The 144179-nt window shown below is 42.2% G+C and overlaps 2 protein-coding genes across 2 annotated transcripts in view; both read right to left on the bottom strand.

Moving 5' to 3' along the window:
- glud1b (glutamate dehydrogenase 1b) overlaps nt 1-14781 on the bottom strand; it is a 62988-nt gene extending 48207 nt beyond the window's left edge. The window contains exons 1-2 of the mRNA XM_060940232.1: nt 14210-14781; nt 7354-7434 (exon numbers count right to left, since the gene is read on the bottom strand). Of these exons, the coding sequence (XP_060796215.1) occupies nt 7354-7434; nt 14210-14606 (478 nt within the window). The 5' untranslated portion in view covers nt 14607-14781. The remainder of the gene's footprint in view (nt 1-7353; nt 7435-14209) is intronic.
- Nucleotides 14782-53514: 38733 nt separating this feature from the next.
- Nucleotides 53515-133050, bottom strand: epas1a (endothelial PAS domain protein 1a). Its single transcript, XM_060940222.1, has 15 exons — nt 132742-133050; nt 111448-111638; nt 97166-97311; nt 96957-97041; nt 92340-92458; nt 91996-92198; nt 88185-88291; nt 68009-68156; nt 67640-67842; nt 61539-61705; nt 61309-61404; nt 58592-58951; nt 58380-58497; nt 58121-58282; nt 53515-56563 (listed from the first exon to the last, which is right to left on the bottom strand). Exons 1-15 carry the CDS (start codon nt 133047-133049, stop codon nt 56412-56414), a joined length of 2565 nt encoding a protein of 854 aa, XP_060796205.1. The 5' UTR covers nt 133050; the 3' UTR covers nt 53515-56411.
- Between the last annotated feature and the right edge of the window lie 11129 nt (nt 133051-144179).

Here is a 144179-nt window from a genome sequence, read left to right as displayed (position 1 = left end):
GAGATGCACTGCATCTTAAAGATATTATAGAATCCAGCTAATGACTTTATTTTCTCTCGATGTGGATAACCGTGAGGTGACAGAGTTAAATGAAGGCTTTGTCTCAAACTTAATTTTGTTCAAATTCATCAGTGTTTGCATATTCTCCTCCTCGGCACAACAACAGGCTGGATCTCTCACAGGAACAGAGAATAAAGCATAACTGCAATTTAGAGCTATAATGTAATATATTACGGTTTATATACTTTTACTTGTTTGCACACCTGTTTTGCAAATACCTGTACACTACAATTCTGTCGTACAGTAGTGTGAAAAACTCTTAGGCACATATAAAGAAATGCTGTCGACCAAAAAGGGCTTAAAAAATAATGAAATAAAATGTTTCAACATTAAAAACAAGAGTGCTCTGAGAGCACAATTTCCCCCGCTGGCAACTCTGGCAAAATGCGACTGAATTGAATTAAATTGTAATATGCGTATTACTGACATATAACAAAGAATCCTGCCAAGTTTCGTGAAATTCCTCCAAAAATTGTAAGAGGAGTTTGTGGTAGTGGGGGCGTGGCCAAGCAGCAGTCAGTGAATGAAGAGCGGGGTCGGGGAAGGTAAGTAGCTAAGTCATTCCACCTGCTGTCAATTAGTGTGTGTGTATTAGTTACAGGGATGGAGCATAAAAGGAGAGAGAAGGCAGAGAAAAGGCCCTCTCTACCCGACCACAACACGTGAGTGAGTGAGTGAGAGAGAGAGAGAGAGAGAGAGAGAGAGAGAGAGAGAGAGAGAAAGAAAGAAAGAAAGAAAGAAAGAAGAAAAGCTCAATAAAGTGTATGTGTAAACATCAATTCTCGCCTGCCATGCTTCTGTGCTCCACCCACATCAGGAACTGTTACAGTGGTGCCAAAACCCGGGAGCACAGAAGGGAACCACCCCATGGAATCCTCCCCATTCGAAGAGCTCATCCTTGCTCTCGCTACCGCCCAGCAGAACCAGCATCAAGTGCTGATCACCCTCCGAAAGGAACAGGAGCAACGCTTCAAAGCCTTGATGCTGGCCCAGCTGGAAGATCACCAGGCATTCCGGCACCTGCTCGCGTCAGCAGGGGCATCGACCACCGCTGCCGGCACCCTCATGAAGATGGGACTGCAGGACGATCCGGAAGCGTTCCTTGCTCTCTTCAAGCAAGCAGCCGAGGCATGGGGGTGGCCGCTGGAGCAGCGCGCGGCGCACCTCCTCCTGCTCCTGACTGGCGAGGTGCAGCTGCAGCTCGCAGCACAGCAGCTCCCTGCTGACAGCTGTATGCTGACCTGAGGAAAGCCGTCCTGCAGCAGCTTGGCCGCTCCCCGGAGCAACATCGCCAGCACTTCCAGATGCTGGCATTGAAGAAGGTCGGCCGGCCGTTTGCATTCGGCCAGCAACTCCAGGACGCCTGCCGGCGGTGGCTGAGGCCGGAAGACCGCGACGCTGATGAGATCATTGATCTGGTGGCACTGGAACAGTTGATCTCTCGGCTTCTGGAAGGAACGGCGGAATGGGTCCAGTGCCATTGCCTGGCGTCGCTGGAACGAGTCATCAAGCTGGCGGAGGACCATCTGGAGGTGGCTCCGACGGCAGGCAGACGAGGTGTCTCCCGTCTCCTTCTCTTCTCTCTCTTTCCCCCCGTCTCTCGTCCCCCTCCTCACCCCGTTCCCCTGCCACAGAAGCGGCGGCTGGCTCCTCCCCAGCTGGCCCGTCGCACCCGTGGTGTCCTCCCATCTCCCTCTTCCGTGTCTGTGTTGTCTCCCCCTCAGGTTGAGTGACACCCATAACACCATTGCAGAGGGAAAGCCGTGGGCTAGTGTGCTGGCGCGGCAGGGAATCAGAGCATCTTCAGAGTCAGAGCTCCACAAAGGAGGTGGGAACTGTAATCCGGATCTCTGACGTGCCAGAAACCGCCCCCGATCGGGCTGGAACGTATCGCATACCAGTAAGTATTCAAGGGGATGCATATCACGCTTTAGTGGATTCCGGTTGTAATCAGACTTCAATTCACCAACGCCTGGTGCAAGGTGAGGCATTGGGGAGAGCACAAGCGGTGAAAGTGTTGTGTGCACGGGGATGTTCACAATTATCCCTTAGTGTCTGTTCGTATTCCATTCCGGGGCCAAATGCATAGAGTAAAGGCAGTGGTTAGTCCTAGTCTCACCCACTCGTTGATTTTGGGTACTGACTGGCCAGGGTTTAAAAAAAACTGATGGAATATTTAACACGTAGTGGGTCCTGCACTAGTAGGTCATGGAAAGATGCCGGTGTGGCATTGGCTGGAGAAGCTGTCACAAAGCCATCTATGTCAACACCGTGTCAGAGTGAGGAGCAGCTCACTCCTCCTCCCTCTCTCGGGTATTCCCTTGGGGATTTCCCGTTAGAGCAGTCGCAAGACGAGACTCTGTGGCATGCGTTTGACCAAGTGAGAGTAATCAATGGTCAAACTCTTCAGCCAAGCACGGCACCGACCTTCCCTTATTTTGCTATTATTAAAGATAGATTGTACCAAGTGACGCAGGACACTCAAACTAATGAATGAATAACCCAGTTGTTAATCCCAAAGAGCCGTAGGGAACTCATATTCTATGCGGCTCACTTTAATCCCATGGCTGGACACTTGGGGCAAGTTAAAACACTAGCCCGAATAATGGCCCGGTTCTATTGGCCAGGGATTCGTGGGGATGTCCGTCGGTGGTGTGCAGCATGCCGTGAATGCCAATTAGTAAATCCCACGGCCACTCCAAAAGCACCGTTGCGCCCTCTTCCTCTAATTGAGACCCCGTTTGAGCGAATTGGAATGGATCTCGTTGGGCCATTAGATTGGTCAGCACGGGGATATCGCTTTATTTTGGTTCTGGTGGACTATGCAACGCGATATCCGGAAGCAGTGCCTCTCTACAATATCTCAGCACGCAGTTTTCCAGAAGCACTCTTCCACTTTATCTCCCGGGTCGAGATTCCGAAAGAAATCCTGACAGACCAAGGCACTTTATGTCACGCACACTGCGCAAACTGTATGGGTTACTGGGGATTAAGTCTATCCACACCAGTGTCCATCACCCACAAATGGATGGCTTAGTACAGCAATTTAACTAAACACTCAATAACATAATCCAGAAATTCGCAAGTGAAGATGCGCGTAATTGGGATAAGTGGCTCGAGCCCCTGTTATTCGCAGTACGAGAGGTCCTGCAAGCCTCCACGAGGTTTTCTCCCTTTGAATTATTATATGGGCATAAGCCGCGTGGCATTCTGGACGTGCTACGGGAAAATTGGGAGGAGGGACCTTCACCTAGTAAAAACGAAATCCAGTACATTCTTGACCTGCGCGCAAAACTCCACATCCTCACACACCTAACCCAGGAGAATTTGTGGCAGGCACAAGAACGTCAAAGCTGGCTGTATGACGGGGCACGCACCTGAGAGTGTTCATGCCGGGAGACAAAGTGCTCGTATTATTGCCCACATCAAGCTCCAAATTAGTTGCCAAGTGGCAAGGGCCCTTCAAGGTCACATGGCGAGTCGGGGACATCGACTATGAGGTGAAGCCAATGGATAGGGGCGGGGCACTGCAAATCTACCACCTCAACCTTTTCAAAACGCTGGAATGAGGGGGTCCCCGTGGCGTTGGCGTCGGTAGTCCCGGAGAAGGCGGAGCTGGGGCCGGAGGTGAAAAAGATAACATCTCGGACCACTCCGGTCCCTTGTGGAGACCACATCTCACTGGCCCAACTCACACAGGTAGCCAATTTGCAAGAGGAATTTTCCGACGTGTTCTCGCCCCTTCCTGGTCGTACCCACCTCATAGACCAGCACATCGAAACGCCCCCGGGGGTGGTAGTGCGTAGCCACCCTTACCGCTTGCCGAACACAAGAAAAAAGGTGGTTCGGGACAAACTCAAGGCCATGCTCGAAATGGGCATAATCGAGGAGTCTCACAGTGACTGGAGCAGCCCAGTGGTCCTGGTTCCCAAGACCAATGGGTCAGTCCGGTTCTGTGTGGACTATAGAAAGGTCAACGCAGTGTCTAAATTTGACACATACCCAATGCCTCGCATTGATGAGTTGAATGGTTAGGTGCTGCTTACTTTTATTTAACACTGGATCTAAAAAAGAGAGAAAACGGCCTTTTCCACACCGTTTGGTTTACACCAATTTGTCACGCTCCCTTTTGGATTATTTGGGGTGCTCGCTATGTTCCAGCGGCTTATGGACAGGGTCCTCCGCCCTCACGCTGCCTATGCGGCCGCCTGTCTAGACGACATAATCTACAGTCATGGTTGGCCGTGGCACTTGGAACACCTGAGGGCCGTTCTAAAGTCGCTAAGGCGAGCGGGCCTCACAGCTAACCCAAAAAAGTGTGCGATTGGGTGGGTGGAAGTATGGTATCTGGGGTTCCACTTGGGCCATGGGCAGGTGTGTCCCCAAATTAACAAGACTGCAGCGATTGCAGCCTGCCCGAGGCCCAAGACCAAGGAGGAGGCGAGACGGTTCTTGGGGCTAGCTGGCTATTACAGGGGTGATAGCGTTCCGGCGCCGCGCCGGATTTCCGGCGTACCGTGGCTGGGGAAAAAAAAAATCTAGTTCGCCCATTGTCCTGTGTCATTCTGAGATGCGCAGATAGACAGTAAAGGGAATTCCGAATTCCCTTTACTGTCTATCTGCGCATCTCAGAATGACACAGGACAATGGGCGAACTAGATTTTTTTTTTTTCCCCCAGCCACGGTATGCCGGAAATCCGGCGCGGCGCCGGAACGCTATCACCCCTGCTATTATCGTAGGTTTCTACCTAATTATTCGGACGTCACCAGCCTGCTAACAGAGCTCACTAAAAAGGGGGCTCCAGATCCGGTCCAGTGGACGGAGCAGTGCCAACAGGCCTTCTCTGAGGTAAAAGCTGCACTGTGTGGGGGGGCCACTTTTACACTCCCCTGACTTCTTTCTCCCCTTTATTTTGCAGACTGATGCATCGGACAGAGGTCTGGGGGCCGTTTTGTCCCAGGAGGTGGAGGGCGAGGAGCGCCCTGTGCTGTACATCAGCCAGAAACAGTCGATGTGCGAAAGCAAGTACAGCACAATTGAGAAGGAGTGTCTTGCCATCAAGTGGGCGGTCCTCGCCCTCCGATACTACCTGCTGGGGCACCCTTTCACTCTCTGTTCGGACCACGCGCCCCTCCAGTGGCTCCACCGCACGAAAGATGCCAATGCGCGGATCACCCATTGGTATCTCGCCCTCCAGTCATTTAAGTTCGAGGTGATCCACAGGCCAGGGGCACAGATGGTGGTGGCAGACTTCCTGTCCCGTCGGGGGGTGTCAGCTTCAGGCCGGATGGTGGGGGTATGTGGCAGTGGGGGCGTGGCCAAGCAGCAGTCTGTGAATGGAGGGTGGGGTCGGGGAAGGTAAGTGGCTAAGTCATTCCACCTGCTGTCAATTAATGTATGTGTGTGTGTTATAGGGATGGAGCATACAAGGAGAGATAGAGCAGAGAAAAGGCCCTCTCTCCCCGACCACAACGCATGTGTGAGTGAGTGAGTGAGTGAAAGAAAGAAAGAAAGAAAGAAAGAAAGAAAGAAAGAAAGAAAGAAAGAAAGAAAGAAAGAAAGAAAGAAAGAAAGAAAGAAAGAAAGAAAGAAAGAAAGAAAGCTCAATAAAGTGTTTGCGTAAGCATCAACTCTCGCCTGCCGTGCTTCTGTGCTCCACCCACATCAGGAACTGTTAGTGTTGATTTCAGAAGGTGAGTACCCTTCCCGGGACAGATGGACAGACAGACAGACATCACAACATAATCCCCCTTCGGGCCTTTCGGCCAACGGGGGATAAAAATTGTGAGGGAAGTTGATTTCAGAAAGCAAGCACACCTTGATGAAATTGCCAAAGTACAAGTTTGTTAATAATCAAGGGCATAACTCTGGTAAAATTTGCCCAAATTAAATGAAATTTCAATATGCGTATAACTGTCATATAACAAAGCCTTTTGCCAAGCTTCGAGAAATTCGTCCAAAAATTGTGAGAGGAGTTGATTTCAGAAGGAAAAACACACCTTCATGAAATTGTGAAAGTACAAGGTTGTTAATCAAGGGCCGCAACTCTCGTAAAATGTGAGTGAATTGAACAAAATTACAATATACGTAGTACTGACATACAACAATGCCTTTTACCAAGTTTCGTGAAATTCTTCCAAAAATTGTGAGAGGAGTTGATTTCAGAAGGAAAAACACACTCTCGTGAAATTGTCAAATTCTAATTTTGTTAATCAAGGGCTGTAACTCTGGTAAAATGTGACCGAATTTAACGAAATTACAATCTGTGTATTACCGACATATAACACACAATCCTGTCAAGTTTTGTGAAATTCCTCCAAAAATTATGAGAGGAGTTGATTTCAGAAGGTGAGCATCCTTCCTGGGATGGACAGACGGAAATCACCACGATATAATCTCCCTTCGGGCCTTTCGGACAGCGGGGGATAAAAATACTATAAACAGTAAGCCATAATAAATGAAACAAAGTCAATATTTGGTGTGAGACAACCCTTTGCTTTAAAAAAATAAAAAATAAGAGTAGTCTGAGGTACAATGAGTGCAGTTTTATAAGGAAATGAGCTGTAGGTTTTACTGAGCATCTTACAGATCCAGCCACAGTTCTTCTGGACACTTTGTCACACTTGCTTCATAATTTTGTACCAAAACCCAGCAGCCTTTATTATGTTTTCTTTTTTAATCTGAAAAGTGGACTCTTGTGTAAAATGCTGCTCAGATACAACCTTTTTTTTCTGTAACATTTAATTTTGTGCTGGAAAATTAACGAACGTTTGGAACGCTAAAATGTTTTTGTACCGACACGATAATGAAGAAGTCATACAATAGAAACCTATAACAAAGTTCGTAAGGAAATAAATAGGGTGCCTTAGACTTTTGCACAGTACTGTACAGTATATATGTAAGACTGTGCATTTATTGCAGTGTGATGGTATTCACTTTTCTATAGGGTTGCACTCATATGGTGTTTCCTGTTGTATGCTGCACGCCATGCAAGTACCAGAAGCACCTGTAAGCCAGAAACAAATCCCTCATGTTTTCCCCACACCTGTGTGGGTTTCCTCTGGGTTCCTCCCACAGTTCACAGACATGTGGATTAGATCAATTGCCCACAAGTGTGAATGGCTGTCTGTCTCTCTGTGTTAGCCCCATGACATGACTGGTGACCTGTCCACCATGTGCCCCACCCTCTCACCTGAAGTCAATAGGGATTGGCTCCAGCTCACTCATGACCCACAATTCATAAGCGGTATTGATAATGAATGAACCGAATGAATAATTGTAGAGCCACTTACCCACAACAGCACATTTATAGGTCATCAACGAGGCCAGGGCTTTGACTTCATCCACAGACACGTCCATGCTGTACCGGATCCCTGCAAAAACACAACAACAGAAACGCAGAACAGTCAGTATTATTAAGGTGAAACTGAAGACTGAATTTTCATTTTGCTACTTTCATCTGTGCTTATATCGAAGTTAAAGGGAACAGAAGTAATTTTTAAACTTGCTTTATTTCTTAATTAACATGTTATTCAATTACATTTTCGGTTTTAGTAACCTTATATCGTGACTTGTATTGGCAACTAATTGCAATTAAATATTATACTTATCGGCCTATTCGGTTTTTAGCCATGTTGAATTTAGTTCGTTTGGTCCACGGCAGGCGTCGCTTATCCGTGCGATCTTCACAAGACTTGCGCAAGACTTCGAAACGTGAAGTGTCAGCCAGGTGTCAGTGCTGTCATTTTGAAAACTGTTTTCCCAAACAAAATATTGCACAAAAACGAGTTTAAATGACGATTACTGCTTACTTTTTTCAAACTTTCCTGATTGCTATCAAAACAAACAAAACTTTTGGCTTGATTACGTCAGCATTCGAAAGAGGGCGCGCGGGTCTTTTGACAACATTGGCAGATGTTGGTCACTTTGATTTCCGCTGTACGTTTTACTTCCGTCCTACGATGTCTCGCACAGGTTTCGACGAATCTCGTTTACGGCCATTGCTTTGACATATGGACTGATATATTACAGAGCATATTTCAAACACTCAACTTGCTATAGCAGCGACAAAATAGCGATAAAAAATGCATTCCTATATTTAATAAAATGAGCGAAATAGAATTTTGATAATAAAAAAAATTGCCTTCAGTTCTCCTTTAAGTACGGTTATGATATAACTGGACTAATATCTCACTCTAATTAAAGGGGAACTGACGGCAAATTTTTTATTATTAAAATTCTACATCTCATTTTATTAAATATAGGAATGCATTTTTGATTGCTATTTTGTCACTGCTATAGCAAGTTATGAGTGTTTGAAATATGCTCTGTAATATATCAGTCCATATGTCAAAGCAACGGCCGTAAACGAGATTCACTGAGTCCTGTGCGAGACATCATAGGACGGAAGGAAAACATACAGCAGAAATCAAAGTGACCAACATCTGCCAATGTTGTCAAAAGACGCGCGCGCCCTCTTTCGAATGCTGACGTAATCAAGCCAGAAGTTTTCCCTGTGTCCGAAATCGCTCCTTACTCACTATACAGGACACTATTTATTGGGACGCCATTTTGTAGTGCTGCCCGAAACCTTTGAGGATTATGTGGGAAATGCGCTCAGTATAATATGTACTTGTCACAAAAATACATGCATGTATTTATTATTTTGAAAACCCACCAGCCACCTGATCTGGCACGTTTTAATTGTGCGACAGTAATGACGTAAATACCAGCACGACGGACGAGTCCTTATCCTGTCGTCTTTCCAACTCTTCTCTACTCCATGTTGGTTTGAAGTTGTATGGAATAATCTCCATCACTGATGAAGCTGGCAAATCTCAAAATTAATCTAAATTGGAACGATATGGCAATCTGGCCACTGTGTACAGAGTTTCCAAAATGGCAGCGCTGACACTTCACGTTTGAAGTCTCGCACAAGTCTCGTGAACATTGCGCAGATAAGCGACGCCTGCCGTGGACCAAACGAACTACATTCAACATGGCTAAGAACCGCGTAATATACCAATACGAGTCACGATATAAGGTTAATAAAACCGAAAACGTAATTGAATAACACGTTAATTAAGAAATAAAGCAAGTTTAAAAATGACTTCAGCTCCTCTTTAAATCATCTTCGTGTAACTGCTGCAATCAGCACAGTAATCACACTAAAAGAAATGTCCTTATGCTAAATAATGGTGACTCCTGTAACAGCAGCTGCTTTGTAAAAAGCCTGATGACAGAGAGAAAGAAAAAATAATCACTATGACCATGTATTCTTTTGAACGAGGTTAATAGGAAGAACAGAACAGAAACAGCAGCCTGATCTCCATGCGGACTACCAGTACTTTGAAAACTGAGGACATTACTTTGTGATTCAGCCACGATTCCATTATACAAAGCACAATTATTGTGCAGACAAGTGTGAAAGCACTTGAGCTACAGAATGAATTCCAGACGCAGACTTTTCACTATTATTCATTATTAGGCACGTAATGATATATTGTACGATCTTTTCACAGACCCACAATGAGCCAGTCAGCCATCAACAGTACCTATATAATTAAAAGATTACAGGAATACAATTAACAGCTATTTGTACACAATAGCCAAACAGTATTTAAGGTCTGTCTGGCTTCTCTTCTGCCCTGAACAGTCCGATTTACAAAACTCAGTTCAGGACACAGTCAAACCTGAAAATAATCTTTAGGTCATTTTCACCAGCTAGAAAACTCTAACGTAATCTGCCCTGAACATGGAAACGATTCCCTTCGTGAGCCAGACGCCCATGCAATCCAAGGCACTCTGGATACAAATGCACTTATGTCATGCAGCTGATGAATACGAGTGCCTGAGCCAATACTCTTCCCCGACCCACCCTTGCACAAACATCCTCTGGACAACCTACGTCATGTCCTCCACTCTAATTTTACTCACAACCCATTGCGGTGTTCTTCCTTCACTTCATATCCTCGTGCACGGGAATGCAACCACTGTTCCTAAACATTAGTGCAACAGTATTACACATCTCCCTATTGCAGTGAACGGCATACACTGAGTTATTAACAGTGACAGAGTCTGAAGGACACAAGAGCAAGCTAGTTCTGGACTGATGTATGATGTATTAATGCTGCGTAACGGATGGCCGACATGCATTTTAGCAGTGTTCTGTCCAGTCATAGTTTACTGTACCTGATCTCAGTGGTCTCATATCAATCAATGCAGTCATTAAACACTCACACACGCACACCCAACCAAGTCTTAAGCCTCGGTCACAACCGGCCGTACGTGCTCCTACGGCCGGTCTACGTGCAAAAAACGCAAAAAACGCACGGAGGGCGCGTGTGTGACGTGCTGATTTTACGAGCCGTAGACTGGCCACAGAGGTTCTTTGTCATGTCAAACAAACTCTACGGGCACTTGCGGTTTTTTTTCAGGTTGCAAGACAAACTTAAGGCCAACGTGCATCTTTCTCCACGAACAAAAAAAACGCAGCGATTGGGGAAACGCCAAAAATCGCACAGCCAAAAAAATCGTACGTCCGGTTATGACCCAGGCTTTACTCAAGTGTCCCCTTATGAAGGGATAGGATTGAGGATTTTTTTGTTTGGTTTGGTTTGCGAAACGGCTGGGATTAGGATCAGCACCTCTATGGCCATGGCGCTCAGCCGGAAACGAGTGGAGTACCTACTCCAGGTCAGGGGGGAATTGCTACCTAAAGTAGAGGAGTTTAAGTATCTCGGGGTTTTGTTCACGAGTGAGGGTAAGGGGGAGCAGGAGTTGGACAGACGGATCGGGGCAGCGTCAGCAGTGATGTGGACGCTAAACCGGTCTGCTGTAGTAAAGAGAGAGCCGAGTCAAAAGGCAAAGCTCTCAATTTACTGGTCCATCTACGTTCCCACTCTCACCTATGGTCACGAAAAGTGACCGAAAGAATGAGATCGCGGATACAAGCGGTAGAAATGAGTTTTCTCCACAGGGTGGCTGGGCTCTCCCTTATAGACAGGGTGAGAAACTTGGTCATTCGAGAGAGACTCAGAGTAGAACCACTGCTCCTCCACATCGAAAGGAGTCAGTTGAGGTGGTTTGGGCACCTTGTTAGGATGCCCCCGGATGCCTCCCAAGGGAGGTTTTCTGGGCATGCCCCACCGGGAGGAGACCCTGGGGCAGACCCAGGACATGCTGGAGAGATTACATCTCTCGGCTGGCCGGGAAACGCCTCGGTATTCCCCCAGAAGAGCTGGTGGAGGTGGCCGGGGAGAGGGAAGTCTGGGCTGCTCTACTTAGGCTGCCGCCCCCGCGACCTGGATCCAGATAAGTGGTAGAAGATGGATGGATGGTTTGTTTTGAATTGAGTTTAAGGCATTTTGGAAGCAGTCTTGTAGCTCTTCAGTGCTATAAGGACAACTCCATGTCCTTGTCTCATGACAGTCAGGTTTATAAACGTAGAGTCTTTCGGCTGGGTAGGAATTGTAGTATTCAAAGTTGAGCTGCTCCTATTTTCAGTTGACTGTCCTTTCAGGTCTCTGTAGGTTGTCTACCGCCCTACGGTTGTATACCATGGGATGGTTCTCCATATGTTTGTTCAACTGTGCTTTAAATACATTAACGTTTGGTGCTGTAACAACTGTCTCAGGCAGATTATTCCACCAACAGACCGCTCAGTTGCTGAAGTCGTTTGTTGCTCTTGACAGTGTTCTTTTTCAGTTGTAGACTATGCCCTCTTGTCTTGGTGTTTGTCTTCATTCCTGTTATGCATGTCTTTGCATTGTATTTTTCCATGTACATATTTATAGGTGTTTATCATATTGCCTCATAGTCTGCGGTACACTAATGTAGGTAGCTTAAGAGCTTTCAGTCAGTCCTCATATGGAAGATCCCTTAGTCCAGGTACTCGTTTTGTGGCACGTCTCTGAACACTCTCAATCCGTTCCGCCAATTTCCACGTCACGTAGGGTGACCATATTGGGGCACCATACTCAAGACGTGGGCGTATCAGTGACTTGTACCGGAGAAAGAAGACATCTTTATCCATGGACTCAAATGATCTCACATAAGTCCTGCAATCTGGTTGGCTTTTGAGACTATAGCTGCTATACGGTTCTCAAAACTGAGCTCGTTGTCCACCAGAATCCCCAGATCTTTTTCCTGTTGTGTGAAGGTTAACGGCACCATTCTTGTTTTATCGGTCATGGTATACGTGTAGTCAGAATGCCCTGAACCAATTCACATCACTGTACATTTGTCAGGATGGAAGCACAACTGCCACTTTCCTGCCCATCTTTGTAGACTAGAAAGGTCTTGTTGGAGCAGTTCACATTTACACATGACAGACTGGGCGGAACATCTTTGTGTCATCTGCAAAAAATTTTTAACTTGCACATATTTATGATAAAGGATGGCACAGTGGTGTAGTGGTTAGCACGGTCACCTCACAGCAAGAAGGTCCTGGGTTCAAGCCCAGCGGCCGACGAGGGCCTTTCTGTGTGGAGTTTGCATGTTCTCCCTGTGCCCACATGGGTTTCCTCTGGCTGCTCCGGTTTTCCCCACAGCCCAAAGACATGCAGGTTAGGCTAACTGGTGGCTCTAAATTGACCAAGTCATTTGTTTCTATGTGTCAGCCCTGCGATAACCTGGCGACTTGTCCAGGGTGTACCCCATCTCTCACCCATAGTCAGCTGGGATAGGCTCCAGCTTGTCTGCGACCCTGTCGGACAGGATAAGCGGCTATAGACAATGGATGGATGGAACTGTTTCTCTCAATTCTAGGATACTTTAATTTACGTTACACATACTAACACATGGACTGGTTAGCACTGTCGCCTCACAGCAAGAAGGTCCTGGGTTCGAGCCCAGCGACTGACGAGGGCCTTTCTGTGTAGAGTTTGCATGTTCTCCCCGTGCTCACATGGGTTTCCTCCGGGTGCTCCGGTTTCCCGCACAGTCCAAAGACATGCAGGTTAGGCTAATTGGTGGCTCTAAATTGACCGTGAGTGTGGATTATTATTTGTCTCTGTGTGTCAGCCCTGTGATGACCTGGCGACTTGTCCAGGGTGTACTCCATCTCTCACCCATAGTCAGCTGGGATAGGCTCCAGCTTGTCTGCGACCCCACACAGGATAAAGCGGCTAGAGATAATGAGATGATCTACACTACCGTTCAAAAGTTTGGGGTCACTTTGAAATGTCCTTATTTTTGAAAGAAAAGCACTGTTCTTTTCAATGAAGATCACTTTAAACTAATCAGAAATCCACTCTATACATTGCTAATGTGGTAAATGACTATTCTAGCTGCAAATGTCTGGTTTTTGGTGCAATATCTCCATAGGTGTATAGAGGCCCATTTCCAGCAACTCTCACTCCAGTGTTCTAATGGTACAATGTGTTTGCTCATTGCCTCAGAAGGCTAATGGATGATTAGAAAACCCTTGTACAATCATGTTAGCACAGCTGAAAACAGTTGAGCTCTTTAGAGAAGCTATAAAACTGACCTTCCTTTGAGCAGATTGAGTTTCTGGAGCATCACATTTGTGGGGTCGATTAAATGCTCAAAATGGCCAGAAAAATGTCTTGACTATATTTTCTATTCATTTTACAACTTATGGTGGTAAATAAAAGTGTGACTTTTCATGGAAAACACAAAATTGTCTGGGTGACCCCAAACTTTTGAACGGTAGCGTATATATATTTATGAGGAAAAGAAAGGGATTAGGCTATATGACACAAAGAATGTTATATGGACAGTGTAACAGTGTAAAAACTAACTTTTTAAACAACTATATAAAATTGAGTGCAAATCTCAACAACAACACTGCAGTGATTAAAAACAAAGCTGTTTGACTAATTCCTAAAAATACTCAGCTAGTTCTGCAGGAAGTAGCAGAGAGCTTCTGGACGCGTCCTGATTGGCCTTTATTGAAAATTGAGTGCACTAGTGTAAGGCGTACAACCCGTTATATGTCATAGCCTAAGTAGTGTTCGAATATAGTGCGTGAGGATCAATTTGGAAATATTTCCTTGCATTGCCTGACGGCTGGCTATATGCTTGAGATTATGGCTTAAACTAAAGCAAAACAGCGGAGATGTGAATATATTTGTAAAAAAAAAATAAGTACATAAATCATTAAATAAGTAAATAGACGTGTTGTACCTCCTTTGCAGGGAGTCCTGTGTTGGCTGTGCTGTGCCCGGTAGCCCTCGATAACCTCCCACTCCCCGTTGTCTCTCTTGATAGGGAAAGACACACTGAGGACGTGGTTACACGGCTTGATGATCTTGAGGATCCCCCGGACTCGGTGTCTCTTCTGCTCGGGTGTCTCTCTGGTCTTCAGGTCCTCCACTAGCTTGTTTTCTACGATGGCGGCGCCGCGGTTGAAGAATCCCTCCACCATCCTGAAGAAGTTGGGGTCGTCCTCTTTATCCGCGGCGTCGCTGTAGCGCCTCAGCCGCACGACGGATGCTGAAGCCGGCAGCGCTGCTTCCACACAGCCCGCCGCCAGAGCGCTGCCCGCCCCGCGGCTCACAAGCTCTCCGAAATAGCGGTACATTCCGACCAGGGAAAGTCGGGGTTTATGAGAAAAGAGTAAAATAAACAATGGGATTTAAAGAAAATAAAATAATAATAATAAAAAAAGAGGCCTGCTAATGATGCTAACCTGAGGGGAAAATGAACAAGGACCGCACGAGCCGCGTCCAGTATTGGAATGACAGCGCTCGCGCCATCCCACCTCGCCTTAAAAGGCACTGTGAAGTGTGCAGAGCGAGTGCACTCAGCACTAAGGGCACTAGGCGACGAGTCTGTTCAGGATTAGTACTTGTCCCTGATACACTGGGCACCTGATCATCACATCTGGTTCTTCATGGGCAGGGGCGTCAGAAGCGTTTTTAATGGGGGGGGGGACACACTGGCTGGGGGTCCTCCTTCAGAACATTTTGTATTAATTAGATGCCATTTCCAGGGTGGCACGGTGGTGTAGTGGTTAGCGCTGTCGCCTCATAGCAAGAAGGTCCGGGTTCGAGCCCAGCAGCCGGTGAGGGCCTTTCTGTGTGGAGTTTGCATGTTCAGTTGACCGTGAGTGTGAATGGTTGTCTGTGTCTATGTGTCGGCCCTGTGATGACTTGGCGACTTGTCCAGGCCCTTACGAAAATCTACCATGGTTTACTATGGTTTTACCATGGTTTTTATGTAGTGACCATGATTCTACCATGGTATCTCATGGTTATTCTAAGTACTATGAACCAACCATATTATTACTATTGGCCCTTTTCCACTACCCTTTTTCAGCTCGCTTCAGCCCGACACGGCTCGCGTTTCGACTACCAAAAAACAGCACGACTCAGCTCGCTTCAGCCCTGCTTAGCCCCTAAAACTCGCACCGTTTTGGAGTGGGGCTGAAGCGAGCCAAACCGTGCCTAGTGAGGCTAGGGGCGTGAGCAGACACTCCCCTGTGCACTGATTGGTGAGGAGGCGTGTCCTCACATGCCCACACACGCCCCGCGAGCACGCTGGGATCTGTAAACACCGCAAACCTGGAAGAAGGAGAATTACGAGAATTATGAAGCCTTATGCGCCTCGCCTCATCTATACGCTCTTGCCAGTATCTGTTGGCGTTGTCAGTGACAACAAGCCACAGCACCAAGACCAGCAACACTAACGACTCCATGTCCTCCATGTTTATTGTTTACTATCCAGGTCGTGAGACTACCGCTTAAAAGATCACTGATGTCACTGTTTGCGCTGCTTAACGACATCACGTGACGTCCACCCACTTTCGCTAACTCCACCCAATGTGTCCACCCACTTCCAGCCAGCACGGTTCAGCGCGGTTGTAGTCGAAATGCAACTCCAACAGCCCCGCTCAGCCCGACTCAGCACGGCACGGCTCAGCCCGACTCAGCCGCGTTTGTAGTGGAAAAGCGGCATAAGGTTCATCCATGGTAGTAACCATGGTTCTACTATGGTATTTCATGGTGATTCTAAGTACTATGAACCAACCATAGTATTACTGTGGTTTATCCATAGTACTGCAGTAGCTGTGGTAGCATCATAGTTGTATGTGTAATAGGTCATAGTAACTATGAAATTAGTTTAAAAAGGGATAGTATGGTTTTTAAAAGGATGCACTAACTGTAGTATTATCATGCTTTCGTCCAACAGTCAATGCTGTAGAGAAGGATCTCGATTAACAGCCCAGATACATTAACATGTACTTAAAACCTAAAAATAAGTGAACATTGAGGTAAAATGCATGTAGTACATCCTAAACAACAACAATAATAATACACTCTAAAAATACTGAGTCAAAAATAACTCAACTTTAACCCAACCACTGGGCTAATATTGCACGAACTCAACACTAGGTTATCTTAGCCCAAACAATTGGGTTGAAACGATTGGGTGCAAAGATTATACCATAGTGAAACCATGGTTAAACCATAGTCATGAACCATGGTTTTCATGGTTACCCAAAAAACCATGAATAACTATAAACCATGGTAAAACCATGGTTAGTTTCCATAGTAAAACCATGGTTAATTTTTGTAAGGGGGGTGTACCCCGCCTTTCGCCCGTAGTCAGCTGGGATAGGCTCCAGCTTGCCTGCGACCCTGTAGAACAGGATAAAGCAGCTAGAGATCAGACTCAGATTGTTTTGCAGGTCAAGGGGCCCATAGGGCCCCTCCTGGGGAAAAAACAGGGGCCCATTTCTACAATGGGGGGCCCAGTGATTATCCTTCAGTTGAAGCGAACCTAGTGAGCGAAGCGAGCCCAATGAACAGCTGGGGCAGCCCAGGGGCTATTTTTTTCTTCTCAATTCTGGTTTTTTTTTTGGTATTAGAAGCCATATGAAGCAATGTAGATGACAAAAATCAGTGCTTCAACCAAATATATTGAGATATTGTTTAATCAGTGGCAATATTTTGGAATTCAAAGTTGTTGTTGTAAATCTAGTATGACTAATTACCTTGGGTATCAGGGGTATCAGTTTTTTCAGGTGAATGTACTCTCTTTTTGCCGAAGAATGACAAAATAGATGTATTTTTCTTTTTTTTTCTTATCCATGTTTTCTTGTCTCTTTCGAATATTCGTACATAGACCATAAGACGCCATGTGGCGAAAGACTTGGATCAGGTTTTACTCGCTTGGGACACTACAAACAGGGCGGCGTAAATACACGAACGGGTCCGAATGGGTCCGACGTATATTCAATATGGCGGTGGTCAAAACAAATTCATCTGATGCTGAAATCTGTTGAATATCCAGATAATTATGTTGGAAGTTGCATATTTGTGCAAGATTTTCGATACTGAGACCATGAAGTCAAGTAATACGCCACGAAACGTCCCAAATAGGGTATAAAATGCTCGCGTCCATATTGGCCCCTACCCCTCTTGACAATGCGTTCATTATTCGAAATAGTGCGTCTTAGACGTGGGTGCGCCAACAATCTGAGTCTCTGAGAGATAATGAGATGAGATGAGATAATTTCACACAATGACCGGGCATGACATGGCATCATGCATACTCTCATCTCATTATCTCTAGCCGCTTTATCCTGACAGGGTCGCAGGCAAGCTGGAGCCTATCCCAGCTGACTGACTACGGGCGAAAGGCGGGGTACACCCTGGACAAGTCGCCAGGTCATCACAGGGCTGACACATAGACACAGACAACCATTCACACTCACATTCACACTTACGGTCAATTTAGAGTCACCAGTTAACCTAACCTGCATGTTTTGGACTGTGGGGGAAACCGGAGCACCCGGAGGAAACCCATGCGGACACGGGGAGAACATGCAAACTCCACACAGAAAGGCCCTCGCCGGCCCCGGGGCTCGAACCCGGACCTTCTTGCTATGAGGCGACAGCGCTAACCACTACACCACCGTGCCGCCCATCATGCAAACTTTAACACAAAATCACGCTGTGTCAAGCAATGGTGACACATAAAAAATAACTTCACGCAATGAACAGGTGCAATTTCGTTCACCACCAACAGTGACTTTAGTGGGTGCATTTTACTTTTTTCTGATTTAGTGATACTCATAACAAAAATGACACGGCATCATGCAGTCTTCATAACACAAAATTACAATGTCAAGCAGCGACACATAAAAGAGAACTTCACAAGATGAACAACTGCAGTTTTGTCAACCTACATGCAATGGTGGTACTACAGTAACATTTACAGATTAGTATAACAAATAGATTTATAGATATAACTCCTTCTTACATTGGTGCCACCACAATTTCTACCACTTCATAACTTTTATCCCCCTTTCCTTCACAATCCACCTGGAATAACATCCATCTCTCTCCATTGCTTTCCTTTCTACTATTCCTTCCCCATACACTGATTTCCCATGTTACTTTCCAGAAAACTGGCGAAGACCAGACAAAACAAGTTCTTCAAATCACAACAGGGAATCAATAAATATCATCAGAGCAGACTTGACCTCATTCTTGGCATTACAGTAAGGCAGGCCTACTGGGTTTGAATTAAATGATAGCTAACATTAAGCTAGCTGATACATCTCCTAATATTGACTAGCCAGCTGACTGCACTAACATTTCCATTGGGACAAAAAAAAAAACCTGTACTTTCCACTTCTTTGTAAAGAATGTCCTTATGTCCATTGCAAACAATTCATCATCAACCAAGAATACCCCATTAGGCTAAGCTTATTTCATTGTTTAGTTGAACATTAACATGGCCTAGGGTTAATTTTGAGGGCATATAACAAAAGAATAAGGTTTTAGCAAAAGCTAGACATTGTGAGGTGGCAATGGGGCTGACGTCACCGCCTCTACTTTCGAGCAGCTGCACCAACATTTCTCTGCTCGCGCTGAGATTCACTTCACCTGTGCGCGGTGAGTTGTTGTAGGTACACTCTAAAAAATAATGGGGCCAGTACCGGTTCTTCAGGGCGATGCCATAGAAGAACCTTTTTCAGGGCTTCAAAGAACCATTCATGCAACAGTTCTTTAAAGAACCATTTAAACCATTTGTTTGAGCAGTGAAGACAGATTTGTGTAAACATAGCCTATGTGCATTGACCAGCAAATGGTAAGAGAATGCCAGGCTCTGAAGAACCATTTCCAATGTGAAGAACCTTTCGCATAATGTAATAGTTCATCACAGAGTTTTGACTCTCCATGGAACCATCCAGAGATTTGAAGAACCACTGAAGCACCTTTATTTTTTAGAGTGTAACGCCCGGAAAACCCGGAGTGGATTTTCAGTGGAATGTGTATTCTGTTATCGATGAAGTGGAATGGATTCTTTCACAAAGTAATAGAAACGGCACTGGGTGAACTAATATTTTATGTTAAATGTGGGGGGTCCAAACAAAGAATTATGAAATGTGAAAGGGACACGCCCCCTTCACATTCAATGGTGGTGACGCCCATGGTGTTGGGCTGTGGCTGGACAGCAAGCTGGACTGGACTTGCAATACCAATCACTTATACAGGAAGGGACAGAGCAGGCTATACTTCCTGAGGAGGCTGCGGTCCTTTAACATCTGCAGGAAACTCCTGTGGATGTTCTATCAGTGTCCTGTTTTACACCATAAAGAAGGACACATCCAGGCTGGACAAACTGATCAGGCGGGCCGGCTCTGTGGTCGGCATGAAGCTGGACTCTCTGGTGATGGTGGCAGAGAAGAGGACTATGGACAAACTGTTGAGCATCATGGACGATCCCAGTCACCCTCTGCACACCGTCATCAGCAACCAGAGGAGCCTGTTAAGTGACAGAATGCTCCTTCTCAAGTGCAGGACGAACAGACTTAAAAACTCCTTTGTCCCTCACGCCATCAGACTGTACAACTCCTCTCTGGGGGGGAGGAGGGGGAACAGGAGGACAGAGGACGGGAAGGAGCAGTAGCCTAGCCTGACAATAAGCAGTACTGGACAATGTGCAATATAAAGTGCAATATCTCTCCTGCTGGCCCCTCCCCCCCCCCCCTTCCCCATATCTTATTCTTTTTTATATTTGTATATGTAAATACTTAATTTAATTTATCTAGAAGTTTTTTTCTCTATTTCTATTCTCTGTTTATCCTGTAATGATGCTACTGGAATCTTAATTTCCCTGAGGGAATCCTCCCAAGAGATCAATAAAGTTCTATCTAATCTAATCTAATCTAATCTAATCTAATCTAATCTAATCTAATCTAATCTAATCTAGCAGGGGAGAGCGGGAAGGAGGGAGGCTTGGGATGAGTTTTCACCTTTTGTAGATTGTCTGTGTGTCTGAAACTCTTTGCAGGCAGCTTCACATTCATATTGCATTAGACAGGATTTACTATACCCTCTTAGCACAACCTTAAAGTGCATATCACGGGTAAATTCAGGAGCAAGATCAATGTAATTCTCCTATTTTATATTAAACTTTGGTCAAATATCTGTCACATTTTGCATTTTGTGCAAGTTTTTTACCTTGCGCAATACCAGAAAAATTCAGTTGAAATCAAGCCATTTGAGGCGAATTGGTCCGCCTCTGAAAAAACTTGCCATTTGGATTTCCTGGCAAACATTGATTTTCGTGACGTCATGTGAGGGACGCCTCCTTCTGAATCCTACGTCAGCGCTGGTTTGTTTATGAGAAAACGACCTGGTGGTTTTCTGCAAATTTCTTCAACGTTATCACGTAATTATTAAAATGGTTAACAGATGTATCGTAGGAGGGTGTAGCAACACCAATCTTGACGGGATTAGTACTCATCGTTTCCCAAAAGACCGGACAATGAGAGAGAAATGGGAGCGCTTGGTCTACACAGGCTGTACACTGAAACCGTGCAAAGCTCTCGCAGCCTGCTGGCGCTTCCGCAGGTAACGTCACGAATCTGGCTCCAGACTCCCTTGGGATTTTTCCAGACGCGTTTTGTTATTTTATTTTTTTCTGCTGTAGACAGATGGCCTTGTGCAAAATTACCCTTCTGGATGAGTGTGTAGAGGGACATACGTTCAGATAAAAAACAAAAACAAAATTGGTCCAGAATATGCACTTTAGTTTCTCAGCTTGTCACTTATACTGCCCTTCCAGGGGTGTAGCTGGGGTGGGGGTCCTGGGGTGCCTGTGACCCCTCCTTTTGTCGGACCATACATTTTTTCAATAGCCGCATAAGAATATTAGAAAAGCGCCCACTGTAATTTTTCTAACTTTTTTTTTTTTTAACTAGATTGTCACCTCAGCCTCATTAGGGTTTCTATAACCTTGTATGGACTTCCTGTGGTTTGGGCGCGAAAACCCAGTTCTGCGTAAGCGCAACACGATCGCACTAGAAAGCATGGTCAAGCTGCCAGTGTACCGTAGCTGCAGTCTTTTTAGTTGTGAATTACAAGTATTTCCTCATGTTAATAATTCGCGATGTCAAAACAAGCAAAACTTTCCTCCTTCTTTCGACGTGAAGAGAGGTAAGCAATTTATTATACGCAATTTTTTTTCCATCAAAGTTGCATTTTGTGGCTTCGAAGCTAAGTTTTAGTGCCGTTTCTAGAACACAACATCAAGAAAACGTGGAAGAAACAGCAATAATGGAAAAGCCGGTTTCTAAGCTACCTAAAACTAGCAATGGTAATTATTTTTCGTTACATATTTTTCATAGTTCTATTCTAGTACTAAGGCAAATTTTTTATGATAAAACAGACTCAAAACAAGATGAAACAGCTCGCAACATGAGATGAAAGAATGATGCAAAGACCGTGTTATTTTCTCAAATGTATTTTTTTTATTTACAAACCTGTGGGTATGTACTCAGGCTGCCAGTCAGTGTGTGACCCCGCCTTTGAAAAATCCTAGCTATGCTTCTGCCTTCAGGCTTCACTTTTTCTGTGGGAAAATGTGACATGAGACATTTAGCGGAGACATGGGACATCCATCTATCCATTATCTGTAGCCGCTTATCCTGTCCTACAGGGTCGCAGGAGCCTATCCCAGCTGACTATGGGCAAAAGGCGGGGTACACCCTGGACAAGTCGCTAGATTATCGCAGGGCTGACACATAGACACAGACAACCATTCACACTCACATTCACACCTACAATTTAAAGCCACCAGTTAGACTAACCTGCATGTCTTTGGACTGTGGGGGAAACCGGAAGAAACCCACGCGGACATGGGGAGAACATGCAAACTCTACACAGAAAGGCCCTCATCGGCCGCTGGGCTCGAACCCAGAACCTTCTTGCTGTGAGATGACAGTGCTAACCACTACACCACCGTGCCACCCTGAAGGCAAATTTTTTATGATCAAAATTCTATTTCTCATTTTATTAAATGCGATTTTGATCGCTATTTTGTCGCTGCTATAGCAAGTTATGAGTGTTTGAAATATGCTCTGTAATATATCAGTCCATATGTCAAAGCAACGGCCGTAAACGAGATTCGTTGAGACCTGTGCGAGACATCGTAGGACGGAAGTAAAACGTACAGCGGAAATCAAAGCGACCAACATCTGCCAACGTTGTCAAAAAGACGCGCGCGCCCTCTTTCGAATGCTGATGTAATCAAGCCGGAAGTTTTGTTTGTTTTGATAGCAATCAGGAAAGTTTGAAAAAAGTAAGCAGTAATCGTCATTTAAACTCGTTTTTGTGCAACATTTCGTTTGGAAAACAGTTTTCAAAATGGCGGCACTGACACCTGGATGACACTTCAACGTTTCAAAGTCTCACACAAGTCTTGTGAAGATCGCGCGGATAAGCGACGCCTGCCGTGGACCAAACGCACTAAATTCAACATGGCTAAAAACCGAATAGGCCGATAAGTATAATATTTAATTGCAATTAGTTGCCAATACGAGTCACGATATAAGGTTACTAAAACCGAAAACGTAATTGAATAACACGTTAATTAAGAAATAAAGCAAGTTTAAAAATGACTTCAGTTCCCCTTTAATCTTACAAGTTTGATTTTTGTGGCTACTGCCTCATAGAGGCAAGAGCCACTATGTCATCGTATTGTAAGAATGTAAGAATGAGTGTAACGATAGCGCACTGCGCATACAGGTTTTCCTATTAAAATGAACGGTGAGTGTATACTATTCGGTTCATCATTTGAAATAAATGGACTAGACTAAAGAAATCGCTTTCAGACATGTTTATGCTTATTACCGAGGGAAAGTGCGTTCCTATTTTAAAATGTACTCCAGGTTGTCCCCCTTTCCTCACCTTCTTTGGCCAGTGGGCCCATGTGTGATGTAGATGTGACACACTTCCAGGTTGTTACAGGAAGCTGTCGAAAAGAGTATTGAGACCACTGAGCTCTAGCGCCGGGCCATTTCTGGGAAATAAGAGTTTGGGTCATGGTGACAGCGTGTGTATGTCCGCCTCGGTTCGGAGGTTTCAGTTTTGAAAACTGTAAGAGGTAAGAGTAGAATAATATAAAGTACAGACACTTGGTATATTTTGCTTCTGTGATTTTTAAATTGTTCATTTTTGGATTACGCTTCATTTTTGTGGCTACTGACTCAAAGAGTAAATATATATACTATATTTACTGTATGGGGGCAGCACGGTGGTGTAGTGGTTAGAGCTGTCGCCTCACAGCAAGAAGGTCCGGGTTCGAGCCCCGTGGCCGGCGAGGGCCTTTCTGTGTGGAGTTTGCATGTTCTCCCCGTGTCCACGTGGGTTTCCTCCGGGTGCTCCGGTTTCCCCCACAGTCCAAAGACATGCAGGTTAGGTTAACTGGTGACTCTAAATTGACCGTAGGTGTGAATGTGAGTGTGAATGGTTGTCTGTGTCTATGTGTCAGCCCTGTGATGACCTGGCGACTTGTCCAGGGTGTACCCCGCCTTTCGCCCGTAGTCAGCTGGGATAGGCTCCAGCTTGCCTGTGACCCTGTAGAACAGGATAAAGCGGCTAGAGATAATGAGATGAGATGAGATATTTACTGTATGGACATGGTATCAGAAAACAATTTTATTTATAAGCAGTAGCCACATGGACCCATAGGGTACCTATTTTTATTTATTATCAAAACTAGTAACATATGAACTGTATGAACACACAGTGCTGGTACAGCGATACAAAAATGTCAGTTTACCCAAAACCTGATGAGACAAAACAGATTCATTCTCAAGAAGGAATGAAATAAGTTTAATCCTCATGCAGGGACACGCCCACATTAAAAAAAAGCATTTAAACAATTTTATATTTGTAAACCACAAGAAATTCAAAGAATTTCATTGTGCTTGAGTGTACATGTAACAAATAAAGGCTTCTTATTATCATTCATTTATTTATTTAGGTGTTGTGGCCGAAAATCAAGATTGCTGTTTTTGCCGATTTTCAGCCCCAATTTTTTTTTTGATGGCTGAAATTTTGTCCATGCCTAACAAATACAGTTAGGTCCATATATATTTGGACACTGATACAAATTTTCTTTTTTTACCTGTTTACTGAAACATATTCAAGTTATAGTTATATAATGGACATGGGCATAAAGTCCAGACTTTCAGCTTTCATTTGAGGGTATCCACATTAAAACTGGATGAAGGGTTTAGAAGTTTCAGCTCCTTAACATGTGCCACCCTGTTTTTAAAGGGACCAAAAGTAATTGGACAACTGACTCCAAGGCTATTTCATGGGCAGGTGTGGGCAATTCCTTCGTTATGTCATTCTCAATTAAGCAGAAAAAAGGCCTGGAATTGATTTGAGGTGTGGTGCTTGCATTTGGAAGATTTTGCTGTGAAGAAAACATGCGGTCAAAGGAGCTCTCCATGCAGGTGAAACAAGCCATCCTTAAGCTGCGAAAACAGAAAAAAAAAACATCCGAGAAATTGCTACAATATTAGGAGTGGCAAAATCTACAGTTTGGTACATCTTGAGAAAGAAAGAAAGCACTGGTGAACTCATCAATGCAAAAAGACCTGGACGCCCACAGAAGACAACAGTGGTGGATGATCGCAGAATAATTTCCATGGTGAAGAGAAATCCCTTCACAACAGCCAACCAAGTGAACAACACTCTCCAGGAAGTAGGCGTATCAATATCCAAATCTACCATAAAGAGAAGACTGCATGAAAGTAAATACAGAGGGTTCACTGCACGGTGAAAGCCACTCATAAGACTCAGGAATAAAAAGGCTAGATTGGACTTTGCTAAAAAACATCTAAAAAAGCCAGCACAGTTCTGCAAGAACATTCTTTGGACAGAGGAAACCAAGATCAACCTCTACCAGAATGATGGAAAGAAAAAAGTATGGCGAAGGCGTGGTACAGCTCTTGATCCAAAGCATACCACATCATCTGTAAAACACGGCGGAGGCAGTGTGATGGCTTGGGCATGCATGGCTGCCAGTGGCACTGGGTCACTAGTGTTTATTGATGATGTGACACAGGACAGAAGCAGCCGGATGAATTCTGAGGTATTCAGAGACATACTGTGTGCTCAAATCCAGCCAAATGCAGCCAAACTGATTGGTCAGCATTTCATAATACAGATGGACAATGACCCAAAACATAAAGCCAAAGCAACCCAGGAGTTTATTAAAGCAAAGAAGTAGAATATTCTTGAATGGCCAAGTCAGTCACCTGATCTCAACCCAATTGAGCATGCATTTCACTTGTTAAAGACTAAACTTCAGACAGAAAGGCCCACAAACAAACAGCAACTGAAAACCGCTGCAGTAAAGGCCTGGCAGAGCATTAAAAAGGAGGAAACGCAGCGTCTGGTGATGTCCATGTGTTCAAGACTTCAGGCAGTCATTGCCAACAAAGGGTTTTCAACCAAGTATTAGAAATGAACATTTTATTTACAATTATTTAATTTGTCCAATTACTTTTGAGCCCCTGAAATGAAGGGATTGTGCTTAAAAAATGCTTTAGTTCCTCACATTTTTATGCAATCATTTTGTTCAACCCACTGAATTAAAGCTGAAAGTCTGAACTTCAACTGCATCTGAATTGTTTTGTTCAAAATTCATTGTGGTAATGTACAGAACCAAAATTAGAAAAATGTTGTCTCTGTCCAAATATTTATGGACCTAACTGTATATACTTAAGCACTGTTCGCTAAGTTGAACACACACTAATAGATTTAATTTCACATTAATGGTGGTGTAGTGGTTAGCGCTGTCGCCTCACAGCAAGAAGGTCCGGGTTCGAGCCCCGTGGCCGGCGAGGGCCTTTCTGTGTGGAGTTTGCATGTTCTCCCCATGTCCGCGTGGGTTTCCTCCGGGTGCTCCAGTTTCCCCCACAGTCCAAAGACATGCAGGTTAGGTTAACTGGCGACTCTAAATTGACCGTAGGTGTGAATGTGAGTGTGAATGGTTGTCTGTGTCTATGTGTCAGCCCTGTGATGACCTGGCAACTTGTCCAGGGTGTACCCCGCCTTTCGCCCATAGTCAGCTGGGATAGGCTCCAGCTTGCCTGCGACCCTGTAGAACAGGATAAAGCGGCTAGAGATAATGAGATAATGAGATTAATGAACTCAAAACATTCTCCATTCACCTTGACCAAACGCGAGGCCGCCATAATTCAATCATGAAACTCAAGTCAAGCTGAGAGCACCAGCCGAAAAATGAGAGACGGGGAAAGGGCGAGGCTTCATGGCATAATACACATTCACACACAAAAATATAGAGAAAAATGGAGGTAGGAACACGTGTTACACGACATCACTCATTCTCTAGCTACTGTAGAGCGCGTCTGTGATTTGGAAATTGATTTAATTTGATCAGAGACGTCAAAGTGCTCACTATTACTTGACTGACTTTATATAAATCAAACCTACTCTTGTGTCAGAGTATTTGAATAGTTTGTTAATTTTTATTCTTGGGTTACATATTACAGGAAACTGTTACCAGCTTTGTTGGTGGTTGATATGAATCAAGGTTAAGCCCATGTGTCAAGACAGATACATAGACGAGCAACAGCTTTGAGACATTTCGAAGCTCTGCAGCAGGACTGGCTAATCGTGCTCACCTCTATTTGATATTTTATGTTACACATGATGAGAATGTCATGCCACAGTCTCGCTGTAGTTCACTACCTACTCATATGACCTGCTGTAGTTTTCTGAATGAAAAAGAAAAGACACGTGTGTGTGTGTGTGTGTGTGTGTGTGTGTGTGTGTTGTTACTAATCACATCAAGGATCACTACACAGGGCTAGTGGACACAAAACCCCACCTAAACATACAACAGAATGCCATCCCTGGTTTAGAAATTGTGTAGAATTTCAAAACATCCTGTATCGAAATTTTCAAGGTTAACCTGCTCTCATTCTCCTGCATTAGTTTGTGGTTAATGATTTAATCCTGTCTGACAGATAAGACCTTTACCCATTACCTGTTTGTCAAAGCCACTCAGCACAATGCTTACATTCAAAAAGATCTCTAAAGTGGCATGTTTTATGACGATTCAAATCTAATCATCGCGACAACATGAAACGAAGCTGGGTAATGAATCCTCTATGGCAGAGTGGCATCAGGGGTTCATAGTGGCATTGCAGGGTTTTTTTTTTTTGTTTTGTTTTTTGAGACTGTGATGAAAATGTCAATGTGACATTAAGTTAAATTTTAATCATATAATTATTAATACAATTTAAAAAAAATTACAACCCTGATTCCAAAATAGTTGGGACGCTGTGTAAAACGTAAATTAAAACAGAATACACTAATTTGCAAATCATTTTTGACTTATAGTCAACTGAGTACAATACAAAAGCAAGATATTTAATGTTCAACTGATAAGCATTTATTTTTTTTTAAATAAATATACACTTATTCTGAATTTGATGCCTAAAACACGTTCCAAAAAAGTTGGGACAAGGGAATGTTTACCTCTGTGTTACATCACCTTTTCTTTGAACAAAACTCAGGAAGCACTTGAGAGAATTAAACATGAAATACAGTGTTAGCTATGTAAGTCATTCTTCATGAGTAAAAAAAGTCTTCATCTTTACAATGGTTATAAAATCAATGAAAATGGACAGATATGTTGTCAGTAAAAGCATATCACAAGAGGAGGAACATCAAATCACGAAAGTAAGATAACACAAGATATCTGTGGTTGGTAGAAGAGAGCAACTGGACTTGCTTGAAAAGTCTTGAAGACGTTTCACCTCTCGTCCGAAAGGCATCCTCAGTTCTGTCTGTCTAATAGGGAGTATCAAGTATTTATCCTCTCATGGATCATCATAGAATCCGAATCAGAATGCTGATGGCTGCGTTGTAGGTGGCTGATAGATGTCATAGACACCCACCTCTGTTCAGTGATGGTCGTTCCAGGTTGACAAAAATGAACGATCCTCTCTGGCTAAGATGTCTGCCAGTTTTCTGGAAGTCCTCTCATACTCCCGCACCAGTCGAAGGGAACTCATCCCAAAGTGCGTAGAAACATATCTGTGAAGATACTCAGTCATCCAGGTACATAGTAATCTGTGGTTGGTAGAAGAGAGCAACTGGACTTGCTTGGGATGAGTTCCCTTCGACTGGTGCGGGAGTATGAGAGGACTTCCAGAAAACTGGCAGACATCTTAGCCAGAGAGGATCGTTCATTTTTGTCAACCTGGAACGACCATCACTGAACAGAGGTGGGGGTCTATGACATCTATCAGCCACCTACAATGCAGCCATCAGCATTCTGATTCGGATTCTATGATGATCCATGAGAGGATAAATACTTGATACTCCCTATTAGACAGACAGAACTGAGGATGCCTTTCGGACGAGAGGCGAAACGTCTTCAAGACTTTTCAAGCAAGTCCAGTTGCTCTCTTCTACCAACCACAGATTACTATGTACCTGGATGACTGAGCATCTTCACAGATATATAACACAAGATACAAAATGGGACATTTCTATAAGTACAAAGAGGAATATTTGTTTGTTTGTTTGTTTGTTTGTAAAGCATGAAGCCAACTTTCTTAAACCTAGACGGCCTTTTGATTTCATAAAATCCGTGAAATTTAGTTCCCTCTGAAATTCGGTCGTTGTGATAGACACTATATTGCCAAAAGTATTTGCTCACCTGCCTTGACTCACATATGAGCTTAAGTGACATCCCATTCCTAATCCATAGGGTTCAATATGACGTTGGTCCACCCTTTGCAGCTAGAACAGCTTCAACTCTTCTGTGAAGGCTGTCCACAAGGTTTAGGAGTGTGTTCATGGGAATTTTTGACCATTCTTCCAGAAGCGCATTTGTGAGGTCACACACTGATGTTGGGCGAGAAGGCCTGGCTCTCAGTCTCCGCTCTAAATCATCCCAAAGGTGTTCTATTGGGTTGAGGTCAGGACTCTGTGCAGGCCAGTCAAGTTCATCCACACCAGACTCTGTCATCCATGTCTTTATGGACCTTGCTTTGTGCACTGGTGCACAGTCATGTTGGAAGAGGAAGGGGCCAGCTCCAAACTGTAAAAACAGTCTGCATGCCTAGGTGCTTGATTTTATACACCTGTGGCCATGGAAGTGATTGGAACACCTGATTCCGATAATTTGGATGGGTGAGCAAATACTTTTGGCAATATAGTGTATGTTTATTTCTGTAATATCTCACAAAATATCAGGCCATTCTGTGGCTAGGAAGTTATTTAATTTGAGGGGATTCCTGAGCAAATAATGTGTATGAACTCGCTCACTTCGCACAATCAAGCAAACAGAGGAAGTCCGTCTGTGTGCGCATGCGCAGGTTTATCTTTGACCGTGCACTGATCGTTACATCATGCTGTCGCTAAACGAACAGCTGATCACACCGAGCTGCTCGCTGACCGCCGATATTTATTAGTTTGGTCCTGCGTTTCCTTTCCTTCGTAGATAACATAATTTATTTTTTTCGTGGTCCAAATCCTGCGCTCTGATTGGCTGGTGAGCGGGTCCATATCCTACGGTACGGACCCCGGTTACGGACCTCTGGCGACTCGCTCGTTCACAACAACAAACATAGTAGCATTTTTTGTCAACATTTATCTTTTTTTAATAAGATTTATTTATAAGATTTTTATCAAAAATCTTATAAATTTTTGCCAGCATTTCTCAGGAGAATAGCATTAATTTTACAGCATGGATAGTGATAACGACAGTGTTCACAGCGAAAGCGAGTTTTACTACCCTGAGGAAGAAGAAATAAAAGAAAACATTTCAGGAGAAAGCTAAAAACCTGTAACTTGCTAACGCCGAGCAAAAACATGGTTGAATCCTGAATGACTCCTATTTGTATAAATAGGGGACTACATAGGCGGCAAAATGTAGTTTTTTTTTCCTGCCATGGAAGTGCACTTGTATACCGAGGAGGAAGCCATTTGCATTACAGCCGTGAATGAGGATTCAAAATGGCAGCTCGGCTCGGTTTTCCCTTTCGGGCGCTCTCGTTTTCTCTTAGAATTTGGTAAAGAAAAAAATAAATATATTATTTACCAGCTTGGCGGCACGGTGGTGTAGTGGTTAGTGCTGTCGCCTCACAGCAAGAAGGTCCTGGGTTCGAGCCCCGGGGCCGGCGAGGGCCTTTCTGTGCGGAGTTTGCATGTTCTCCCCGTGTCCGCGTGGGTTTCCTCCGGGTGCTCCGGTTTCCCCCACAGTCCAAAGACATGCAGGTTAGGTTAACTGGTGACTCTAAATTGACCGTAGGTGTGAATGTGAGTGTGAATGGTTGTCTGTGTCTATGTGTCAGCCCTGTGATGACCTGGCGACTTGTCCAGGGTGTACCCCGCCTTTCGCCCGTAGTCAGCTGGGATAGGCTCCAGCTTGCCTGCGACCCTGTAGAAGGATAAAGCGGCTAGAGATAATGAGATGAGATTTACCAGCTTAAGGTCGGTCCGTTTGGTGAAATACCGTGACCTCGGCCTTGAATACTGACCTCGGCCCAGAGGGCCTCGCTCAGTACTTTCAAGGCCTCGGTCAAGGTATTTCACAATACGGACCTCCCAGCTGGTAAATAACATGTCTTTTCTTCTCGCTTTCCGTTACTGTAGTCGGTCTTTCACGTTTCATTCGCACACTTGCGTCCTCCATTTTTCTCTCCTGTTTCAAATTTGTATCCCATAAAGACTTGTGCGAACGGGGAAAGTACACCACATGATGCATGATGTAGTATCTTGAATTGGGTCATGGTGAAGCAGGAAAAAATAGCGAAGAATTTCGGGCCAAAATTCATTAATTGTTCTTTTTATTTTAAAAAAAAACCTAATAAAATTGGAAGTCTGTAATTCGAATTCAGTAGCTTTCGTTCCACTGAACAAAAATCATTAGGTGTCAGGAAAAATTCTTTCTATGACCTTCACTTGAAAAATCTGAAAGGCAGTCTACTTTTAAAAAGACATTTTAAAAGAAAAACATGGAAACCTGGCCACAAAACCAGTCGATTGTTTCAAGGAAGGTTGCATGGATTAGAATAGCAATAAAAAGGAGATTAATTTAAAAAATGAATAAAAGTAAATGTTTCACTTAACATTAGCCTGCCTGAAATTTATGAGTTATGTTGAACGTGTTCAGCGTTCAAATATATTTGGAAACCCCTGCTCTGTAGTATAAAACCCAGCGACACACTGGCTTTGGTATCAGACTATCATACATGAACTGTGAACAGAGAAAACAGGAATTGCGTATTTCTGATGCTGACTACACTGATTTTTGCACTGACCCTAAATTGACCCATATGGACTCTGCCCAGCAGATAAGATAGGTAAGAGAACAACCTTGGGGAAGCGTAGCGTCACATGTTTCACTGAACAACCTTGCTTCACAAGTCAATGGTGATGACCTGTAAAGTCTGGTTCTGTCAGGAGTGATAGGATCGCAGGTTTCTATGGACTCTCAAAGGGCAAGATAAGAACTACACCTTACAGTGCCAAAGTGTGAAGTGCTAAACTCGCACTCCGTGTTAATCAAACATTCGATTATATTTCTGGTTAATGCATGTCAAGTTAGCGAGCCTTTTTATTCCTTTAATTAGGTGCTATTATAAAATAGAACAAACGTTACCAGAGACATGTCCAACACTCAAGGATATTCTTGGACTAGAAATACTGTATTTTCTGGGCGAGAAGAGAACCGAACCCTCTCACCATTATTGACGCTAAACTATCTTGCGTTAACTCTGGGCCCTGAGTATATGAACAGAAACAGGTCTGAGCTGACAGGAAGCTTCGGACATTCAAATAGCAACTCTTTACAACCACGGTGAGCAAAAAAGCAGTAACTTGGAACATCAGCCTTGATTGAATGGGTTACTACAGTATTATTACGACATAAGGTTCCACTCCTGTCCTTAAATGCACCTTAAATGGTCAGTCAACCTTATAAATTGTTGTCACCGATATTAGACTGGTGACAATAATATCTGATGTTTGTGTTAACATTTAAGAATATGTGACTATACGAGTTGACTTATTTCCTGGACTTTTATCTGTTGTTTTTTTTTTTTAATCAAGTGCAGTCATATAAAACAGGCATAAAGTACAGCCTGTGATAAAAGAAAGACTCCCAGCATGCCTTGTTTTTTTTTTTTCTCCTATCTACTCTGCGCTTCTGTTCAGTAGCCCGTCACTGGCGATGTGTTTGATCATGGTTATATTTCACTAAGGGGAGTGTGAGCACGTCATTGGCTCACACACAGACAACACCCTCTATGTGGGCAGATGAGGGGGAGGTGGGAAGACAGTAAATTATGGACCCACTCCACACACACACACACGATTTGACCGGACAATCATACCGAGTTGTGTACTTGTAAAATGAAGGCTTTCACTAATACACTGGTGTTTGAAAGTTTGTGAACCCTTTAGAATTTTCTATATTTCTGCATAAATATGACCTAAAACATCATCAGATTTTCACACAAGTCCTAAAAGTAGATAAAGAGAGCCCAGTTAAAAAAATGAGACAAAAATATTATACTTGGTCATTTATTTATTGAGGAAAATGATCCAATATTACATATCTGTGAGTGGCAAAAGTATGTGAACCTTTGCTTTCAGTATCTGGTGTGACCCCCTTGTGCAGCAATAACTGCAACTAAACGTTTCCGGTAACTGTTGATCAGTCCTGCACACCGGCTTGGAGGAATTTTAGCCCATTCCTCCGTACAGAACAGCTTCAACTCTGGGATGTTGGTGGGTTTCCTCACATGAACTGCTCACTTCAGGTCCTTCCACAACATTTCGATTGGATTAAAGTGCATATCACAGGTAAATTCAGGAGCAAGATGTACACTACCGTTCAAAAGTTTGGGGTCACTTTGAAATGTCCTTATTTTTGAAAGAAAAGCACTGTTCTTTTCAATGAAGATCACTTTAAACTAATCAGAAATCCACTCTATACATTGCTAATGTGGTAAATGACTATTCTAGCTGCAAATGTGTGGTTTTTGGTGCAATATCTCCATAGGTGTATAGAGGCCCATTTCCAGCAACTATCACTCCAGTGTTCTAATGGTACAATGTGTTTGCTCATTGCCTCAGAAGGCTAATGGATGATTAGAAAACCCTTGTACAATCATGTTAGCACAGCTGAAAACAGTTGAGCTCTTTAGAGAAGCTATAAAACTGACCTTCCTTTGAGCAGATTGAGTTTCTGGAGCATCACATTTGTGGGGTCGATTAAATGCTCAAAATGGCCAGAAAAATGTCTTGACTATATTTTCTATTCATTTTACAACTTATGGTGGTAAATAAAAGTATGACTTTTCATGGAAAACACAAAATTGTCTGGGTGACCCCAAACTTTTGAACGGTAGTGTAATTCTCCTATTTTATATTAAACTTTGGTCAAATATGTGTCACATTTTGCATTTTGTGCAATTTTTTTTTTACCTTGAGCAATGCCAGAAAAATTTAGTTGAAATCAAGCCATTTGAGGCGAACTGGTCCGCCTCTGAAAAATCTTGGCATTTGGATTTCCTGGCAAACATTGATTTTCATGACGTCACGTGCGGGATGCCTCCTTCTCAATCCTACGTCAGCGCTGGTTTGTTTATAAGAAAACGACCTGGTGGTTTTCTGCAAATTTCTTCAACGTTATCACGTAATTATTAAAATGGTTAACAGATGTATCATAGGAGGGTGTAGCAACACCAATCTTGATGGGATTAGTACTCATCGTTTCCCACATTGCGCTCACGTGACAATTCCATATTTCAATGAAAAATTGCTAGCTGCTAAACTTGGTCTGTACAGGCTGTGCACTGAAACCGTGCAAGCTCTCTCAACCTGCTGGCGCTTCTGCAGGTAACGTCATGAATCTGGCTCCAGACTCCCTTGGGATTTTTCCAGACGCATTGTGTTATTTTATTTTTTTCTGCTGTAGACAGATGGCCTTGTGCAAAATTACCCTTCTGGATGAGTGTGTAAAGGGGCATTCTTTCATATAAAAAACACGAAATTGGTCCAGAATATGCACTTTAGTTTCTCAGCTTGTCACTTATACCTTTGCTTTCAGTATCTGGTGTGACCCCCTTGTGCAGCAATAACTGCAACTAAACATTTCCGGTAACTGTTGATCAGTCCTGCACACCGGCTTGGATGAATTTTAGTCCATTCCTCCGTACAGAACAGCTTCAACTCTGGGATGTTGTTGGGTTGCCTCACATGAACTGCTCGCTTCAGGTCCTTCCACAACATTTCGATTGGATTAAGGTCAGGACTTTGACTTGGCCATTCCAAAACATTAACTTTATTCTTCTTTAACCATTCTTTGGTAGAACGACTTGTGTGCTTAGGGTTGTTGTCTTGCTGCGTGACCCACTTTCTCTTGAGATTCAGTTCATGGACAGATGTCCTGACATTTTCCTTTAGAATTCGCTGGTATAATTCAGAATTCATTGTTCCATCAATGATGGCAAGCATCAGGGCAATTGCCGTGATCAGCAAATGAAGTATGGACCAAGGTTTTTGTATGGCTTTAAGTCACATGACATGACATGAGGAACAAAACTGAGAGAGAGAGAGAGAGAGAGAGAGAGAGAGAGAAATATGACACTCATTTGGTATTTGGCACATGCTGTATTCTTCCACAGTAAACACACCAGAGCTGTTGACCAGTTTGCTTAAACCTCTTACAGTGGACACTAGTTATTCAGAGGCTAAAATAAAGTTTAGAACTCTGGCATTAAGAAGAAGAAGAGGCAAAAAACTAACTTCCATGTGCAAAGTTTGTAAATCCTGCCTTGTCCTGATTGACTGGTAATTTGATTAGCTGTTGAGGTTTTCCGACAGGCAATGCTTTGTTTAATACGAGTGTCACGATGCCAAAAAAAAAAAAAAAATCAGCAAAAACAACAAGTGATCTGTTTATTCACCGATAACTATTTGGTTGTTGGACGAAACTACTGACCGGTTCACATGGAAACATCAATAATGAGATAATAAGAACAAACTCCGGCTGATGTATGAAAATATAAAATTGAATTAGCAATACCTTATGACACAAATACTTTCCCAAGAGCATTGTGTGTATGATCAGTATGTCTATAGCTCTGAAAAACAGTTCGCTGCTAACAGTCTCGCTCATCTTTGTGGCAATCATCAGCAAAATTAATATTGCGGATATATAGTTGATATAAAAAGTATACACACCCCTGTTAAAATGACAGTTTTTCTGATATAAAACAAGAAGTCAGGTTAAGACTTTTTTATGGAATAGAGTAATAGATTCATCATTAAGTTGGTGAGATTTATCTCTTTGTAGGGTATCCATCCATCCATTATCTGTAGCCGCTTATCCTGTTCTACAGGGTCGCTTGCAAGCTGGAGCCTATCCCAGCTGACTATGGGTGAGAGGCGTGGTACACCCTGGACAAGTCGCCAGATCATCACAGGGCTGACACATAGAGACAAACAACCATTCACACTCTCATTCACACCTACGGTCAATTTAGAGCCACCAATTAACCTAACCTGCATGTCTTTGGACTGTGGGGGAAACCGGAGCACCCAGAGGAAACCCATGAAGACACGGGGAGAGCATGAAAGAAAGGCCCCCGTCAGCCACTGGACTCAAACCCAGAACCTTCTTGCTGTGAGGCGACGGCGCTAACCACTACACCACCATGCCGCCAGAAAGATAAACCAAAAACAGATTTAAAAAAACAACAACAATCATTGTATAAGTATGGGTGGTGTAGCACTGTCACCTCACAGCAAGAAGGTTCTGGGTTTGAGCCCAGCATCCAACAGGTCTTTCTGTGTGGAGTTTGCATGTTCTTCCCATGTCTGCATGGATTTCCCTCACAATCCAAAAACATGCAGTTAGGTTAACATGGGGCAGCCATGGCCTGAAGGTTGGGTTGAAGTGCCCTTGAGCAAGGCACCTAATTGTCTTGTCTTGCAAAGAGATGTATTTTCACTAGTTAAGAGGTGACACATAGGTTTGTAATCAAATAAGCAGCAGGAATTAAATAGCAATATAATAATTTAAGTAATATAGGTCAAGGATGAGCCTTGTACAATTCAGTGAATATTTTTTTCCAGTGTTCTAGCTAAGTTGATCTCAAGATCCTGAACGTCTACAGTTCAGATAAGCCTTTAACAAAATCTTGGTTGAATTATAGTTACCTTATGCAAGCTAATAGTTTATATCTATGCATATTGTCTAGAAATGTATGACAAACCACAACCATTCTTGATTTTCTGAGCAACTGCAGGAAGTTGTTGGTTATATTGTCTGGCCAGATGAGGGCACCATATAGCTGTCAGATACTAGATAATAGCTTCAAACTCAGAAAGAAACTTATTCGTCAAATAACAAAGTATTTTCCTTCGTTCCTTTAGGAGAGACTAAACTGAACAAGTCTATTGAATTAGACAGGTACAATAAAATAAAATGGGAATAATATAAGATCATAACATATATATAACAATATACCCAAAATTGAGTGCTGCATCATCCAGTTTGAGATGACACACACTAGCTGTGAAGATACAGTAGTTTCAGCTAGTTTGTGTTCATGAACTTTGTCTGAAGCAGGACTACATACAGCTTAGAGGAAGAAACTTTCTCTCTGTCTGGAATTTGTTGGTATCATAGTTCAGCATCTCGCTGCTGAAGAAAGTGGTTAAAAAAGTGGTTGAACAGGGTCAGACAATCTTAAGCATACACTTTTTAGCACTGCTGTCTCGAACGTCGGTGAGGGAAGGGAAGTCACAGCCAACAAGCTTCTCTTCAGATCGAATAACACATTGGTGGTAAGTGGTAGAGCCAAACAAGTCACTGACAAATATCTTCAACTGCCACATGCCCTTCTTCATGATGGTTGGGGGGGTGGGGATCAATCATCTTGACAGTCTGTAGAGTATTTAACTTTAAACACTGCGCCAGGACATGAGCTGGTCCACCACTTACACGTAAGCTGACTCATCTCTGTGTCATAAGAAAAAAAAAACTTTAGAAGTTCTCGAGAAAGATCTTTGCCATGTTTGTTCTTAGTATAGAGTGTGTACAGTCAGGCATGATGATGTTGAAGGTTCGAGAATCTAGCGCTCCTTTTCAAGAGATCAGATTGGTGTTTTGGGTTTTTCTGAATAATGAATGCTGTTTAATGACTGTTTAAAAGGACTGACTCTTATTCATGACTCCAAATTATACCCCATACATCGTTATGGGGCTTTTTGTGTTCAACAGATTTGGTTATGCTTCGTAATTTAAAAAAAAAAAATTATAAAGCTTGACCACATTGAGTGCTAATCACAAAGAATGACACAAATACAGATTAATTCCATAATCACGATCACGTGCAGAGAAACAGACTCTCACATCAACAAATGTAATACCTACTTACATGCATCAGCACACATTGAGACATATGACAGACAGAAGTGTGTAAGTGTAGGAAGGCTGCAAGGGAAAGAGTTGAACAAGTTCCCACGAGAAAGCTCCTGTCGTGTGCCTCGCTGCCGGAAGCTGTGGTTAGTGTGGGTTTTGTTTCTGTGTATATAACACAGCATTGGCTTGACTGAGAGACATCACAAAGAGTCGTAGACTTGAAGTCAGTTACAACCTCATCAGATCAAATAAGAGGTTAAAAATCTGTATTTTTATTCAAACAGTGCACCATCAAAAAGTGCATGCTTGTCAATGGCAAATCACAGTTGTTTATAACTTATCATTACATGTCCCTCACAAGGCCACAGAATAGTTTCTTCACTGATACACTCAGGTCAAAAAGTCACTCCGAGGTCGCACAGGATGTTGTAGCCAGATATAATCACAGACAAGTTTCTCTTGTGTCTCAGCTAACTGCCAATCTTAGTGAAGCATGAACTCTGATTATAAATGTAACTGAAAAAGACACGGGGGTGGAGGACTGTCACTTTTAAAATTTCATTGATTAAATCATGTTGTTGTTTTTTTCTTGCATCTTTACATGAATACTTTTTCCACAGATTTTAACACAGGCAGAATTACAGGAAGTAAAAGTAGAGTCCGGATTTTTATTATTTTTTTAAACTTATTTTTTGCTTCCTGTTAAGCTGATTTTTATACATCATCAGAAAAAAACCCAGTAATCATTCAAAAAACATGGAGAACTAAACTAAACATCAGCACGACCAGATGTTCCAGTAAATAATGCTTCATTTAGAAAACATTGTAAAACTGATATTTTGGCAAAGATATAACAACTCTACCCCTCCTAGAACTGCCACCTTATTGTGGTGGAGGGGTTTGTGTGCTTGAATGATCCTAGGAGCTATGTTGTCGGGGGCATTACGCCCGTTAGGGTCTCCCAAGGCAGACAGGTCCTAGGTGACAGGCCAGACCAAGAGCAGTTCACCAAACTCCCTTATGGAAATGAAAAAATCAAGGACCGTGACGTCACCCGGTATGGCGCAGCCGGGGCCCCACCCTGGAGCCAGGCCCGGGGTTGGGGCTCATATGCGAGCGCCTGGTGACCGGGTCTTTGCCCACTGGGCCCGGCCAGGCTCAGCCCGAAGTGGTGATGTGGGCCGACCTCCTGTGGGTTCACCACCCACAGAGGTAGCCGTAGGGGGCTGGTGCAGTGTGGATTGGGCAGCAGTCGAAGGCAGGGGCCTCGACGACCTGATCCCCGAACACAGCAGCTAGCTGTTGGGACATGGAATGTCACTTCACTGGGGGGGAAAGAGCCTGAGCTTGTGCGGGAGGTTGAGAGGTACAGGCTAGAGATAGTCGGGCTCACCTCCACACACAGCTTGGGTTCATGAACCCAGCTCCTCGAGAGGGGCTGGACTCTCCACTTCTCTGGAGTCGCCCGTGGTGAGCGGCGGCAGGCTGGTGTGGACTTGCTTATAGCTCCCCAGCTCAGCCGCCATGCGTTGGAGTTTACCCCAGTGAACAAGAGGGTCGCCTCTCTGCGCCTTCGGGTCGGGGAGAGGACTCTTGCTGTTGCTTGTGCCTACGGACCGAATAGCAGTATAGAGTATCCGGCCTTTTTGGAGTCCCTGGGAGAGGTACTGAGAGGTGCTCAGACTGGGGACTCCATTGTTCTACTGGGGGACTTTAACGCTCACGTGGGCAACGACAGTGACACCTGGAGGGGTGTGATTGGGAGGAACGGCCTCCCCGATCTGAACCCGAGTGGTGCTTTGTTATTGGACTTCTGTGCTAGTCACAGTTTGTCCATAACGAACACCATGTTTGAGCATAGGGGTGTCCATAAGTGCACGTGGCACCAGGACACCTGAGGTCGGAGGTCGATGATCGACTTTGCTGTCGTTTCATCTGATCTCCGGCCCTATGTCTTGGACACTTGGGTGAAGAGAGGGGCTGAGCTGTCAACTGATCACTACCTGATGGTGTGTTGGATCCGCTGGTGGAGGAGGAAGCAGGACAGATCTGGCAGGCCCAAACGTATGGTGAGGGTCTGCTGGGAATGTCTGGCCGAGCACTCTGTCGGGGAGGTCTTTAACTCCCACCTCCAGGAGAGCTTCTCCCAGCTTCCGAGGGAGGCGGGGGACATTGAGTCTGAGTGGACCATGTTCTCTGCCTCCATTGTCGATGCGGCTGTTCGGAGCTGTGGCCGCAAGGCCTCCGGTGCCTGTCGTGGCGGCAATCCCCAAACCCGGTGGTGGACACCGGAAGTAAGGGATGCCGTCAAGCTGAAGAAGGAGTCCTATCGGGCCATGTTGGCCTCCGGGACTCCTGAGGCAGCTGACGGGTATCGGCAGGCCAGGCGTGCCACAGCTCGGGCAGTTGTGGAGGCAAAAACTCGGAACTGGGAGGAGTTCGGTGAGGCCATGGAGGAGGACTATCGGTCAGCCTCAAGGAAATTCTGGCAAACCATCCGGCGCCTCAGGAGGGGGAAGCAGTACCCTGCCAACACTGTTTACAGTGCGGGTGGGGAGCTGTTGACCTCGACTGGGGATATTGTCGGGTGGTGGAAGGAATACTTCGAGGATCTCCTCAATCCCACCATCACGTCTTCCATTGAGGAAGCAGAGGCTGATGACTCAGAGGTGGACTCATCGATTACACAAGCCGAAGTCACTGAGGTGGTTTGCAAGCTCCTCGATGGCAAGGCACCGGGGGTGGATGAGATCCACCCTGAGTATCTCAAGTCTCTGGATGTTGTGGGGCTGTCTTGGCTGACACGCCTCTGCAACATCATGTGGCGGTTGGGGACAGTGCCTCTGGAGTGGCAGACCGGGGTAGTGGTCCCTCTTTTTAAGAAATGGGACCAGAGAGTGTGCTCCAATTATAGGGGAATCACACTTCTCAGTCTCCCTGGGAAGGTTTACTCCAGGGTACTGGATAGAAGAATTCAGCCAATAGTCAAACCTTGGATCCAGGAGGAACAATGCGGTTTTCGTCCTGGTCGTGGAACACTGGACCAGCTCTATACCCTTCATAGGGTGCTTGAGGGTTCATGGGAGTTTGCCCAACCAGTCCACATATGCTTTGTGGATCTGGAGAAGGCATTCGACCATGTCCTTCATGGTATCCTGTGGGGGGTGCTTCGGGAGTATGGGGTTCGGGGCTCTTTGCTAAGGGCTGTCCGGTCCCTGTACGAACGGAGCAGGAGTCTGGTTCGCATTGCCGGCAGTAACTCAGACCTGTTCCCAGTGCATGTTGGACTCTGGCAGGGCTGCCCTTTGTCACCGGTTCTGTTCATAATTTTTATGGACAGAATTTCTAGGTGCAGCCAGGGGCCGGAGGGAATCCTGTTTGGGAACCACAGGATTTCATCTCTGCTTTTTGCGGATGATGATGTCCTGTTGGCTTCTTCAAACCAGGACCTTCAGCATGCACTGGGGCGGTTTGCAGTCGAGTGTGAAGCAGCTGGGATGAGAATCAGCACCTCCAAGTCCGAGGCCACGGTTCTCGACCGGAAAAGGGTGGCTTGCCCTCTTCAGGTTGGTGGAGAAGTCCTGCCTCAAGTGGAGGAGTTTAAGTATCTCGGGATCTTGTTCACGAGTGAGGGAAGGATGGAGCATGAGATCGACAGGCGGATCGATGCAGCCTCCACAGTGATGTGGTCGCTTTACCAGTCCGTCGTGGAGAAGAAGGAGCTGAGCCAAAAGGCGAAGCTCTCGATTTAACGGTCGATCTACGTTCACCCTGGATAAGTTGCCAGATCATCACAGGGCTGACACATAGAGACAAACAACCATTCACACCTGCAGTCAATTTAGAGCCACCAATTAACCTAACCTGCATGTCTTTGGACTATAGGGAAAACCAGAGAACCCGGAGGAAACCCACACAGACACGAGAAGAACATGCAAACTCCACACAGAAAGGCCCTCATTGGCCACTGGGCTCAAACCCAGAACCTTCTTGCTGTGAGGCGACAGTGCTAACCACTACATCACCATGCTGCCCCCTGTTGTTTTATGCAGTTCTCTAATCAGCCAATCCCTTGACAGCAGCACAATGCATAAAATCATGCAGATACAAATCAAGAGCTTCAGGAAATTAATGTTCACTTCAAATATCAGAATGGAAAAAATTGTGACCTCAAAGTGTGACTTTCACTGTGGTATGGGTGTTGGTTTGAGCCAGATAGACTGGTTTGAGTATTTCAGAAACTGCTGATCTCCTGAGATTTTCACACACAACAGTCTGTAGAGTTTACACAGAACGGTGTGAAAAACAAAAAAACACTGAGTGAGCAACAGTTCAGTGGGTGGAAATGCCTTGCTGATGAGACAGGTCAGAGGAAAATGGCCAGATTGGTTTGAGCTGCCAGGAACAATTTCACAACTCATAGCAACTCTTTACAACTGTGGTGAGCAGAAAAACATCTCAGCATGCAACAGCAGAAGACTACATTGGGTTCCACTAAGAACAGGGATCTTAGAATCAACAAGTTCCTATTAAAGTGGCCAGTGTGTGTGGACACGAGTGTTTTACAGGGAAATACATCTCATCTCATCATCTCATTATCTGTAGCCGCTTTATCCTTCTACAGGGTCGCAGGCAAGCTGGAGCCTATCCCAGCTGACTACGGGCGAAAGGCGGGGTACACCCTGGACAAGTCGCCAGGTCATCACAGGGCTGACACATAGACACAGACAACCATTCACACTCACACCTACGGTCAATTTAGAGTCACCAGTCAACCTAACCTGCATGTCTTTGGACTGTGGGGGAAACCGGAGCACCCGGAGGAAACCCACACGGACACGGGGAGAACATGCAAACTCCGCACAGAAAGGCCCTCGCCGGCCCCGGGGCTCGAACCCAGGACCTTCTTGCTGTGAGGTGACAGCGCTAACCACTACACCACCGTGCCACCCGGGAAATACACTACTCGTATTTTTCATATGAGCTACATCCAGGACATGGAGAGAAACAAAACCGTGACATAAATCTCTATATGTCAGTCGTGAGGAAATCAATGAATTGTTTTGATATTTTTGTTTGGGTATTTTTTATTTGTGAATGTGTTTATATAATGAAAAGAAAATCACACATTGGCTTGAAGATATGAAGTTTATCTTCTCGTGTTGAAAAACTCGCATATTTTACGTGAAATACATTGTGGATCTGAGTGACATATTTCCTGATATTTCACTCCAGTGATGTCACACACAGTGCTTTCCCACTGACTGGATGCGTGTTGTCAAAATGGCGAACTGGTTCAAAATTAAAATTCTTTTGATTAACTTGCATTTTTTTTGTGCATGTGTCCATATAATATAAAGAACATTACTCAGTGGCATGAAGATATGAAGTTTATCTTCTAGTGTTGAAAATAGTTTCGTTTGCTTCGCTCACTCATGAATAAGTTCAACACTCAAAGATAAACTTCATACCTTTGCACAACCGTGTAATATCTTTGCTCTATCTATCTATCTATCTATCTATCTATCTATCTATCTATCTATCTATCTATCTATCTATCTATCTATCTATAGTATATACAGTGGTGCTTGAAAGTTTGTGAACCCTTTAGAATTTTCTATATTTCTGCATAAATATGACCTAAAACATAATCAGATTTTCACACAAGTCCTAAAAGTAGGCCAGGACTATGACTTGGCCATTCCAAAACATTCACTTTATTCTTCTTTAACCATTCTTTGGTAGAACGACTTGTGTGCTTCGGGTCGTTGTCTTGCTGCATGACCCACCTTCTCTTGAGATTCAGTTCATGGACAGATGTCCTGACATTTTCCTTTAGAATTCACTGGTATAATTCAGAATTCATTGTTCCATCAATGATGGCAAGCTGTCCTGGCCCAGATGCAGCAAAACAGGCCCAAACCATGATACTTCCACCACCATGTTTCACAGATGGGATAAGGTTCTTATGCTGGAATGCAGTGTTTTCCTTTCTCCAAACATAATGCTTCTCATTTAAACCAAAAAGTTCTATTTTGGTCTCATCCATCCACAAAACATTTTTCCAATAGCCTTCTGGCCTATCCAAGTGATCTTTAGCAAACTGCAGATGAGCAGCAATGTTCTTTTTGGAGAGCAGTGGCTTCCTCCTTGCAACCCTGCCATGCACACCATTGTTGTTCAGTGTTCTCCTGATGGTGGACTCATGAACATTAACATTAGCCAATGTGAGAGGGGCCTTCAGTTGCTTAGAAGTTACCCTGGGGTCCTTTGTGACCTTGCTGACTATTACATGCCTTGCTCTTGGAGTGATCTTTGTTGGTTGACCACTCCTGGGGAGGGTAACAATGGTCTTGAGTTTCCTCCATTTGTAGCGGAGCTCCAGCGGAGCACCATACCTAAGAAAAAATGGTAAACCCATCGAGCTGATTTTTTATGGTTTGTCCGTGTCCGTGTACCACCAGTCATACACATCGCCTAATGGTCAGTGTTAGTAATTACCAGTCATACACACCGCCTAGTGTTCAGTGTTAGTAATTACCAGTCATACACACCACCTCGTGGCCAGTGTTAGTAATTACCAGTCATACACGCCACCTAGTGGCCAGTGCTAGCCAGTAAAGAAATAAAACAAAAGAGACTGGCTATGATATAAGAAAATTCTACAACCCAGAAACAGATGGGAGCTCCACTTTTAGGCAGTGCCTAAATCGATATATTACACAATCTGTCTGACTGTGGATTGGTGGAGTCCAAACTCTTTAGAGATGGTTTTGTAACCTTTTCCAGCCTGATGAGCATCAACAACACTTTTTCTGAGGTCCTCAGAAATCTCCTTTGTTTGTGCCATGATACACTTCCACAAACACATGTTGTGAAGATCAGACTTTGATAGATCCCTGTTCTTTAAATAAAACAGGGTGCCCACTCACATCTGATTGTCATCCCATTGATTGAAAAACCCCTGACTCTAATTTCACCTTCAAATTAACTGCTAATCCTAGAGGTTCACATACTTTTGCCACTCACAGATATGTAATATTGGGTCATTTTCCTCAATAAATAAATGACCAAATATATTTTTGTCTCATTTGTTTAACTGGGTTCTCTTTATCTACTTTTAGGACTTGTGTGAAAATCTGATGTTGTTTTAGATCATATTCATGCAGAAATATAGAAAATTCTAAAGGGTTCACAAATTTTCAAGCACCACTGTGCGCACACACACACACACACACACACACACACACAAAAAAAAAAAAAAAATTGATTATTTATATTCTAGATCCGGAATAACGTGGGCTCAGGGTTTATTATTTTAAGAATTTCTGCCCTCCAAAATATTATTCACAGTAAGTGAGTTTACTGGTAAATATAAAACAGCTGAATGTTGTATAATATGACATAATTCAAGGTTTATGGGACTATTGGGATAAACAAGTGAATGGGAATTTCCTGTTCCTGTTTTCCTACTTTTTCATTGTTATATTAAGTATTATCATGTGTCATTTTGGAGGCCACAAAAGGAATGGAAGGAATGGCTCATTCCTGCTCATTCAGCTTTCGAGCTCTTTAATTGGAGTAGTGCCCCACATTTAGAAAAATATTTAAAAATATATTCCTATTTGCTCAAAGTGATGTGTTGACACAGTGATTTTCCTTTTAGCCATGGAAAATGGTGCTCTGCTGCAGAGACCCTGTACCTCTTAAAGACGTCTGTGTGCTCCACTGAGAATTCGAGCACTTGGCTGGGCTCCATAGCTTTCGTGAGAAAGAACATCTCTGTTTATTAAGCTCAGAGAAATGGATGCCAGGGCTAATATTACCGACATCAAAAAATGAATACTCAATCCAGAATAAAATCAACTTTGAACAGCATGCCTTCATTTCAATTCATTATGTGACACCAGTACCTAAGCTCTACAGCTATGCATTGCATGTCGATTAGCGACCAAGAAATACAAAACAGAGGTCAGATATGGTTGTGAGTTCAACCAGTTCAACTGTCAATTAGGGCGGGATGCGAACTGAAGAACTTCTTTGGTTTCAGGGTTGTTTGCGCAGCTCAGAAATTGCTGATCTTGATGTGGGGTGTGAGGAAAAATCCAGCGAGTGTGAATTCTGATGGTGAATAAAATATATTAATAACTTTTAATTAAAGAGGGCAGTGGTCAGACTCCTGCAAGCACTTGTGAAGATGACCATAACTTAAAGAACTGTGTGTTACTATAGCAGTATGCCGTAGTGCATATTAATTTATCACACTTTTTTCTGTTATTAATATTTTACCACATCTTGCATCATATTGTGTTATATATGTAACCAATTGTGAGAGAAACATTACACAGGGCCAGCTTCCAAAAGCACTGTAAGGTTAATATTATGTACTTTGTACAGAGTGTGTGTACTTTAACGTTTGTTGAATCAATGTTCGTCACATGGAGACCATAATCAGTTCAAACAGAATCACACAAGATGATCTTAGCTTTCACAGGATTACAAGTATCGTTAGCAGCATGATATAAATACAACCTATAGTATAGAGTGAACCATAATTACTCCATTCGGGCACAATATAATTTTTCAGTGAAAAAAAAACAATTTATAAATTTATCAAGAGTAACCGTAGCTCACACATTGGGTGATTCCATGAATGGGGTGCCATTTAGCTCTTGTAAATCTTAACATTTTATATATTTTTAAATACTGAATCTAACAAAACATGCATACAATGATTCAAAATTATATTAACCCGCCTCACGCAAAATCTCATTTCCAGAGGTGGACAGTAACGAAGTACATTTACTTGAGTATTGTACTTAAGTACACCTTTTTGAGTATCTATACTTTACTTGAGTCTTTTTTTTTTTAAACTTATGACTTTAACTTCACTACATTTGAACGACAAATATCGTACTTTTCACTCCACTACATTTCAATCAAGGTCCTCGTTACTTATTACTATGAAGCAGCTTTGAAAGTGGATGTTTTTTCTTTTCTTTTCAAAAACATGATTGTTTTTTTCGCAGGTGACACTGAGACAGTCTATCAGTAATCACTAGGGTCACGTCACATCCATAGACTGAATAAAATCAAGTTCAGTGATTTCTCAGCAGCATTATTTAACACGATCAGTTGATGGCAGAATGGAAGGAGGCGGTTCTTCTGGAGAATGCACGCACTCATGGCCCATGAACTCATGTTTCAGTTTTCAGAAAGGAATAAAGATTCATTTCATTTTAAATGTTTGCTTTGTTTGCCGAAAACAAACCACATCACAGTCTACAAAAACTCGCCATGCAAACTGCGGAAGCATATTGAGGGATGTAAATGTTTTATTCCAAGAGAAAGCTTGCAACGAAGTTGTCTGTGCTTTTAGAGCTAGCGATAACGTTGCAATAGCTATGCAGTCTGGTTAGTCAAAGGACTTTCTGTGGATTTGCCCGCCAAGTTGCCATCGCCTTGTCCACGGCTAACATTAACACATAGCTAGTTAACTTGGACACTGTTAGTTAGCATGTAAAAGCAGAGTTACGCCAACATGAATAACGTTAACTTATCTGAAGTGCTTTCAGAAATATGTTTTAGCATAATCTTGTCAAATAAACAGAATGTAGAAATGTTTCTTTTCTAGTAGCGTTAGCTACCCAATATGATTTCAATTTTGAAAAGAGTTTGTTAGCATGTCAGGTGGAGCGTCACTGACTTAACGTTAAAACACCATGATGCACAGCATGCGTTCATTTTGTGAATTCACATTTCTGTCTTTGGTAACGGCGTTAGGTTTTGTAAGCATCATGGCAATAATACAACGATGCGTTGACAGAAAATGTACTTTTAATACTTAAGTATTTTTAAAAGCAAGTACTTCAGTACTTTAACTTAAGTAAAACTTTGACTGTACAACTTTCACTTGTATCGGAATAACATTTGACCAGTGGGATCTGTACTTTCACTTAAGTAATGAAGTTGGGTACTTTATCCACCTCTGTTCATTTTTTAGGTTTCTTTGCTGTCAGTGTCAGCATTCTGCTCTCCAATGAGTCCAGAGTTGAGTAACAGAGTTGTGTATAGTTTAAAAAAAAGTAGCAAATGCACAAAATGTTGTTTACTAAAATCATTAAAATTTATTTGTAATAATTTACCTTCAGTCTATAATTTTGACAGCAGCATTGTGCTTTCAAAAAGAAATTATCAGCATCTTATTCTTCCCATGATCTTTGGATTATGGATGATAAATTTGGATGATGTCACTTCCTGTTGAAGAAGAAGCCTTTAAATTTGTCACACATACACTCAAGCACAGTGAAATTCCTCCTCTGCATTTAACCCATCTGAAGCAGTGAATACACACATGCACACACATGAGCAAGTGAGCAATGAGCGTACACACACACCCAGAGCAGTGGGCAGCTATGCTACAGTGCCTGGGGAGCAGTTGGGGGTTAGGTGCCTTGTTCAAGGGCACTTCAGCCATGATAGAGAGAAGGGAAAGTGCTGTTCATTCACTTAACTTCCGGTCCTGATGATCCTGGGAACCGGTGACCCTTTGGGCCCGAGGCTGCTTTTCTAACCTTCAGGCCATGGCTGCCCCTGACTTGTGGCTTACGGAATATTCTGAATATTTTGCAGAAAGGAATCGGTTCAGGGTTGAGTGATTTGTTCTGGGGAACTAAAATGTACATTTTTATAATCTATAATGGATGACACATACAAAAGGAAGTTTCAAGCATGAGATGGGAAATGGTTTCACACATTATTTGAAATGTAATATTTTAAAGTTATTTTAGTAATTTTAATAATGCACAAATTATTTTATTAATTAAAATAAAGAATGAGCATAATATTAATACTTACCTCAACTACCACTATTAAACAACTCAGTTGGCTGTTAATGTATTCCACTTACTTACATTATTTACTGAAGCAGTAAGGATTAGTGTGTGTATTAAAACTATCCCTATGACAAAGTTCTTCAAAAGTGTATTGAGTAAAGGGTATTGTGGCAGCGGGGGCGTGGTCAAGCGTCGGTCTGTGACCGGAGGGCGGAGTCAGGGAAGGTAAGTGGCAGAATCACTGCACCTGATGTCTGTTAACCTGTGTTTGTGCGTCTTCCCCAGTGACCGCACCCTATATAAGGAGAGAGAGAGAGCAGAGGAAGGGAGCTCTCTCCCCAACCAGACAACTGATGCGTGTGTGCGTGTCTGTGGTACTGGGAGATTGTGGAAGCTGAAAAGTGGAAAATAAAGAGTTTTGAAAACTCAGTTCTGGCCTGCCGTACTTCTGTGCTCCACCCACCCGCTCAAAGTCTTACAGGTATAATTTGACATTTCATGTTTTAAAAAAAAAAAAATTATGATTATTACTTTCCATTTTAGAGCAAGGCTCACTGACAAAATAAGGAAAAAGTGAGGGGGTCCGAATACATTATTTCAGTGGTCATCTGTCATTTTATTTAGTTCTTCAAATCTGACCATATTCAACAAGACTAATAGGTATTATTCTATCCACATTCACTGGATATGAGCAATCGTGCATTCTGATTGGCTACTCTACTACTAGGATATTAGCTCATATACCGTGAATAGAGAAAATCAAAACGGCGGAGTGTGATGCTGAACCAACCGAGGACGAAATGAAAAGTCTCCTCGAAAACAAACCCCCCCAAAATGCAACAGACTATGGAATAAAAGTATTTGATGGTAAGAACATATCTTTTAAAAAAAAAATTTAAGAATTATTAATATTATTGCATTTTTCACAAATTGCTACTGTCATTTCGCCGGTTTATTTACATTCTAAGCGGAAATTATTTTGTCGGACGTTTTGTGTAAAGTTTTTATTTATCAAATTTGCCAAAAATAAAAATAAAAATGCTCCGTTTCTCAAAATCCAGTGAATGTGGATAGAATAAAACAGTTATTCTACTCAATCTCGTCGTACATGGCTTATAGCCGACTCGGTGCTACGCGCCTCATCGGCTATCAGCTCATGTACGACTCGATTTTGTGGAATAACTGTTAAATACTGTATTCTGTATGTTGTTATGAGGTTGAATTAACGTATGGAAGTCACTAACAGTTCCTAGAAGTTTGTGGGGTTGAGAATTTTCCAGGGATCAATCCATATCCATGTCCTGTATTTGTGTATGTGATTTTCATTCATTATCATCATTCTTTTGACCATCTCTCTCTCTCTTTCTCTCAATGCTAGCATGCACACATATACAATGCTCAGCATAAATGAGTACACCCCCCTTTGAAAAGTAACATTTTAAACAATATCTCAGTGAACACAAACAATTTCCAAAATGTTGACAAGACAAAGTTTAATATAACATCTGTTTAACTTATAACGGGAAAGTAAGGTTAATAATATAACTTAGATTACACATTTTTCAGTTTTATTCAAATTAGGGTGGTGCAAAAATGAGTACATCCCAATCTCTGGAGCAAAGCTAAATTGTAGACTACAAATGTCAAATTTAACAAGAATACAATCACAAGTGAGTCTAATTAGTCATTACACAGGTGTCCAGCAGACAGTTGACTATAAAAGGGTGTTACTTAAAGAAAACCCCTTCCCATTTCATGCTGTCAGCAATGGCACCACATGGAAGAGAAATGACAAGACCTGAGAGAGAAAATAATTTCTTTACACCACAAAGGTGAAGGTTACAAGATCATCAGCAAAGCTTTACTTATCAGTCAGAATACTGTCGCAAAAGTGGTGCAAAAATTTAAGAAAGATGGAACTGCAACCATCTCACAGAGACGTCCAGGTCGTCCACGGAAGTTAACACCTCGACAGGAGCGTCTTCTGATGAGAAGGGTTGAAGAAAATCGGCATGCAAGTTCACTGCAGTTCTCTAAAGAAGTAGAAAGCCAAACTGGGGTGACTATTTCCTGTGACACAATACGGTGTACACTGCAGAGGAATGGCATGCATGGATGCTGTCCAAGAAAGAAGCCTCTCTTAAAGCCCAGGCACAAAAAAGCCCGCCTAGAGTTTGCCAGGGCCCATGCTGACAAAGATGAAGACGACTGTGACTCTATACTCTGGAGTGATGAGACCAAGATAACTGTTTCTGGAACTGATGGCTTCAAAACTGTATGGCGTCGCAAAGGTGAGGAAAACAAAGAAAAATGCCTGGTGCCTACAGTGAAACACGGTGGTGGCAGTGTCCTTATGTAGGGCTGCATGAGTGCTGCTGGTGTCGGGGAGCTGCATTTCATTGATGGCATCATGAACTCACAGATGTATTGCTCTATACTGAAAGAGAAGATGCTACCATCACTCTGTGCCCTTGGTCGTTGTGCACTTTTCCAACATGACTAAACACACATCTAAGGCCGCTGTTGGATTTCTGAAGAAGAACAGGGTGAAAGTGATTCAGTGGCCAAGTATGTCTCCTGATCTGAACCCAATCGAACAGCTATGGGGAATTCTGAAGAGACAAGTTGAGCATCGCTCTCCATCCAGCATCCAGTCACTAAAAGAGGTCGTTGTTGAAGAATGGAAAAAGATTGATGTTGCAAAATGTCGCCAACTTGTTCATTCCATGCCTAGAAGACTTGGTGCTGTCATTAAAAATCATGGAGGCCATACAAAGTACTAGATGTAGTAGTTTTTGTTGTGGGGTGTTCTTATTTTTGCACCACCCTAATTTGAGTAAAACTGAAAAATGTGTAATCTAAGTTTATATTATTAACCTTACTTTCACATTATAAGTTAAACAGATGTTATATTAAACTTTGTCTTGTCAACATTTTGGAAATTGTTTGTGTTCATTGAGATATTGTTTAAAGGTCCCATGGCATGGTGGTTTGTTGATGCTTTAAACGGGCTCGTGGAGGTTTCCGGATGTTATATCCGCAGCCTTTCTCAAAATGAACCCTCGGCAAGTAGATATAGCCTCCTGGGAGAAAGCCCCATTTCAGCGCTTTTCCCAGTGCGTCGTTTTGCTAATGAGAAGCAGGAGGCGGGGAAGGGTAGAGGGTGGGGGCGGGTCTTATCATTAATATTCATGACATGTAAACGTGTTACCTCTGATTGGCTAACAGCACTGTGACGCTACCTCCAGTGGGTCAGAACAAGTGGATGTGGGTGCCTTACTATGGCGAGAGAGAAGGAACAAACCGCGAAGGGAAAAATACCGCGCGCTGACGTCATTAAGGTGCGACGCGAGGAAATAAAATAAATTCAACAAATGTTTGGGTTTTTACTGAACAAATAAAATGAACGAGTGACTTAAAAAAAAGAATGTGGGTGTCTTTGTAAAAACTGTTTTGATTGGCTATTATAACAGAGCATGCTGCATGCTTTTTGGTTTTGTAGCGCAGAGTACCTGGCTAACTGCAGGAAGCGGTTAGCTGCACAGCTAATGTAGCCATTGCAAGGCTAACGTGGCACCGATTTTAAAACACGGCAAAACGACTTAACAGTTATACACTTACTTGTTCGGTGTTTGTGGCTGATGCAGCAGGGATGCTTGGTACGGACCCAGGCTTCAGTGACAGTTGATGTGCAAAACCTGCCCTGTACTGTCCCAAGTTGTGGAAACATTCATCAGGAAAATGCTTCCGACAAACATACACCGTCTTAGGTAGACTCGACGGCGTATTATTGGAGTAAATAAAATTAAGCCACTGCGTCTTCAGGGGCTCTCCCGTCGGCAGTAAAAACAGACTCCTTTCTGTGTTGTCCCATCCATATACAGCGCAACTTCCATGTTTGGTGGCAACTTTTGAGCTGGGCGGGCAATCCATACAGTGGGTGGGAATCCAGAGGGGGGGGCGTGGGGATCATCTCCCTTGCTGACGTAGGCAAGGGAAGAGTTTATCAACGCGCCGTTTTGACGCGCCATTCTCAAATGTTGGGCATAGTTTGGTTTACACATTATGAAATTTCTAGCCACTGGGGTGACTTAAGAAGGTCAGAGGAACTCATTTTAACGTTAAAAAACCTCAGAAAGTGAAAATTTCATGCCATGGGACCTTTAAAATGTTATTTTTCAAAGGGGGTGTACTTATTTATGCTGAGCACTGTACATACTACCATTGTATTTCCAAGAGCTAATCACATATTCACAAGCAGAATTAGATGATAAAGCTCACTCTTAGAAGGATCACAGTGTTGGGTAGAATTACTCGTAACCCAGTACCAACTATAAAATCCTTTATAACACTTAAGTTAAGATTACTTTCAGACTTAAGATCTAACCAGTGAATAGAATGTTATGCATTTCTCTTCAGTTAGCATTATCAGTATAAATACAGAGGTGATTATGGGAAAATGAGTACGCTGATTGGTCGAGAAATTTGGACTATTTCTCGATAATCACCTCGGCAAAATGGTGGTCAATCGCTTTGTTACCATAAGTGAGGAAGAATTACAAATTATGAAAGAAAATACTGTTCCTAAAAGCACTAAAGATGCTACAAAGTTTGGTCTAAAACTATTCAAAAGGTCAGGTAGAATTGTGATTTATTTTATCGATTTCAAAACAAAGGTTTTTATGTGACTCGGTATAGAGAAGTGACGCAAGTCTGTGCCGCACCTTTATTATTAGTAGTATTTTTTAATACGATTTTTAAAAAAAAATAATCACCTGTGTATTTATACTAAAACAATTATCCATTTCAGGCTCAGTGAATATTGGTGAATAATAACCGAGACAAAGTTAAGTTCACGTCACCTTCGGCGAATAATTGTTAAATATTTTTATACAAGAACAAAAAAGGTAAAGACAGGCATTTGTGTCTACTCCTTTTATTACCAAAAAGAGCCCAACAAAGTGCTTCTTTACATGGAGTAAAAGAAACAAGAAAGTAGCATCTCGATATGCAGGCAATTCATAATGTCACATAAAGTTAGATATATATATATTTTTTTCAATATCTTAGGCTTCCTGATTTAACAAAAGAAAAAAAAAAGAAGAAACACCAGTGGATCTCCCTTCAGAGAACAGTTGTAGAACATTTCACACTGCGATATGGTTTACCCTGTCTGTCCTAAACTCAGAGCGAGTTTGTTTTCCAAGTCAAACTGTATTGACAGCAAATATGCCATTTATGGACACACTTAATAAATTACAAATTAATTAATGAACGATCATTTATTTCAAAAATGCTATGAAGCAATACATGACAGTAATCAATATCAGTAATCTGAATAGGCATCTGATGAAAACTATATATTTTGTCATGTGTAGTTTTTGTGTCACTGTGTAATGTGAGGCATTATGAAATAATCATGAGCATCAAGGCTTTCTCAGAAATACCGGTATGAGAATCGTTAGAAAAAATAAATACTGACCAAATACTATGATTCATCGTTAAAATGTGCGCGAGTTAATATAGCTTACAAGGCCATGTGTTAAATACATGTTCAGTTATATTTCATCATGAATCTTGAGTCATTTTGAACTGAGAGTGGAACAGTTAAAACAATTATTATTACTATTATTACTACGACTATATGCCACTGTTTTGCATGTGTTTATAATCACCTTTCCTTTGAAAAACACTGACAGTCTGAGACAGAAATCCTTTTAGATGTTCACTAATGAAAATATTAGAGCTCCATGGTATCAAATGGAGATTATAAACATTAGCTTGAGTTGGAAACAAAGAATCATACATTTAACCTTAAACTGCATGAAGAATTCAAATAAAGAAAAGCGACAGTTTCTACTAGAGTAAATTAGATAAGGTACCTAGGCACTGATTAGGACCATCTAAAGACATTGCACCTCTTTTTTTTTTTTAAAGATTTTTTTTGGGCTTTTTTTTTCACCTTTATTGGATAGGACAGTGTAGAGACAGGAAATGAGCGGGGGAGAGAGAGGGGGAGGGATCGGGAAATGACCTCGGGTCGGAATCGAACCCGGGTCCCCGGATTTATGGTATGGCGCCTTATCCACCTGAGCCACGACACCCCCTGCACCTCTCTATATGAGAATATATAACTAATAACTGTCGCTGCTTGGATAATGTGTTGGTGATGCTGGTGGGACAGACAAGACAGAAGATTATGAAGAGTTTCCTGGTATTGGGTAAACTGGGATGTAGTTGAAGCGATCCTATGAAATGAAAGCACCACTTGCAAAAGTAGTATGACATTATTTTGTATTTGGTCTACGCAAAAAAGGGGTCTATTTTCCATCCATTATCTGTAGCCACTTATCCTGTGCAGGGTTGCAGGAGCCTATCCCAGCTGACTATGGGCAAGAGGCGGGGTACACCCTGGACAAGTCACCAGATCATCGCAGGGCTGACACATAGAAACAAACAACCATTCAGTCAATTTAGAGCCACCAATCAGCCTAACCTGCACGTCTTTGGACTGTGGGGGAAACCAGAGCACCCAGAGTTAACCCAGGCAGAGAACATGCAAACTCCACACAGAAAGTCCCCCATTGACTACTGGGCTCGAACCCAGAACCTTCTTGCTGCGAGGCAACAGTGCTAACCACTACACCACCATGCTGCTATGGGTCTAGTTTAATGCTCTTTAAATAAAGTGCTTCATATGATGTAGAGATACGCAGCATATAGCATCACAGTTGTTTAGGTAGATTATGGAATTTGAAAGAGCAACTGAAACAAAAAGAAGCAAGAAAATGGTATTTTACAAATTATCCAAATTATGAAACACATTCATGATTTGAATTTCCATGCTTTTTTTAAATCCCAAACCCTAAAAGAAACTTTTCTAGTTACTTCTAAATAACTGCATTTTTCTTTGCAATATCAAAACTGATTTGAGACCATATAATATAATACATTATATATTAGTACCAGTCAAAAGTTTGGACACACCTTCAAATTCAATGTTTTTTCTTTATTTTTATTAATTAATAACAACACTTCATGTCTTAAAGTAATGACGGACTGTCTTTTTTTTTATTTAGTTGAGCGGTTCTTGACATAATATGGATTACTACAGTTGTGGTGTTGAATAGTAGCCAGCTATTTACTGTATTTTTATTATTTACTATTTATTGTTTGATCTCAAACGCATTAAGGCGGCAAGAAATTGCACTAATTAACTTTTGACAAGGCACATTCCAGGTGACGACCTCATGAAGCTGGTTAAGATAATGCCAATAGCGTGCAAAGCCAAGTCAAGGTAAACGCTGGCTACTTTGAAGAATCTAAAATATGAAACACGTTTTGTTTTTTTAAACACTTTTCTGTTCCATGTGTTATTTGATAGTTTTGATGTCTTCTGTATTGTTCTACAATGTAGAAAATAATCAAAATACAGAAAAACCTATGAATGTGTAGGGGTGTACAAACTTAACTGGTGCACTATTTAAAAGAGAAACAAGAAAATTGCACCAGTAATACCAATATTAATCTATATCATCTGAAACAAATGACTCAGTATAATATGTCTGAATATAAGAATAAATTTCAACACCAAAGTGAAAGTAAAGTTATACATTATTAACTTGTATTAACAGTTTATAAGGTAGTAACAGCTCATACATAAACAATAGTGTCTGAGTTAGGGATGTTGCATTCTGTATTCTGTCACTGGCGATATAAGTGAATGGAAATGCAACCATTATAAGAAAGGCATGTATGCAGTAGGCACAGACTAAATGGAGAGACCCAGTCTGGATGTAACTTAAGTATCTGACAGTCTATGTGGACTGGTCTAAAGCTTTGAGCAGATCGTTTCCCTGCAGCAGGTGAAGATTTCCCTGCAATGGCACGTTCACATCACAGTCATACTGCGTCAGCTCCGCCAGGCAGTACGGGCCAAAGGAGGGGCCTAGCAATCGATTTGTAATCCCTAAGAGACACAATATGTATTAGAAGTGATGTTAAGTCTCAGCAGTTTGGTCTATGATTTGGTCGTGATCGGAAAGCTGCAAGTTAAAATCTCTAAATTGTCAAGAAGCTGTACTTAAAAGCCCTTTACTTCGTGGATGGTATCCTCTCTCAACTTTTGTATAAATGTAATTATTCTATCCACATTTCACTGGATATGAGCAATCGCATGCTCTGATTGGCTACTCTATGACTAGGCTATCAGCTCATATACCGTGAGTAGAGAAAAACAAATTGGCAGAGCGTGTTGCTGAACCAACTGAGGATGAAATAAAAACTCTACTTGAAAACAAAACCCCAAAAATTGTTATCAAGTATTTAAAAGAAACAGATATAGCTAAAAGAATATAGTCGTGTCGTTTCCCCCCCAAATCTCCTGTTCCACACTTCAGCCCAGTTGGTGGCGCTAAAGAAAACAGTTTCTACCCTCAAGCTGTCGGATGCGCAACCCCACCTTCTCCTACCCCAACTCCACCAGTGAGGGGCAACAAACACCCTCCCCCAAGGAAAATGCCCATTTATTGCTTTTATGTCTATTTATTGTGTTTCTTCTTGTATTATTTTGTTTTTATGCATCTATTTTATTCCCTGTTCCTTGCATTTTGCACTGCCAGTACGGAGAGCTGCTAAACTGTGTTTTGTTGTTTCTAAAACAATAGCAAAAGTTCTATCTATCTATCTATCTATCTATCTATCTATCTATCTATCTATCTATCTATCTATCTATCTATCTATCTATCTATCTATCTCGCACCTTTAAGTTGTTTTGCCAACCGCCAAAAAACCCTAAAGAAGAAGAAGAAAACCCAAAAAAATATAAAAAAGCAACAAAATATGGAATAAAAGTATTTGATGGTCAGAACGCATCTTTTTTTTTATTTTTCAAGAATTATTTTTATCGCATTTTTCACAAACTGCTACTGTCATTTCGCCGGTTTGTTTACATTCTAAATGGAAATGATTTGGTCGGATGTTTTGTATAAAGTTTTTATTCATCGAATTTGCAAAAAAATAAAAATAAAAATGCCCCGTTTCTCAAAATCCAGTGAATGTGAATAGAATAAAACAGTTATTCCACTCAATCTGGTCGTACACGGCTTAAGCCTAGGTCACAACCGGACGTATGATTTTTTTGGCCGTGCGATTTTTGGCGTTTCCCAAATCGCTGCGTTTTTTTTGTTCGTGGAGAAAGACGCACGTTGGCCGTAAGTTTGTCTTGCAACCTGAAAAAAACGTAAGCGCCCGTAGAGTTTGTTTGACATGACAAAGAACCTCTGTGGCCGGTCTACGGCTCAAAAATCAGCATGTCACACGCGCGCCCTTCGTGCGTTTCTTGCGTTTTTTGCACGTAGACTGGCCGTAGGAGCACGTACGGCCGGTTGTGACCGAGGCTTTATAGCCGACTCAGTGCTACGCACCTCGTCGGTTATCAGCTCATGTATGACTAAATTTCGTGGAATAACTGTTAAATGTATAAAATGAAAGAAACACATGTACAAATGCAACATACAGCACTGACCTGTGAATTTTACAGAAGCTGGCATGCCATACTGACTGTATGCTGAAGAGCAGAAGCGCTCAGTAAAAGGCTGTTTGAGCTCGTCAGAGAGCCGGGGATCTGGAGGAGGCTGACAACGAACAGGGTGAGAATGCTTAGCTAATTGCCCAGCTGAGAAGGGGTCTGGAATTAAAAAAAAAAAAATCAAACACATCAAATGTTATGGAATGAGAGACAGACAAAACAAAAATGTGCATATTTAGAAACAGGTTCTATGTACTTCTGGGATCAGGGGGTTTCCTGATAGAAAAGGCACACCCATCCGTATTTGCTGTCCTCATTCGCTTCCACATGTTGTCTGCAGACTCGCTGCGACTTATTCCATCCTGCTTAATACACTTCAAACACAGACAAAAGAAGTATCGATTTGAACAACTGTGTTAATATTTATCTCTTTCTTAAACCTGCATGGGAAATGTGCTTCAACCTTACTTGAGGAATATCTGGAAACGAGCAGGAAGTAGTAAATTCATCCCGTCTTTTTCGTTTGAAACTGTTAGTCAGAGTAATCTGATCAAGGTGCATGCCTGCTCCGGATGAGTGCAAAATGCTCGGAGGAGCCTGGTAAGGAGGAACGAGTGGTATCTCTGGGTAGGAGCTGATGCAGTTTTTGTGCTCAGAGGTGAGATGAGCCAAAGGCTGGAAGAGGCTCTTCTGTGGCTGGGGACAAAAGTTTGAGCTGGACTCAGATAAGGATTCATCCTGAGCAATGGGGTTGAGCTGGAAGTCCTCACCGTCCATGGGGATGTAGGGAGCCAAAGTCTCCAGGTCCAGATCATTGAAGTCCCATTGCTGAAAATGACAAACAGCACAGTGTTATTCTTTTCATTTGGCATTCTCCTTTAAATTGAAAAGGTGGCAGAGCTCGAGTTAGAATAGATCTCTATCCAAGACTGACACAAACCCTCAAAATCTCAGCTACTAGTAGATATTTTGAAATGACCTGGATGATCAAAAAACATCATCGTCAGAATACACAAGAACAGAAGAGCCATCATTGCTAAAAAGACAGTCATCAGAAAAAGAGAAAAAAAATGAATTTGACCACAAAACTGCACAAAGCTTGGTCACTACTAACCAGTCAGATGACTATTTCTTCCCCCCCCCCAAGATCTGGGTCAAGCAACACTAAGAAAGTAAGAGGCAAAACTCGTGTGGTTGCGACACAATTATAAGCAACTACATTTTTATTTACCTTCCAAAGTGATCACAGCCCTGCACATATGGTTTCGATTAGCTCACAAAGTTTGTAAATTTACATGTCAAAAGTTCACCTTGATAAATCCGGCATGAAGCAGAACACTACAAAAATCTTAGCACATGAAAATATCTTGAATAAATATTCAAAAATTTATCTAGTACTTCCTGCCATAAGTTTACAAAAAACCCAAATATAAAAGATTATCACACCTATTTTGAGACTTTTTTTTCCACTAATTTCAAACAAAAACGTTGAATATTTTCATTTTATTCTATCCACATTCACTGGATACGAGTAATCATGCGCTCTGATTGGCTACTCCATTACAAGGCTATCAGCTCATATACCTTGAGTAGAGAAAAACAAAATGGCGGAGCGTTTTGCTGAACCAACCGAGGATGAAATAAAAACTCTACTTGAAAACAAAACTCCAAAAAAATTAAAAAAAGCAACAAAATATGGAATGAAAGTATTTGATGGTAAGAAGGTATCGTTTTTATTTTTCAAGAATTATTATATTATTATAGCATTTTTCACAAATTGCGCCTGTCATTTCGTCGGTTTGTTTACATTCTTCATCTTCAAGCATTAAAATTTGTTGAATTTTTTTTTTTTTTTTTAGACTGGTTCAAAAGTTCAAAAGAAGTTTGAAAATTACATCACTGAAATGTCCAAGGAAGAATTAAATAAACGTCTAAAGCTATTCCATACCTCGGCACGACAGCAAAGCAAAGGGGAGTCCCATATACGATTCATACATTGGGGAAGTGCCTGTTAGAGAGCGCACTTGTCCTGGGCCATCGGCATAGTGAGGTAGGGTGGCCAGTTCCTTTCCTCGCCGCCTTTAACTTCCCCAGTGTTTCCACCAGGTCCCCATTCACTGCTGGGTGGACAGGGAGCGAGCCCCAGATCCCCGTCGAGCTGAAGCTCGAACCAGGGACCGTTCGCTTAGCGGTCAAGCGCTCTAACCACTTGGCCACCTGCGCTCCGGCACGACAGCAATTTCTACTAAAAAACAACAATTCGTGCAGCCATCGATAGGTTTTTAAGAAGTCCGCCTGAGCGGAAATGACTTTGTCGGACATTTTGTATGAAGTTTTTATTTATGAAATTTGCAAAAAATAAAAATAAAAATGCTCTGTTTCTCAAAATCCAGTGAATGTGGATAGAATAAAACAGTTATTCCACTCAATCTTGTCGTACATGGCTTATAGGTGACTCGGTGCTATGTGCCTCATCGGCGATCAGCTCATGTACGACTCGATTTCATGGAATAATTGTTAACTCTTCACAGATAATTTAGCTTCTTTCTAGAAATGAATGTTTAGAATTAGCAAAATGATCTGCCAGTAGAAGAAGATTATTGTTTGTAAGAATAAGTATAAATTTCTATAAATAGATTAGTAAATCTTACATTTGGTTAACTGTATATATATATATATATATATATATATATATATATATATATATATATACACACACACACACACACACACACACACACACACACATATATACACTATATATATATATATATATATATATATATATATATATATATATATATACACACACACACACACACACACACATATATACACTATATATATATATATATATATATATATATATATATATACACACACACACACACACATACACACACACATTTTATTTATATATATATATATATATATATATATATATATATATATATATAAAAATAAAAAGCAGTGGTGTAACTAGCAACAAATGCACATCTTTCTTGTCCTTTCCCCTTCAGTGAATTGACTTTTCTGCCAGTTGAACTTTTTTCTTGTTTATTCTGTTGCTTTAGCTTTAAAAGCAGAGAAGTGTAGTTTTCAATGTCCAGGAGTCAGAAATTATAAATGATATGGTTAACAGTAGACGGGCTGTAGTATTGTGCCAAAACGCGTAACGAACTTACTTCGTTGTCAGTGTCCTGCTCAAAAAGCCGTTCTGTCAGCTCAATCTTCAGCTCATTCTCCTCATTACCATAGTATCGTTCTCCTGCACTATCGGGCTAAAACACAGGCAGACAACATGATTATGAATTATACATAAAGATGCCATGAAGGTAAGCAAGCAGCTCTAAAAGACGATACAATAATCGGCATCATTCATTAGTTGGATACGAAGGACGCAGAAGGAACGTACAGTGGAGCTGCTGCTGTTGTTCAGGGTCGTATTTGAGCTGGATGAAGAAGTTTTGGCCAGGTTGCTGTTAGAGTTATGTTGTGGAGACTCTATTTCCCACAGCTTATTGACCGAAGCCTGACTGGGAGATTTGTAGAAGGTAGTAGAAGCTTCAAACTCTGGACTTCCTGTAAATGCAAGATGAAGAGCATGCACAAAGTAGCTGATGTTATTGTTGTAGCCAAAAAAAAAAAAACAGTCTAAAAGCTGAACGGTGTCTGAAATATTGTATGATGTTTACGTACATCTATAGATACAAATATAATATTGTAAACAGTGTTAAAAGAATAGTCTAGAATTTAGTATACTAATGTTTGTAGTGTATGTGTGGATATGTTACGGGTCAAAATTGTAGGTCAGGTGGAATTTTTTAACCTAGGTTCGAATTTTTAACCTGGTTCATAATTTGCTACTTGTATTAGGGAGACTTACTACAGTGGTGCTTGAAATTTTGAGAACCCTTTAGAATTTTCTATATTTCTGCATAAATATGACCTAAAACATCATCAGATTTTCACACAAGTCCTAAAAGTAGATTAAGAGAATCCGGTTAAACAAATGAGACAAAAATATTATACTTGGTCATTTATTTATTGAGGAAAATGATCCAATATTACATATCTGTGAGTGGCAAAAGTATGTGAACCTTTGCTTTCAGTATCTGGTGTGATCTCCTTGTGCAGCAATAACTGCAACTAAACGTTTCCGGTAACTGTTGATCAGTCCTGCACACCGGCTTGGAGGAATTTTAGCCCGTTCCTCCGTACAGAACAGCTTCAACTCTGGGATGTTGGTGGGTTTCCTCACATGAACAGCTGGCTTCAGGTCCTTCCACAACATTTCGATTGGATTAAGGTCAGGACTTTGACTTGGCCATTCCAAAACATTAACTTTATTCTTCTTTAACCATTCTTTGGTAGAACGACTTGTGTGCTTAAGGTCGTTGTCTTGCTGCATGACCCACCTTCTCTTGAGATTCAGTTCATGGACAGATGTCCTGACATTTTCCTTTAGAATTTGCTGGTATAATTCAGAATTCATTGTTCCATCAATGATGGCAAGCCGTCCTGGCCCAGATGCACCAAAACAGGCCCAAACCATGATACTACCAATACCATGTTTCACAGATGGGATAAGGTTCTTATGCTGGAATGCAGTGTTTTCCTTTCTCCAAACATAACACTTCTCATTTAAACCAAAAAGTTCTATTTTGCTCTCATCCGTCCACAAAACATTTTTCCAACAGCCTTCTGGTTTGTCCATGTGATCTTTAGCAAACTGCAGACGAGCAGCAGTGTTCTTTTTGGAGAGCAGTGACTTTTTCCTTGCAACCCTGTCATGCACACCATTGTTGCTCAGTGTTCTCCTGATGGTGGACTCATGAACATTAGCCAATGTGAGAGAGGCCTTCAGTTGCTTAGAAATTACCCTGGTGTCCTTTGTGACCTCGCCGACTATTACACCCCTTGCTCTTGGAGTGATCTTTGTTGGTCAACCACTCCTGGGGAGGGTAACAATGGTCTTGAATTTCCTCCATTTGTACACATTCTGTCTGACTGTGGATTGGTGGAGTCCAAACTCTTTAGAGATGGTTTTGTAACCTTTTCCAGCCTGATGAGCATCAACAACACTTTTTCTGAGGTCCTCAGAAATCTCCTTTGTTCGTACCATGATACACTTCCACAAACATGTGTTGTGAAGATCAGACTTTGATAGATCCCTGTTCTTTAAATAAAACAGGGTGCCCACTCACACCTGATTGTCATCCCATTGATTGAAAACACCTGACTCTAATTTCACCTTCAAATTAACTGCTAATCCTAGAGGTTCACATACTTTTGCCACTCACAGATATGTAATATTGGATCATTTTCCTCAATAAATAAATGACCAAGTACAACCCCAATTCCAAAAAAGTTGAGATGCTGGGTAAACTATCAATAAAAACAGAATGCAATGATTTGCAAATCACTGAAACCCGGTATTTCATTGAAAATTGTACAAAGACAACATGTCAGATGTTGAAACTGAAAAAGTTTGTTGTTTTTTGAAAAACATGTGCTCGTTTTGAATTTGATGTCAGCAACATGTTTCAAAAAAGTTGGGACAGGGGCGTGTTTACCACTGTGTTGCCTCACCCCTACTTTTAACAACACTCTGTAAACGTTTGGGAACTGAGGAGACCAATTGCTGTAGTTTTGAAAGACAAATGTTGTCCCATTCTCGTCTGACAGACAATTTCAGCTGCTCAACAGTTTGGGATCTCTTTTGTCATATTTTGTGCTTCATAATGCACCAGATGTTTTCAATGTGAGACAGGTCTGGACTGCAGGCAGGCCAGTTTAGCACCCGGACTCTTAGCACAGAGCCATGCAGTTTTAATATGTGCAGAAAGCAGTTTGGCATTGTCTTGCTGAAAGAAGGATGGTCTTCCTTGGAAAAGATTTTGTCTGGATGACAGCATATTGCTCTGAAACGTGTGTATATCATTTAGCGTTAATGATGCCTTTCCAGATGTACAAGCTACCCATGTCATGTGCACTAATACACCCTCATACTATCACAGATGCTGGCTTTTGAACTGTGCTCTGATAAGCTGGATGGTCCCTCTCCTCTTTAGCCTGGAGGATGTGGTGTCCATGATTTCCAAAAAGAATATTAACTTTTGATTTGTCAGATCTCGGGACAGTTTTCCACTTCGCCTCAGTCCATCATAAAAAGAGCTCGGGCCCAGAGAAGGTGGCGGTGTTTCTGGATATTGCTGATATCTAGTTATAACTTGCATTTGCGGATGCAGTAATGAACTGTTTTCACAGACGATGGTTTTCTGAAGTGTTCCTGAGCCCATACAGTGATTTCCACTCCAGGCACGTGTCTGCTTTTAATGCAGTGTCGCCTGAGGGCCTGAAGATCACAGGCATCCAATGTCAGTTTTCAGCCTTGTCTCTTGCATACAGAGATTTCTCTGGATTCTCTGAATCTTTTAATGATGTTATGTACCACAGATGATGTGATCCTCAAATTCTTTGTAATTTGATATTGAGGAACATTATTCTTAAATTCTTGCACTGTTTGCCCACGCAGTCTTTCACAGAGCGGTGAACCCCTCCCCCATCTTTACTTCTGATAGACTCCGCCTCTCTGGGATGCTCTTTTTATACCCAATCATGTTACTGACCTGTTGCCAATTTACCAAATTTGTTTTTTTAAGCTTTACACAACTTTTTCAGTCTTTTGTTGCCCCGTCCCAACTTTTCTGAAATGTGTTGCTGACATCAAATTCAAAATGAGCATATATTTTTCAAAAAGCAATAAAATTTCTCAGTTTTAACATTTGATCTGAGGCCTTTGTATTATTTTTCAATGAAATACAGGGTTTCCATGATTTGTAAATGATCGCATTCTGTTTTTATTTACAGTTTACACAGCATCCCAACTTTTTTGGAATTGGGGTTGCATAATATTTTTGGCTCATTTGTTTAACTGGGTTCTCTTTATCTACTTTTAGGACTTGTGTGAAAATCTGATGATATTTTAGGTCATATTTATGCAGAAATATAGAACATTCTAAAGGGTTCACAAACTTTCAAGCACCACTGTATGTCTAGGTCAGGGTTAGGATTTGGGAAGATTTTGTATTTTAAACTAATTGATGACGTAATAAGACTGGACTCATGAATCAATTTAAAATATATATCATTCATTCCAATGCAACTGTTGCTGGTCTAGTGGTTAAGGGGTTAGGTTAAGCATCAGAAGGCTCTGAGTTCAAATCCCAGCTTAGTATGAAAAAAAGATATTAGGTAGATAGACAAGAGGAAATACTAGATACAGTAGATAGGTATAGACAGAAAGGAAGTGGATGGAAGAAAGAGAGACAAAAAAGTGATAGAGAACTTTAGATAATCCAAAATTTTTACTGCGGTTGGAAATTATGATTGAGGTTAAAAAATTTAACCCAGGTCCAAACAAACAAAAAAAAAATCACCTAGGTTGAAATTTTTTGACCTGTAACAGATATGCTGGACAAGAATCTTAATGTCTGTCTGTTATAAAAAGAATGGAAAAACTCACTCAGTATTAGAGTATACAGTTTAAAAATTTGCATGACATACCCTGTGTCCGAAATCACTCACTTGTTCGCTACTCCCTACTCACTATCTAGGGAATTCCTATATAGAGGACTATATAGGGGGCGGCACGGTGGTATAGTGGTTAGCACTGTCGCCTCACAGCAAGAAGGTCCGGGTTTGAGCCCTGTGGCCGGCGAGGGCCTTTCTGTGTGGAGTTTGCATGTTCTCCCCGTGTCCGCGTGGGTTTCCTCCGGGTGCTCCGGTTTCCCCCACAGTCCAAAGACATGCAGGTTAGGTTAACTGGTGACTCTAAATTGACCGTAGGTGTGAATGTGAGTGTGAATGGTTGTCTGTGTCTATGTGTCAGCCCTGTGATGACCTGGTGACTTGTCCAGGGTGTACCCCGCCTTTCGCCCGTAGTCAGCTGGGATAGGCTCCAGCTTGCCTGCGACCCTGTAGAACAGGATAAAGCGGCTAGAGATAATGAGATGAGAGGACTATATACTGAGCTCATTGGTAAAATGGAAAAAAAAAAAAAAAAAAACACTTTTGGACACTACTCTACCACGCAGTTATTTACGTCATTACTGTCGCACATTTAAAACGTGCCAGATCAGTCGGCCGGTGGGTTTTCAAAAATAATAAATGCATGCATGTATTTGTGTTATAAATCCATATTATACTGAGCGCATTTCCCACATTAATAAATATGAAGTACTTTGTGTCTGCTGCATCTTTCAGTTCTTTCAAATCAAGGCTGAAAACTTTCTTTCTTCTTTGCCGCTGCCTTTTATTCAATCAGATTTGGAGTCTTTTGATTAATTCCTCGCTCTGCATTCTAACTTTAATTCTTGTATTTTATGTCTTATTCTATTTTGGCTCATTTTCTATTCTTAATTGTACTTGAATCCGTTTATAATGCGTTTCTTCGTCTGTCCATTCACCCCCCAACACACTTTTTTTTTTCCAGCACAACCACAATGCATAATGGTATATATTGCTTGGTTAGTGACCATCGGTTGTACACTACTTTTCATGATGTATTGTGGGATACTATGAGTACACTATATAGTGAGTAGTGAGTGATTTCAGACAGTGATAGTCTTACATTTTAAACATTTCCTTCTTTAGGCATTTCTTAAAACATGAGTTTCGAGAAAATACGCTTTGCTTCCTGTTTTTGCAGCATAGGGAAACGTGTCAAAGTTCTTGTCTGTGGTAATCACACATAAGCTACAGATGTGGTACACAGAATCTAGATTAAAAAAAAAAAAAAAAAACTTCAAAAGTATCCCTTTAAGCCCGATATCATGTGCTTTGCATTTGGTTTAGTAGATCAGAATATTCGGATGTTGTTTTGAGCATGTTACGGTTCCTGTGTTTATGAATGAAAGACGAGGGTGTGAGAATGGCATGAGAAAAATCAGACCAGACATGCTTCCAAGGTTTCCTTTAAAACAGACAGAAGAGAAATTAGTTTGTGTTCCATCGCATGCAATAAGTTATGATAAGAGATGAAATTGCACACCCATTAAAACCCAGAACCATCACAGGATGACACACCACCAGCACCCCAACATCATGAAACGCCATTGGTTACACCAGGGAAACATAAAATTTAAAATTTTATTTAAAAAAAAAATCATTTTCATGTTTGTAATCAATATTTAATGTGCCCATGCTATGTTGAATAAGGCGTCATTTTCTTCAGAGCAGAGATATCAAATCATGACTTGCATATAATGCACACCCTGCTGCAAAGCCAAGCTACAAGGATGCAACATTACAAAGGCTGCCATTGCAAAGCTCATGACTACGGGCACTGCATACATGAGTGTTGTGTTTCTGAGGTAGAAAATGATAAATAAAAAAAAATAATTAAATGAGTTCATGCATGTAGGAGGGGAGTTGGCATGCTGTCAAAGGAAAGAGTGGAGTATAGGCAGAAGTTGTTGTGGGGATAGAGGTAGCGGTGGGTGGAATTCTGACCAAAGTCCAGGGCAATGATCGCTTCTCCCGGTGTTGGCACGAGCTGCGGGATCTCTTCAGGTTCCTCCTTGAATTTGGTAAAGAGCATGTTAGATGTTTCAGAGCCTCGGCAGAAGACTTCACTGGTGACCAGCATGTTTCGGGGTTTGAAAAACGACTCCATCTGGTCCACCGAAAGCACAATGGACTTCTGTTCAACATCACTGTAACAAAACAGTCACAGTAACAACATCTGAGGTCAGGCTGGAAGCTGCAACACTCAACAGACTCTGTAAATTGGACGTAATCATTATATGTAGCAGCATACTAGTAGGTTACGGTTAATATGCCAGCGTATGAGCTTACATTATGAAGCATATGAAGTCGTACCTTAAGACGTAGTTGATACACACGATGCACTGTGGCTGACAGTTGCGGGTGTTATAGATGACCGTGCCGTGTGTCTCCACCCAAACGTAACCACCATGCTTAGCCAACATCCGATACTGACCGCTCACCACCTGACCCTTCGCGCACACTGCACACAAAAGAAATCAATAATGTCAAGTAAGCTTTTAGAAAAAGGCATTCATTTTAGTCTGTCACAATTCAATAATTAGTGGATTACATATTCTACAACTTTATCATGTTAGTCCAATTTCTTGCCACTCCTTGATGATAAATCGAAATTGGTCTCAAAAGGTCCACAGAAGTGATGACAGCATCCAAATCAGTTACTTGATCTAGAGCTTGATCAATTTGTTTGGCTGCAAACGGACCACTTTTTCACATTTAAAGAAGCAGTTTGTAATTTTAAAAAGCAAAAACATTTAGCTTCCCTTTCTATTGATGCAAATTTATGTTTCCATTTTGTTTCTTGTAATGGCACAGTGGTGTAGTGGTTACCACTGACGCCTCACAGCAAGAAGGTTCTGGGTTCGAGCCCAGTGGCTGATGGAGGCCTTTCTGTGTGGAGTTTGCATGTTCTCCCTGTGGGTTTCCTCCGGGTGCTCCGGTTTCCCCCACAGTCCAAAGACACACAGTTTAGGCTAATTGGTGACTCTAAATTGACCGTGAGTGTGAATGGTTTTTTGTCTCTATGGCCAAGTTTACATTAGACCGTATCTGTCTCGTTTTCTTCGCGGATGCACTGTCCGTTTACATTAAAACGCCTGGAAACGCCGGGAAACGGGAATCCACCAGGGTCCACGTATTCAATCCAGATCGTGCCTGGTCCGGTGCTGTGTAAACATTGAGGATACGTGGATACGCTGTGCTGAGCTCTAGCTGACGTCGTCATTGGACAACGTCACTGTGACATCCACCTTCCTGATTCGCTGGCGTTGGTCATGTGACGCGACTGCTGAAAAACGGCGCGGACTTCCGCCTTGTATCACCTTTCATTAAAGAGTATAAAAGTATGAAAATACTGCAAATACTGATGCAAATACTGCCCATTGTGTAGTTATGATTGTCTTTAGGCTTGCCATCCTTCCACTTGCAAGTGGTAAGTGATGTGCGCTGGGATCACACACACAGCGGCTCAGTCCCGAATCACTGCTTGCGCGCTTCACTCGCGCGCTCTGTGAGCTGCGCAGGGCCGGAGTGCGCACCCTCCAGAGGGCACTCGCTGTTCAGGGCGGAGTGATTTGGAGCGCAGGATGCCTGCGGAACCGAGCGTATCCGTGTATTGGCGTTGCTGTGTGCACGCGAATCGTGTATTGGCGTTGCTGTGTGCACGCTAATCGTTTTAAAAACGTTAATCTGATGATCCGCTGATACGGTCTAATGTAAACCCCACCTATGTGTCAGCCCTGTGATGACCTGGCGACTTGTCCAGGGTGTACCCCGCCTCTCGCCCACAGTCAGCTGGGATAGGCTCCAGCTTGCCCACGACCCTGTAAAACATGATACGCAGTAATGGATGGATGGATTTTTGTTCTGTGCTAAGCAGCTATGTACCAATTGGAGGTGAGGAAAGTTTTGTGGGCCAAAAAAATTGCATGAGACCAAAAACAAATCCAACTTGCCAGATCATATCCTACTTTTTAAAAGTTATAGTTGAAATTGTAGCATTATGCTTCTGGAAGATTAAACGCCTCTATGTCTGTGTATATTATATATATGGACAAATTATAAACCTACTAATAAGAATATTTAATTAACTTTTAATGCGCTCCCAAAATGACTCCTTGTATTTGTAAATGTCAGGCAACTCAACAATTATGGAAGAACGTGTTTAATTGAATATGCAATATGTAATTTCTATAACTATCTGAAGAACATACAATACAGCTCTCTCTCTCTGTGTTTTATTAAAGATGCTGACTGCAAAGTCATCTGAAATAAAAAAAAAAAAAAATTTATTGTGCATGGCATTTTCCTATGTCTCGCAAGAACAAGATCATGTGGACGAGATGTGATCATTTTGATGTCCTAATGGTTGCTTTTCTCCATTTCGGGACCGTTTCCCTACCTTTTCAGGTAAACAGTACAGCCCTACGGAAATAGCGAAACGCAAGGAGCTTTAACTAATTAGCATAACTATGGAACTGCGTCACACCAAGATGGCGACGCGCGGAAAACATCGTGACTCAGAGTTTTGAGTCGCAGGGATGTAATTTGTGGTTGACATTCGCGAATAGATCCGTGAAACAAAAAAACGAATCTCTTTTCTCTGTTACTGCTTTTGTGTTCTCGTTTCTTTATCTGTAAGACCAAAACATTAGGTGTGTAACTCCATACTCGCAACCATAGAATTGAGCTCATGCATTCTAAAGTTAAGATAGCTAAGCGCTAGCTAGAAGGATTTAGTTATCTGTCCAGAAAAATGACATGCCATCTAACCCTGCTCTATCTTGCAGTTGCACTCACTAGGCAGGCTTTCCTTTTCTTTTCCGCTGACTTTTAGCTGGCGAGAGAGCGGAGTCCACCATGTTTGCCCACGCTGACTTGTTTTGGTTAAAAATAGATCAAACACGCCCCATGGTGGTCATGTGATATCGTTGCTCACTTGCTTCGGCAATCTCCGGAATTGTAAAATGCGGGATGCTTTTTATCTCGGCAAAACGTTTACACGTAGGATACACAGTGTGTGCAGCAGCACAACATCTCGAAACTCCAACAGCAATAGAAATGGAACATTTTTCCAGAATTTAACTTTGCAGTCAGAATCTTTAAGTCTTGCACATGTCTGGCATTAAGAATTATCAGCATATTTAGCAGGAAAGAAAAAAAAAAAGCAGGAATTCTTTTATAAAATATGCAATTGATGAAAGCATGAAAAAGAAACGAGGTGTCAATACTTTTAATTGACTATCGATGGAAAATCACTAATATATTTTCATTAATTATTACTGTTACTGTCATAACTACTATTAATTACCTCCGCCAAGGAGGTTATGTTTTCGGTAGCGTTGGTTTGTCTGTTAGCAACATTACGGAAAAAGTAATGAACGGATTGCTCTGAAATTTTTTCCAGAGGTGTGACTAGGCACAAGTAACAATCCATTAAATTTTGGCGGTGATCCGGATCACCTTCTGGATCCTGGATTTTTTTAAAGGATTCTTGGCGGAGGTCTGCCCTCTCCGAGTGCTTTTCTAGTTATTAATATTTTATGAGCGAAGCCAGAGGATTTAATGCCTTCTGAGAAAAAAGCAGTATAGCTAAACTATGCATAGACAAAAATTACATCCTCACATTGCGATTTGCATTTTGACATAAAAGTTGAATTATAACTTCTATTATAATATCAATCAACCAATCTGTAGCATTTATCTGTTCATATTTATTTTCGCTAACTAGTTGCCTGAAAGCTTTTCTGGGCTGTCTGTCTTTCTTATTTTGCCATTTTGTTTTTAACGTTATTTCATTCATAATGTTATCTTCGGAGTGTGCAAGACATTGTTGAGGACATTCGATGACACCGTGATAGCATGTGCTATCTTCTTCGCTGTGGTCTGTGGGCAAGGGCGTAGATTTGGTATCAACATTGGTGGGGACATAAACCCAATGCCAACCCCCAGTGGCGCCAACTTCAGGTAGAACATTAGAGGGTCACAATATTTTGCTCCATTGTGTTCCACCAAAAGAGATCCGTCATCTCTCCAAAGTCCAGACTTTTAAAATTTGAAGTTCAGAACTGTAGTAATTCATGAATAATAATAATAATAATAATAATAATAATAATGATGTGCAATTCATCTGATTAATTGCAAATCTTGCATGTGATGATTAACTCATTCCACCAATTTGCAAATGTGTTTTACAAGCAAATAACGCATTGACTGTTGGGAGGGTGTGTGTTCCTTTCCCTCACAAATGGAAGTAAAACACATATGATAAGATGGCATTGTAATGTATTCATCAGCGGTAAGGGGAAACTATTTTCCTCCAGTGACTTACACTTTGGGGCGGCACGGTGGTGTAGTGGTTAGCGCTGTCGCCTCACAGCAAGAGGGTCCTGGGTTCGAGCCCCAGGGCCGGCGAGGACCTTTCTGTGTGGAGTTTGCATGTTCTCCCCGTGTCCGCGTGGGTTTCCTCCGGGTGCTCCGGTTTCCCCCACAGTCCAAAGACATGCAGGTTAGGTTAACTGGTGACTCTAAATTGAGCGTAGGTGTGAATGTGAGTGTGAATGGTTGTCTGTGTCTATGTGTCAGCCCTGTGATGACCTGGCGACTTGTCCAGGGTGTACCCCGCCTTTCGCCCGTAGTCAGCTGGGATAGGCTCCAGCTTGCCTGCGACCCTGTAGAAGGATAAAGCGGCTACAGATAATGAGATGAGACTTACACTTTGTTTTGAAAAATAGCTGCGCATGTCCAGCTTTCTTTTCTTTCCTGACATCTCGCTCGAAGATCTCTTCGCCGTTCACACCGTTCACTCTACATCGTTCACACGAGAAAAGTTTTTAGCCGACCGCTTTCAAATGAAGCCCCTCGAAAACCAGTCAGTTCAGCGTATGTGTGGACTCCGTATGTGACGTTTTCAAAAAAGAGAGAGGCGGAGTAACCAAAAATTTCTGCTCAATAAGGCGGAGGCTGTTATGCTTATAATGTGAAAATGTTTTATTTGATTAAAAGGTGTCTGGGCCACGAACAATGTCCACATCACCATCGGGTTGTTGTTGTTGTTTACATGTGTCATGTTACAGGAACTTGGTCAGGGCTCTGCAGGTCTTAACTGAAGCGCTTCAAATTAAGGGTTAGCGGGCTGCTAAAGTTTGCAGGCACTTCACAAGCAAGACTCGGTGCAATATTAGCCAACATTAGCACAATTTGATATGATTTCATAATGTCTTTGTGACCTTAACGAACACCGGTTGTTGTCAGTATCAAGTCGGATTGTTATTTACATGTCACACAAACTTAGAAAACAGTCATATTCGTATGTTGTCGTTTTTACACACTGAATACGAACTGTTGTTAACTGATTCATTTTACAAGCTAATCTAACGCTACATTCCTCAAGGACAGTTTGCTAGCTTGCTAGCTAGCAGCCGGTCACTGCACTGCAATCGCACTTGCTACTGTACATGACATGGTAGCCAAACATGATTGCTGTTTTTGCGACCACGCCCCCAGAGTGAATATTCATGAGCAAATTTTGCGTGGTTTCGCCCAGCGGAAACCTACAGTAACCAGTTGTGTACTGTGCGCGGAGCATGATTTTTTTTCTTCAATCAGAAATATTGGTAGGGACAGATCAGCTGTCATTTGATATTGGTAGGGACACGTCCATACCCAATTCTATGCCTATTTATTTTATTTATTTATTTATTTATTTATCTCAGACATGCAGACAACGTACAGTCCATAATATTATAAAATATATAAAATTGCATTAAAAAATATATAAAATCTGTAAAATAAAAATAAAAACAGAACACATGAATTGCACCATGATAGGCCATTGACTAGCATCTGTTATAAAAAAAAAAAAACAGTATTAAAAAAAAAAAAAATCACAGCAGAATAGTTAAGACATATGATAACCAGCATACAACAGGTTTTTCCATTTTGTGATTAATTTTGACTTGCGACAAATATCAGAATGAATGATGCTATGAATAAAAAAGTTCTCAGAATATTAAAGCCATTTTTTAAAGACTATAGATAACAGTTCTTTGTAATTCCTGATAAGGCTTAATGACATTACTAACAAACATCTGACTAGCACTGCTTCTGCGGTTATAATTCAGTAGGCCCCTAAGGACATTATTGAAGGCAACACATACAATATTTCTGTAATTAACACGATAATTTACCCATAGAGTACATAAATAAATGTTGTTACAATATGATGAGAATAACTTGACCTTAACAGCATTTGAACAAAAATAAAATTTTCTGGCAAAGTAAATTACCTCGACCGTATAAAGCTCTCTGTTTACTTAAGATGACTATCAATAATATGACCAAGATATTTATATCGATTAACATAATCTAGGACTGAATTAGCTAAAGTTATGTTGGGTTTGACTTCAAGATGTTTCTGATCAAACAACATCAGCTGAGACTTGGTACAATTATATATAATCACATCGTGGTGCTGACCATATTCAGTACAAACATTCATCAATCTCTGCAGACCTTTGGCAGAGGGTGCAAATACAACTAAATCATCAGCGTACATTAGATGGTTGATTGTGGTACCAGCACAACAACAACCAACAGAAATCTTATTCAAGGCATTACTTAGATCATTCATATAAACATTAAAGAGAAGAGGGGACAAAACACCGCCTTGTCTTACACCATTACTTGTGTAAAAACCATCACTGATAACCTGTCCCCATCTAATATAATATATATGATGACAATACCAATAAGCCTGATGATATACATAGGTACACCAATCACCTTTAGTTTAGATAACAAAGTGGTGTGGTTCAAACGATCAAATGCACGAGAGGCATCTAAAAAGGACACAAACATCAGAGAGCCATGATTAGTGTTGACCCATCCCAAGTGATGTCACGAAAAATGCGGCTGCCATTTTGGACATGAACTACCAGTAGTCTACCACAGCCAACAACGAGGAACGACGGCGAAGCATCGAAAGGAATATAGCCATCAAAGAAAGTTTTTGCTTTCAGCAAGACTTCCATCATGCCATTATATTGTTGTGCACCTGGATGTAGTAACCATCAACACACAAGGCAAGATTTATCATTTTATCGGATCCCGACAGATGCTGACCGACGGAGAAGATGGATGGTCTCGAAAATATTGGCAAAATGATGTTTGACATAGCAATCGTGTGTAACGGGAAGCATTTGCATATCCGAAGTGTTGTGTTTACATCAAAGATAAAATAAACCAATATGACAACGACTGCTGCTGCCAGGTTGGGGACACAAACTAGTAGAAAGGAAGTGTGCCAACAGTGCCAACACACTTCCTTTGTGGTCGATTCTGCTTTAAGGTAAGATGCATTTAATTATTCGTCTGCTGTGGGTTTGGAATCGGTAGCCTGACCGATTCGTTCATGTTTGTGGTGCCATTTGTTTGTTGACGCGTGTTGAAATGGAAGATTGGTTGTTGACATGATTTCCAGTGATGCTTTGGTGCTGCTGTGGAAATGATGAGTTATGACTTCAGACGCGATGCATGTGTGCAGGTGTGGAGTCCGCGTGATATGTGCGTAAGATAGGCTTCTCATGTGTTTGGAGATCCGCGCTCTGAGACAAGCGCAAGCACCCCCCCCAAGGGAAAAAACGGGACCCCCCGAAAATATCGGCATAGTTCGAACACTGGGTTGGAGAAAGTAATGGCAAATAGTGAGTGCACAAACCATAGAAGGTAAACTGTACACAGCGCCAGGGCAGTGTGATGGTATGTCTACTTTTAGATTGTGTTAGCTTATCAATGAACACACTCGTCACTCGACGAGTTTCACGTCTTTACGACGGATACTTAAATGTGTGTTAGGTATTATTGTTGCAGTCTAAGCAGTCATTGTAGCAGCTAGATGAGCGAGAACCGAAAGGGTCTGTGCCATAAACCGTTATTTCTTCATGTCCAAAATGGCGGTCGCGTTTATGAAGGTCACGTGAGTGGAAAGGGTCAATAGTATCTGACGAGTTCTTTAAGAACAAAACACACATTTCTGTTCCATGTTTAGATTTAAAACCGAACTGATTATTTGTTGTAACTAAATAAGTATCCATTCGTTTCATTATTACTGATTCTATTATTTTAGTACAAATATTAGACAAACCAATAGGTCTGTAGTTATTTTTATCAGAGATCCTTTTATTTTTATTCTTTATAATTGGAACTATAACTGACTGAATCAACATTTCAGGAAGATACCCATGTACAAAAACTGATGACAACAATAGAGCCAGTACAACTGGTAGCTGGACACCTGCATACTTCAAATGCTCTGCAGTGAGCCCGTCAGGGCCAGGAGCCTTACCAACTGCTAATGATTTAATAACAACAATAATTTCATTAGCTGTAACATGAGGTACATTAGGAAATTGTTCTGATTCGCACAAGTTAATCAAGAACTCTTTACAGTTACTGTTAGGAACTGAAAGGTTTCTTCACCTCTGGCCCTCACCATCTCGAGATCAGTCCCCCCGTGTCACCCAGACGTCTGGGGGTGAGTTGCGAAAGAAAGACAAGAACCCCATGAGTTCGCAATCTTTATTCACAAGTCCCCCATGAGACGAGAGAATACAGGAGATTTTATACGTGTGTTATCAGTGAAATGACATCACTGTTTGATATCTGTCTGCGTGTGTCCGTGTGGATATGCAGCTGTATGTGTGTGGGTGTGTCTGACATCATTGCAGACCTTGGCGCTGTTCAGACGCATTTCTGATCAATAATACACATTTCATATCAAAATAAGCAGAATGTTCTGATGATATATGATATGATAGCACGGGGCTGTCCCTGACACACAGCCTATTCTCATGATATGATAGCAATCTTCAGACAGAATGGAATTTTTAAACAAAGATACTGTATCTAGCTGACCAGAAGGTCACTCTTACGCAGGTAAGCCTTGAGCAACAATGTCTAATGGGGACACAATTAAAAATAGACTCAGTGTTGCTTCCACATAACAGGTACTTCATCACCAGAACAGTTGTCAATGGAATTAGGCAGTTTGACTTTGGAGTTCAACTCTGATTTTATGGACCTCCAAAACTCTGATTTTTGAGCTGATATTTGTTAGCCAGCTTGTCAGCTAGAACAGTATTAGTATTATGCTTACATCTTCGTAAAGCATATTTGAATTTTGCACGAGAGCTCTTCATCAGACCATGAATAGCACCAGACCTATGGAATCAATTTTGTGCCAAAATGTTCATACAATACTTTTGAAATATCAAACAAAAACGACAAATCAAAATACACAAAAAGAAAAAGTCAATTTTTTTAGACTGGCAAACAAATTATTCGCGTAATCGTGCAAAATATCAGTCTATTACTCTTCAGAAACCTTTTATTTTTGTTCTGCGTCTTTCTCAGCTTTGTTTGACGTAATTTATTTTGGTTGCGATTCCAGCTTTCTCATTTGCGCTCCCTGACTTTTTGCTTGCAGTTTTGGCACAAACTTGACGTGTGGGTGGGCTGTCCAGGAATGCATTCCCATTGGCTAACTTGTGTTTGACTGACAGCTACGCTCAGCCATTCCCTACTTGGATTTTGGCGGACTGTTTGACGAGTGACCGATCCATTGACGGTAAACAAGGATGGAGTGGACTTCAGTGGCGACTATGATATTGAATTAATTCAACAAAGTGTAAATTCAATATCATAGTCGCCACTGAAGTCCACTCGATCCTTGTTTACCGTCAATGGATCGGTCACTCGTCAAACAGTCCGCCAAAATCCGAGTAGGGAATGGCTGAGCGTAGCTGTCAGTCAAACACAAGTTAGCCAATGGGAATGCATTCCTGGACAGCCCACCCACACGTCAAGTTTGTGCCAAAACTGCAAGCAAAAAGTCAGGGAGCGCAAACGAGAAAGCTGGAATCGCAACCAAAATACGCAAATAATTTGTTTGCCAGTCTAAAAAAATTGACTTTTTTTTTCCTTTGTGTATTTTGATTTGTCATTTTTGTTTGATATTTCAAAAGTATTGTATGAACATTTTGGCACAAAATTGATTCCGTACAGACCTTGGTTTGCCAGCAGAAGACCATAACTTGTATGCATCTCTGGCTGCATTATGATAAGGTGCAACAAGATCATTCCAACCAGGAAGAGAATACTCATTTTTTGACTTATGTTTGGCTATGGTCAATTTACTGCCACATGTAGACAGACCATGGACCATGCACATACCGTATAGTATTGATCAATGTCATTTTTGTGAGATGGTTCGGTACAATTAGTATTGGAACATTTCAGACCTTCAGGTACATTGATATTATTAAACATCAGACTGGTGTCACAGCGATAGTTCTCAATTAACCCAGTAGACAACTTATCCCATAATATATTAGGATTGAAGTCTCATCTCATCTCATTATCTCTAGCCGCTTTATCCTTCTACAGGGTCGCAGGCAAGCTGGAGCCTATCCCAGCTGACTACGGGCGAAAGGCGGGGTACACCCTGGACAAGTCGCCAGGTCATCACAGGGCTGACACATAGACACAGACAACCATTCACACTCACATTCACACCTACGGTCAATTTAGAGTCACCAGTCAACCTAACCTGCATGTCTTTGGACTGTGGGGGAAACCGGAGCACCCGGAGGAAACCCACGCGGACACGGGGAGAACATGCAAACTCCACACAGAAAGACCCTCGCCGGCCCCGGGGCTCGAACCCAGGACCTTCTTGCTGTGAGGCGACAGCGCTAACCACTACACCACCGTGCCGCCCAAGTGTAGGTCATAAAAATAATTTTCCCCAACACCCAATTATTTTTGTTTAGTGGACCAAAAGCGACTGAATTTGAAATCACAGACTTCCAATTTTATTAGTATTTTTTAAAAATAGAATTATTAATGAATTTTCGGGCCACGTGGCCCTAAATTCTCCACTATTTTTCCTGCTTCACCATGACCCAATTCACGATACTATGTCATGCATCACGTGGTGGGTTTTCCCCGTTCACACAAGGCATTGTGGGATACAAATTTGAAACAGGAGAGAAAAATGGAGGACGTGAGTGTGCGAATGAAACGTGAAAGACCGACTACAGTAACGGAAAGCAAGAAGAAAAGACGTTATGTTATATATGAAGGAAAGGAAACGCAGGACCAAACTAATAAATATCGGCGGTCAGCGAGCACTTCGGTGTGATCATCTGTTCGTTTAGCGACAGAATGATGGAACTGTTAGTGCATGCTCAAAGGTAAACCTGTAGATGGCAGTAATGCAACACTGTGGATGGCAGCTGCTGTAAAACCCAAAAGAGGAGGAGGAAGGTCCTGCGCATGCACACATGGACTTCCTCCGTTTGTCTGCTCGAAGTAAGCGACTTCATGCACATTATTTGCTTTAACCCCCTCAAATTAAATAACTTCCCAGCCACAGAATGGCCTGATTTTTTTTTAGATATTACAGAAATAAACATACCTCACAATGACCAAATTTCAGAGTGAACTAAATTTCACCGATTTTATGAAATTGAAAAGCTGTCTAGCTTTAATGTTGTTCTCAAACAGTGTACGCTGGAATTGATGAAATACGAGGACTTAATATTACGAAGGAAATGTTAAAAACAGCAACGTAAAAAAGTCTAAAACAGCTTTTAGACACCTAGTTAGCTAAAATAAATATGAAAGCGTAAATGCTACAGATTGACTGACTGAGATCCCAGCAGTTATAATTCCAGTTTCTCTCTATGCATAGATTAGCTATATTTCTTTTAACTTTGAAGGCATCAAGTCCTCTGGCTAATTAGTAATAATTAATAGTAGGTATTAAAGGAGAACTGAAGTCATTTTTAAACTTGCTTTATTTCTTAATTAACATGTTATTCAATTATGTTTTCGGTTTTAGTAACCTTATATTGTGACTCATACTGGCAACTAATTGCAATTAAATATTATACTTATCGGCCTATTCGGTTTTTAGCCGTGTTGAATTTTGTTCGTTTGGTCCACAGCAGGCGTCGCTTATCCGCACAATCTTCACGAGACTTGTGTGAGACTTCAAAATGTTTAGTGTCAGTCAGAGGTCAGTGCCGCCATTTTGAAAACTGTTTCCCAAACGAAATATTGCACAATAACGAGTTTAAATGACGATTACTGCCGACTTTTTTCAAACTTTCCTGACTGCTATCAAAACAAACAAAACTTCCGGCTTGATTACATCAGCATTCGAAAGAGGGCGCGCGCGTCTTTTGACAACGTTGGCAGATGTTGGTCACTGATTTCCGCTGTACGTTTTACTTCCGTCCTACGATGTCTCACACAGGTCTCAACGAATCTCGTTTACGGCCATTGCTTTGACATATGGACTGCTATATTACAGAGCATATTTCAAACACTCAATTTGCTACAGCAGCGACAAAATAGCTATCAAACATGCATTCCTATATTTAATAAAATGGGATGAATAGAATTTTGATGATAAAAAAATTTGCCTTCAGTTCTCCTTTAAAGCAATAGTAATAATTATATATTTATATTATTATATTGTAGCCTTGTCGTTATTTAATGTCATTCTGCACCATCAAAATCTTTGGGATGTCTGTAATATCTTTGTTAATGATATGCTTATGAGCTGGATGGTGCTCCTGGGCTCTGGGGGCTTTATTAATATCGACTAATTGAAGTGTCCTGTGACTGATATCAGTGTCTTGTGACCATTTTAGCAACTGCTTAATCTGGTACACAGGTCAGCCCAACCGATTATCTTATCGACAAATGACATTTTAAATAGAACTGACATGGTTCTCTGATCTTTCTCCAAAAAAGAAGTCAAGTCCTATGTGAAGATGTGCGTCACATCACAAATCAAACACACAGCCATGACACATCCTCTCAAAACTTATTCATATAGGAACTCAAAGACACTTACTGCAGCCATATCTGAGGTATTTACACATCTTGTAACTGCTCAGTCATGAGTTTGGCAAGGCAGGTCAGCCCAACTGAATATCTTATTGACAAACGACAGTTTGAAGTGAACTGACATGGTTTTTCAGATCTCCACCCAAAACAGAGTGGTTTCACAGCTCATCTATGTCAGTATGGAAACCAAACTGACTACAACATTTTACTCACGCTGTGGTCCGTAAGTAGAACAGTGTACGCAGGAAATAATTAAATACCAGAACTCCAGCTAGCTTTAGAAGTCAATCTGGATTTTTGTAAAGTTGCTTTTTCATAACGTTCCTTGTTAAAAGCACTATACAAGATAAGATAATACGAGCTAAACTTTAGTCAACCCTCAGTGGGGAAATTCACATGTTTCAGTAGCTCACAAACAGAAAAAGAGTCAGGAATAAACAGTAACAAATTGGGTCAGGTACGTAAAATACACAACAAAATAAGAATGGAACTTAAAGGAGAACTGAAGGCAAGTTTAAGTTGAAGTTCAGACTTTCAGCTTTAATTCAGTGGGTTGAACAAAATGGTTGCATAAAAATGTGAGGAACTAAAGTATTTTTTTAAACACAATCCCTTCATTTCAGGGGCTCAAAAGTAATTGGACAAATTAAATAATTGTAAATAAAATGTTCATTTCTAATACTTGGTTGAAAACCCTTTGGCAATGACTGCCTGAAGTCTTGAACTCATGGACATCACCAGACGCTGTGTTTCCTCCTTTTTAATGCTCTGCCAGGCCTTTACTGCAGCGGTTTTCAGTTGCTGTTTGTTTGTGGGCCTTTCTGTCTGAAGTTTAGTCTTTAACAAGTGAAATGCATGCTCAATTGGGTTGACCCATACGAAAAAGAACAGTAAAGAACTTATAAGAGTTTACCACTGTCTTAGTAGTAAATCCTTATAAATATAAGGATAAATCCTTATAAGGATTTATAAATAAATATACATGCCATGTATGATTTACTCCTGAAAGTGGCCCATTTTGCATTTTGTATATGCCTTTTATATGTAAATCCACATATGTTTGTGTTGGATTTACATATAAAAGGCATATACATTTTAAACTGTAAAATATAATTTAAAACCACAAACATTACATGAAGCATACAAAGACGGTGTAATTCATCATACACATTATCTGTAAAAACCATGCACAATGTTCACTTCATACATACTAGATTTTCATAAAAAATTTGTATGAGGAAGATGCAAAATGGGCCACTTTCAGGAGTAAATCATACATGGCATATATATTTATTTATAAATTCTTATAAGGATTTATCCTTATATTTATAAGGATTTACTACTAAGACAGTGGTAAACTCTTATAAGTTCTTTACTGTTCTTTTTCATATGGGGAGATTAGGTGACTGACTTGGCCATTCAAGAATATTCCACTTCTTTGCTTTAATAAACTCCTGGGTTGCTTTGGCTTTACGTTTTGGGTCATTGTCCATCTGTATTACGAAACGCCGACCAATCAGTTTGGCTGGATTTGAGCACACAGTATGTCTCTGAATACCTCAGAATTCATCCGGCTGCTTCTGTCCTGTGTCACATCATCAATAAGCACTCGTGACCCAGTGCCACTGGCAGCCATGCATGCCCAAGCCATCACACTGCCTCCGCCGTGTTTTACAGATGATGTGGTATGCTTTGGATCATGAGCTGTACCACGCCTTCGCCATACTTTTTTCTTTCCATCATTCTGGTAGAGGTTGATCTTGGTTTCATCTGTCCAAAGAATGTTCTTGCAGAACTGTGCTGGCTTTTTTAGATGTTTTTTAGCAAAGTCCAATCTAGCCTTTTTATTCTTGAGGCTTATGAGTGGCTTGCACCATGCAGTGAACCCTCTGTATTTACTTTCATGCAGTCTTCTCTTTATGGTAGATTTGGATATTGATACGCCTACCTCCTGGAGAGTGTTGTTCACTTGGTTGGCTGTTGTGAAGGGGTTTCTCTTCACCATGGAAATTCTTCTGCGATCATCCACTACTGTTGTCTTCTGTGTGTCCCCAGGTCTTTTTGCATTGATGAGTTCACCAGTGCTTTCTTTCTTTCTCAGGATGTACCAAACTGTAGATTTTGCCACTCCTAATATTGTAGCAATTTCTCGGATGGGTTTTTTTCTGTTTTCGCAGCTTAAGGATGGCTTGTTTCACCTGCATGGAGAGCTCCTTTGACCGCATGTTTTCTTCACAGCAAAATCTTCCAAATGCAAGCACCACACCTCGAATCAACTCCAGGCCTTTTATCTGCTTAATTGAGAATGACATAACGAAGGAATTGCCCACACCTGCCCATGAAATAGCCTTTGAGTCAATTGTCCAATTACTTTTGGTCCCTTTAAAAACAGGGTGGCACATGTTAAGGAGCTGAAACTCCTAAACCCTTCATCCAATTTTAATGTGGATACCCTCAAATGAAAGCTGAAAGTCTGGACTTTATGTCCATGTCCATTATATAACTATAACTTGAATATGTTTCAGTAAACAGGTAAAAAAAGAAAATTTGTGTCAGTGTCCAAATATATATGGACCTAACTGTACATCAGTCCATATGTCAAAGCAATGGCCATAAACGAGATTCGTTGAGACCTGTGCGAGACATCGTAGGACGGAAGTAAAACGTACAGCGGAAATCAAAGTGACCAACATCTGCCAACGTTGTCAAAAGACGCGCGCGCCCTCTTTCGAATGCTGACGTAATCAAGCTGGAAGTTTTGTTGTTTTGATAGCAATCAGGAAAGTTTGAAAAAAGTAGGCAGTAATCATCATTTAAACTCGTTTTTGTGCAATATTTCGTTTGGAAAACAGTTTTCAAAATGGCGGCACTGACACCTGGCTGACACTTCACGTTTCGAAGTCTCGCACAAGTCTTGTGAAGATCGCACGGATAAGCGACGCCTGCCGTGGACCAAACGAACTAAATTCAACATGGCTAAAAACTGAATAGGTTGATAAGTATAATATTTAATTGCAATTAGTTGCCAATATGAGTCACGATATAAGGTTACTAAAACCAAAAACGTAATTAAATAACACATTAAGAAACAAAGCAAGTTTAAAAATTACTTCAGTTCCCCTTTAAAGCTAGACGGCCTTTCAATTTCATAAAATCGGTGAAATTTAGTTCCCTCTGAAATTTGGTCATTGTGAAATATGTTTATTTCTGAAATATTAAAAAAAACAAAAAAACAAAAACAAACAAACAAAAAAAAAAACAGGCCATTCTGTGGCTGGGAAGTTATTTAATTTGAGAGGATTCCTGAGCAAATAATGTGCATGAAATCGCTTGCTTCGTGCAGTCAAGCAGACAGAGGAAGTCCATGTGCGCATACGCAGGTTTACCTTCTTCTTTAAGGTTTTACAGCAGCTGGCAGCCAGTGTTGCATTACTACCATCTACAGGTTTACCTTTGACTGTGCACTGACAGTTCCATCATTCTTTTGCTAAACGGACAGCTGATCACACCGAGGTGCTCGCTGACCGCCGATATTTATTAGTTTGGTCCTGCGTTTCCTTTCCTTCGCAACATAACGTCTTTTCTTCTCGCTTTCCGTTACTGTAGTCGGTCTTTCATGTTTCATTCGCACACTCACGTCCTCCATTTTTCTCTCCTGTTTCAAATTTGTATCCCACAATGCCTTGCATGAACAGGGAAAGCCCACTACGTTATGCATGACGCAGTATCTTGACTTGCATCATGGTGAAGCAGGAAAAAGTAGCAGAGAATTTAGAGCCACATAGCTCTAAATTCATTAATTGTTCTATTTTTAAAAAAATACTAATAAAATTGGAAGTCTGTGATTTGAATTCAGTCGCTTTTGGTCCACTAAACAAAAATAATTGGGTGTTGGGGAAAATTATTTTTATGACCTACACTTGAAAAATCTGAAAGGCAGTCTAGCTTTAAATGATGACAAGCCTCAAACAAAATTAAGTCGAGACTATCACCTAAAACATCATCAGATTTTCACACAAGTCCTAAAAGTAGATAAAGAGAACCCAGTTAAACAAATGAGACAAAAATATTATACTTGGTCATTTATTTATTGAGGAAAATGATCCAATATTACATATGCATCTGTGAATAGCAAAAGTATGTGAACCTTTGCTTTCAGTATCTGGTGTGACCCCCTTGTGCAGCAATAACTGCAAATAAACGTTTGCGGTAACTGTTGATCAGTCCTGCACACCGGCTTGGAGGAATTTTAGCCTGTTCCTCCGTACAGAACAGCTTCAACTCCGGGATGTTGGTGGGTTTCCTCACATGAACTGCTCGCTTCAGGTCCTTCCACAACATTTCGATTGGATTAAGGTCAGGACTTTGACTTGGCCATTCCAAAATATTAACTTTATTCTTCTTTAACCATTCTTTGGTAGAACGACTTGTGTGCTTAGGGTTGTTGTCTTGCTGCATGACCCACCTTCTCTTGAGATTCAGTTCATGGATAGATGTCCGGACATTTTCCTTTAGAATTCGCTGGTATAATTCAGAATTCATTGTTCCATCAATGATGGCAAGCCGTTCTGGCCCAGATGCAGCAAAACAGGCCCAAACCATGATACTACCACCACCATGTTTCACAGATGGGATAAGGTTCTTATGCTGGAATGCAGTGTTTTCCTTTCTCCAAACATAACGCTTCTCATTTAAACCAAAAAGTTCTATTTTGGTCTCCTCCATCCACAAAACATTTTTCCAAGAACCTTCTGGCTTGTCCACGTGATCTTTAGCAAACTGCAAACATGCATCAATGTTCTTTTTGGAGAGCAATGGCTTTCTTCTTGCAACCCTGTCATGCACACCATTGTTGTTCAGTGTTCTCCTGATGGTGGACTCATGAACATTAACATCAGCCAATGTGAGAGAGGCCTTCAGTTGCTTAGAAGTTACCCTGGCGTCCTTTGTGACCTTGCCGACTATTACACGCCTTGCTCTTGGAGTGATCTTTGTTGGTCGACCACTCCTGGGGAGGGTAACAATGGTTTTGAATTTCCTCCATTTGTACACAATCTGTCTGACTGTGGATTGGTGGAGTCCAAACTCTTTAGAGATGGTTTTGTAACCTTTTCCAGCCTGATGAGCATCAACAACGCTTTTTCTGAGGTCCTCAGAAATCTCCTTTGTTCGTGCCATGATACACTTCCACAAATGTGTTGTGAAGATCAGACTTTGATAGATCCCTGTTCTTTAAATAAAACAGGGTGCCCACTCACACCTGATTGTCATCCCATTGATTGAAAACACCTGACTCGAATTTCACCTTCAAATTAACTGCTAATCCTAGAGGTTCACATACTTTTGCCACTCACATATGTAATATTGGATCATTTTCCTCAATAAATAAATGACCAAGTATAATACATCTTTGTCTCATTTGTTTAACTGGTTTCTCTTTATCTACTTTTAGGACTTGTGTGAAAATCTGATGATGTTTTAGGTCATATTTATGCAGAAATATAGAAAATTCTACAGGGTTCACAAACTTTCAAGCACCACTATAAGGTGGGGTTTAAATTAGACCGTATCAGCGGATCATCAGATTAACGTTTTTAAAACGATTAGTGTGCACACAGCAACGCCAATACACGATTCGCGTGCACATAGCAACGCCAATACACGGATATGCTCGGCTCCGCAGGCATCCCGCGCTCCAAATCACTCCGCCCTGAACAGCGAGTGCCCTCTGGAGGGTGCGCACTCCGGCCCTGCGCAGCTCACAGAGCGCGCGAGTGAAGCGCACGAGCAGTGATTTGGGACTGAGCCGCTGTGTGTGTGATCTCGGTGCATGTCGGGCATGCGCGTCACTTAACACTTGCAAGTGGAAGGATGGCAAGCCTAAAGACAATCATAACTACACAATGGGCAGTATTTGCATCAGTATTTGCAGTATTTTCATACTTTTATACTCTTTAATGAAAGGTGATACAAGGCGGAAGTCCGCGCCGTTTTTCAGCAGTCGCGTCACATGACCAACGCCAGCGAATCAGGAAGGTGGATGTCACAGTGACGTTGTCCAAAGACGACGCCAGCTAGAGCTCAGCACAGCGTATCCGCGTATTCTCAATGTTTACACAGCACTGGACCAGACACGATCTGGATTGAATACGTGGACCCTGGCGGATTCCCGTTTCCCGGCGTTTTAATGTAAACGGACAGTGCATCCGCGAAGAAAACGAGACAGATACGGTCTAATGTAAACTTGGCCTAAGTAGTTAGTAATGACTTTATAATTAAGTAAAGAGAAAGCCCCCTTTCTTTTCCAGTCCAAATTGCCTGCGTTGCAGCCCTGAATGAAAATATTCAGATAGTTCGTGTGGACAGGTCACCAGTCACCTGATGCTACACGAGGCTAGCAAAAGCCATCCAGGAATTTGTAATTTGTAAAATAGTCACAGCATACAGAAAATGCCATCAGTTGCTTTAATAGATAGTGTAGAAAGATCCATGCTGAATACATGTGTGGCTCAGGTTGCACATACCAAACTCCACAGTGGACAAAACATAAAAAGGACACCGGACAATACTTCTGACTAGCACACTCAACACAAATCACTTCATCCGATGCTGGATGAAAAGAACAGAGCTGAGGTTTTTAACTGTGCATTATTATTATTTTTCTTTTTTAATCCTGGATGACTTTGAAGGGTAAAGCCATAAACCCCCATCATATAAACATTTACTGCTACTGGCCCATAGTGGAACATTTGCACTGTGGCATCTGCAAAGCAAATAAACAGTGCAATGCAATAACCATTGAGCTTATAAATAACTCAACAATTCCTAAGCACAAGCTGGACATCTGCTTCCCTCAGTCAGCGGGTGCATGGGAAGTGCCTCATGTCCAGGGAAGCCTGATTTCAAGACAGCAGTCGAACCCATTCGAAGAGATAAGAAAACATGGCTCGCTGCCAAATAAAGGGTCATTTTGGTCAAGATCTTGGGGAATTCTTGGAAAGGGAAATAATTATGATTTCCAGTGAGTTTTAGAACACGTGACATGTCGATGTGCGAACTGATATAACAGTAGACATCTTCCTGCTGATACAGGAAGTTATGAGAATGTTTGAGGATTAAATACTGGTTGTGGGGCGGCACGGTGGTGTAGTGGTTAGCGCTGTCGCCTCACAGCAAGAAGGTCCTGGGTTCGAGCCCCGTGGCCGACGAGGGCCTTTCTGTGTGGAGTTTGCATGTTCTCCCCGTGTCCGCGTGGGTTTCCTCCAGGTGCTCCGGTTTCCCCCACAGTCCAAAGACATGCAGGTTAGGTTAACTGGTGACTCTAAATTGACCGTAGGTGTGAATGTGAGTGTGAATGGTTGTCTGTGTCTATGTGTCAGCCCTGTGATGACCTGGCGACTTGTCCAGGGTGTACCCCGCCTTTCGCCCGTAGTCAGCTGGGATAGGCTCCAGCTTGCCTGCGACCCTGTAGAACAGGATAAAGCGGCTAGAGATGATGAGATGAGATACTGGTTGTGGATATACTATGTGCCTCAAATGTATACAGGAGATAAAGGGGAAAGTATGTACTCACAGTTCTGATGGCTCTTCGTCATATTGTCCACATCCATTGCATGGTAGAAGTCATATACAGAGCGCCCCACTAAGTCATCTGGTGTGTAGCCCATCAGATTCCCCACACTGCAAAACAGTTAAATAATTGATTGTCTGTTTAAATCCCAAACTTGTTACAAGCAACGAAAAAAATCCAAACTTTACTTTTCCATCCATATCCTATCTGGTGTACATATGCATTATGGCGTAAGTATTATCAAAGCTGTTCGAGCGTTGGTACAATATGCATGGATTCTACAAATTCCACAAAAGTAAAAAAGCAAACATTCACAAAGCTCGCCTCAGATCCTGCAACGTGCTGGCGAAAGACATGACAAGCAATCAGTTCACCAGATGAGACAAGAGAAGCCAAAGTAAATGGCTTTCCCACTTTAGTGCCAACTGTTGACAATTGGGGCTTTTTGTTTTCTGAGAAAATAAATCCTTCTCTCTCATTCTCTCTGGAGTTTTCTTTTCCCCCGTCTGCGATTTTTGAGATTTTTTTCCTTCTTGTTGAAATAACACATTATGAGTTACAAGAAGCCTTTATTGATTACACGTACATTCAAGCACAGTGAAATTCCTCCTCTCTTATTTAACCCATCCGAAGCAGTGAACACACACATGCACATACAAGTGAAGCCTAGGTCACAACCGGATGTACGATTTTTTGGCTGTGCGACTTTTGGCGTTTCCCAAATCGCTGCGTTTTTTTTGTTCATGGAGAAAGACGCAAGTAAGTTTGTCTTGCAACCTGAAAAAAACGTAAGCGCCCGTAGAGTTTGACATGACAAAGAACCTCTGCGGCCAGTCTACGGCTCGAAAATCAGCACGTCGCACGCGCACCCTCCGTGTGTTTCTTGCGTTTTTTGCAAGTAGACCGGCCGTAGGAGCACCTACGGCCGGTTGTGACCGAGGCTTGAGCGATGAACACGCACACATACCCAGAGCAGTGGGCAGCAATGCTATAGCGCCCGGGGAGCAGTTGTGGGTTAGATGCCTTGCTCAAGGGGACTTCAGCCCAACCTTCAGGCCAAGACCGCCCCATGTTAACCTAACCACATGTCTTTGGACTGTGAGGGAAACCGGAGCACCCAGAGGAAACCCACACAGATACGGGGAGAACATGCAAACTCCACACGGAAAGGCCCCTGTCAGCCACCGGGCTCGAACTCAGAACCTTCTTGCTATGAGGCAACTAACCACTACACCAGTTGTATAGTGGTGAAGGGCATATTGTTGCTTTTGAGATGCTGCCCTTGCTTTACTTCACTGATTTCAGTATAGTGCAAAAAGCAGTTTAAGCTTTTAAAACCATACGAGCCCACCTTAATGCATTAGGTCAGCTATGAAATGAAATGTTAATCAACACACAACTTACATACCTCACTGATCAATATCCTTATGTTTTTTTTCTTCTCTTACCCTTGTGATTGCTTTGACCTCTTAGTGACAGTCATTTTGTGACTTTGTTATAAATTCCCTACCACTGAACTACTCTTTAATACAAACTTCATGATTTACACAAACTGTATCTGCCTCTTTTCATCTTAAAACCTGTGTCAACAGGAAGCGAACAAGTCACAGCAAATTGGTTTGTATATTGTATACAGCACACAGCAAACTTAATTATTCTATCCACATTCACTGGATATGAGCAATCGCGTGCTCTGATTGGCTACTCTACTACTAGGATATCAGCTCATATACCATGAGTAGAGAAAAACAAAATGGCGATGCGCATCAAGTCAGATACATCACTTTATCAAGTATTTAAAAGAAACAGAAATAGCGAAAAGAATATAGTCCCCCCCCCCCCCCCCCAATATCTCCTGTTTCACACTCCAGCCCAGTCGGTAATGCACCTTTAAGTTGGTTTGCCAACCGCCAAAAAAACCCTAAAGAAGAAGAAGAAAATGGTGGCGCATATTGCTGAACCAACCGAGGACGAAATAAAAACTACTCGAAAACACCCCCCCCCCCAAAAAAGGCGCAACAAAATATGGAATAAAAGTATTTAATGGTAAGAATGTTTCTTTATTTTTCAAGAATTATTATTATAGCATTTTTCACAAATTGCTACTGTCATTTCGCCGGTTTGTTTACATTCTAAGCAGAAACGATTTTGTCGGACGTTTTGTACAAAGTTTTTATTTATCGAATTTGCAAAAAAATTAAAAATAAAAATGCTCCGTTTCTCTAAATCCAGTGAATGTGGATAGACTAAAACAGTTATTCTACTCAGTTTTGTCGTATACGGCTTATAGACAACTTGGCGCTACGCACTTTGTCAGCTATCAGCTCATGTACGACTCGATTTCATGGAATAACTGTTAAATAGCTCCAGTACGCTCTTAGAAATCAGTGTTGGATATATATGCACCAGGATGTAACAAACAGAGCAGTGAGACATATACAGTACATCAAGCTTTTTGGCTCTTTCTTCACTGCACAATTTGTGTATGTTTAAAGTCTTGATAGATTGATGGCAGACTGAAATTTATCCCTCTATGGGTCATTGTTAGCGATCCATGTTGGTTATGTAAGATGGCAGCAGCTACACTCACACACCAGCCAGAGGTTGGCTGGCTCTAAACCAAGTAATTACTTTCCCTTCTTACACAGAATAATAATGATATAGGTGACTGTATTTCTGTGCAGGTAAGAAATTTGATTCTAACTTTAGTCACTCAAATATACCAAAAGTCATGAGCAGACCCACCATCAGGGGGATCTGAGGGTACAGATGACCCCAGTCCAAGACCCGGGGAGCATGCGAAGGTCTATTGTTGACCTTTAAGTGTGATCAAATACAGAGTGAGTGTGGATGAGGGGCCCAATTAGGGAACGTTTGTCCCCCTGTCCATAATTCCTAATGGCTGGCCTGCTCATAAGGAAGTTGATCATAATCATATTGTCATTTTAATTTTATCCACGCGTCATTTTATTTATTTTACATATTTTATCTGCTGCCTTTTTTTTTTTTTTTTAACTTTGTTACTGGCAACAGGCCTGCCATTGTACATAATGAGCTTTTTTTTGTTGTTGTTTTGTTGTTGTTTTTTTGCCCACCCATTTTTGTGATTTTATTCTTTTTGTGATTTTATTTTCTTGCTCTTTTAATGTACCGCTCTTCGCCCTTCTAATTGCCCTTCGGGGATAAAGTTTTGTCTAAGTCTAAGTTGTATGAATATACAACACCATACACCTAGGTGATATACATATGTGGAAAGACTGAATGGTACTTTCCAGTTATAGTAGGAATAGTACAAAATGTTTATTTACTATAAACACCTTTTCAAGCTATTTTTAAATTGCTTAATGTGACATTTTTGAGATCTCAGCAAGAAGACCACACTGGTTTCCATTCTTGTCAATCTCAAGGTTTGAAGTGTTGTGTTTTCTAAGATGCTTTTCTGCTCATCACGGTTGTAAAGAGTAGTTGATCGAGTTGCCATAGCCTTCCTGTCTGCTCTAACCAGCCTGGCTATTATCCTCTGACCTATCTAATCAATAACACCTGCAGAACTGCCACTCCATCCATCCATCCATCCATCCATCCATCCATCCATTATCTGAAGCTGCTTATCCTGTTCTACAGGGTCGCAGGCAAGCTGGAGCCTATCCCAGCTGACTATGGGCGAGAGGGAACGGCCACTCATTGGACGCTTTTATTTATTTGTTTCTCACTATTCTGTGTAACCTCTTGAGATTGTTCTGATTGAAAACCCCAAAAGATCAGCAGTTTCTGAAATACTCAGCAGTCAGAAGAGTCAGAGAGTGCTACATGCCTCTCATCACAGTACGTGAACTTTAAGTCCATGCTGTGTCGACTCATGAAGGTCTTGCAGTCAATTGGTGTGTCCACACTGGACGGATGAGGGATGGGTTCACACAGCACGACCAGGCAAGTCAGGAGGGGCTCAGTAAACCCAGACAAAACATGAGGGGGCCGGCTGGGGTACACCTTCAAATACCCTGTGCAGTGCAGCACCTGAGGGAAGATACACATGACATCAGACATAACACCAAAAAAGACTGGGGTTCACTGACGGGTAATCATCATCAACGGTCATGATCGTGTCCAAACAACTGTGTTTATGCATGTTATGTATCGTAATCCACATGCACTTACCTTCCAGCTGGCCGATTTAAGGTTGACTGTGCGTCCTCTGTTGGTGACTGTGCACTTCATCCTCATGAAGAAATCTCTCGCTGTGCTCAGCTCCTTATGTCTCCTGCCATACGCTGAGCCTAACAGCCACATTCAAGGCATTTATTTTCAATATTATTTCAGAATCTCACTTATTCACCAAATTTATTAACATATTAGGAATTTGTCACAATTTCTTGGTTATAAACACACTTCATTCATTACAATTAGATCCAAAAAAAAAAAAAATACAGCAGATGTATGAGGTTTGTTCAAAAAGGTCAGGGACTGCTCCTATTGCGAACCAACGGAGAGCGGTAAGGTCATGCGCATGCAGTAGGATCAAGCAGAAATCCTGGTGAGCCAATATGCCGCTTGATATCACACTGTCAACACTGGGACCTGGATTGCACACATTTTGTGTGTCAGCGTGCACTTGTACATTTGCAATTTGCACAATACACAAGCATTTGAAATGCTTCAGGAGGCCGACGGCAATGAAGCAGTGAGCTGGGCGAGGTGTTTTGAGTGGCATCTACACTCCAAAAGGGGAAGGACATCACTGGAGGACGGCGTTCTGCCCCTTTTGACGCACAAATGCCATTAAAATACCTGGCCCAGCTCACTGCTTCATTGCTTTTGGCTTGTTGAAGTATTTCCAGGGTGTCCGTTGCCGATTCCCTGAATTTGACACGGAATAATCTCTCTGGTCCATAGTGAAAATCATAAAAGTGCATGTGCACGTTGTCAAAAAACGAGTCTAACACAGGTCCTGATGGTGACATGGGGGCATGACACCACGAAGCATACGGACATGGTTACTGCTCACTCCTGCTGCACACGCATGACCTTTCCACACTCCTTTTGTTCACAAGAGGAACAGTCCAGAACCTTTTTGATCATACCTTGTACGGTTTCCAATATTCTATACTTTATTTATTTATTCTATCCACATTCACTGGAGGCGGCACGGTGGTGTAGTGGTTAGCGCTGTCACCTCACAGCAAGAAGGTCCTGGGTTCGAGCCCCGTGGCCGGCGAGGGCCTTTCTGTGCGGAGTTTGCATGTTCTCCCCGTGTCCGCGTGGGTTTCCTCCGGGTGCTCCGGTTTCCCCCACAGTCCAAAGACATGCAGGTTAGGTTAACTGGTGACTCTAAATTGACCGTAGGTGTGAGTGTGAATGGTTGTCTGTGTCTATGTGTCAGCCCTGTGATGACCTGGCGACTTGTCCAGGGTGTACCCCGCCTTTCGCCCATAGTCAGCTGGGATAGGCTCCAGCTTGCCTGCGACCCTGTAGAAGGATAAAGCGGCTAGAGATAATGAGATGAGATGAGACATTCACTGGATATGAGCAATCACGCACTCTGACTGGCTACTCTACTACTAGGATATCAGCTCATATACCATGAGTTGAGAAAAACAAAATGGCAGCTTTGGTATCAAGTATTTAAAAGAAACAGAAATAGCTAAAATAATATAGTCGTCCCCCCAACATTTCCTGTTCCACACTCCAGCCCAGTCAGTGGCAGTAATGCACCTTTAAGTTGGTTTGCCAACTGAACAAAAAAAAAAAAAAAGACCCTAACGAAGAACAACAAACTGGCGGAGGGTGTTACTGAACTAACTGAGGATGAAAAAAAAAAAAAAAATGTTACTCGAAAACAAACCCCCCCCCCAAATAAAAAAGCAACAAAATATGGAATGAAAGTTTGATGGTAAGAACATCTTTATTTATTTTTTTTTTTAAAGATATATTTTTGGGGCTTTTTTCACCTTTATTAGATAGGACAGTGTAGAGACAGGAAATGAGCGGGAGAGAGATGGGGAGGGATCGGGAAACGACCTCGGGTCAGAATTGAACCCGGGTCCCCGGATTTATGGTATGGCGCCTTAGCCACCTGAGCCACGACGCCCCAGAACATCTTTATTTTTCAAGAATTATTATTATCGCATTTTTCACAAATTGCTCCTGTCATTTCACTGGTTTGTTTACATTCTAAGCAGAAATGATTTTGTCGGACGTTTTGTATAAAGTTTTTCTTTACCGAATTTGCAAAAAATGACAAAATGCTCTGTTTCTCAAAATCCAGTGAATGTGAATAGAATAAAACAGTTATTCCGCTCAGTCTCGTCGTACATGGCTTATAGCCGACTCAGCGCTACGCACCTCGTCAGCTATCAGCTCACGTACGACTTGATTTTGTGGAATAACTGTTAAATAAATAATGTTTAGAATTTTATTTAATAAAAATGGGTGACGAAAGGAAAAATAAATGGCTCTTTTGCTGGCATTCTGTACATCACTGCATATCAATTAAAAGTTCTTTTGACTGATCACATTTTTCCGACGACAAAATATTTCTATCCTAATAGGATTGTAAGATAACCCAGCCCCACCCACAGGGCAAAAAGGCTCACTGAATGGTTTCTGAATATAAAAATGTAAATTATAAAATGTAAACTATGGCCTTCACAGTTGTTTTATCCCCATTTTTATCCCGCCATGTCCTGATTTGGATAATGTCCTTACGAAACAGACAGCATGAAGCACTGATTTATAGCCACATTCTGTCCATCTTAACCACATCCAAGCTCACAGTTATTTGAAATCCATTAAAATGTCTAACAGAAACTTTCATGAACCACGCTGAACCAGGTTTTTTTTTTCTTTTTCTATCAGCTGGATTGTTAACAATTAAATTGTTATAGTATGATTAGGGTGCAAGTATGTTCTCCTAACTATGAGAACATAAATAAAGTAGGGCTGGATCTCAGGCCTCTTGGTAAAAGTGAGAAATTCCTTAGAAAGAACTACTAGTGCATCTCAAACAATTAGAAAATGGTGAAAAAGTTCAATATGTTCCATCAGTTATTTAAGAAAGTGAAAATTTAATATATTCTAGACTCATTATGCCCTGTGATGACCTGGAGACTTGTCCAGGGTGTACCCCGTCTCTCGCCCGTAGTCAGCTGGGATAGGCTCCGGCTTGCCTGCGACCCTGTAGAACAGGATAAAGCGGCTAGAGATAATGAGACGAGACTCATTATATGCAAGCTAAAATGTTTCAATTATTTTTCTATCTTAAATTTTGATAATTATGGCTGACAGCACAAAAAAAAAAACCTTAAACATCTCAAAATATTAAAATATTTCATTTCGAGTTTGAGTAAAATAGGATAAATACTGTGTATATCTTTCGGTCTAGTTCAGTACACGCAACCACAATCATGCGGAAGACTGCTGACTTGACAGTTGTCCAAAAGATGATCATCGACACCCTCTGCAAGGAGGTTAAGCCACAGAAGGTGGTCATTGCTGAAAAGGCTGGCTGGAAAAAGTGCACAAGCAACAGGGATGACTGTAGGATTGCCAAGAAAAGTCTATTTGAGAACTTGGGAGACCTTCACAAAGAGTGGACTGAGGCTGGTATCAGTGCATCAAGAGCCACCACGCACAGACGTCTTCAGGAAATGGGCTACAGCTGTCGCATTCCTAATATCAAGCCACTCCTGAACCAGAGACAACGTCAGAAGCGTCTTACTTGGGCTGAGGAGAGAAAGAACTGGACTATTGCCCAGTGGTCCAAAGTCCTCTTTTCAAATGAAAGTAAATTTTGCATTTCATTTAGAAATCAAGGTCTGAGAGTCTGAAGGAAGAGTGGAGAGGCACAGAATCCGAGGTGTTTGAAGTCTAGTGTGAAGTTTCCAAAGTCTGTGATGATTTGGAGTGCCATGTCATCTGCTGGTGTTGGTCCACTGTGTTTAACCAAGTCCAAAGACAACACAGCCGTCTACCAGGAGATTTTAGAGCAATTCATGCTTTCAACTGCTGACAAGCTTTATGGAGATGCTGATTTCCTTTTCCTGCAGGACTTAGTGCCTGCCCACAGTGCCAAAACTACTGCCAAATGGTTTACTGACCGTGATATTACTGTTTTTGATTGGCCAGCCAACTCACCTGACCTGAACCCCACAGAAAATCTATGGGTATTGTCAAGAGGAAGATGAGAAACACCCGACCCAAAAATACAGACGAGGTGAAGGCTGCTATCAAAGCAACCTGGGCTTCAATAACGCCTCAACAGTGCCACAGGCTGATCGGCTCCACGCCATGACACACTGATGCGGTAATTCATGGTAAAGGATCCCCAACCAAGTACTGAGTGTATAACCGAACATACTTTTCAGAAGTTGGACATTTCTGTATTGTAAATTCTTTTTTGATTGCTCTTGGGAAATATTCTAATAATTTGAGATACCGGATTTCTGATTTTCATGAGCTATAAGCCATAATCATCAAAATAAAAAAAAAAAAGGCTTGAAATATTTCACTTTACATGTAATGAATCTAGAATATATGAAAGTTTACCTTTTTGAATTAAATTACGAAAAAACGAGCTTGTTCATGATAGTCTAAGTTTTGAGATGCACAAGTACCTGAGGAATGTAAGAAATGTATCATCAGAATGGTGATAAGACAAAGCATAAGGGCATCTTCAGTGCTACTACGCAAAGAGATAAGGACAAATCAAGCTCTCAGGCTTTAAAAATGGATCTACACATCTCAAAACAGAAATGAAACAACTCCAGAACTACACACCTGCTCTGACACTGAGGTTCTCTCGGATCTCCTCATGATCGCAAGGGTGTGTGAAATCAAAAATACTGTGTCCTGTTAATTCGACCTGGGAAAGGCGTACCATAAAAATGAACAGAGAAAGCACACAACACTACAGCATCCTGGTTATCTCAGTCACAGTAATGCAGACATACTGGGGTGAGAAACAAAAAGAGGAAGAAAAGATTCACCTGCGTGAGACCCATGAATTTACTGATGTTCCCTGAGACGAAGATCATGTCGCCTTCTGATGTCACCACAGCAACAAAGCCTTGCAGAGACTTCAGATACAGAGTGTCCATCAGGGCGTCTTCCTTTAGCTGTCTGCTCAAGCATCCTGCCAATAACGCACATTAAAAACATTCAAATGTGAAAATCCTAATCATATTAACTCACCAAAAACCTACATTATACAAAAAAAAAAAAGCCTTATTTTTTCCCCACCTAAATAATTCACCATGAGAACCAAAACACATCTCAGATCTAACATCAGCAAAGGGAGGAGCTTCAACACACAATACCACTGAACAATTTCAAGAACTCGAGGCAATAATTAAAGCAAGGCTTCATGCTGAGAGGTGGAGATCTGCTTCCCCCTGATAAGACCTTCCTTCCCTCAAAGGCTGGGAGTAGACGCGAGGGTCTGACTATGGTCTTTCTGACCCAGACAGAACATCATTCTTTCTGCTGTATTCGGAGTTGTTTTTCCCAAGCAGGCGGTCAGGCTCCTTGCGCTTACGTCTACTTTTAGTACCATTGCCCTGCAGTATTTAGAAACATCTGTCCACTATAAATACTGCTCTGTGATGTCAAACTAGGTTGCCTCTGTGCCAGGCTTTGACATTCTTGACATTCTTTTGAAGCTTTCTGTCAATCACTACCAATTGCCTGAGAAGCAGTTCTTGTTTAAGCATGACTGTTCGTGCTTGTTTTCTCTCAAACTGGTTTAAAACTTCTTAAACTTACACCACATTCCTCATGATCTCATGTATAGCTTTTCTATTAGTTTCAATTAGTTACCGAACAATTTATAGCAGTTACTGGATAACAATTTAACTCAGGAGTGCCATAACTTGTGTAAGAGTAGTACCGCCAAAATTACACAATAAGCAGTGCATATAACTTCCATAAAGATTGACTCAAACTGACACCCTACCAACCATGTAGCCATGTTTTATATCCTAACCTCACATATTTCAGATTCATATAATAAAATAAATATATAATATTTTTTGTACACACACACACACACACACACACGTGTATATATAATTAAACATTGATGGAAAATAAAACTTATAATAATAATAATAATAATAATAATAATAATAATAATAAACAGAAGGATATGATTTGGTTTTGATTCAAAAATTATTTTTCAGATCAAATCACAAAATTGACGTTAAAGAGTAAATCCATGTTTTGTATTGAATGTCACTTTTTCTCACGACTTGTATCAATACAGAAATACACATTCTGCAGTGTTTTATTTAAAAATTAAACACAGTTGAAACTTTGAAAGCATAACTTAAATCTTAACTTAAAGGAGAACTGAAGGCAAATTTTTTTAATCAAAATTCTATTCCTCATTGTATTAAATATCGGAATGCGTTTTTGATCGCTATTTTGTCGCTGCTATAGCAAGTTATGAGTGTTTGAAATATGCTCTGTAATATATCAGTCCATATGTCAAAGCAATGGCCGTAAACGAGATTCGTTGAGACCTGTGCGAGACATCGTAGGAGGCAAGTAAAATGTACAGCGGAAATCAAAGTGACCAACCCTGTGTCCGAAATCGCTCACTCGTTCACTACTCCCTATATAGGGAATTACTGTATAGAGGACTACTGTATATAGTGAGCTCATTGGTAAAATGGAAAAAACGCTTTCGGACACTAGTCCGTCGCGCTGGTATTTACGTCATTACTGTTGCACAATTAAAACGTGCCAGATCAGTCGGCTGGTGGTTTTTCAAACTAATAAATACATGCATGTGTTTTTGTGATAAATCCATATTATACTGAGCGCATTTCCCACATTAATCAATACAAAGTTCCTGCATCTTTCAGTTCTTTTTAAATCAAGGCTGAATACTTTCTTCTTTGTCGCTGCCTTTTATTAAATCAAAATTTGAGACTTTTAATTTGATTTCTTTCAGCGCAACCGCAATGCATGATGGGATATATTGCTTTGGTTAATGACCATCGGTTGTACACTACTTTTTTAATGCATTGTGGGATACTTTGAGTGCACTATATAGGGTGTAAATAATCCTCACTAAAGTTTCGGACAGCACTACAAAATTGCGTCCCCACTACATAGTGCCCTATATAGTGAGTAGGGAGTGATTTCGGACACAGGACAACATCTGCCAACGTTGTCAAAAAACGCACGTGCCCCCTTTCGAATGCTGATGTAATCAAGCTGGAAGTTTTGTTTGTTTTGATAGCAATCAGGAAAGTTTGAAAAAAGTAGGCAGTAATCATCATTTCAACTCATTTTTGTGCAATATTTCGTTTGGGACAGTTTTCAAAATGGCGGCACTGACACCTGGCTGACACGTCACGTTTCGAAGTCTCGCACAAGTCTCGTGAAGATCGCGTGTATAAGGGACACCTGCTGTGGACCAAATGAACTAAATTCAACATGGCTAAAAACCGAATAGGCCGATAAGTAGAATATTTAATTGCAATTAGTTGCCAATACGAGTCACGATATAAGGTTACTAAAACCGAAAACGTAACTGAATAACACGTTAATTAAGAAATAAAGCAAGTTTAAAAATGACTTTGGTTCTCCTTTAATATCTAGGACTATTTCCTATGTCTTGGGCTTAAGGGTTAGCAAAAGCAACAATTTAGTATTCTCTTCAATCAAGTACTCTTCAGCGCTTGATAAAAAAAAAAAAAGTTTTTAATAAAACCTTAGTGGCATAATGCCCCACATGTCTTTGCTGTGGTATTGTTTAACAAGGCGTATGATTTGCTGCCCATTGTCCTGAAGGTATATTAACAGTACACGTGACATTAGTTTAAATCGATGTTTAAAGGTTCCTGTATGTGAATTTGTCAATATGGAGTGCACTTGCTTGAGAGTAATGCCCAGGTCAGACGGCAGAAAGATGCATGCTGCGACCTGTCCGGTGGCGACCAATCGCAGGTGGACGCAGGCGTTTTGCATCAAATCCTTCGTTGTGGTCAAACGTATTGCAAGCTGAATCTACCAGTCGGAAACAGACGCAGCTAGACGCAGTGCACAGAAAACCTTTTAAAAAATATAAGGCCATAAGACTGCTCGCAGGATGTTGTAAGCTATTTGCAGGTGCAGTCTGCGTCTACCTGCGATGCATCGCAGCCATCTCTAAAGACTTGTCTTCCCCTGCGTCAGCCTGTGTCTAGCTGCCACTACCTGCGACTGATCGTTCAAGCGCTGCACGACCGCCTGCCTCTACATGTGTCAACCTGCTATTTGCACTGACTAGAAGCGAATCGCAGCTGAAATGCGAACAGATCGTGATCCACTTGCGTCAACCTGCCTCTACTAAAGACCCTCTGCAAGACTCTGCCATTATCTGCGTCATCGTAGTGCGTCGACTCAAGACCAGTCTTGCATCTACCTGCGATTTTGTTATCGTACTGTCTGACCTGGGCATTAGCTTCAGAGTTCTGCTAGCTATAACCACATAAGACACATCTGGGTAATTACTACATAGCTTGTTGGTAAGAGTAACCAGACATTAACTAGTAGTAGTGTTATAACATTAAAGGAAATGAATCGTAAAATACGAATTTACTTGTAAGCACTTTGACATGTAATTCAAAGTAGCACAAAGTTGAGGTAGTATTTCTGAAAGGAGATTATTATTTTCACATTTAAAAGTGGCCAAGTTAGGGCATCGGTCAAAATACAGTACGTGTACGCCGCCATATTCATCCGCACCGCTATAAGGATACGGTGAAAAGTCAAAATGAGGCTGCAGGGATTGATGATGTAGAAGTTGCTGAAGCCGGATCCAGGCGAAACCCCTTTGAGCCTTTTAAACCCATGGCTTCGTTACTTTGAACTGAGAGAATTGTTTCCTCATCACTGCTGGATTCCATGTTATTGAGAGTATTTTACTTTTGGATTCTTGCATGCGATAAAAGTTAGCAGTGGAGTGTTTTTATAGTCTTTACAGACTACGGCGTATCACTCACTCACTCACTCACTTTCATGATAAACATATACATGTGCGCTCCCACAGGAAGCAACTCTTTCGCTCAAGCGGCGCAGCCATCATGACGTCAGAGTTCCTTATAAAATTACACATTTCCTCTATGTTTATTCCACTTTAGATACGTAAAAACATTACAGAAACACTGCCCTAGAATTGGTATGGTGACTAGAACTCGGTTAGTTTTCAGTGATCATTTCCTTTAACGCTGCCAGTGCATAATAATTCATATCAGGTGATTTCACCCGTGGTTTTTACACATCAAGCAAAAGATCTTCTTATGCTTTTCTGTCAGAGCACCACGGACCACTGACAGTGAGGAAAGCAGATCTGCTTGAATTGCGCAAGTGCACGCTCGATCGCATCTCGATGACTTTGATAAAATCAGGACTGGATTTTTCTAGATGCTTTCTACCAGTAGTGTGAACACCTGAACACGCTAAACTGCTTCTTAGGCCCTGTCCACACGGCAACAGATTCAGGTGAATCTGATAAAATTATTTATCGTTTCGGCCTGGCGTCCACACGGCACCGGCGTTTTGGGTGCCCCAAAACGAAATCTTTTGAGAACGGGTTCCAGAGTGAAAAAATCTGGCAACGGCGCCGTTGCGAAGTCGTCTGGATGAGTAGAATGGATTTGTTTACGATGACGTCACAACCACATGACTGTCAGTGCTTCACGCCAGGTAGAAGTGTAATGAACTCGATGCGAGTTGTCAACAAATCCTATAACTTGGTTCATGAAACTCGCTTACAAAATATTTTCACTGTGAATATTTATTGTGTAATGGTGCAAAGAGAGAGAGAGAGAGAGAGAGAGAGAGAGAGAGAGAGAGAAAATAGCCCTTAGAGCAGAGTCTTTAGTCCAAACACCGCGGAAGCAGTACCAAACCGCGCACCGCCAAGCGCTTTCCAAAAACAAAAACAATCCCGCCGGCAAAAATAGGGAAAAAAAAAGAAAAAAAAAAAAAAGGAGCGATCTCACCTCTTCAGATGTTGGTTTAAGTCAGACAATGCATTCCTCAAAAAGGGCGTAGAAGAACAAAGTAATCCATCAACGTGTAGCATTCAATTTATTCCGGACCATTAAAGAATTCTGGAGGATCTCAGAATGTTGGCGTACCGGCTTCCATCTACCCCCATTCATTCCTCTCTCTCTCTCCGTCTACCCCCATTCATTCCTCTTTCTGCGTCTTTCGTTTTACCCTACTGATTAATAAATCAAAACTTTGTGTGGCTAATGCTACAGAAGAAGGGGTTTATGCGCATGCGTCTACTTCTTCTATTGTTCTGGTGTCTCCGATGGGACCATCTTACAGCGCACGTAGTGGTGTGGCATGTGTATTGCATCGTTTTCAGCAAGCGTTGCGTTGCCACATGTACCTGAAATTTTACTGATCCATTGCCCATGTGGACGCAATATTTAAAAAAAAAAATCTCGTTGCCGTTGTCGTGTGGATGTAGCCTTAGTACTGCAGGACAATACGTAAATGAAAAGCAGTATTGTCATGGCAATACTGACAATGGTTGCCCTGGAATAATTGAATAATAAGCAGTTAAAAGGTACAGTTTGTTTGTTTGTTTGTTTTTTATTGTTGTTGCTTTTGTGTATGTCTTTCGAGGCATAATTATCATATCTCAGCAAAACTGTGGTTTGCAATATTATTATTATGTAGGTAATGATATCATGGATCATGCTAGTTTCTTTGTTTCAAGCTTCTGAGCAAAATTTTCTGGGCCAGAAATTCTCTCCATCCATATCTAGAATAGAACTGATCTATCAGTTAAACAGCAACCCATAACACAGATGTATTTTCAATAGAGGGGATGGTGTCTGTTGGGGAAGGGAGCGACTGGTTAACTGGTTAAAATTAAAAGTTGTACATTGCAGGCAGTAGAGGGCACTAAAAACAACAAACAGCTCCTTTAATACTGCTCTTCATCGAAGCAAATTTTAAATGCACGGAGGAAATGAAAAACAATTTTCAGTCACTACCACAAGAACACGAGCAAGCAAATTTTCTCGACCATCAAATCAACTAAAAAGACAAAAACTATCGTACTGAAAGAAAAAAAAACACTAATATTTTGTTTACTGGATGAGACTGGAACAGTGCTTGTGTCACCTAAAAAATAACAGAAAAGTAGTTTATTTGTTAACACCATGGTGCAATATCTGATTTTGAGCTAAGGTTTTCATTTAAGAAGAAGAAGTAGATTTATCAATCACGAAACACTATCAGCTAATCTCACCTGCTTCTATTTCTCTGTATTATGCTTCCTATGACTGCAAACACTGGTATGCCACAAAAACAGCCAACACACACACACACACACACACACACACACACACCACTGTGCGAGTTAGTAATCAGTGATGAACTTTAGAAACCACCCATGTTCTTTGTCTATGTTCCTGAGATCATAATCTTATTATGTCACAGAGTACAGAACGTCTCTTCAGCTGCTCCAAAATGGCTAGCGCGCACGCACGCACGCACACACGCACGCACACACACAGCGCCGAGATGTAGTGCTGATCTGAAACATCCTACCACATCTATTATTCAGGGCTAAAGAATAAAATGTTCCTGTCTGGCCAATTTAATTTAATTCCCGACTGGATCATCTAAGCTGAACCACACTGACCTGTAGTTTACTAAAGCAAAAACCTGCAGCAACTGCAAACAGCAGCATTAGAGGACCGAGACAACATCAGAGTCAGGACAGCCATCATTCGAGGTGTTTGAGGGTCACAAAATACACTCATTATGTACCGTATAGTTTCGCATACTGTTTAGTAACCATTTAATAAATTCGACTTCGATTAAAGTGGACAGGTTACACCTTAAAAGTTATGGTCACTGCTTGATTTTAAATACACAATTCTGGAAGAGAAAGAAAAAAACAAACAAAAAAAAACACCAGGCCGCATTATACGATTACCGCCCAAAATCTTAAAGTGTAATTTCACCCCCAGCTCTGAGTCTAACGCCACGCACTACACAGTTTTGATGATGAGTGTCAGTCAGTCAGTGTACATTGGAAAATGACCTGCCTTTTCACTGGCTCCCACTCAACTGCATGGGCTAGGGGATGTCGGCATGAACATCCTTTTTATATAAACTAGTAGTTATTGCCCTGTGATGACCTGGCGACTTGTCCAGGGTGTACCCCGCCTCTCGCCCATAGTCAGCTGGGATAGGCTCCAGCTTGCCTGCGACCCTGTAGAACAGGATAAAGCGGCTACAGATGATGGATGGATGGATGGATGGCAGTTATTGCCCATGAACCTGATTTCCTCTGAACGGCCCAGTGGAGAGTTGAGTGGACACATGTGATATATAATGTTTTCGTTGTGTTCTGTGAAAATGCCATAAATCATTTCCCGCGTCTCCTCAGCGATGTAGACTCGGCCCTAGCGGAAGTCTCTGGCGAGGAGCGCTGATTGCGAGGTTCTGTACAATTGAAACTCTCAGGCGAGTTGGGGAGGGGATTCCCCACCGTGGCTGTGCGCGATATGTTAGCGCGAGCATGTGGCCTATGGGAAATGAATAGTGTGTTGGATGAGCACTAATCTCATGTTTTAGAAAATCGAAAATGTTGTCTTGGGGCCCCTCTGAGATGTCACCAATCCATGTGCAAAGTATGGAGTATGTGCGTCCAGCCGTGTCCATTTGCATAGGTGAATGGACACCGAGACAGAGCGACAGACAGCCTTCCTTTAGTAGTATAGATTTCACAACATAGAGAAATACTAAATGGTCGACTCTACATCAGCATCGGCCATGCAAGGTTCAGGATGGTTTAAACCATTAGATGGCGTTTTGACCCATTTTCAACCCATAAAATGCAGATTTTTATAAAAATGGTAATTCTGTCAATATTAACACCAACACCGATGTGTTTCATCACAGTATAGTCATGTCGTTTAGTTTCATCTTTCAGCTGCTCCCGTTAGGGGTCGCCACAGCAGATCTATTCCGCATATTTGAGTTGGCATAGATTTTACCCCAGATGCCCTTCCTGACACAACCCTCCTCAATCGATCCAGGCTTGGGATCGGCAGTGCTGTATGCGCTGGCTTGTACAACCCCAGTGGCTGGATATTTTAGCTAATCTGCATGTCTTTGAACTGTAGGAGAAAACCGGAGCACCCAGAGGAAACCCACGCAGACAACATGCAAACTCCACACGGAAAGGCCCCCCATCGGCCGTGGGGTTCGAACCCAGCTATGAGGCGACTGACCACTACACCACCATTCCACCGGTCATGTTGTGTCATTTAATGTGTGTGTGTTTTTTTTTTTTAACAGTGGTTCTTGAAAGTTTGTGAACCCTTTAGAATTTTCTATATTTCTGCATAAATATGACCAAAAACATCATCAGATTTTCACACAAGTCCTAAAAGTAGATAAAGAGAACCCAGTTAAACAAATGAGACAAAAATATTATACTTTTACATATATTCTTATTTAATTGGTAAATATACTACAATTTGTAATAATTCTCATAGGGCAGATTCTACCGTAACTGGATCCATTAACCACTTGCCCACAAAATAAGAAATTTTTCTTGTCCTTTTTTCAGTGAGGTAATATTTTCAAGATTGAAAATATGGTATTTGGTCTTCTAAAACAGCACGTCATTTAAAAATACACTGAGTATATCAATAAAAGATTTTTAAAGAATAAAGTTCTATTTCTTTGACATATCTGACAGACATAACTCCCATTTTAAAAATCACTTTCATTATCCCTGTTGCTATCGTCAGTGAATTTCTGTCAGATGACCTGACGATGGGGCGGCACGGTGGTGTAGTGGTTAGCGCTGTCGCCTCACAGCAAGAAGGTCCTGGGTTCGAGCCCCGGGGCCGGCGAGGGCCTTTCTGTGCGGAGTTTGCATGTTCTCCCCGTGTCCGCGTGGGTTTCCTCCGGGTGCTCCGGTTTCCCCCACAGTCCAAAGACATGCAGGTTAGGTTAACTGGTGACTCTAAATTGACCGTAGGTGTGAGTGTGAGTGTGAATGGTTGTCTGTGTCTATGTGTCAGCCCTGTGATGACCTGGCAACTTGTCCAGGGTGTACCCTGCCTTTCGCCCGTAGTCAGCTGGGATAGGCTCCAGCTTGCCTGCGACCCTGTAGAACAGGATAAAGCGGCTAGAGATAATGAGATGAGATGACCTGACGATAGACTCGGCCATTATGGATCTTTGGTAGTTATCGTGTGAAAGCAGGCTTTATAAGCTTTGGGTGTCAACAGATAGAGTTGAAATAGATTAACAGCGAAAAAACTATTTCATTCACGACGAGAAGCCCACAGTTATTTTTAAAAAATGCTATCGTCAGTCTGTCAGTCAAATGCACCTGACGATAGCAAAATTCAAGCCCTCACCACGCACATGCTGACTGACGCAAAGAGGAAATTCTACTGCACGTGATTTTTGTGACAGCAGACATTTACTTCCGGGCAAGACTTGGAGTTCTGGCAGCTAGATTTCATCAAATAAATCAAGGTAAGATTTTCAGTCAGCTATCCTGACGATAGAAATTTTTGACGATAGAAACATTGAGAATATATTTGTGCATTCATATTTAAAATTTTCTGGAGGAAAACTATCGTAAGTTGAGATAAATCAGAGCCACTTGCGACCCTTTCAGCCGACAGGCCATTTCAATGTGTTATTTCCCCGCGAAAGTGACGCAGTCGTGTCTATCGTCACTGTTCTGACAATTATTGTTGATATTTCAATTTTGAAAATAAATTATCTTTTTTATTTCAATATTTTATTTTATTATTTGGTTCTAGTGATGAGGTATTTAATATTATTACTAAATTTGTCAGATTAATAATGTAAGAAACAGTTTTGTTGCTATTGTCATCTAGAGTGTCTGTCAGAATAGGATGGTAGACGTTAGTTTGTCTGTCAGATTTTGATGATAGAAACCAATGTGCTTCTATTGTCATTTAGCATGTCTGTCATGTCAGGCTTTTATTAGTTAGTTACCAGGACTACTGTCCTAAAATTTACTGTGAATGTCCAAGACCCCAAATGCTACTAGAAAAACTTAATAGAATGATCAAAATAATCAATTCAGCAATTTAAGGAGATGGGACTTAACTGGCCTCTGTTATGGTAGAATCTGCTATATATTTATGGTTAATTCATCAATGATTGTAGATCGTTACTTTAAAGTGCTTTAACAAACAGTATTATGTAAATCACTGAAATGAAAAATAGTGCAAACAGTGTCTTGCATAAGTATTCACCCCACTGAACTTTTCCACATTTTGTGGGCAGCACGGTGGTGTAGTGGTTAGCACTGTCGCCTCACAGCAAGAAGGTCCGGGTTCGAGCCCAGCAGCCAGCGAGGGCCTTTCTGTGTGGAGTTTGCATGTTCTCCCCGTGGGTTTCCTCTGGGTGCTCCGGTTTCCCCCACAGTCCAAAGACATGCAGTTAGGTTAACATGGGGCGGCCTTGGGCTGAGGTGCCCTTGAGCAAGGTACCGAACCCCTGACTGCTCCCCGGGCGCTCTAGTGTGGCTTCCCACTGCTCTGGGTGTGTGCGCGCGCGCGCGCGTGTTCACTGCTTCAGATGGGTTAAATGCAGAGGATGAATTTCACTGTGCTTGAAGTGTGCATGTGACAAATAAAAGGTTTCTTCTTCACTTGGAACTAAAATGGACTTATTTGAAATTATAATATAATGTATTTACATAAAATATCCCATAATACTGAAGCTGTGATTGCATAAGTATTCACCCACAATGCTGTGACATCCCTGAATTAGTTCTGGTTCAGAAGTGAAATAATTAGTTGAATGGTGTCAATTTGTGCACAATAAACGTGTCACATGATCCCAATAGAAGTACACCTGCTCCTGCTAAGCCCCATAGACAACATGAACAGATAGCACCATACCAACCAATAAGCTAATTTAGGGGTTTGAAGGAAAGTATTACATTTTTACATATATATACTGTACATCATTGTTAATAAATAATCTTGACAATAATTTGACGAACTCTAATGACTCCCCCCCCCCCCCCCCCTTTATTTCAATATTATGGGCTATTTTGTGTCGTAAGAGAGTGCTTCAGGCAGCAGGAGACAGAGAGTGATGAGGATGAAGAGGAAAAATTGCAGAAGACCAAGCCCCTCCATGAGATGCATCATCCCATGGAGGGGCAGAAAGTTGCTGACATCAAGAAGGGAGAGGAAGTTGCTGACATCAAGAACTCCTACCGGTGGCTAAAGAAGGTTGGCTTGAAGGACAGCACAGAGGCTCTGATCATGGCAGCACAAGAACAGGCCCTAAGTACTAGGTCTTTTCTAGTCAGGTGTCTACCACAGTAGACGGGACCCAAAGTGCAGGCTGTGCAAAGATGCCCCTGAGAGAGTCCAGCACATAGTAGCAGGGTGTAAAATGCAAGCTGGGACAGCATACACTAAGAGGCGTAACCAAGTGGCTGGGGTAGTGTACAGGAACATCTGTGCTGAGTACAAACTAGAAGTCTCCAAATCTCAAAAGGACATACCACCATAAATAGTTGAGAACAACAGAGCTAAGATCTTGTGGGACTGCAAGTTCCAGACTGACAAGCAGGTGCTGGCTAACCAACCAGACATAGTGGTGGTAGATAAGGAACAGAAGAGTGTAGTTGTGACAGATGTGGCAATCCCAGCTGACAGTAACATCAGGCAGAAGGAGCACAAGAAGATCGAGAAGTACCAGGAACTTAAAGAACAATTGGAAGAGAGGTGGAAGGTAAAGTCCAAAGTGGTCCCAGTGGCCCCTAAACAGGGAGAGTGGCTCCAGCAGATTCCCGGTACAGCATACATTTTACACACACACACCAGCCACTTTAATAGGAACTTGTTCTTGATTCTAAGATTCCTTTCTTGCCTGGCAGGAGTGGAACCCAATGTGTTGTTCTGCTGTTGCATGCAGAGATGCTTTTCTGTTCACCACAGTTGTAGAGTTGTTACGAGTTGCTAGATCATTCCTGGCAACTCAAACCAATCTGGCCGCTTTCCTTTGACCTCTCTTATCAACAAGGTGTTTCCACCCACTGAACTGTTGCTCACTCAGTCAGTCAGTGCATTTACATGCACATCCAAATCGAGCTACTGTCGGTAATCGAGCTAAGGGTCCCAGCAGGGGTGCCAGAGAAATCCAATCCTACATGCACACAAGGAAATCGAGCTATTGTGTGAGGTACATTGTGCACCCGAGCCACTGGTGGCGCTACACGCCCCATCGTGTTGGTACACTTCCGGTTGTCGTCATGAAGAAGAGGAGTGATTTCCATTTTACATTCACACCACATGTCACTGCCACCTGTTGGCTACAAACTGTCCTGCGCAGACCTAGTCTGGTTAACACCAGACCATATCACAAGTGAAATATGGTCTGGAATCCGCCTATTGAATTTCTCGTAGGGGAGGTGTGGTTTACGATTGTCAACGGCCGTTTATTGGACGTTGCGAATGTCTATCATTTGGCATATGGCCAATCATGGCAGTTGTACCCGGTGACGTAGTTAGAGTGACGAAGAAGAGAAGGAAAGAGAAGGCAAAACAAAAATAGGAAAACAATGGCACCGAACGATTACTGCCGTTTTAAAACAAACTTTCGCTCTAAACTATTCAGAACAGTGTCTAAAGCTTGACTGAAAGTTTGGTTCGTATCGCTCGCCGCCATGTTAAATGTGATCCGTAAACAGTCCCAAATAAACTACAAGCTTCCGTTTGTCGAGTAGTACGCGTCACCATCTTTCCACCCCTCCCCACTCTCTGACTGGCTCCCTGACTCAGGCGAGCCTTTAGACCATAGTTTCCATGCTGTCTTTTCAGATCGGAACGATTGTGCAAAGCAGCATGGGATTTCCCAGGCTAGCGCAGACCACTGTTTTGTAAGACAACTTATTTTGCACAATTGTATATTTTTCTAAAGTCCATTTTTTGCTTACAATTTAACTTGTGTCTTAATAAACACACAAAAAGTTCAATTGTTTTTGTCTCCTTGTTCCTCCTGACCTCTTCTGCTGCTCTACTACTACTGTTGTCATGCCGACCGAGGCTGTCGTGTTTCCCGCTTGTGGTCTCGTCACTCCCGGAAGGGAAGTAAGTAGCTCGATAGGGTTTACATGCACTAAGTAGCTCGGCTACAATCGCATAATCTAGGTCACGTAGCTCGATTACGAGAAATCCAGTTCGTTTCGATTTCAGCCGAGCTAAGGTGTTTCCATGGCATTCAGAACTTCGATTTCAGTCAAGCTACAGCAGAAATTCAATTTTCTCTATGTGCATGTAAACGCACTGACTGTTTTTCACACTATTCTGTGTAAACTCTAGAGAGACTGCTGTGTGTGAAAACCCCAGGAGATCAGCCGTTTCTGAAATACTTAAACCAGTCCATTTGGCTCAAACCAACACCCATGCCACAGTGGAAGTCACAGAGATCATAATTTTTCCCGTTCTGATGTTTGAAGTGAACATTAACTGAAGCTCTTGATTTGTATCTGCACGATTTTATTATGTATTGTGCCGTTGTCAATGGATTGACTGATTAGATAACTGCACAAAAGAGGTGCGCGTGTGTCTATATTATATATATATATATATATATATATATATATATATATATATATATATATATATATATAAATCCCAATCATAAATCCCCATTATGATATTTTTCCTACTGGTCTAACGAACATCATATGGCACCAGTTTCGAGTGCTCCTCATAAATCTGATTTCTTCTGCTATACGCAAAATCAGGTGAGATTTCATTATAACCTCATCTTATCCTGTAAAATTACATTCACAAACCAATATTGCTCACCCTTCATTTCCTCCTGAGCAGTGCAATATTGCATCTGTTCTTCATTTTAAAACTAATGCAACTGATAAAGACCACAACTAAAGAAAGAAGGCAACCATGATTAAATACAAATAGAACAGAAAACAATTTTCATTGCAAATCATTATAATGACCAACACACACACACACACACACACACACACACACACACACACACACACACACACACACACACAGCATAACCTGCATCTGAAAAAAAGAAGGTTGTGTATGTAGAAGAACCTTCACGTGCTCTGCTGAACATTTTATATAAAAGCATTAACCAAATGAATAAATGTAAACATAAATGATATAAATCTGTATTAGCAGTGCAGGCGTGTTTATGAGTGCACAGAGGAAGGCGATGGAGGCTGTGGCTGCGTGAAACCCCAAACCTGATGTGAGCAGTTTGCGTGTACGGAGGAAGCTGATGGTCAGTCTCATGATGGACGCTTTGTCCAGGTGTGAGCGGATGCTATGAGGCAGAGGCAGCTGATGTGCGAGCTCGTAGAACACCTCCGTCTCCTTACTCCGCCTACAGCGCGCTGCATCACGCGACTTCTCTTTCCGCCGTTCTGAAGGATGTCTGTGGAAACAGGCCAAAGGTCAAAAGTCAACACAATTCAGTCAACTGCCGGAGGATGTCAGGGTGTGTGCCAAACATTGCCACTATATTTAAAACAGGATGATTATTCCAGTGGCCTTGATTGTACTGTAGCACAGAGCCAGAATGTCTGGTGATCTTTTTCAGTTCGTACCTGAGCAGACCGCTACTACTTCCTGTTTATCCACTATAAAATGAGTGTGCGGACATGCCCTCCAAGGGAAACAATGAAGTCATTATCACAATGTGCAGAGCCAGACAACAATATGAAACTGGACGGTAGCATGTGGGCAAGGCAGGATTACTTTAACATGGCCAAAACATGGTTTATCATGAGGTTCCTTAATGTGCATTGGTTGAGCACATTCAACACTACTTCCTTCTTCAATATTCTGAAGTTTATTATACATGTTGACCATTGACTTATTAGCAAGGACATTAGACCAAAAATAAGTTGTCTTTCACGTCTTAAAGAAATAGTCTGGCCAAAAATAAAATGTAAAACAATTCTCATTTTTAACTCTTTCAAATATTGCACATGCACCGTACGTACAAAAGAAATCCTGTATTTCGATATGTATCATGATCAGTGAGATTCAATAGCGAAGGCATTATCTTTCCGGATGTAGGCATTGTGGTTTGAGGCTTTACAACTTGGGTTAGGAAAGTATGAAAGCGTGTGGCAGAAAGAGGTTGAACTCCACATGCCCCATGTGTGGCACACCACAGCAACCCATGCCACCCCTACACACAGAGCAAATCATAGTATATTCTTTTGCTTCTTCTTTCATTGGAGAAGAGAAACCACTCAGTATACTGGGCTCTATATTACAATATATACAGCAGAAACACGTCCTTTCTCTGACCCACTTTTCACAGTTATCATTTTTCCCAAGACAGAAAGGTTATTACAGGCCTTTTATTAGCCAGCAATATGCATATTTATTCACTGTAAACATAGGTAAATCTATACATGTTCATTGTTAATGTGAGTGTACTGTATTTTATATTTACACAAGATACAGTTCCCTCCATGATTATTGGGACCCCTTGTAAAGATTAGTAAAAAGGCTTATAGAAAATCCACCTTTTGGTGAAGCCGCTTCATCTCCCACTGATGAAGAAAAATCCAAACTTTAATCGAAATAAATTTATTCAGAGAAAAACAAATCCTTCCTCAAGAAATATGTCATTTCAGTGTTTTCAGTAAAACAGCACTGATGCCCCTTTTCCACCAAAGCAGTTCCAGGGCTGGTTCGGGGCCAGTGCTTAGTTTGGAACCGGGTTTTCTGTTTCCACTGACAAAGAACTGGCTCTGGGGCCAGAAAAACCGGTTCATAAGAAAGAACCGCTTACGTCAGCGGTGGGGCGGAGTTGTTAAGACCAACAACAATAACAAGACCGCGAAAGATCGCCATTTTTAAGCGACGAGAAGCAGCAGCTGTACAAACGCGAAGTCATCCATTATTATTGTTGCTGTTGTTGCTGCTTCTTCCGCGTTGTTTTTGCTTCGATATTCGCGCCAAGGTTTATGCAAACGTAACGACGTAACTGACGTATACAGCGACGTAATGACGTGGCTTCCCTTAGCACCGTGAGCTATGGAAAAGCAAACTGGTTCTCAGCTGGCTCGCAAGTTGAACGAGTTGTGAACCAGCACTGAACCAGCCCTGGAACTGATTTGGTGGAAAAAGGGTACGAGTCTTCTCTTATAACAACATTTTATACGGTTGGAGATACAGAGCAGGACATCTGAGCCCATTCCTCTTTACACAATCTCTCCACATCATCCAGGGTCCGAGACCTTCTCTTGTGCTCTCTCCTCTTCAGCTCATCCCACAGGTTTTCACTGGGGTTCAGGTCAGGGGACTGAGATGGCCAGGGCAGAAGCTCGATTCTGTGCTTAGCTAACCATTTTTGTGTTGATTTGGACATATTCTTTGGATCACTGTCCTGCTGGAAGAACCAATGACGACCCAGTTTTAGTTTCCTGGCAGAAGCAGCCAGATTCTGATTTAAAATGTCTTGGCATTTCATGGAGTCCATGATGCCATGTATCCTAACAAGGTTTCCAGGGCCTTTGGAGGAAAAACAGCCAAAAAACATCACTGAACTTCCACCATATTTTAGACAGAACACAGTTCCAGTCAAAGTTGTAGTAGTGTTTCACAAACTTCAGGTGCTTACGTTTGTGGTTAACTGACAGAAAAGGGTTTTTTTCTGGCAAACCTTCCAAATAATCTGTTGGCATGGATGTGGTGTTTGATGGTGGTTTTGGACGAAACCAAGATTTTCTCTTTTCTTGTAATTCACCAACAGTGGTCTTTCTGGATTTTTTGCCTCTCTTACCCTCCTCACTGTACATAGGGGCAAAATAAACTTGGGTCCTCTTCCAGGCAAATTTGTAACAGTTCCAGTTGGTGTTCACGTTTTTTTTTTTTTTAAATTGCCCTAACAGTAGAAATGAATACTTTCAGGTCAGTAACTATGTTTTATACAGGGGCGGAGCTAAGGGGTGGCCGGGGCCACCCCAGGGCACGCCTTGGCCCCGCCCTGGCCACCCCAGGGCCGGACAATAAAATTTATAAAACCGATATGTCCCAGGAAATGTTAGTTCCGCCTGCTGGATTTTTGTTCCGCCTATTTGGTTTCTGCGGGGATGCATATTACCGTAGCACACAAACATTTTGCGCGTTCAAGCAGCAGGTGGATGAGCAGGTTGTCGTGACATCAGATAGTCATGCTCTAATCCGACAACGCAACAACCTACATGAACGTGCGATTAATTTGGGAGACAAGTTATTCATCTCTCATACTCTCTTCAAGTTTTCTCACTTTGTAGACATACAGTTACAATTCTGTCCTCAGACAATTCAGAGTGGAGTCTAGCCGAGCCAAATGCCTAAACTTGGATGAGTTTGTGAATCACTTTGCTCACTCTAACCGCAGAATACAACTTTAAAAAGTTAATGTTTGTCTGTTACATGAAAATATAGATGTTGTGTGTTACTCGTGGGAGTACACATTGATTAATAATTGTCACACTCATACATACACAACACTCATGCATTCTCTCAACACACACGCTCTCCCCCTACCCCTCTCTCTCACACACACACCACTCATGCACCACATTTCTATATTTACATGTAACACACTCACTCATACACAACACTTATGCATTCTCTCAACACACTATCATACTATCTCACTCTCACACACTCTCAATTTGTGCACTACGTTTCTATATTTACATGTAACATTCATACACTCAACACAGACACACAACTCATGCACTAAATTTTTATATTTAAATGTAACACTGGGCGGCATGGTGGTGTAGTGGTTAGCGCTGTTGCCTCACAGCAAGAAGGTCCTGGGTTCGAGCCCCATGGCCGGCGAGGGCCTTTCTGTGCGGAGTTTGCATGTTCTCCCCGTGTCCGCGTGGGTTTCCTCCGGGTGCTCCGGTTTCCCCCACAGTCCAAAGACATGCAGGTTAGGTTAACTGGTGGCTCTAAATTGACCGTAGGTGTGAATGTGAGTGTGAATGGTTGTCTGTGTCTATGTGTCAGCCCTGTGATGACCTGGCGACTTGTCCAGGGTGTACCCCGCCTTTCGCCCGTAGTCAGCTGGGATAGGCTCCAGCTTGCCTGCGACCCTGTAGAAGGATAAAGCGGCTAGAGATAAGGAGATGAGATGTAACACTCATGCACTGTCTTAACACTCTCTCTCTCATGTATGAACACATACTTCACTCTCTTAACACACACTATGTCTTTCTCTCACTCACTATAAGATACAACTCATGCACTCTCAACACACACCCTCTCTTACACACACCACTCATGCATGATGCACTACATTTCTATATTTACCGTACATGCAACACACTCACTGGTATACACAACACTTGTGCACTCTGAACACACACACTCACCCACACACCACCCATGCACTATATTTCTATGTTCACATAACACGCACACACACACACACACACACACCACTCATGCACTCTGAACATACACTCTCTCTCTCTCTCTCTCTCTCTCTCTCTCTCACACAAAAAAACTTATGCACTTCATTTTTGTATTTACATGCAACATATCTTCACACAGGGCGGCATGGTGGTGTAGTGGTTAGCGCTGTCGCCTCACAGCAAGAAGGTCCTGGGTTCGAGCCCCGGGGCCGGCGAGGGCCTTTCTGTGCGGAGTTTGCATGTTCTCCCCGTGTCCGCGTGGGTTTCCTCCGGGTACTCCGGTTTCCCCCACAGTCCAAAGACATGCAGGTTAGGTTAACTGGTGACTCTAAATTGAGCGTAGGTGTGAATGTGAGTGTGAATGGTTGTCTGTGTCTATGTGTCAGCCCTGTGATGACCTGGCGACTTGTCCAGGGTGTACCCCGCCTTTCGCCCGTAGTCAGCTGGGATAGGCTCCAGCTTGCCTGCGACCCTGTAGAAGGATAAAGCGGCTAGAGATAATGAGATGAGATGAGATATCTTCACACACACACACACACCCCACTCATGCACTACACCTCATCTATGTCATGTGTTACATCAGTGTAACACTTTCTCTCACTCACACACACATTTTGTAACTCAGCACATTTAGTTTGTACAGTACTTACAATGGACAATATCACAACATGTTGTGTTTACATATGTTGTATGTATGAGTTAAGTATTTTCCTTTTCCTGAGCAAAGCACTCTTTATTCAAGCCTGACTAATATCCTTACTACTTCCCAGGTGCCTGGGACAGATGATCTTTCAGTTTTTACTTTTGCATTTTAGTAGTAATTGTTAAAATCCTGATGCTGAACTAGAGTAAACAAGTTGGATGGTTTCTTTGTTTTGCAGATGCTTGGTTACATAAATAAATTAATACATTAATTTCTGACCTCTTGGCTCACATGGGTTTTGTTCATGAGTTAGGCACCAGATACATCAGAATACAAGAAATCAAATCTAGCCAATTCAAAATTCCCCATGGGAGGACCCCCGGAACTCCCCCCACTTTATTTAGTCACAGCATGGCCACCTCTTGTATATGTTTGGCCCCCCTTTGGCCACCCCATGTAAAAAATCCTGGCTACGCCACTGGTTTTATAATCTTTCCCTGACTTATGAAGGTCAACACATTTCTCCCTCATTTGGTTTATGTATTCTCTTTGGCTACAGTCACACTACAGCTCACAATGCTTTGTGATGAAAATGAGGCATTTCGTGGCGATGCTTCCCAAAGCTTCAGGAAATATTCCCAAACCCATCTGAAAGCATTTACTGTTTAGTTTGCTGATGAAACCATCGCCACCAAATTTCAATGCATGCATTGAAATTTTTCGCAATGTTTTTGGCCACCACGAGGCGGAGCCACACCAAAAAAACAACTCGAAAAGCTTGGAGAACATTCGCCGTGCATCATACAATTGGTGGCGATGCTACCAATTTTTCCATCGCCAAGTATTCGCAAAATCATCGTGAGCTGTAGCGTGATCATAGCCCATGTTGATGGATGACTAAGGGAATTTGGCTTCTGTCTCACCTCATATTTGTTCCCCAGTTAATCAGGAACTCATGGATTACAGCTTAAAAAGTTCCTACACGCTCTAATCAACTCAAAAATTTCCATTTAAATGGGAAACATGCGGCGGCACGGTGGTGTAGTGGTTAGCGCTGTTGCCTCACAGCAAGAAGGTCCTGGGTTCGAGCCCCGGGGCCGGCGAGGGCCTTTCTGTGTGGAGTTTGCATGTTGTCCGCGTGGGTTTCCTCCGGGTGCTCCGGTTTCCCCCACAGTCCAAAGACACGCAGGTTAGGTTAACTGGTGACTCTAAATTGACCGTAGGTGTGAATGGTTGTCTGTGTCTATGTATCAGCCCTGTGATGACCTGGCGACTTGTCCAGGGTGTACCCCGCCTTTCGCCCGTAGTCAGCTGGGATAGGCTCCAGCTTGCCTGCGACCCTGTAGAAGGATAAAGTGGCTAGAGATAATGAGATGAGACGGGAAACATGCTTCAGTTACATTGTGCTCACGATCATTTCCAGGGGTGCCAATAATAGTGGAACATTTTTGTTGAAAATATTTTTTTCTTGATGAGGGATTTGTTTTTCTCTGAATAAATTTATTTCAATGAAAGTTTGGATTTTTCTCATTTTTTTCAGTGGGAGATGAAGCAATTTCACCAAAAGGTGGATTATTTCTAACCCTTTAATAATCGCGGAGGGCGCTGTATCTAATGCATGCTGAGCCACAAAGACTGGACAACATCTGCATCATTATCAAGCTTTCCAAATGTTACAACTTTAAACTTTTACCAGAAAACCTGATTGGAAAACTTGATTCGTTTTTCGCATATAGAATTTTGCCCCAAGAATAAGATGGTTTGGATAGTTTTGAAGGATAGTTAAGCTAGTTAAACCTCTTAATCAATCCTATCATCCAGTAATTACATAGAAACCAATTGCAGATTAAGGTGGACATCTTTGGAATCAATTTTGTGCCAAAATGTTCATACAATACTTTTGAAATATCAAACAAAAACGACAAATCAAGATACAAAAAAAGAAAAAAAGTCAATTTTTTTAGACTGGCAAACAAATTGTTCGTGTAATCGTGCAAAATATCAGTCTATTACTCTTCAGAAACCTTTTATTGTTGTTCCGCGTCTTTCTCAGTTTTGTTTGACGTAATTTATTTTGGTTGCGATTCCAGCTTTCTCGTTTGCGCTCCCTGACTTTTTGCTTGCAGTTTTGGCACAAACTTCACGTGTGGGTGGGCTGTCCAGGAATGCATTCCCATTGGCTAACTTGTGTTTGACTGACAGCTACGCTCAGCCATTCCCTACTCGGATTCTGGCGGACTGTTTGACGAGTGGCCGATCCATTGACGGTAAACAAGGATCGAGTGGACTTCAGTGGCGACAATGATATTGAATTTACACTTTGTTGAATTAATTCAATATCATAGTCGCCACTGAAGTCCACTTGATCCTTGTTTACCGTCAATGGATCGGCCACTCGTCAAACAGTCCGCCAAAATCCGAGTAGAAAATGGCCGCAACAGCCTCCGGGGAATGGCTGAGCGTAGCTGTCAGTCAAACACAAGTTAGCCAATGGGAATGCATTCCTGGACAGCCCACCCACACGTCAAGTTTGTGCCAAAACTGCAAGCAAAAAGTCAGGGAGCGCAAACGAGAAAGCTGGAATCGCAACCAAAATAAATTACGTCAAACAAAACTGAGAAAGACGCGGAACAACAATAAAAGGTTTCTGAAGAGTAATAGACTGATATTTTGCACGATTACACGAATAATTTGTTTGCCAGTCTAAAAAAATTGACTTGTTTTTTTTGTATTTTGATTTGTCGTTTTTGTTTGATATTTCAAAAGTATTGTATGAACATTTTGGCACAAAATTGATTCCATAGACATGTGGGACCATCCCTGGCTTGATGGTGTTTGAAAGGGATAGAAAATTGTGGGGTTTGTTTGTTTGTTTGTTTACATTTCTGGCTATACTACCATTTTAGATATGCCATTAGGTTAAAGCTAGATGGCTTTTCAATTTCATAAAATCGGTGAAATTTAGTTCCCTCTGAAATTTGGTCATTGTGATGTGTTTATTTCTGTAATATCTCACCAAAAAACAAACAAACAAAAAACCCCAGGCCATTCTGTGGCTGGGAAGTTATTTAATTTGAGGGGATTAAAGCAAATAATGTGCATGAAATCGCTCACTTCGTGCAGTCAAGCAAACAGATGAAGTCCATGTGCGCATGCGCAGGTTTACCTTCTTCTTTTGGGTTTTACGGCAGCTGGCATCCACAGTGTTGCATTACTGCCATCTACAGGTTTACCTTTGACCATACACTGACAGTTCCATCATTCTGTCACTAAACGAACAGCTGATCACACCGAGGTGCTCGCTGACCGCCGATATTTATTAGTTTGGTCCTGCGTTTCCTTTCCTTCACAACATAACGTCTTTTCTTCTCGCTTTCCGTTACTGTAGTCGGTCTTTCACGTTTCATTCGCACGCTCGCGTCCTCTATTTCTCTCCTGTTTCAAATTTGTATCCCACAATGCCTTGCGCAAACGAGGAAAACCCACCGTGTGATGCATGATGTAGCATCTTGAATTGGGTCATGGTGAAGCAGGAAAAATAGCGGAGAATTTAGGGCCACGTGGCCCTAAATTCATTAATTGTTCTGTTAAAAAAAAATAAAATCAGAAGTCTGTGATTCGAATTCAGTCACTTTTGGTCCACTAAGCAAAAATAATTGGGTGTCAGGGAAAATTCTTTTTAATGACCTACACTTGAAAAATCTGAAAAGCAGTTTAGCTTTAATACTTTGTGAATCATAACGAGACTTTTTTGTGTGACATTTCACGAAAAATTACATTTTTTAAAAAAATCTAACAGTAATCTGAGACATATTGGAAAACCAGGATGCTAGAGCAAACCAGAATGAAATTTTTACAAAATGAACATGGACTTGGCGGCACAGTGGTGTAGTGGTTAGCGCTGTCGCCTCACAGCAAGAAGGTCCGGGTTCGAGCCCCGTGGCCGGCGAGGGCCTTTCTGTGCGGAGTTTGCATGTTCTCCCCGTGTCCGCGTGGGTTTCCTCCGGGTGCTCCGGTTTCCCCCACAGTCCAAAGACATGCAGGTTAGGTTAACTGGTGACTCTAAATTGACCGTAGGTGTGAATGTGAGTGTGAATGGTTGTCTGTGTCTATGTGTCAGCCCTGTGATGACCTGGCGACTTGTCCAGGGTGTACCCCGCCTTTCGCCCGTAGTCAGCTGGGATAGGCTCCAGCTTGCCTGCGACCCTGTAGAACAGGATAAAGCGGCTACAGATAATGAGATGAGATGAACATGGACTTAACCAAGCTATGAAATACGAACTCTTTATTTATTCATCTATTCATTCGTTAATTAATTTATGTATTATACTACTAATAGTCTACTAATATTCAGGTAAGCAGAGAAAGCCCCAGGGGAAGAGGATTTGCAAGCTCACAAAAATGTGCACGGCCAAAATAGTGTTAAACAAACCTGCTGACTGTTCAATCAGTCAGTCAGTCAGTCAGTCAGTCAGTCAATAGTACCTGAAATACAGGAAAAACACAGGGCCATCATTACAACCTGCAATCCAAAGGAAGAAAACCTGGTGATGATAAATATGGAGGTGTAAATGATAAGTTGATGGATGATGAAATGGCTGTTCTGTCAACTGTCATTTCATGCGTTTATTTACAGCCTGGGGTAAAGCAAAATATGCACGTGCGGTTCTTGCTTCATCTAAAGTTCTCAGCAGTAGCTAGAGCAAATGTCAACGGCTGATCTAGTTAGACAAGGTGAGAACTGTAAACTTAGGCCTGGTTTATTTTTGTTACTGCAAAAAGTTCATCTCATCTCATTATCTCTAGCCGCTTTATCCTGTTCTACAGGGTCGCAGGCAAGCTGGAGCCTATCCCAGCTGACTACAGGCGAAAGGCGGGGTACACCCTGGACAAGTCGCCAGGTCATCACAGGGCTGACACATAGACACAGACAACCATTCACACTCACATTCACACCTACGGTCAATTTAGAGTCACCAGTTAACCTAACCTGCATGTCTTTGGACTGTGGAGGAAACCGGAGCACCCGGAGGAAACCCACGCGGACACGGGGAGAACATGCAAACTCCGCACAGAAAGGCCCTCGCCGGCCACGGGGCTCGAACCCGGACCTTCTTGCTGTGAGGCGACAGCGCTAACCACTACACCTCCATGCCGCCCCTTGTCTTGTATTCTTCTAATAGGAAATGCTAGATCGTTTCAACTATTTTCAAGATATTTTCACTTGCTAAGATATTTTTTGCAGTGCAGGATATAAACTACACTAACTCCTTTATCATTAGCTATTTAGTATTAAAAAAGAAATGATCAAACAAACAAGATTAAAAATGTTCATAAAACCTTCAAAAACTACTGAAATGGCTATGTTACATATTTCTGAATCTTCTAGTGTCGTGAATACGTTTGAATGTAAGCGCGTAGTTTTCCATTTGAGAGAGAGAGAGTTCATGACAACAATCATGACAACAATGGAAGATTTTAATGAAAACTCAACAACTCTACGTTTCCATGCATCTGAGACAAATATGGTATGAAATCACTGGATGTTTTATAGGCTTACATTAAAACCTGACAGTGAGTGATGTTTTGGCTCTGACATGCCATCTAGTGGATGTTGCTTTCAATCTTCCAGATGCACAGCGCCTTACCAAAGTATCTCCCACTTGGTGGGTTTTGGTTTTTTCCCCCCTCGTCCTGTTACATTACAACCTGGAATTACACTGGATTGCATGTAACGGACATACTGTAACAAAATAGTCCAGATTGTTGAAGTGGAATTTAAAAAAAAAAAGAAAACTTGTTAAACAAATTTAAACATGCAAACATTTTGAGTGCATATGTATTCCACTCCTTTGTGATGAAACCCCTAAATAAGAGCTGGTCCAACCAATTAACTTCAGAAGTCACATAATTAGTTGATTAAGGTCCACCTGTGTGCAATCAAAGTGTCACATGATCTGTCACATGATGTCTAGATAAATCAACCTGTTCTGGAAGGACCCTGACTCTGCAACACGAATAAGCAAGCAACATGAAAACCAAGGAGCCTCCAAACAGGTCAGAGACAAAGTTGTGGAGAAGTATAGATCAGGGTTGGGTTATAAAAAAAAAAAATATCCCAAACCATCAAATCCATAATAGCAAAATGGAAAGAATATGGCGCCACTACAAACCTGACAAGAAAAGGCCGCCCACCAAAACTCACAGACCGGGCAAGGCGGGCATTAATCAGAGATGCAACAAAGACACCAAAGATAACACTGAAGGAGCTGCAAAGATCCACAGCGGAGATGGGAGTATCTGTCCATAGGACCCCTTTAAGCCGTACACTCCACAGAGTGGGGCTTTATGGAAGAGTGGCCAGAAAAAAAATAAGAAGAAAACCTGTTTCGAGTTCACCAAACAGCATGTGGTAGACTCCCCAAACAAAATGGACAAAGTTTGTCTGGTCAGAGGAGACTAAAATTGAACTTTCTGGCCATGAATGGAAACACCATGTGTGGCACAAACCCAACACTTCTCATCATGCTGAGAACACCATTCACACAGTGAAGCATGGTGGTGGCAGCATCATGCTGTGGGAATGCTTTATCTTGGCAGGGACTACAAAAATGGTCAGGATTGAAGGAAAGATGGCATTAAATGAAAGGCAAGTCGTGAGGAAAACCTGTTTCAGTTGGCCAGAGATTTGAGACTGGGACAGAGAATCACCTTTCAACAAGACAGTGACCCTAAACTCACTGCTAAAGCAACACTGGAGTGGTTTAAAGTGCATATTCTGGACCAATTTTGTTTTTTGTTTTTTTATATGAAAGTATGTCCCTTTACACACTCATCCAGAAGGGTAATTTTGCACAAGGCCATCTGTCTACAGCAGAAAAAAATAAAATAACAAAACACGTCTGGAAAAATCCCAAGGGAGTCTGGAGCCAGAATCGTGACGTCACCTGCGGAAGCGCCAGCAGGCTGCGCGAGCTTTGCATGGTTTCAGTGCACAGCCTGTGTAGACCAAGCGCTCCCATTTCTCTCTCATTGTCCGGTCTTTTGGAAAACGATGAGTACTAATCCCATCATGATTGGTGTTGCTACACCCTCCTACGATACATCTGTTAACCATTTTAATAATTACGCGATAACGTTGAAGAAATTTGCAGAAAACCACCAGGTCGTTTTCTCATAAACAAACCAGCGCTGACGTAGGATTCAGAAGGAGGCGTCCCGCACGCGACGTCAAGAAGATCAATGTTTGCCAGGAAATCCAAATGGCAAGTTTTTTCAGAGGCGGACCAATTCGCCTCAAATCAATTCGCTTGATTTCAACTGAACTTTTCTGGTACTGCGCAAGGTAAAAAACTTGCACAAAATGCAAAATGTTACAGATATTTGACCAAAGTTTCATATTAAATAGGAGAATTACATTGATCTTGCTCCTGAATTTACGCGCAATATGCACTTTAAAGGGGAATATTTACATGTCTTAAACTGGTCAAAAGCCCAGACCTCAAGTCAATTGAGAATCTGTGACATGACTTGAAGATCGCTGTACACCAACACAACCCACCTAACTTGAAAGAACTAGAGCAGCTTTGCTGTGAAGACCGAGCTAAAATCCCTGTGGCTAGACGTGCTAATCTAATAGAGATGTAGCAACCACAAGACACTTTTAGCTGTAATTACAGCAAAATGTGGCATTACAAAGTATTGACTTTTAGTAACAACATGCATACACACAGTCACACGTGAAGTATTAACCAGGTCTTAACCCAGGCCAGTTTTGTTCTATTCTCAGAACAGAACTGTACAGAGGGTAGCTATAATGTAGGTGACTCAGAAAATATGAGACACAACAGAATTGTGGTTATAAATAACATGTTTTAAAAGCCCTGTCCTTTCTAGTAAGTATGGATAATCAGACTCTGAAGCATAATAATACGAGATAATACTGAATTCAGGACTCTCGTGATACCATGATTGTACTGTGGTACTTCAGGGTTACTGGTCATCATAAATTAACCCCTTAACTCTCTATTGTAAAAATAATAGGGATGTAGTAGTCAGTATTTAATAGTTAGTGAGGAATGCAAGTCCAGGAAGGATTACGGGTCGTCATATAATATTTATTAAGATGTTGGTTTTCTAATGGGGCTTAAGAATGATTAAACAGTTATTCCACGGACTTGAGTCGTACATGAGCTGACAGCCGACGAAGCGTGTCACGCCGAATTGGCTATAAGCCATGTACGACCAGATTGAGTTTAATAATTGTTTTATTCTATCCACATTCACTGGATTTTGAGAAACAGAGCATTTTTATTTTTTGCAAATTCATCTCATCTCATCTCATTATCTCTAGCCGCTTTATCCTGTTCTACAGGGTCGCAGGCAAGCTGGAGCCTATCCCAGCTGACTACGGGCGAAAGGCGGGGTACACCCTGGACAAGTCACCAGGTCATCACAGGGCTGACACATAGACACAGACAACCATTCACACTCACATTCACACCTACGGTCAATTTAGAGTCACCAGTTAACCTAACCTGCATGTCTTTGGACTGTGGGGGAAACCGGAGCACCCGGAGGAAACCCACGCGGACACGGGGAGAACATGCAAACTCCACACAGAAAGGCCCTCGCCGGCCCCGGGGCTCGAACCCAGGACCTTCTTGCTGTGAGGCAACAGCGCTAACCACTACACCACCGCGCCGCCCCTTTTTGCAAATTCAATAAATAAAAACTTTATACAAAACGTCCGACAAAATATTTTCCGCTTAGAATGTAAACAAACCGGTGAAATGACAGGAGCAATTTGTGAAAAATACAATAATAATTCTTGAAAAAAAAAAAAAGATATATGTTCTTACCATCAAATACTTTTATTCCATATTTTGTTGCTTTCTTTGGGGGGGGGGATTTTAGGGGTTTTGTTTTCAAGTAGACCCTGTGTCCGAAATCGCTCACTCGTTCACTAGTCCCTACTCCCTATACAGGGAATTATAGTGAGCTCATTGGTAAAATGAAAAAACACTTTTGGACACTATGTCATTATTTACGTCATTACCGTCGCACAATTAAAACGTGCCAGATCAGTCGGCTGGTGGGTTTTCAAAATAACACCACACATGCATGCATTTTTGTGATAAATCCATTTTACAGGCGGTGGTGTAGTGGTTAGCACTGTTGCCTCACAGCAAGAAGGTCCTGGGTTCGAGCCCCTTGGCCGGCGAGGGCCTTTCTGTGCGGAGTTTGCATGTTCTCCCCGTGTCCGCGTGGGTTTCCTCCGGGTGCTCCGGTTTCCCCACAGTCCAAAGACATGCAGGTTAGGTTAACTGGTGACTCTAAATTGACCGTAGGTGTGAATGTGAGTGTGAATGGTTGTCTGTGTCTATGTGTCAGCCCTGTGATGACCTGGCGACTTGTCCAGGGTGTACCCCGCCTTTCGCCCGTAGTCAGCTGGGATAGGCTCCAGCTTGCCTGCGACCCTGTAGAAGGATAAAGCGGCTAGAGATGAGATGAGATGAGATGAGATGAGACGAGACATTTTGTTACCCCCCCCCAAAAAAAATAAATAAAATTCAATTAGTGTAATCATAATAAAAGTGAATGTTAAATGTGTTTAATGACTGAAATGGACACTTAACAGAACCAATCAGTAACATTATCTACACTATATTAATATTTTTGTGGGACAATGTGAGAAGACATCAAATTTAATATATTTTTGTAGCTATTAAAATTGTTACTAATTACTGGCCACTGACGAGGACAAACGCTTTGTTCCTCGACAATGTGCATTGCACGTACACATTTTTGCCTTTTATTTCAAGTAATGGCTGTATTTCCAATGTGAAAGCGCAGTGTTGGGCTGACCGCTCGCCATCGCTGTGTCTTCTGATTGAAAAAGCGCGCAGTAGTGCAGTAGGCGTGGCCTACCTATGTATGTTGTCCAAATCTACTCTGATTGGCTTACTGTGCCGTTGTCTCGCGTCTCCCCGCCCCACACTAAAGCGGAGTAAAAAAAGGCTGAGCGTGCCAGATTAAAACAGCTTTAATAAAGTAACGCATAGTATTTTATTGTAAGTAACGGGAACGGCGTTATAACGATGTAAAAAGTAATTAGTTAGATTACTCGTTACTAAAAAAAGTAACGCCGTTAGTAACGCCGTTTATTTCTAACGCCGTTATTCCCATCGCTGGCTATAATATAGCAAAAATAACAGTAATATAGCAAACATGTAGTATCTATACAAACCTCAGCCCTTCTTAAGGCCAATTTATGCTGACAACCCAGTCCTCGCAGACGGCGTCGCAGACAGCGTCTGCATAGCCCCCCCACCTTCGCAGATGTTCTGCGCGCACCTCCCAAAAATTGTGACCACCGCAGAAGCCTCGCAGACAGCGTCGCAGACAAGAGGGCTCTGACTCTACATCCGCTTCCCTACTTTCCCGGTTTGGTTTGTTTTCACGACCGCCATTTTTAAAAACACGAGCGAAGATGGAGCAGCATGAAGAGCGGTTGATTGAGGAAGTGAGGAAGTACGGACATCTATACGACTCCAGTTCTAGTCATTATAAAAAAAAAAAAGTTCTAGTCATTATAAGTAACCGGAGGATAAACACTACTCCACTAACCACACCCACCAACTACTCCTAGCGACTTCGCGCCCCCTTGTGTTGTGCCGGTGAATAACATCGCGCACGCTTATTACTCCCCGCTCAACGATAAATTACAACTGTCTGCGAAAAGCTATCTGCGAAAGCCTTGTCGCAAGAGCATGCAGAGGCCTGAACACTCCTCTTGTCCGGTTATAATAAACATAGATGATTGCACTTATGTAATCTATTAAATTGTCGATCTGCATTAATTCCAAAAAGTTGTTAAAAGGCTGTATCTGAGTGGCTGTGCTTTGGCTGCGAGTTCTCGTTCTCTCTCTCTCTCCCTCCCTCCCTCTGCAGTAGCCTTGGCTTCATTCCTCCTGGCTCTGTTCATCAGAATGAAGTGGCCTAGTGTACTGAGTCCCTTTCCCACACACTCCAGCTGCTGACCTCCACCTCAAGCCTGCACTGTGCAGAGTTTCAGCTTTAGCAGGGCAAAGGAGCCTCCGCACCCATGCAATATAGCAGTTCACATGCTTCAGTAGCATTCAAAAACAACAACAACGGAGATCAAAGAACGTGTGCTGCACGTTTTGCTGTCAGCAATTTTAACGCGCTCTGTGTTATTTGCACATGCCCCAGGCTGACAGCATAATCGCTCACTTCTTTCACTGAATTATTACAACAAAACGAGCTGTACAATCTGCTATCTGGCATCTACTTATTAACCATTACCACTGGCTTTTAATTATAGTTTGATTAAAAGTGTCATTCAAGCACTAGAAGGGAAAAATGCTTCAGAGAAATTGATAAAGCAGATCTGGATGAGACGTGAAAGGCATTCGGGAAAGACGGGAAGAGAAAGAAAGGGAATGATAGAGGTTGTCAACTTTTTTGTATCGCACAACAGTTCATCACAGTTTTCAAATGAACGCATTTTACTCACTGGGCAGTTTCATGAGAAACTGTGTGCCTCTTAATGAAACTATACTAGAACAAATTGTTTGTTAATTAAAACCATTTGATTAATTTTCTATTTAATACATAGAGTGAAGTAAATGTATACGGTAATATTTTGTAAAGAAACATTTTCCTGCACTTCTTTTGGGTCATCTTCATCGACAATATCCCATACCAAACTTTATCAAAGAAAAGAAAATTGGCTTCTCAAATTTAAAATCACTACATCTGTTGGTTACAATTGGGGTTAAAGGGGAACTGAAGTCATTTTTAAACTTGCTTTATTTCTTAATTAACGTGTTATTCGATTACGTTTTCGGTTTTAGTAACCTTATATCGTGACTCATATTGGCAACTAATTGCAATTAAATATTATACTTATCGGCCTATTCGGTTTTTAGCCATGGCGAATTAAGTCCATTTGGTCCACGGCAAGCGTCGCTTATCTGCGCGATCTTCACGAGACTTGCGCGAGACTTCGAAACGTGAAGTGTCATCCAGGTGTCAGTGCTGCCATTTTGAAAACTGTTTCCCAAACGAAGTATTGCACAAAAACTAGTTTAAACGACGATTACTGCCTACTTTTTCAAACTTTCCTGATTGCTATCAAAACAAACAAAACTTCCAGCTTGATTACGTCAGCATTAGAAAGAGGGCGCGCGCGTCTTTTGACAATGTTGGCGGATGTCGGTCACTTTGATTTCCGCTGTACGTTTTACTTCCGTCCTACGATGTCTCGCACAGGTCTCGACGAATCTCGTTTACGGCCATTGCTTTGACATATGGACTGATATATTACAGAGCATATTTCAAACACTCAACTTGCTATAGCAGTGACAAAATAGCGATCAAAAATGCATTCCTATATTTAATAAAATGAGATAAACAGAATTTTGATTTTAAAAAAATGTGCTTTCAGTTCTCCTTTAAATGAGTTAAAACTTTTCTGTCCTCGAGACCATGCGGTCTTTTTAACTCTTGATTGACAAAAAAAAAAAGGCAGTCACATGACTGCTATGCTGACCCTTGCCCCTTTTCCAATCTCTCTCTCTCTCTCTCTCTCTCTCTCTCGATAATAAGATTACAACAAACTCAGAAAAAAAACAGACCTCTGGCAACAGTGTCCATTCACACTGAATGGGGATTTAAATTATTACACAAAGACATGACATGTCCTTTATTCACCCATCTACAGGAAAACCATTTATAACTGAGACAGTCAAAGGGTGCTATTGTATGAAATGCATTCTAGAGAAAATGATCATGACAAACTGAATGAAAGAAAAAAAAGAAAGAAAATCTCTCTCATACATACGTCATTATCTCTCAGGTGATTACTGACACAAACACGCATTAGTTCATCTTCAAAACTGCTTTTAAAGACATGTTGTTCGAATTATACAACGCTTTCTGCTTTTCCAACAATCCTGAAAGGTGTTAATCTTCTCTTGAAGTTTCCTCTAACAAGCAAATAACAGCCCGAGTGCAGCCACTAAGAACAAATCGGTCCTTCCGTAAATGTCCCTTGAACATCCCTGAGCCAGCATCAGCCCACACCGCTGCCACGCTGATTATTATCCTGATTAAATGCCCACATGGTAGATATGATATACCAAAAATGTAGAACTCGTACAATATGAAAACCATGCTGCTAAACAGAAAGTCAACTAATTAAAATGTGAATAAAGTCCAACCCATAAATTATAGCAATAGCTGTGAATTGTGACTACACGCTTAACAGGGACCTTTTTGACTCGGCCTGTGTAGTTCAGTGCAGGTGGCAATATAAAGGCACTCAGTGTCGCCTACTAAATGCAAAGCAGAGTCATTTTAGTGCAGACAGACAGACAGACAGACAGCGTGAGAGAACGCCAGGGAGACAGTGAGAGAGTTTCAATTCCTGATTTTTAGTTCATCATATGAATTCACCCAGAAATAGAATTTAAATGCTTTGATTAAGACCTGTGTTTTATTAGATGCTGTTTTCTCACCAAATACCTCCAAAATACATCCAATATCTGCGTATTTCCACAGGAATATTTCATTTTTATTTTCACTTATTTTTATTTTATAATTGACATCCTAAACAACATTATGTGGTACATGTTCTCTGACAAAATATATATGTTTTGTTTTTTAATGTTCTGCTGAATGAATCTTAAATTTCTTCAGGATCTTCTCAAATGTCCATTTGAACCTTAACATGTTCTTATGGTTTCGTCTTTAATAGCTTTAGCTGGATTTTTAACTGCCAAAAATGTAGGTCATAAATAGGAAGAATGCATGTTTGTCGTTCTGTTTGTGTCTGAAATAGGAAACAGTTTATGAGCAAAAAGGAAAGTTTAAGGAAAACCACATCAGAAGTCTGAAGCAGGTTTATGACCTGTATGATCTTCAGGATTTTGACAGATAATTCTGACTGTACCATGTGCCTTTTATCTTTTCACACCTCGTCCTAAAAAAATTTTTTGCTGACATTATAAAGGGTTTCATGCTGAGAAATGAAACCTGTTTTACACATGTAGGAAAAAAAAAGTCAAATCTAGAACAAGAAGATTCTCTGATTGCCCCCCTGGGGGCTATTCTGCAGGTATATCACTTATAGGGTTCTAGAATATAGGAACACAACCCAATAAAAGTGTTCCTACATTCCAGAAATTTATAAGGGTGTTCCTATATCCTAGAATCCTTTAAAAGTATTCCTATAAACTAGAACCTTGTAAGAGTGTTCCTATATTCTAGAACCCTATAAAAGTGTTCCTAAATTCCCAAAATTTATCAGGGTGTTCCTTTACCCTAGAATCCTTTAAAAGTGTTACTATAAACTAGAACCCTGAAAGAGTGTTCCTACATTCTACAATCCTCTAAAAGTGCTCCTACATTCTAGAACTCCATAAAAGTGTTTCTACATTCTAGAATCCTCCAAGTGTTCTTATATTCTACAACTTTACAGCTTCTCTAAAGAGCTAAACTGTTTTCAGCTGTGCTAACATGATTGTACAAGGGTTTTCTAATCCTCCATTAGCCCTCTGAGGCAATGAGCAAACACATTGTACCATTAGAACACTGGAGTGAGAGTTGCTGGAAATGGGCCTCTATACACCTATGGAGATATTGCACCAAAAACCAGACATTTGCAGCTAGAATAGTCATTTACCACATTAGCAATGTATAGAGTGGATTTCTGATTAGTTTAAAGTGATCTTCATTGAAAAGAACAGTGCTTTTCTTTCAAAAATAAGGACATTTCAAAGTGACCCCAAACTTTTGAACGGTAGTACATTCTCAAAACCTCTAAGTATTATTTTATTCTAGAAGCTTATAAAAAAAAAGTGTTCCGACGTTCTAGAACCCTATAAGAGTGTTCTTATACTTTCAAAACCTCTGAGCATTCTTTTATTCTAGAAGCCCATAAGTGTTCCAACATTCTAGAGCCCTATTAAAAAAAACGTGTTCTTACATTCTCAAAACATCCAAGTATTATTTTATTCTAGAAGCCTATAAGTGTTCCGACATTCTAGAACCCTATTCTCAAAACCTCTAGTGTTCCAACATTCTAGGGCCCTATTAAAAAAAAAAGTGCGCTTACATTTTCAAAACCTCCAAGTATTCTTTTATACTAAAAGCCCATAAAAGTGTTCCAACATTCTAGAGCGTTCTTACATTCTCAAAACCTCTAGGTATTCTTTTATTCTAGCAGCCTATAAAAAAAAAAGTGTTCCGACATTCTAGAACCCTATAAGAGTGTTCTTATACTTTCAAAACCTCTGAGCATTCTTTTATTCTAGAAGCCTATAAGTGTTCCTACATTCTAGAACCCTATTCTCAAAACATGGGCTTCTAGAATAAAATAATGTTTTGAGAATAGGGTTCTAGAATGTAGGAACACTTATAGGCTTCTAGAATAAAAGAATGCTCAGAGGTTTTGAAAGTATAAGAACACTCTTATAGGGTTCTAGAATGTCGGAACACTTTTTTTTTATAGGCTGCTAGAATAAAAGAATACCTAGAGGTTTTGAGAATGTAAGAACGCTCTAGAATGTTGGAACACTTTTATGGGCTTTTAGTATAAAAGAATACTTGGAGGTTTTGAAAATGTAAGCGCACTTTTTTTTTTAATAGGGCCCTAGAATGTTGGAACACTAGAGGTTTTGAGAATAGGGTTCTAGAATGTCAGAACACTTATGGGCTTCTAGAATAAAATAATAAGTGTTCCAACATTCTAGAGCCCTATTAAAAAAGTGTTCTTACATTCTCAAAACCTCCAAGTATTCTTTTATTCTAGAAGCCTATAAGTGTTCCGACATTCTAGAACCCTATTCTCAAAACCTCTAGTGTTCCAACATTCTAGAGCCCTATTAAAAAAAAAAAAAAAGTGTTCTTACATTCTCAAAACCTCTAAGTATTCTTTTATTCTAGCAGCCTATAAAAAAAAAAAGTGTTCCGACATTCTAGAAATCTGTAAGAGTGGTACTAAATTCCAGAACCCTGTAAGGGTATTCTGACATTCTAGAACCCCATAAGCGTTTCCCTATCAGAAGGGATTCCAATCTAGAGCCCAGGTAGGAAGCTAAGCACTCTTAACTTTTTAAAGAACCCAATGAAGAACTTTTTTCTAAAGGACACTAACCCAATCAGGCGCGCCAACTGCTGTACTGTCAGGGCGCTATCATTTAATAATAATAATAATAATAATAATAATAATAATAATAATAATAATAATCACACAGGTGGATGTGAAAGAGAGCGCGCGCTTCTGCACCAGTAAAAAAAAACTGCGCAGTTAACAAACCCACGCAGTAAACACCATGAGACAAACACACTGTCCTGCTGGAGTGTTTATGCATTCACGCTTTCTGAGGACAGAGATAGATAGATAGATAGATAGATCGAATCCCCGCAAGCCTTACCTCTTCTTCTCTTTTTCAGAAGCCATGGTAAAGTTCCAGTCCCGAACACGAACCCGCGCAGTTCCTAAAGCTCTCGGGGATGAAGGCGGTTCCGCGCGCGCTGCGTCTTTACCCGCTCTCTGAACAGCCCATGCTGAGTGTGCTGAGCGCGCGCGCTGGGTTGCGGTCTCAGAGCACTGCTGAGGATCGCACTGCCTCTCTGCCGCAACGCGCGAGCGCTTTAAGGTCGGAAACTCTCCCGGCCACGCGCCTGACTGGGGCCAAGTTTTAAGAGCGCTATGGAAGGCCATATGGCGCAAAAATCTCATCTCATCTCATCTCATCTCATTATCTCTAGCCGCTTTATCCTGTTCTACAGGGTCGCAGGCAAGCTGGAGCCTATCCCAGCTGACTATGGGCAAGAGGCGGGGTACACCCTGGACAAGTCGCCAGGTCATCACAGGGCCGACACATAGACACATGCCCCTTTTCCACCAAATCAGTTCCAGGGCTGGTTCGGGGCCAGTGCTTAGTTTGGAACCGGGTTTTCTGTTTCCACTGACAAAGAACTGGCTCTGGGGCCAGAAAAACCAGTTCCAGGCTCGCACCAACTCTCTGCTGGGCCAGAGGAAAGAACTGCTTACGTCAGCGGGGGGGGCGGAGTTGTTAAGACCAACAACAATAACAAGACCGCGAAAGATCGCCATTTTTAAGCGACGAGAAACAGCAGCTGTACAAACGGGAAGTCATCCGTTATTATTGTTGTTGTTGTTGCTGCTGCTGCTGCTTCTTCCGTGTTGTTGTTGCTTCGATGTTTGCACCAAGGTTTATGCAAACGCAGCGACGTAACTGACGTATACAGTGACATAATGACGTAGCTTCCCTTAGCACCGCGAGCTATGGAAAAGCAAACTGGTTCTCAGCTGGCTCGCAAGTTGAACGAGTTGTGAACCAGCACCAGCACTGGCCCCGAACCAGCCCTGGAACTGATTTGGTAGAAAAGGGATAACAGACAACCATCCACACCTACGGTCAATTTAGAGTCACTAGTTAGCCTAGTGATTGGCACTGTAGGTTTAATTTAATATCTCATCTCATCTCATTATCTCTAGCCGCTTTATCCTGTTCTACAGGGTCGCAGGCGAGCTGGAGCCTATCCCAGCTGACTACGGGCGAAAGGCGGGGTACACCCTGGACAAGTCGCCAGGTCATCACAGGGCTGACACATAAGGCCAATTTATGCTGACAACCCAGTCCTCGCAGACGGTGTCGCAGATAGTGTCTGCGTAGCCCCCCCACCTTCGCAGACGCTCTGCGCGCACCTCCCAAAAATTGTGACCACCGCAGAAGCCTCGCAGACAGCGCCGCAGACAAGAGGGCTCTGATTGGTCCACTCTACATCCGCTGTACACGCACTTCCGCTTCCCTACTTTCCCGGTTTGGTTTGTTTTCACGACCGGCATTTTTAAAAACACGAGCGAAGCTGGAGCAGCACGAAGAGCGGTTGATTGAGGAAGTACGTACATCTATACGACTCCAGTTCTAGTCATTATAAAAATAAAAAAAAAAGTTCTAGTCATTATAAGTAACCGGAGGATAAACACTCCACTAACCACACCCACCAACTACTCCTAGTGACTTTGCACCCCCTTGCGTTGTGCCGGTGAATAACATCGCGCACGCCTATTTCTCCCCGCTCAACAATAAATTACAACTGTCTGCGAAAAGCTATCTGCGAAAGCCTTGTCGCAAGAGCATGCAGAGGCCTATAGACACATGTCCCTTTTCCACCAAAGCAGTTCCAGGGCTGGTTCGGGGCCAGTGCTTAGTTTGGAACCGAGTTTTCTGTTTCCACTGACAAAGAACTGGCTCTGGGGCCAGAAAAACCGGTTCCAGGCTAGCACCAACTCTCTGCTGGGCCAGAGGAAAGAACTGCTTACGTCAGCGGGGGGCAGAGTTGTTAAGACCAACAACAATAACAAGACCGCGAAAGATCGCCATTTTTAAGCGACGAGAAACAGCAGCTGTACAAAACGCGAAGTCTCATCTCATTCTCATTATCTGTAGCCACTTTATCCTGTTCTACAGGGTCGCAGGCAAGCTGGAGCCTATCCCAGCTGACTACGGGCGAAAGGCGGGGTACACCCTGGACAAGTCGCCAGGTCATCACAGGGCTGACACATATGGCCCTTTTCCACTACCCTTTTTCAGCTCACTTCAGCTCGCTTCAGCTCACTTCAGCCCGACACGGCTCGCGTTTCGACTACCAAAAACCAGCACGACTCAGCTCGTTTCAGCCCTGCTTAGCCCCTAAAACTCGCACCGTTTTGGAGTGGGGCTGAAGTGAGCCGAAGCGAGCCGAGTGAGGCTGGGGGCGTGAGGAGACACTCCCCTGTGCACTGATTGGTGAGGAGGAGTGTCCTCACATGCCCACACATGCCCCGCGAGCGCGCTGGGATCTGTAAACAGCGCAAACCCGGACGAAGAAGAATTACGAATTACGAGAATTATGAAGCCTTATGCGCCTCGCCTCATCTATACGCTCTTGCCAGTATCTGTCCGCGTTGTCGGTGACAACAAGCCACAGCACCAAGACCAGCAACACTAACGACTCCATGTCCTCCATGTTTATTGTTTACTATCCGGGTTGTGAGACTACCGCTTAAAAGCTCACTGATGTCACTGTTTGCGCTGCTTAACGACATCACCTGACGTCCACCCACTTTCGCTAACTCCACCCAATGTGTCCACCCACTTCCAGCCAGCACGGTTCAGCGCAGTTGTAGTCGAAATGCAACTCCAACAGCCCCGCTCAGCCCGACTCAGCACGGCACGGCTCAGCCCGACTCAGCCGCGTTTGTAGTGGAAAAGCGGCAATAGACACAGACAACCATTCACACTCACATTCACACCTACGGTCAATTTAGAGTCACCAGTTAACCTAACCTGCATGTCTTTGGACTGTGGGGGAAACCGGAGCACCCGGAGGAAACCCACGCGGACACTGGGTGAACATGCAAACTCTGCACAGAAAGGCCCTCGCCGGCCACGGGGCTCGAACCCGGACCTTCTTGCTGTGAGGCGACAGCGCTAACCACTACACCACCGTGCCGCCTGGCACAAAAATATAGACGCATAAACCACTCAGTGATTTTACACCATGTTTTTACAGATTTTGTCGCTACTGCCTCATAGAGCCAAGAGCCACTATGTCATCGTGTTGTAATAATCATAATAAATAATAATAAGTTCAATTTATATAGCACCTTTCTCAAAACCCAAGGTCGCTTTACAATTATACAGGGGCGTAGCTGGGGGGTCCCGGGGTGCCCGTGACCCCCCTGTTGGACCGTACATTTTTTCAATAGCCGCATAAGCATATTAGAAAAGCGCCTACTGTCATTTTTCTAACATTTTTTTTTTAACTAGATTGTCACCGGGCGGCACGGTGGTGTAGTGGTTAGCACTGCCGCCTCACAGCAAGAAGGTCCTGGGTTCGAGCCCAGTGGCCGATGAGGGCCTTTCTGTATGGAGTTTGCATGTTCTCGCCGTGTCCACATGAGTTTCCTCCGGTTTCCCCCACAGTCCGAAGACATGCAGGTTAGGTTAACTGGTGACTCTAAATTGACCGTAGGTGTGAATGTGAGTGTGAATGGTTGTCTGTGTCTCTGTGTCAGCCCTGCGATAACAAGACGACTTGCCCAGGGTGTACCCCACCTTTCACCCATAGTCAGCTGGGATAGGCTCCAGCTTGCTTGCGACCCTGAAGGACAGGATAAGCAGCTACAGATAATGGATGGATGGATAGATTGTCACCTCGGCCTCATTAGGGTTTCTATAACTTCCTGTGGTTTGGGCGAGAAAACCCAGTTTGTCAGAGTGTGTGCTGGAGAGGCGGCTGTAAGTGCAGATATGTTAAATAGTACACAGTGCGATATGAGCATAAAGTGCATGAAACGCACACAACAGGCAAACATTCCAAAACAGCAGGCAAAGTCGTAATCAAGGAAACAGGCTGGAGGTCGATCGAGGCGCGGACAGAATATCAGAGGCAAAACTATACAAGATCAAGGGACGAGAAACAGGAGTCAAAAAACCAGGAGGTCAACAAGAACAGGGACAGGAAACAATGCTCAGTAAGGCACACTAGACGCGGCGTAATACTTCGCATCATCCTTGCATGGGCGCAGTCCTTAAAAAGTCCAAACATAGTTCATTGATTAAAGACAGGTGTTCTTTGTTAACGGTGCGCGTGCCGGAGCTCGTTAGGCGTGCGCCCAGCCCGAGGCGCGCCTTCAGGTACACGGGCCAAGGCGCACAGGACTGACACCGTTCTGCGCAAGCGCAACACGATCGTACTAGAAAGCATGGTCAAGCTGCCAGTGTAGCTGCAGTCTTTTTAGCTGCGAATTATGAGTATTTCCTCTTGTGTTAATAATTCGCCATGTCAAAACAAGCAAAACTTTCCTCCTTCTTTTGACATGACGAGAGGTAAGTAAATTATTATATATTTTTTCCATCAAAGTTGCATTTTGTGGCGTCGAAGCTAAGTTTTAGTGCACCGTTTCTAGAACACAACATCAAGAAAACGTGGAAGAAACAGCAATAACCGAAGAGCTGGTTTCTAAGCTACCTAAAACTAGCAATGGTAATTATTTTTTGTTACATAATGTACTCAGGCTGCCAGTCAGGGTGTGACCCCCCTTTTGAAAAATCCTATCTGTGTCCTTGTTATAGGAAGAAAATAAAAAGGTCCACCAAATAAAGGTCAGGATGTCATTCCAATGGTGTAGCAGCCACAGTCCCACCAAAAGGCGTACAAAAACAAGTCCCACACCACCAACACAGCCGCCATGACACCACTGGGCAACATCACTCGGAACACCACGCCATGGATCCACAAAGCGAGCATAGACGCACTGCCACGCAGAGCGCTGGTATGTCCGAAACCGCCTACACAGCCGCCGCAACGCCACTGAGCAACATCGCTCGGAACATCACGCCAAGCACTAAAGCACTGCTGCACAGAGTGCTGGACAACCACGATGTTATTATTTTGAAAACCCACCAGCCGACTGATCTGGCACGTTTTAATTGTGCGACAGTAATGACAATAAATAACAATGCGATGGACTAGTGTCCGAAAGCGGTTTTTCATTTTACCAATGAGCTCACTATATAGTCCTCTATATAGTAATTCCCTAGATAGTGAATAGGGAGTAGTGAACGACGATTTCGGACACAGGCCATGTTACCATGCGTAACGCAAACATCTGTGTTCTCATCTCATCTTATTATCTCTAGCCGCTTTATCCTGTTCTACAGGGTCGCAGGCAAGCTGGAGCCTATCCCAGCTGACTACGGCGAAAGGCAGGGTACACCCTAGACAAGTCGCCAGGTCATCACAGGGCTGACACATAGACACAGACAACCATTCATACTCACATTCACACCTACGGTCAATTTAGAGTCACCAGTTAACCTAACCTGCATGTCTTTGGACTGTGGGGGAAACCGGAGCACCCGGAGGAAACCCACGCGGACACGGGGAGAACATGCAAACTCCACACAGAAAGGCCCTCGCCGGCCACGGGGCTCGAACCCGGACCTTCTTGCTGTGAGGCGATAGCGCTAACCACTACACCGCCATGCCGCCCCACATCTGTGTTCTGATAAAAAAAAAAAAACACAGTAGAAACATTGTTGTCCAGTATTAATTTGCTTACTGTCTAGAAGTGAGAGTTGTATCAAGGAGGAGAGAAAAAGATTTTTAAAAAGTTCTTATTAATATCACCCAGAGTACACTAATCACTTTCAGATAGGGCTATAGATATCTAACAGGTGGGTCAACAATGATCAGAACAACAAAATAGTTTCCTGCATCCAAATATGCATCGTTCCATATTATAACGTGTGCAAAAAGCAGTATGTGATAATCCGTAGGGTGTCTGAATACTGAGTAGACATTTAATAGTAGTCAAACGGTACCCAAATTATTTACTAAATCCATAGTATGCAAATGTATCACACTACACTACACTATCCCATCATTCATCTGGAGTCTCCGAATAACCAAAGAAGAACAATTCCCCCAGGAGAAATGACAAACTGAAGGGAAGCCAGTTGTTGCAGCATCCAAAGGATGTCTCTGGTGATAATGGGGATAATAATTGGGCAGATTTTGGGTCCGATTCACCTTTCTTCACAATCCCATTGTTTTTTCCCCATTCAAGGCTGGTCTGAGCTGATTTTCTGCCCAAATGATCCTATAGCGTGAGGAGTTTACACACATAATCAGTGTTACCAACTGGATCAGAGTCTCCTCGATTTCAAATATCAAACATTTGATATTTAAGACTAGAAATCATGTAGTGTGAAAGGAACCTTCCCATGCCATGTGGCATATAGGGCGGCGCCGATCTCTGTTTCCGTAGCCCTTGGCCTCTCGCCTATTACATAGCTAGGGTTACAGTGGGGGACTAGTGCTCTGGTAACCGTGAGAGTTTGACTCCCCACTCGCATCTGTATTGCAGCGTGCCTTGCCAGATGGCAGCAGGTACCATTTTTACGATGGTCTTTGGTATGATCCGACCGTGAGTAGAACTCACGATCTCACGATCGAGAGGCGGACACGCTAACCACTAGGCCAACTCGCAGTAGTGTGAAAGGAACAGTAACAGAATATTGAGCAGAAATCCACAATAGCCAGTGAGAGCGAGCAGACCGGGAAGCAGCACTAACCAGATGTTGTGTCCTTGTATAGGTAATAAACAATAAAAGTTTATTTCCAGGGCGGCACGGTGGTGTAGTGGTTAGCGCTGTCGCCTCACAGCAAGAAGGTCCTGGGTTCGAGCCCCGGGGCCGGCGAGGGCCTTTCTGTGTGGAGTTTGCATGTTCTACCCGTGTCTGCGTGGGTTTCCTCTGGGTGCTCCGGTTTCCCCCACAGTCCAAAGACATGCAGGTTAGGTTAACTGGTGGCTCTAAATTGACCGTAGGTGTGAATGTGAGTGTGAATGGTTGTCTGTGTCTATGTGTCAGCCCTGTGATGATCTGGCGACTTGTCCAGGGTGTACCCCGCCTTTCGCCCGTAGTCAGCTGGGATAGGCTCCAGCTTGCCTGCGACCCTGTAGAAGGATAAAGCGGCTAGAGATAATGAGATGAGATGAGTTTATTTCCAAGTCATCTCCAGCTTGCACTGTAAAATGTATAAAACCGTCATCATTCTGTCTTCTTAGCCATGACCTCATCCAACTTCATCCACAGTTTTCCTCTTTTGAAAAAAAAAATCATTTGTGAACGAAGTTGCACCAGGAAAGTCCACATTAATGCAGGGATGGTCACAAATGGGGAGCGGTTTACAAATACCGAATCAGTCTATAAATAAACGTAACAGCGGCAAAATATTCTTTTGAATGAAAATAGTTCATTTGTGAATCATGAAATAAATTTGTGAATTGTGTGACTTTTTTTTTTTGAAGAATGAGGAAAATAGTCTGACTCCATAGTAGTCTCTTACATTTTTAAAATCAGTTAAGATTTGCAAATCCTCTATTGTGCCCCAGGCCTTAGGGTCCTGGTATGAAATTGCCCATTTAAAGATGAACAAAACCCCAAAATAAACTTCTTTATACAGACAGATAATATCCATAATATTTTACATGACTTACCGAGGTGGAGATCAAGTGGATACATTGCTTCGAAATTGTTGTAAACAACTCTGAAGATAATTAATTAAATAAAAATTGTCCTGGGCGGCACGGTGGTTAGCGCTGTCGCCTCACAGCAAGAAGGTCGGGGTTCGAGCCCCGTGGCCGGCGAGGGCCTTTCTGTGTGGAGTTTGCATGTTCTCCCCGTGTCCGCGTGGGTTTCCTCCGGGTGCTCCGGTTTCCCCCACAGTCCAAAGACATGCAGGTTAGGTTAACTGGTGACTCTAAATTGACTGTAGGTGTGAATGTGAGTGTGAATGGTTGTCTGTGTCTATGTGTCAGCCCTGTGATGACCTGGCGACTTGTCCAGGGTGTACCCCGCCTTTCGCCCGTAGTCAGCTGGGATAGGCTCCAGCTTGCCTGTGACCCTGTAGAACGGGATAAAGCGGCTAGAGATAATGAGATGAGATGAAAAATTGTCCTTGTATTTTTATGTGACATGCTTTTGTTTGTTTTTAATTCACTGAGAAAACTGATCTTTTTAGACAGCAAGAATCACATTGCTATGACAACCACCATTGTTTACTAGCGTCTGTGTCAGGACCATGTATGCGTTATGTAGCCGAGTGAGATTTACACTTCATAAAAGTGAAGCCTGTTGATTCGCAGGTTTTGCTGCCAGTAAAAATCACATGGTTACGGAAAATTTCTGATTAGATTTTTAGAATTAGAAGCCTTTATTTGTCACATATACTGTACATTATGAAGTTCTTTCTCTGCATTTAACCCTGCTGAAGCAGTGAACTCTCTCTCTCTCTTTCTCTCTCTCTCTCACACACATACACAGAGAGAGAGAGAGAGAGAGAGAGAGAGAGAGAGAGTTCACTGCTTCTAAAAATTCTAATTAAAAAGAAAAAAGAAAAAAAATCCCCAGGTGCCACTGCTCTCTCTCTCTCTCTCTCTCTCTCTCACACACACACACACACACACACACACACAGAGCAGTGGCACCTGGGGATTTTTTTCTTTTTAATTAGAATTTTTAGAATTAGAAGCCTTTATTTGATGGCTCTGTGTAATGAAGGTAACTAGGCGTACTAATGTGCCAGTTACATCACAGGCGGGTTTCAGTGTAAATGGTTGCATCCTGGCAAGCCTATTTTTAAACTTGATTTCTGTTTCTGGTTGAGAGTACACTGTGCGCATTCTGGCTGCTGCTTCTCACTGGAGCATTTTATTTTAATTTTATTTCCCTTTTGTTTTTCTTTTTTGTGTTTGTGTAGTTTGATGTTTGTTTTATGTTTGAATGTTTTGTCCACTGGTTGTGGTGTGGCTCCGGACCCAGTTTTGGTTGTCGGTTCCCGCCAGGCCTTGGTCCACCATGGTGATGCCCGTGCTCCTGGCTGTGGACTGCAGTGAACTCGTTGCTCTTTTAACCTCGTGGTTGTCCAGCGCTCTGTGCAGCAGTGCTTTTGTGTTTGGCGCGGTGTTCTGAGCGATGTTGCTAGGTGGTGTTGCAGTGGCTGTGCAGGTGGTTTGGGACGTATCAGTGCTCTGCATAGTGGTGCTTCTGTGCTTGCTTTGTGGATCCGTGGCACGGTGTTCTGAGTGATGTTGCCCGGCGGTGTTGCGGCAGCTGTGCAGGCGGGGTGGGATTTATCTTTGTGTGCCTTTTGGTGGGACTGTGGCTGCTACACCATTGGAATGACATCCTGACCTTCTTTTGGTGGACTTTTTTTTTTTAATTGTAAAGCGAACTTGGGTATGAGAAAGGCACAATATAAATTCAACTGATTATCTCATCTCATCTCATTATCTCTAGCCGCTTTATCCTGTTCTACAGGGTCGCAGGCAAGCTGGAGCCTATCCCAGCTGACTACGGGCAAAAGGCGGGGTACACCCTGGACAAGTCGCCAGGTCATCACAGGGCTGACACATAGACACAGACAACCATTCACATCTACGGTCAATTTAGAGTCACCAGTTAACCTAACCCGCATGTCTTTGGACTGTGGGGGAAAACCGGAGCACCCGGAGGAAACCCACACGGACACGGGGAGAACATGCAAACTCCACACAGAAAGGCCCTCGCCGGCCACGGGGCTCGAACCCGGACCTTCTTGCTGTGAGGCGACAGCACTAACCACTACACCACCGTGCCGCCCTAGCAATATCATAACTTTTAAAATGGATAAATTATTGTTATAAAGTTTTATTTTTAATTTAAATGTGTGGAGGGGGGCGGCACGGTGGTGTAGTGGTTAGCACTGTCGCCTCACAGCAAGAAGGTTCTGGGTTCGAGCCCAGCAGCCGGCGAGGGCCTTTCTGTGTAGAGTTTGCACGTTGTCCGCATGGGTTTCCTCCGGGTGCTCCGGTTTCCCCCACAGTCCAAAGACATGCAGGTTAGGTTAATTGGTGGCTCTAAATTGACCGTAGGTATGAATGTGAGTGTGAATGGTTGTATGTGTCTATAGCTGTGTTCACATATATACCGGTATGATAGTGGTATAACTGTATCGATACAAAGTATACCGGTACAGTTTAGTGCATCTGTCCACACTAACGAGAAACGTTTGCGGTTTTCTTTCACGGTAGTTGAAATGCGCGTGCGCGAAATGTTTCCGTTGTTACCGAGTAACTTCCTTCCGAGAATATGGCGGATGAAACAACGTGTGTGTGCTTTTTGTTGTCAATGTACAGTCTGTATTTCTGGTGGTCATTTATTCAGTTGAATCGTATAAAACGCGCGAGGCAGTTGAGAAAGAAACAAAGAAAACGAATCTCCGTTCTTCACTATTTTATTCAGCGAAGACATCGATTGAGGTGTGTGACTTTGCGCATGCGCATTATATTTGTATCGATACAGAACCGCTTCATCTGTCCACACTACAGTGAAGCGCTACGGTACCGATACTGTACCGGTACGAAACCCATACATTTGTGGGTTTCGTACCGATACAGTTATACCGCTACAGTACCGGTATAGTTGCTAGTGTGGACAGGTGTTGCGGTACGAAAGTAGTATCGTATCAGTACAAAATCCCTAGTGTGGACAGGGTATACTGTATGTGTCAGCCCTGTGATGACCTGGCGACTTGTCCAGGGTGTACCCCGCCTTTCGCCCGTAGTCAGCTGGGATAGGCTCCAGCTTGCCTGCGACCCTGTAGGACAGGATAAAGCGGCTAGAGATAATGGATGGATGGATGTGTAGAGGGCACATCAGGGCATGTTCAGCAAACGGCATTTATTTTTGTGTTTTGTTTGATTTTAATAAAATTTGTGATCCATTTGGCGTTCCATAGTGGGACCTTACTGCTCATCTTGCACCACTTGACCTCAGAAAGCTTGCAATGTGAGTGTTTTCGGACCTCTAGATCTTTCTTGCACATTGACCAAATAAGAAAGTTAAAAATGCTATGAATAATATACACACAGCTGTAATCTAATCCGAACAGTGAGAGCACGTTAAATGTTTCATTTAGTGGCTCTAAGGGGACAGACAGGATATAAGGTCAGTGCACATTTCCTCTGGCGGGGCCACAGACACTGATCTTCACAGCACCAGACCAAGCCAGCTCAACAGGTTAGCCCTTAGAGAAGACAAAGGAATGCCTTTTCTGCTTACAATGACCAAACATTTAACAAAACAAAAGGCTGCATTTCCCCCTGATGATTTGTAGATTGGAAGCCTTTCTTTTGACTGAATGGGTGGATGTGCCATAATGCAATCACTCCAGATTTCATCAGGACATCATAGTATTTAATAGGATCAAAAAGAAAAACCAAACACATTCACATCCTTTAGATTACAGT

The sequence above is a fragment of the Neoarius graeffei genome, chromosome 14 (assembly GCF_027579695.1).
Source record: "Neoarius graeffei isolate fNeoGra1 chromosome 14, fNeoGra1.pri, whole genome shotgun sequence".
NCBI lineage: Eukaryota > Metazoa > Chordata > Actinopteri > Siluriformes > Ariidae > Neoarius > Neoarius graeffei.
This window is presented reverse-complemented; position numbering and strand designations above follow the sequence as displayed.

What these genes read in the sequence shown, in the direction of transcription:
- epas1a (XM_060940222.1), bottom strand. Translation starts at nt 133,049, where the DNA reads ATGAGATTTTTGCGCCATATGGCCTTCCATAGCGCTCTTAAAACTTGG. An exon ending in AATTCATGGGTCTCACGCAG is followed by an intron (nt 97,042 to 97,165) that starts GTGAATCTTTTC and finishes CGCCTTTCCCAG; the next exon opens with GTCGAATTAACAGGACACAG. An exon ending in AGCTTCTGTAAAATTCACAG is followed by an intron (nt 56,564 to 58,120) that starts GTCAGTGCTGTA and finishes TGTGTCTCTTAG; the next exon opens with GGATTACAAATCGATTGCTA.